This window comes from Spermophilus citellus (assembly GCF_964194105.1).
Source record: "Spermophilus citellus genome assembly, chromosome: 16".
Lineage (NCBI taxonomy): Eukaryota > Metazoa > Chordata > Mammalia > Rodentia > Sciuridae > Spermophilus > Spermophilus citellus.
The window spans coordinates 5615945-5760123 of NC_138196.1; the positions used below are offsets into that span (position 1 = coordinate 5615945).

The following is a 144179-nucleotide window of genomic DNA, read 5'->3' on the forward strand; positions in this document are numbered from 1 at the left end:
ACATTACTGTCTCTGGGTCACATCAGGGACTCAGACCCTGGCACACTTTGCCTCACCTCATAGGCCTGCCTTTGAAGTCTTGTGGGAAGCCTCTGTTTTGCCCCTCCTCCAGCATCATGCCTTTCTGAAGAACAGCACCATGTGGATGATACCAAGGTCTGCAGCCAGCTCAGACAGGTACCCTGGCTGCAGCAGCCTCTGAGTGCCTGGGTAAATGGACACAACTTCCTAGTCCCCCCGCTGTGATCAGAATGTCCCCAAGGTCTCTTCTCAAAGTGATTTTTACTTTACACCTTTGATCTTGCAATGGGTGTGGTCTTGTCGATTCTGTTGATAATTTCAAGCCATTCTTCTATAATCTCTGTTGAAAGTACTTAGCATCTCTTTAGTGGGTTTAATCTCTTTAACAACCACCATTTTTTTGGCTCCCATTTTACACACACTTTTCTGGGCCAATATTCAAGTTTTTAAAATTCTTCTGCTCTGCCTTCTGCTCTGATTCTCACAGTAAATCTGGCTAAAAGCTGATAGCAACGTCCATGCCACTGCCTGAATGCTGTGCTATCTTGAAATTCCCTTTGCCTGGTTGATTAGCCCATCACCTTTAAATTCAGCTTCATACAATGTTTTAGAACATGAAAAAAATGCAGATAAGTTTCTGTAGTTGAATTCCCAATAGAATCCTGTTCCCCTTTGAAGTCTTACGAGAGCACAGACTTTACTGTCCATATTGTTTTTGGCATTCGGGTCTTCTGAGGTCCCATTGGAAGCTCCCATTAAGCTCTGCTTACAGACTAATCCAGCTTCCATACCCAAACTTTGCCAATTTTTCCAGCAAATCAGTTTCAAAGTCTGCTAAACCTTATGGTCAGGTTAGCAATGACAACACTTCTTGGTGCTGATTTTCTGTACCTTTCTGTGCCTTTCATTGAGGTGACCAAAATATCTGAGAAGAATAACTGAGAGGAGGAAATGTTTCCATTGGTTTATGGTTTCAGATGTTCAGTCTGTGGATTCTATTGATCTGGGGTCAAGCTGAGGCCCAACATCAGAGTGGAGGGCAGAGCAGAGGAGCACTGCTCCACTCATGGCAGCCAGGAAGCAGAGTGAGACGGAAAGGACCTCAGGGAAGACGCACCCTTCCAGAGCACACTCCACTGACACACCTCCTCCAGGCATTCCCCTCCAGCCTACAGTTACGACCAAGTCAGGTTGCTCAAAGTAGGATGGACTAATTAGGCTAGCCCTCATAATCTCATCAGGTCAGCTCTCATAATCTAATCACTCACCTCTGAATATTCCTGCATTAACATAGAAGCTTTGGGGGATACTTTGAATCCAACCATAACACTCCTTAAATAAAAATGTCCCCCTCACATTGATCCCTATAGACCCTCTAGTGGAGCAGGATTGTGCACAGAAAATAAATGCCTTTTCATATTGCTCTTTAGAAATCACACATTTATTTCTCTTTTTTCAAACTAGTCTAAAATTTTCATATATGTGCAATTTGTTTCCTCTATATTTTATCAAAACAGATTAAATTTATATATGCATTTTCACTTACATATTTGTATCACATATATTATTAGTTCAATTTATTCTCACAACCATCAAAATAAATTGCATCTCACTAGCCATTACTGTTGTGTCTTGATATTGACTAGATATCTGGCAGAGTGATCACCAAAGCAATCAGAAAGAGAAGGAATCAGAATTTGAATGGCACGTTGAATCTGAAAATTAAGCCACAGTAAAACATTTGCTAATATCATCAAGTACAGCAAACTCTGAGGAAGCCTCCTGGCCTTTTAAGCATTTGGTTTTAGAAAGCAAATTAGAAAAATTCAAATATAGACATACATATTGATATATGGGCTGCTCTTCAATGATCTCAGCAAGGTAGGAAAAAAATAAAATTAGGCAAATATTAGAAAGTTGCAGACCTTAGCATGGGAAACTTTTTAACTGAGCTAAATCCTTTGTATCTCTACCTACAATGTAAAATGTTTAAGTGATCAACAATGTGGGCATTCCAGGATTAGAAATCCACCAACTTCTGTACATCAGACAGCAGGAGGTAATTTTTCAAGCAGAGTTATTTCCTATGGCATTATACTAGTGTCCTAAATGAGGTAACGGGGTTCACTCAGAGCATAGAAGGACGCTCCATTGTGCCTTCCATGGCTGCTCTGTACTTTCTTGGCTGTACTCTGTCCTGAGACTTTAACCCTTGCAGAAAGCTTTGTCCTGGTCTCTCAGACCTCTGCTTCCATTTGACCAGTGGAGAGGGGACTCTAGACCACTGGGCTGGAGAATAGAGGTCAATATTCAGGCTATCTCAGCTACTTCTCTTCCTGTGCAACATTCCTCCTACAGTACAGTGCCCACCTGTTCTGACCGCCCTCCTCTTTGACCCACTGCTGAGAGGGGCCCTAGGGTGCTTCATCTCATTCCTGCCCATAGCTCTTCAAAGCCAGAATCTTCAGTGAGCTTATTGAGCTTGCCATCAGTTCCCAGCCAGAATCCTGAAATCCAGCAATCTTAGAGACAACTTGAAGACACGTGCATCAGCAGGGGGAGCCGTGGGCCAGTGGCTGGTCCAGAGAGAGGTCACAGGCTGAGTGCTACAGGAAATAGTCTCTGTCCCTGCTCTCTTCATTTTCCCTCCTATTCCTGATCCTTGACTATCTTTTATGTTTGAATAATTTAAAAATTTTCAATTTTATTTTACATGTTATCTTTTTAATTGTAACTCATACTTTTCTGTAGGGATCTCCATTGGCTATCTCTATGGAGCAATACCCATTCTTAACTTTCCATATGCTAATTATCCTTAATATTTGACCATCACTTGAAAAGTAAGAGGATCTTCAACAGCCTAAGTTTTCCTGTCCTCTAGCCAGTCCTCTAAACTACAGTTATCATTTGTATAATGCATCTACCATAGTCCTCATGCCACCACGCAATGCTAGAATGTGTGCATTAAGGAATCACCTGCACATTAAAGGATTAAAGGACCTAGGGGGAACCTTCCTGATAATCTGCCTCCTCTGAACACTATCCCTGGCTCTTCACTTCTGTGTAGCTCACAGTTCATCTGATGTCCTTTCTCTCCAGCAGAAGACGACCTTCAGGCTTCCTCACGTGGAGGGGCTGCTGGCTAATGAGTTATCTTGGTTTGCTGACATGTTTCATCTCGCCTTCATTCTGCATGCTGTTTCCTGTGGAAAGGAGTCTGTGTTGGCGGGTTGCACCTTGTGTTCCCTTCAGGACTTTGCAGTCACTGCTCTCCAGTTGCTGATGAGAAGTCCCGGTCCCTTGTGCTGCCTCCTCTGTGTGATGTGCTGTCTCCCAGCCCTCACGGTTTCCTTTTCATGTTTGGTTCCTGCAGTTGGACTGTGATTCACCTGAAGTTTTTATTTTTCTTTTTTATCCTGTGGCTTATTATTTTCTTGAGCCTGTAAATTCATACCGCTGTCAGATTGGGAGTATTTAGACATCATCTTATCAGTACTTTAAACTTTCCTTTCATATCTGTCTCCTTCAGGGGTCCTGATGGTTGTGTTCGAACTTTAGATGTGGTCACAAAGGTCCCTGAGCTCAGGTCATACTTTAACATCATTTTTCTCTATCATCAAATGATCTTTTTATTAAGCATTACCAAGTACATATATTCTCTCATCTCCAACTGGCAATTAAGGGCATATCATATTGTTTTTTTATCTCAAATTACTTTTTATTCTACCTTTTCAATTGTATTGCTCCGTATACCTTCTATTCACTTCTGAAAACTCCTATTGTGTCATTGTGAGCACATTTTATTCCTTTACCTTCTTGGGTAATAACAGCGGTGCCATCTGATGTGGGAAACCTGGCTCATGCTGGTATGAGTGTATGAAGCACCAGGAACGTGGTGGTGGGTCTGATGCTTCACCTTTTCCATTCTTAGGTTTCTTTGGCATCCTCTACTAAGCCCTGCATCACAGATTCAGGGGGTGGGACTGGTTCATACAAATGGCCTGGCTTGGGCTTCTCTTGCCCTCTGAAGCTCATTTGACTCTTCACCCACTCAGGAGCAGACAGGGTGGTTGACCTGGTGGAAAGTGTTTGTGAGAATTCTTCTTTTCTCGCTTCCCCATGTGATTACCTTCCTTCTGAGCACTTCTCCCCAGAATGCCAACCGGATTTGGCCCCAGCACAACGCTCAGTGGACTTGACCCTTCCCATAGGGTTTGGCAGTGCCTTCCCATCAGCACTGCTGAGAGTCATGACAGTCCATCATGATCCTTCCCACTCGATCCACCTCTGAAAGTAATCACCTCATAAAACTCACTCTTAAACCTTAATGTGTATCTGCAGTGGCTATAGCTACAGACATGGATAGACAGACAATGTGTATGCACAGAAAGATATATACCACGCATATGTGTGTGTGAATAAAACAACAGAAGAGAACTGAGCACACAAATACCTTCTACTAGTTTTCTGAAAATGCATTTGGAACAGCCCAGAGCAATGAAGATGGCTACAGAGCAGGCTGTAGTGAGAAGCTCTTTTAATACCAGTTGGGGATGGCCATTAACTTATCAGTATTCAGTTTTCCATATTTTCTTAAATTTTCTAATATTAAAACTTTCCTCTAGATGGCAGAAAAATTGTCACAGATGCATATTTTTAAAGGTCTAGAAATACTCATTGTAGGTATTTCAAGGGAGACAACCTGCCCTGCTTGCTCAGATAAGAACAGCGCCCTCTTCCTGCAGCAGTGTGTATGCCATCCACTCTTCCCTGGGACTCCTGAGTTCTAGAACCACTGGGACGAACCTGGTGCCACCCAAACAGACTCTTTACCTCTCTGGCAGCAGGTGGGTGGAATGAGGACAAGCCCCCAGAGCTAGCTCAGGTAGGTCATTCAGAGCACCAAGACATGCCCTTCAGCTCACATGACACCTGGAGCCACCTTCTGTGTGTTTATAATTGGCTGCCTTCCTATAAATGAGCAATAAGCCAAGGAGAACAGAACAGGAGGATTTTTAGATAAAATGAATTTTTTCTTCTCCTAGTCATTAGGGATATCTCTGACACTCATTCTCCTATTTTTAATCCATTTCAATTGTGAGTCAGGTAGTATTGACTTGAGCCTCTCGCTTAATCTTCTGTTGCTACAGTTCTATTCTTGGTAACCTTAGAGTTGAGCAGTGTGGTAATTAAAAGGCAGTTCATAAGGGATTTATCTTCCTTACTTTATTCATTCTTTGGAGAAGTGATTCCCACCTTTAAGGGTTTCTGTATTAAGTGAGTTGACAAATAGGAGAAGACTAGAGAGGTAGTAGATACAAAAATATGCTGGTTTACATTCCCGACACTAATGAATGAATAAAGACAAAATACACTGAGCTGAGTCCAGGACTTGGAAAAAAAAAGAATTTAAATACACATATATATGTGAAGCAAAATAATTTGCCCAAATCACAATATTAGTAAAAAGTAGAGCCAGAATCTAAACCAAGATATAATTATCAACCATTATGCAGAATTGGACCTCACAAGAAGCAGTAATCAGTCTCTGAAAATCAAAATCCCTTACACAAAATGGAGCAAGTGGAAACAAAAATGCATTTTGCATGTACAGGCAGTCATTAATAATCGGAAATGTTGGTCACAGGGTTGGATGGCAACGTGCTGAAGAATTCAGGGTTCGTGTTTGTCTTGCAGAAAATGCTGATTAAGTTTCTGCGTGTTACATGGAATGCAATTCCCAGAAGCACCGAGGTTTATGTAATGGTAAATTAGTGGTACGAGGTAAGAAAGAGCCTCAGCCTAAGCCTGAGATTCCAAGAAACCAAGTACAGCTTAAATAACAGAACAAGGAACCTCCACAGATTTTGCCACAGTTCCTTTTCATTCTTAGGAAAATCCACTAGCAGAGTTCAACTCCCATTTGGGAAATCAAAATGTTAAGGCAAGCCCTTCTCTAACTTCATGTTTAAATTCAGGTACTCACTGAGCTAAGGAGTGAGGACCTTGCCTGTTGCTGACATTGAGCATGAAAATAGATGCAGCATTTTAAAATACATATTTTGTGCGAAACACAGTGATAGGCCATTTATAGATTATTTTGTGATTTAAATAGTTCCAAATCCTTCATTGTGAATATTATCTTCATTTTGCAGATGAGAGAACTGAAATTCAGGAAGTTATCCAATGTCACACTGCTGGACATGAATATTATGACATGTTGTAAAACTTTCTGTGACAAATTGGTCATTATTTCTGAAACCAAGAAAGAAAGCCTTTAATTACATTTTTGAAATGTGTTAGATAATTCTCAATTTTATGTACCTGGGAGAGAGAATGATCCAATTATGAACAGACTCAGACTTATGAATAGACATGTCTGTAGATGAATATGTATTACAAATTGAAAGCCAAATAGAAAACAGCCCAGAGTTCCTGCTCATCCCTTCAGTTTTGTTCAGCAAACACATTGAATGTCTAGTAATTGATGTCATTTATTCACTTATTATTCTATTAATAAAATGTAGTATGCACCTGCAGTATGCAATTATGTATCATGCAATATTGGAGGTTAACTGATGGATAACATTTTCATTACCTAAAACTGGAAAGGTATTCATACACATACAAAGTCATATATGTGAACTTATCTGCAAATGAATAGGATAATAGTGCAACAAAAAGAAAAGGCAGAAAAAGCTCATAGAAGTTAATGCACTTTGCATGAATGTGTGTGTGTGTGAGTATGTGTGTGTGCATATGTGCAATGCTAGGGATCAAACCTAGGGCGTTATGTATGCTAGAGAATTGCTCTATCTCTGCATTACATCTCCAGCTCATAGAAATTGAAATCCAAAAAACCAAAAGCATAATGAAACTCAAAAGCATTTGCTATCAGACGAAAGCACAACGTAATAACACAAGTGGTGTACTACACTCCACCACCTGGCAGAACCCAGAAAGGTACATGATGCAAGTGTGGTCAATGATGGGGGAAAGGCAAAACCTTGCTTATGACTTCTGGCAGCACACTGTGGAGAGTCTAGATGCACCTGTGCAGTGACTCAGTTCTTTCTCTAATCCCAAAGACCTTCCCACAGAGGTCCTAAGAAAACACTGCCAGAGTGCCCATGGAAAGTCACAGATGAGCAGGAGGGGGAAGTCACTCTCCCCAGCAGGGTGGGGAATAAAGTGCAAACACCCCCCCCAAGAACAGAGCAGTCTACAGTGAGAGAGAGAAAGAAGAATCGTAATAGAGAAGGAGGACAAAAGAAATAAAAGAACACCATTAGGGACATACCCATCATGGATAAAAGATAATGCACTATGAATTATGGAGAATGACTGAGTACTTAGCAGAAGAGGTCATAATGGAAAATCAAAGTCACCAACATTCTTTATCTCAGTGAAGCTAATTAAAACCAATTTTAAAATAATTTCACATGCAATATTGACCAAGACTCTCAAGTACATAGAAAAAAAACACAGGCACACATAATCATTCCATCATCAACAAGCTTCTATATGTGTGTTTTTATGTCTTTGTTGTAGATTTCAGCTCCAGCGCCAGAAACCAAGCAAGACCCTGAAGACCTGGGGTGTGCGCAGGGCCCTGAGTATTCAGGTTTCAGGGCTTCCTGAACACCAGGTCAGTCCCATGGCCCCAGGTCTCAGGTCAGTCCCCGCTGGCCCAGGACTTAGGCTTCTCTCCACATAGTCACATGATCACACTTGATTCAGTATCTAGGCCTGCCTCAGTGGGCCCACACACGTACCCATCCATGTAGATCCAACACTACACTTCCCACATGAACCCAGTCTCCAGGCCAGCAACTGACGACCTGGCATCTGACTCCATGAGCAGGCTTCTCCATGGACTCCCTCCATGATCTCATTCGGAATCTCTGAACAGGTTGACAAGAGCGTTCCCTACCAAATCCAGTCTGAAAACTGGAAGATACCCACTTTCAGTACAAGGTCAGTAGGATCATGAATAATCACCATGGAAGAAAATGAAACACTGGAAACAACCCAAGCAAATGGAGATATATGAACTCCTTCACAAAACCACAACTGTTTCATTTTAAAGAAGATAGAAGGTGACTACTAAATTAAATCAGGAAAACAAAATGTGGACAAAAACAGAAGCTCAACAAAGTGACAGAAACTACAAAAATCATGACCAAGAAATTCTGGACTTGAAGAGCACATTGAATACATTGAAAAATTCAGTGAAGCTCTTCAACAGAAGTATTGATCCAGCAGAAGAAAAAAATTATCCCTTGAGATTATCCAGGTGGCATCATCATGATCAATAATAATAATGGGATAATAATAATGTAGTGATGCAGAGGCAGAGAAAGAGAGGAGGAGTGGAGGAAGCAGAGAAGGAGGAGGGAGGTGTGTAGGAATGTATGGGACACCATCAGTTTAACTCATATATAAATTATGTTACTTCCAGAAGGAGCAGAGAAAAAGCAGGAGCAGAAATGTTACTTAAACAAAGATAGAAAACTTCCTAAGTCTGGAGAACGATCTGAAGATCCAAGTTCACAGAGTTGAAAGAATTCCACATATATTCAGCCTAAAAGGGTATTCATCAAAACACAGTGTGATCAAATTCTCAATAGTGGAAGCATCAAGAGAAAGGGACTCATAGCATCCAGAAAATCTTCATCTAGCTAAAAGTATGTTTTTCATCAGAAAAATCTGGAGATCAGGAAAGCATGCGATCATGTATTCAAAGTGCCCAAATAAAAAACAAACAAACAAAATTGTGTAACAATTACTATACCAGCCAGTCCGTCCTTGGGAACGAAGAAGCAGCAAAGAGTCCCCTAGACCGGTGCTGAGGCTGTTTAGCAGCACCAGAGCTGCCTTACACAAAAAGCTTCCAGTAGTACTGAAAGAATATTAATATAAATATTATAACATTTATTATAACTCACTGTAAGAGTAAAAATGTGGTCAAATTCAGATTACTCCAGTACTGAGATGGTAGTGAGTAAATCAATTAATTACAGGAAAAGTTTAATAAAAGCAATGTTGCTTTTGTTTCTGGGGCTTATACAGTCTTGTCAAAAATTCCTTGCCTATTCCAAAATCCCCTATTTTCTTCTAGCAGATTAATTGTTTTGGGGCTTATATTTAAAGTCTTTGATCTCTTTTTAGCTTATCACACCCACACATAATTATGAACTGGTAATATGCAAATGCAGCAAAAATAAATTTTTAGAAAACTTAATTTTTGATGCCATAGAAATAAAATTGCTCTGTCAAATTGCCATTGAAAAATTTAAAATCTATTTCTATGTTTCTGTGCTTTCTTCATGATGGACAAATAGCAAAGAGGCCACAGTCCAGCCTTCATCTCAGATAAAGAACCTCTGCTCAGAGAACTACTGGAGCAGAGGACAAAATGGCCAAGAGCCCTGGAAGCCCACACTGACCAGACAGACAGGATTCATGAACCACAGGGGACCCCTCACTCCCCCACACAGAAGAAGTGCATGTTGGCTCTTCACCGAACATTCTATCCTGCTGCAAAGAATATCTAAGATGCAGATACGGGAGGCTTATGGGTATCATCTCCAGACTTAATCTGAGGTGTCGTGAAATAAATCTAAACCACTTGGTGTATGGGAAGATGCTCTCAAAGAAATTTCTTCAAAAATTTAAAACCAAAACTGGTGCTTCAGAAAGGAAAACATATGAATTCATAATCTATGTGGTATGGCAAAAAAATGTACTCAGGTGAAAATTAAAGATTATAAGTGTCTATATTAGTGCAAAGGAAAATCAACAAATAATAAAAACCTTATAAATTTCTTTTAAAATTTAGAAATGTACTAAAGTAAATCAAGAACACTGTAGAAAGAATAGAGATGAAATCTGAAAATCATGTAATAGGAAATATTAAATAAATCAAATAAGAATTTTTTGAAGTTACATGTAAGTAAAACAAACTTCTCACGAGCCTATTATGCAAATAAAAGAAAACAGATATATCCAAGAATAATCAGCAGATACTGAAAAGATTCAACTTTAAAAATATTATCTGTATAAAATAGGTGATATCCTAGCAAAATAAAAATTTACATACTAACACAATAATAATTGCAAAAGGTAAATAGAATATATCATAAAAATTTGGAACAGTACAATCACCATTTTAAAAAATCCTGGGTGATCCCTCTGTTAGTGTTAAACTCTCTCAGATTCTGGAAAAAACTGCAGAGTTCCACAATTAATTTTATGAGAGCAGCACTAATAAGTCAAAAATAAGATCTCTCTTTTTTTTTTCCCTAAGAGATTCATAGTCGTTTGATCTATCAGTAAAGGTAAAATCTATAAATAAGGCATGACCAATGCAACATCAGCTTTAGCGTGGAAGTGATACCCAGGTCTTCCTGCGAGCTTGGTATGTGGGTAGGTCACACGTGAACACCTGCGCGTGGCTAAGAGCTGCAGGTTCGCAGGGGGCAACGCTCCATCTGGAGGAGGCTGCGCTCACAACTGCACACTCACAACCACAACGTGTGTACAGGGAGAGAACCTCACCCCTAATTACACAGCCGGGCATCGTGGGCAGCAGGGGATGCCGAGGTTAGGGCCACCTCCAGGGGCCCAGCGGATGACACGTCAGTCCTACTAAATTGTCACGATGCCTCTCTGCCAGCCGTATTTACTCCTACGACAGCAAGGCATGTCTTCTCAGAGATCCTCTTTCAGACAGAAACCTTCTCAATGTGCTCTGGATTCCTGGCTGCAGGGAACTTGGGAACTGAAACTTCTTTAAACAACAAAAAGAAGCTTAAACGGTGAAGAAGCAGCCTCCCAGCACCCACCGCCACCTCGCAGGAAGCCTGACTGCGGAGGAGGGGGCAGGCAGCACAGGGGCCTGGTCAACTGGGCACGTGGGTGTCCAGGGTCCTGAATGTCTTCTCCCTCGCAAGTCCCCACTGAGAAAGCCCAGCCTCACCCCCACCCTCCACTGCTTCTCAGGGCCGCGGTGGGAACCCTGGAAAGGGGGACTAGAATGGGCTGTCCTACTTCTCATTGGTTACTCAAATCCCAAGAGAATTCTATTAAAACTGGGGAGAGTGAAAGGAGCTAAATGGACCTAAGTTTTCTCCGCTTTATTTGAAGAGGTCAAATGGCTTCTGTACACTGTGGCAGAGTTGTCTGTTACATTGTAATACCTGCTACACCCTAAGAAAGTAATAAAAGAGCCACATACTTAAAAGCACTGTATATAAGCCAAGATGAAATCTTGAAAGCTTTCAAATAACCCAGAGAATGTTAAATGAAAAAAGAAAGTGGAATATTAAGCGAACAGAAAATAAATAATTAATATTGATAGCAACAGAATGGCAGACTTACCTTAAGTGTATGTGGCCTAAACATACTCTACAAATGACAGAAGTTGGTAGTAAAAATTTTTAAAAAGATACACTGTATTATTTATTTAAAAAATGGTTTCCAACATAGGTAGTTTGAACAAAAAAGGATCAGATATATATATATATATATATATATATATATATATATATATATATATATATAATGCAAATCTTAATCAAGAAATGTTAATGTTAGATAAAGGCGATTTCAGAGAAAAAGATTACTAGACACAAGGATGACAGGAAAGATTATTTTCCATAAGGAGAATATAAAGATCCAAGTGCCAAATAAAAGAGTTTCAAATAACAATAATAAGTGACGAATAAAAGAGTTTCAAATAACAAGACGCAGACGCTGATGGAGTTCATGAAATAAAAGAAAACTCCTCCAGGAGACAAAATAGAACACCCCCTCTCAGAGCTCCATGCCCACCAGCAGGGGTGCAGGTGTCTTGACTATCCCACAATATTCTGTGAGCTTGGCAAGATCACTTTGGAGTCAAATGGACAGAGGCTACACAGGATCTCTCTGCATTATTTCTTATAACTGCATGTGAATCTCAACCATTTTAAAACTGAAAGTTTCATATAAAAAATTAGAGAAAATGAAGCTCTGAGAAATTCTGAGATTTGCTGAAAGCAAACTTAAACAAATGTCAACATGTGATAGAAGAGGCATGCCCACAGTTAAGGATCACTTAGGAAACTATTTTACAGACACTGTGATATAAATGTTAAGTGGAGATGAACAGGCAGCAAGTGAGAACTTAGATTCCTATATCGCCTGTGGTCCAAGTTGATTCTTAAACCAATACTGATCTCTTAAGCAAAATAGATGAGTGAAAAAATCAGCGACAGACGATAGTGAAAGAGAGAGAAAGCCGCACTAGAACCCTAGCCCCACCCCTGAGACCTTCGACTCTTCTCTGGCATATTAAAATCACAATCATCTCATTTCAGAAATGAGTGTTGACCTCCTTCTTCAACCCTTGTGCTAATCCACTGACATTAAAAGCAATACAGAGGCAGAGAGTCCCCATTTGAGCTCTCTTCTCTATGAACAAATTATAATTATGAAATATTGATAACTGCTCCTTGTAGGAGTGGCCACTTGGCCCTCGGAAGGGTGCATTACAACTTGTGACGGATGCTCAGAACGAGGGAATGGGCTTGGTAAGAGGAAATCAATACGAAAGAGCTTGGCATGAACCCACTGGTACTAAATAATGTATAAACTCAAAAGCAAGAGCTGGCAGAACAGTGGAATGGAGTCCATCCCTCTGGATGATCTCAGGCGGTGGGCAGCGGGGAGTCAGGGTTTGGTGTGCAGCTTCACCTGGAAGGCATGTTCACGGTCCATTTCACTCTGCGGCAAACATGGAGCAGAGCACTTGCCCTCCTCACTCAGGTTATGGTGAAGACAGAGTCAAAAGCCTGTTGCTGATGTGCAGCAGCTCAAAATTGATGTGACTCTAATGGCCCTGTGTTTTCCTTAGGACTCTGAGTTTCCATGTGCCTCTTCTTCCACATTCCTGGACACCTTTACAACTATTTAAAAAAGCACGTGTCATTTGAGTTCAGGGATAAAATTACAGAAAGAAGGAGTCAAAATGGCTAACATTTGCTGGGTCTATTTTGTGAGGTTACATTGTTCCTTGGGTAGTTTTTGGATGGGTTGCTTCTGCTTTACCTGGGTATATTGCTTCCCCCAACCTTCATGATTCAGTAAATTATCCAGAGCTAATAAATAGACTCATAAAGTTAAAGGGGTCTCAAAGAGATTGAGAATCCCTCCCTGCTTAATGGTTTCTGGCCTGACAATAAGTTCCCATCATGTCACACAGCAATTTAAAGGGCCTTAGATCTTAAACAAGGTGCTTTGATAACTGTGTTGCTCTTTGGGAGCCTGCATACAACACTGTCTTAAATTACTCACTCTTGATGTTATTTTAAAATATTTATGAATGATACTTTTCATTTAATATGTTGTATTTGTAGTGTTAGTATTCCTGGTTGGTTACATTCATATGCAATTAATTCTTAATAAAATTCATTTCTGTTTCAAAGATGAAGAAACAGAATTTGGAAGATTAGTTGAATAACATCAGGCTATTTCTTTAAGAAATAATAAATGAGTGATTCAAATATTGGTGACATGGCATTGAAGTCAATGTGTTCTTCCCTCTCCGGCCTCCTGGACATGTTTAAATCATACACCTCGAGCCATTTCAGTATGGTCCACCCGAAAAGCTAATCCTAAGAAAGCAGTCTGAGTTCAGGCACACTGCTGATCCCAAGAGAAGACAAAGGACCTCGAGGGGGTGGTCAGTTTCCACATGTGGTAGAAGGGGTCCTTTTGAGGTGCATTACATAGTCTGTAAAGCAGACAGACATCACAACCGATCCTCTCTCTTCTTAGACCCACAGATTGACATTTAATTATTCCTCAATAGTGAACATTTGCTTGTACATTAATTTCAAGTAACAAGCATTTTATAGTACTTATTTTTATCTGAATCAGATTAAATTCTGAGGTACTTTTCATCTAATTTAATATAGGATGTTAAATGCTATATATATATATATATATATATATATATAACATTAAATTAACTTGTGTTTATCAGTTGAAATATCTAAGTTTCTTTGTTAAGAAAACAATCTGGACATTTAAAAAATAAAAAAAAAGAAGTGATCTTATTTAGAAATTCTTCAGAACAATGTTTTCAAGATAAATCATACTCACCATTTGAGAAAGGAGGCAAATAAGCTCAAAGCCTCTAATTTAGACCCTGTAGATGTTTTCTGAGCACAACAGCTGAGTAAGCATGGCAGGATGAATTCTGACCCTCTGCCTGGCACCGCAGTATCCACGCCACGTATTAGGCAGGGCCAGAAGGTTGGACAGTCAGCAAGGTGTGGAAGCAAACATTGGTGAATCAACAAAGCAAGAAACAATTGTTTCCTATATATTATTAAAAGCAGATCATCTAATGGAAATAAGGAGAAACAACTCCCAGGATTTGAGTTTGGAATGTTTAGTATGCAAGCATAGGAGGCAAGACATCTTAAATAATTTATCAGCTTACTATCAGCAAAATTCAGCTTGCTTAGATAGTTGACTCTTTGTACTAGGCAGGTAGGGGGATTTGTATTATGGACTCAAAGAAATGAGAATCAAAACGATTGTGAAAAACACTGCCTCTGGGTGAACATGGACAGACAATTTTATTGTCATTATTCATGAACAGTGTGGTATAATAACTATTGACAGAAACTTTACACAATACTAAGTAGGATAAGTACAGACGATGGAGCATACATGAAGGGTCTGAGAAGGTCATGTGTAGGCATCATGCCATTTTATATGAAGGCTCTGAGCCTCTTCAGCCTTCCCCTTGAGGCCAGGAAGCATGCCCCATGGACAGTAAGGGATGCCTATAATTTATTTTCCTTTCCGTTTTGGATTATTTTTCTCATTGTATTGTTATCACATACCTTACCTTTGTCATAGTTGTGTCATCCTTCCTGGGTGTAAAGTTTCCAAAAAAATCAGAGACTATAGAAACCAACAACAGAAGACACCATAAGATAGCTGTGAGAATCAAGGAAAACACTTCAGAAGAATGCGAGTTTCCATGAGTTCTCAGCAACCTCCCAAAGGTCTTAAGGCCCACTGCAAAAACAAAACAAAACACAACACCACTTTGAGTGCTTGGGGAAGACTGACCTGTTTTCTCTTCCAGACAAGTGTCTTAGTAAATTACCACTGTCCCAGAAACTAGACAGAAAACTTGTTAACAGACAGAAAATTCAGTTAAAGAAAGAATACAAAATCAAAATGATTTCAAGTGCAGCTCCCACAAAACCAAATGTAGAGAGAGAGGCATTTCCTATTCCAGGCCCCTGGAAGAGAAAAAAAAATTCAGAATCCACTGACACCACTATATTTAGTTTTCCTAAAATCGTTGTTTCACAAACATTAGACAGTTGAAACTAAGAATGTTTAATACCTTGAAATAACATGTAGGCTTTCAAAGGCCAATGAAACATGACATCAGACTGAATTCATCAACAAATTCAGCTACCATGTTAACAACTTTAACAAGCTCAAAAAAAAATCTGATTTACCTCAAATGTAATTTAATGTACTTGCCAAAATGATATTATACTTACTGTTAAAAAGTGTAGCAATTTGCTACTTGAGAAAATAGATCTTAAATTTTCTTGGGATAAATGTTTTACAAATAGAATGTTACAATAGGGATAGAAAATATACTCATCTGAAGGCTAAGGCAACATACAGAATTACACAAATTAATTGTGTCAGAGTTAAGCTAAGCTTAGAAAGAAAGTGGATGCCTATCCTATTTCCCTTCCCCAAATCTTTCTTAGAAACTCAGAGTTACAAAAAATATAACTTAACACAGATTGTTAAAAAGTAATGCATCATTTTTCCCCTAAATGTCACATCTATTTCAAAACCTAGAACTTAAAAAATCAAACCAGACAAAATATATTAATTTAATGAGCCCTGACAGGCAAAATATAATTCCCTAGTAAATTGCAAACAATATTTTCAAATCTTACAACTAAATATTAAAGGAATGATCTGCATATGAATTACTGTTCTACTAGTCAGCTTATATAACACCACCAGAGATAAGAATGTGTAGTCAGACTAATAAAAAATAAGCCAATAAATATTATCATACACATTATATATCCACTCAATTTTGCCAACAAATGTAAGAGTAGCTATGAAAATCTCAGATATAAACAAAGGGAAAGGAATTTATCAATTTCTTGCCAATATTTTGAAGACAAAAAGAATGATGTCAATAGAAAATTATTGGATTTAGAACATGCTACCCCAAAACCTGACACCTCGGTATTTGAGAAGACCTACAAAGATCACTCTCTGACCTCTCAAAGTTCTCTGAAGCAGACCATGGGACCCTTATTGTGGGGAGGGACAAAGGGAGGACCCTAGGTTTTCTCTAACCCCAGATACCAGGAGAATTCCCCTCTCTGAAGACAAAGGACACACCAAGTAAACCATACCCTCTTAGGGCGACCACTCCACTGACCAATCTGCTTCAAACCTCAGAATAAAGACACAGGGTTCCCTGTTTCTCTGAGTCTTCACTTCTGAAGGCTCCTGTGTCACATAAAACTTATGTTAAATAAATATGTTCACTTTTCTCTCATTGATCTCTTTTGATATAGAGACCTCTCATGAACCGTATGCTGGGTGAGGAAAAGACACTTTACTCCCCTGCAAATCCATGTTGACTAAAATGGAAAATATTTTTGGAATACTCCATTTTAAGAGAAAGCTATAGCAGGATTAAGATGAACTAATTTATCTGTACAATCATACAGGAAGCCCTTAAAGGTACATGTCACTCTCTAATATCCACTCAGGGGGGGTAGTATAAAAATGTGCCACAGAGCTTGGGACTTACTTTGTCTTGATGGCATATTAAAATGGATTAAAGAGTCAACGGGCAGTCAATACAGGAATGACTTCCTGGTCAACCCATGGTTTGAGAGATACAAAGACAAGGCTAAGATGGAGAAGGAGTACCATCTTGTTTATTGTGCAGAATGAGGCACCTGGGAAGTCGGTAGGTTTGCACAACTAAGTATGGCGATGGCAGTGGCAGATGGCACAAGGTCCCAAGCAGGCTGGTGGTTGAGTGAATCAAGAAAATGGCTAAAGAAATCGGTCTTTGAAAGAACAGGGGATCTTTTTCTGAAACCGAAGGGAAGGAATTAAGACAGACACTGGCTTGTTCCTATGAGAGACAAGGATATGTCATTTGGGTCAGAGAGGGATCAGTGATATCATGAATCTGGCTATGGGGAATGCAAAAGCTGGTGACTTGGGAAAAATAAAATAAAATTTCAAAATTTAAATGCCACTTTAAGGATTCAAACTTTTGTAGTAATATATAAAAAAAGAATAGCAAATATGAATACATCAGGATAACTATAGTACATATGAATAATATATTCAAAGAGGTTCATCAATACAATTAAATAACATCATAGATTTTTAAATCAGGAAAAAAGTTAATTCATGAAAAGAAATACTTTTATCCAGTAACTGTATATTTTGTTATAGTTTCACAAAATGTATGATACAGTTAAAGTATAAGTCCCTATAGCTGTATATTTAGATCTTTGAAAAATCCAGTGAGTGGACAGGGGATGCAGCTCAGTGGCAGAGTGCTTGCCTAGCATGCCTGAGGCCCTGGGTTAAAAAAAAATCCAATGAGTCTAACAGGTATACTCTTTATACATCACTATTTTAGAGCATGCATTTTCTTAAAGAGTCACCAATAGGAATTTCAGTAAAACCAAGTTTAACTCTGATACCAGAGTTTAAAGAGAACTCTGCAACCTGAAAAAAAGGACAACTCAAAGTAAAAAAAAAAAATTAGAGAAATCAATATTTATAAAAACACTGTTTGAAAACTCTTTCCATAAAGAAAGTCATACAACTTGACCTCACAGAAAGGCAAATGTTTTCATTCACTTACTAAAAACACTCAGGTCTATACACAGAACACATTTGCAAAAGAGAGGAAAGCACTTTACTGTACCCTTGCTCCCTTTGGCATTGCTGTTTCATCAACCAGCAGACAGAGAATATTGAGGCCACCAGTAGGACCGAGATAGCCTGCAACACAAAGATTGGGCTGGGTCAGCTCTTGGTTCCAACATACAGATGATAAGTCTACAGGACCAAATGCATGCTCCAGAACAGAGGGAAAGCAGCCAAGACCAAATTCCACAAACAAAGCAGATGACGTATAAATGCTCCAGGGTAAATTCTTTAAAATTCTGCAAATTATTATGATTTCAAAGCTTATGACAAAAGATAATGAGATATACCATTCACTAAGTAGTCTCACCAATTGGAAACCCACAACTCTACAGATCTCAGACTTGTAAAGTATCAACAGAATTAATTTCACAATGTAATTTTCATATCCTTTCAGCAAGTTTAAACTAGGGTTTCTACAACATCTTGTTTTCTCAAATGAGACAAAAGTCTGAATTTCCTCAGGAAACAGACAATTGAGGACTTTTTCTAATTGGCATTACCTTCCATCTTTGCTCTAACAAAGGTATAAACGCATTTTAATATTGTTCAATAGAAAATCTTGTTCACTAGAAACCATTTAGCTGAAAGCTACAATACTCAAAGGCTAAAGTAAATAAAATATAATATGCTTTACGAAGAATGAAAATAAATTCTTACTGTCTCAATAAGAAGTAAAATCATAACAGCGGGATACACCGGATTTCTTTCCCATGCTGAAGCCTTTTTTCGCCTCTCTATTAGAAGGAAAAAACAAGACAAAAATTTCAGAAATTTCTAAAAATTATCTCCAGATTTGTATTTTCATCCCATCATGATATTAGCAGTATACATTATTTTTTCCCATTTTGAAAAACATAAATTACTTTCAATTTTCCTTCATAAATTACAAAAATCAGAGTTTTAACATCAGTTTGTGCCAGGCGCAGTGGCGTACACATATAATCCCAAAGGCTAGGGAAGCTGAGGCAGGAGGATCCCAAGTTCAAAGCCAGCCTCAGCAAAAGTGAGGCGCTAAGCAACTCAGTGAGACCCTGTCTCTAAATAAAATAAAGACAGAGCTGGATATGTAGTCCAGTGGTTAAGTGCCCCTTAGGTCAATCCCTGGTACAAAAAAAAAAAAAAAAGAATCAGTTCACTGTGTTAAACAGCTCAATTCTGGGAGGCCTAAATTTTATCCCTGTAAAGACAATTCCATTTTTATGTAAACATACTGTAAATATACAGCTTACTTGAAATACAGAAAGCTTTGCATTTGGTATAGATATACATACTGACATAGACATACCCTTGAATGAGTACAATAACATACATAAACTTTCCTCTAGCCTCAGGGACACTCCCAGCTTTCTGAAGGCTAGAAGTAGACATCCATGGCTAGATACCAAGGACACCATGAACTATTCCAGTACCCCTGCCAAGAACACCTGGACAAAGGAAATTCCACTTTTAAAGCATCTGCATTAAGACACCAGAAAGCTACCCAGATAGGAGAACTAGGAGCCAATATTCTCTGAATTGTGTGCAGGTGAGCCCCCCATTGTATACCACTTTATCCCAATAAGCAGCTGGCATGGACCCATGAGACTCAGAGATCAAGCAGAAATCAGTAGTCAGGAGACAACGAAGTTAAAGCAAAACTCTCAGAAAACTCAACAGGGCCAGGGAGACAAACCCTGGAGTTTGTGGCTACCAGGGCAGCCAGAATTTGAGATGCCACCATTATAGAGAGAAAGAAAGGGCAAAGAAGAGAACCTGACATGCAGACCCACTCTCCCAGAAAGCCTCAGTAGCCAAGAGACTGTGGAGAGCAGAAGGATGCAGCCCTGGCTGGAAGCCCAGCAAAGCTCTGCTGGCTCAAGTTTCTTGAGAAGCAAGCTAGAGTTCATTAAAAAAGCCTGATCAAAATAGCCAGGTTTTCAGTGAGGACCAATGAAATGCCATAACCCAGGATCAAGGTCATGCTGGAAACAGACCAGCCCAGAAGGACTAAGTTGTTATGTCTCACTCTACTGCCCACCAGAGGCCAAAGTGAAACTGCTCAGAAAGAAGAAAACAGCATTCAATTTCTATGATTCTGTTAGAAAAGTCTAGCTTTGAGTCAAGCATGTCCAGAAGGCAGGATAAAGAGGAAGACAGACCCTCAGTTGGTCCACTTATGGGCTTATCAGAAAGAGGCCTGAAATGATTGATAGGTTCAATAAGGTAAGTGACAAAATGGAAAATTTCACAAGTAAGTTTGAACCAATAAAAATAACCAAACATGAATTCTAGAACTAGAAAAAAAAACTATAACAAAAATTAAGAGTTCAACAGATAGTTTGGAATAGTTATGGCATAGCTGAAAAGATGGTGAAATAGAAAACAAGACTTGCAAAAAGTATCACAGTTGAAACATGGAAATGAAAAAGGAGGGACATATGGACAAGAATAAGAGTGACAATGTCTGCCATGTATATAACTGAGAGAATGAGGCAGAAACAGTGTTTGGTGAGATGATGACCAATAATTCTCCCAAGTGGGTGAAGGACATCAAGCCACAGTCATGAAGGCACTTACATCTTAAGAACCATAATCAAGAAACCAAAAAAATGCATACACATGAAACAAACAAACAAAAATCTGAGCACATCAATGTAAAACAGCTAAACAAAGACAAAAAGGAAATATTTAAAGCCCTTCGAAAACCAACAATATGACTTTAAACCAGAAACCAAAAGACACTGGGATGACATCTCCATAATGCAGAAAAGTAACAAATAAGAATTCTCCATTCTGTTAAAAAATGCCCTACAAAGTGAATGTTTCCAGACAAACAGAAACTGAAAGAATCACTGCAGGACACATGTACTAAGTGAAATTCCAAAGAGTGTTTCCAAGCAGAAGCTAGAAGGGCCCTGGAATCACAGAATGGAACATGTGATGAGAACACCAATGGAACACCATGTCCATCCACTACATTGGTACACATTTAAAAGTTCTACATTGTCAAGTGTTAGCAAGGATGGGGACAATAGGGAATCCTACTATGCCTAGTAGGAATGCAATATAATGCAAATACTTAGGAAAGAACTTAGCATTTATCTACAAAAGTGAATATACTTAAGTACAATGTAATTCACTTCTAGAGTGTGTCCTGAAAAAAACATACACTAAAAGACACGCACAAAAATGCTTAAACAACATTATTCTTAAAAGCAAAATACTGGAAACATAACTGAAATCCATCCACAGTAAAATGACTAAGATAACTTGAGGCAATATAATATTACTTACAGAAATTAAAATGAACATATCTGATTTTGAAAACCTAATTCTGGACTTTTGAGGATGGAATGACAGGGCACAGATTTGCCATCCAGCCTGAAAGAATTAAGAACCAGAAAGAACCCATATTTGAAATAACAGTTTTCAAGACAGTAGACTTCTTATTGGGGCAGGACAGTGATCCCTGAAGAAGGGAAACAAAGAGTATAAGTCTGTTTGACCAACCTTCTTGTGAGTCCCCAGACCATGGCACAGGGAAGATGAACCCAAGGAGAGATCTGCTCATTCCTGAGCAGAAGACCTGAGGGGACCAAACCTGCTGACGCATACAGAGCACCGTCCCTGAGAGGAGACTGCAACACAGGCAAAGAACGCCCAGGGCCTGCAAAGGGCCAGTCATGTGCTCAGTAATGATCAGATCAGACACGTCAGGAAACACTCCACACAAAAGTCGGAGGGAACAGAACTTGGCAATCAGCAAGGGCCAAGAACAGTGGCTGCCTAAGAGGCAGGGGAAAATCAGCCCTGAATGTGGTAGAGCTCTCATCCGGCCTCATAAGGCTTCGCACCAAGACACAGTAACATCACATGGTTTACAAGTGAATTCGCTGCTCTCCAAAACAAAACGCCTCACTTCTGGAAGTAACAAAAATGGCACTCAAGCCAGGCGAGGTGGTGCACAGCTGTAATCCCAGTGGCTTGGGAGGCCGAGGCGGGAGGATGGCAAGTTCAAGCCTCAACAAAAGCGAGGCATTAAGCAATGCAGTGAGACCCTGTCTCTAATAAAATACAAAACAGGACTGGGAGTGTGGCTCAGTGGTCAAGTGCCCCTGAGCTCAATCCCCAATATCCCCCCAAAAAACAGCACCCCCAAAATTTTCAAATCAAAAACTACCAAGCATGCAAAGAAGCACAAAATACTACCAATAATGAGGAAGAAAATCAATCCAAACTTTTCAAGAATCAACACAAATGTTAGACTTATAAAACAAAAACATTCCAAGTGGTGTCATGATTATGTTCCTTATTTTCATAAAGGTGGAAGACAGAGATTGAAATGTTAATTAGAGGTGTGAAAGATACCAGACCCAAAGAGAACTTACAGAAATGAAAACTGCACTCTCTGATGCAAATTATAAATCCTAGTAACTGGGAATAGAAACACACATGGGTCAGACATGCAGAAGGCAGGTCAGACCTGTAGAATAAAGATTAGTGAAAGGACAGTCAAAGACCGTCAAAAATGAAACAAAAAGAAAAGAGATAAAAAAGCACAGAAGCATCCTCAAGCTATGGGCTAATCTACACATAACTTGAGCTCCTGATAAAAGGGTAGGGAGACAAGGAAAAATATATTTGCAGAAGTTAACAGCCAACAATTCTCCAAATTAGATGAAAAGTATAAATTCCCAGATCTGAGAGACTCAATAAATCCAAAGAATACAGCACACTGAAAGGCTCATCATAAGCAGATTGCCCAAAATTAACAGTTAAGGAGGTATCCTAATAGCAGATACATTAAAAAGATATATTAAAAGATAAATATGGCCTGCGGCTGGGGCTCAGTGGTAGAGCACTTGCCTACCATGCGTGAGGCACTGAGTTCAATCCTCAGCACCACATAAAAACAAGATATTGTGCCCACCTATAACTAAAAAATTAATATTAAAAAAGATAAGTATTACAGATTATTTATCATAAATAATGTAAATGAGAAGACAGAAGAGTAACACCTTTGAGAATTAGCATCTTTGAAAGTTATTAGTATATACACACAAAAAAGTGAGTGAATATATAACTGTCCTCTTCCCAAACGAAAAGACAGTCTTTACTAATGACTTCACACAGAAAGTTCTAACATAATCTAAAGATTTTGCAAATTTTCTAGTATTTCAGACTACACCAAAGAAAGGTCTTTAAAGACAATACATAAGAAAGGTCTTTAAAGATCAATACATAAGAAAAAGAAGTACAGTACCTAGTTTTGTCTTAAGGGCCTTTACATTTTCAAGTTCCTGTTCCAAGTCCATTATGTTGTATTCCACCAATGAAGACAGACCTACCCAAAGCAAAAATATTTAGAAGTATAACAACAGAACCCTTAGCACATTAGAACATTACTGCAAATCCTGATAATTGGGAATAAAAACAAATGTTGGTGTGATTTATAAAAAGCACATTAACATCTTTATTATTTAAGACATCCAGGTTCTTCTTGATTAAAAATGTTTCCTAACATACTAACCACCTGACAAATAATGGCTATTATTATGATTCATTAAAACAACCTGCATCAGGCTGTTTCATAGTGGGTAGGTAGGGGGAGCATGGGAGGAATAGATGAACTCTAGATAGGGAAAGGGTTGAGAGGGGAAGGGAGGAGGCATAGGGTTAGAAATGATAGTAGAATAAGATGGACATCATTATCCAAAGCACATGTACGAATGGTGTGAATATACTTTGTATACAACCAGAGATATGAAAAATTGTGTTCTATATATGTAATATGAATTGTAATGCATTCTGCTGTCCTATTATAACAAATCAGAATAAAAAGAAGAAGAAATACATTTCAAAAGAAAAAAAAAATGTTTCCTAGAAAATTTCTTAAGTTGATAAAATTCTTACTTGATCTATTATTAATCTTTTCTTAACTGTAAGAGCATCACATGCTTACTGTACCAAGTGGAAAAGAACCAAGGTCTCCTCCCCTCCCTTCACCTCCTTAGTGACCACCATCACCAGCACAGCTGACGCTTCCTTACCTTTCTTCATTTTTGCGCTTAGCTTTCATCATATATTGTTGTGCATTTTATATTAGTAGGACCAAATAAGAAGCTTTACTTGACCATTTGCTGTCCTTTTCAATGCTACATCCAAGTTGACACATAGGGCCAACTCCACAATAGCTGAATAACATTCCATAATAGGAATGTTATTCCATAATAGGAATGTACTACAATTCTACTCAAAATTATTCCATTTGTGAATATTCAGGTTTTCTTCATTTTTGCCACTACAAACAATGTTGTAATAAAAATTATCATTGCACATCCAGTATGTTTTGATTCTATTATTTTTGTATGACAAGTTCTCTAAATTCATATCAGAGTCAAAGGTGTGAGCATTTAGTTTTATTAGATATTTAAAGGTTACATTGCCAAAATAGTGTCATTTACTGTAATAATTTAATTTACTGTAACAGTTTATATTTCCATCAATAACTTTTGAAAGTATCTGTTTTCTAGTCTCTTCCCCAGCACTGTAAGTGATGGGTGACAAGTACCTTCCCACTGCTACTTAACACGTCCTTTCCTTGATGTGACTGACCACATTTCCACCTGGGCATCCCCCCTACTCAGGTCTTCTGCTGCTTTCTCTAATGGTTTGCACATAATATCTCCCTATTCTTGTTGATTTATCTTTTAAACTCTGCGACAGATAAGTTAAAATCCCCAGCACACCTGTGCTTTGGTCAGATTTCCTCAGTTCTGCAGAAGCTTCTCCTCATGAACCTGTATTAGCTGCTGAGGTTTCTCTTTGTTGTCATATCTATCACTGCTGCATCTTCATTATGAATCACACCTTTTACCACTTCATGTGACCCCCATCTGCAATGCTTTATAACTAAAATTCTATTTTATGGCCTTAAATTCTAATCTTTTTTATTTGTCTTGCTTGCATATTCACATACCTACACACACACACACACACACACACACACACACACGCACGCCTTTCATTTTAAACGTTTTCTCTTATCCAATCGAAACTTATTTGAGGTTTAAAACCCACATCATTGGTTATTGTAACTGAAGTTGATTCCCTAGTTAAAACGGAAAAGGAACTCATGAGATATAGCAAGAAACTTGCCAGTGAGGCAAACAGAGGACACCAGGCAGCTGGAAGCGTCAGCGCAGGACCATCAGGATCCCCCTCCACGGTCACTGCAAGAGGAATCTGCCCAACCACTTTCAGTCTTTAAGCTGTTGGGGTCAGGAATGAAAGCCCACAGGGCAAGTGCCCTAAGGACAGGGCTCAGAGTGACCCTTGAGCAAGTGTCCTAAGGACAGGGCTCAGATGACCCTTGAAGATTCAGTTCCTTGGCTAGAAGAGGTGGAGAACTTTGAAAAGCAATCCCACAGATCTTACCTAATGGGAAAACTCAAAGTCCATGTTAGGTGCTTTCCTGGAAGAAAGGGCAAATGGAGCCTGCAGCCAACATGAGGAACGCATGTTGAAGGACCCAGCCTGACCGGGCCTGCTCTGTAACAGTGGAATTCAGGTGGTTTACATCCTTAAGATCTGATTCTGCCTTTAGAATAACTCGGCGTGGCAGTCGGTACACTTCCATTTCCACCTTCCTCACTGTACACATCACTGTAACAACAGAAATGCTACCCACTGCTTGCCCCTGTAGAAAACTATGATCAGCTTTCCTTTCTTTTTTAACATTCTTCTACCCCCAGAATTAGAAATTATTTCTTTTCATTTACTTATTAGTTTTCTATGTATTTATCACCAATTCAAACTTTGCACCAATAGTCTCTATTTTCTCCTGGGTTTTATATTCTTTGGAATTTCATTATCTTGACAGAGCTTCTCCTAGAGTCTGGGACTTGCCCGTTCCGGAGACTGCTGCCCCTGCCAGGTGCACATGGTCATCTAGGGCTGCCCTTCTTGCAAGGCCCATCCTCTCCCCCTCACTTAGGTGGTGCGTGTCCTCCAGTGGCTTGCTGAGAACAGATGAATGGGAGGAAAATCACATGAGACTGCACAAATGGGAATACCTTTCTCTCGCCATTTGGTTAAATACAGAGTTGGGTGTGTACTGGGCTAAAACTTTTCTTTCAGAGTTCTGAAGCCACTGCTACGTTAAGAAGCCTGCTGCTGTTCTCATTCCTGCCCCTTTGTGTGTCTTATGAGTCGTGCTTGTGAGTCCCACTGTGAAGTACACAGCATCCGAGTTCCCGGTGTTCTCGCTGTGAGTCCATCTTCATATGTGCTGTTCAGTGCAAGACGAGCCCTCCCTCTGGATCTCCAAACTCATGTCCCTCAAACTGAAAATTTTCTTGATTTTGTATTTTTTCTGCACTATTCCTTCTCTTCTCCCTATCTGGAATTCCTGCTAGCCATATATCAGACCTCCTGAAGTAGCTCTCTTAATATTAACTCTCTCATTTTCCCTATTTTTGTAATTTTGACCAATTTCCTGGAACAGTTTTTCTTTATTGTTCAATATTCTAAGTATGCTATTGTTTCTAATTTTCAAGAATCCCTTCCTGCTTACAAGATTCCTTTCTCAAGAATACAATCCCTGTCCCTAGGGATATGAAGAGGGAGTTTATGATGAGCTGTTCTTCTCCCATGCATATTCTGTCCCCCAAGTGGTCTTGTTTGCTGTGCCACAGAGAGGCTTTCCTCAGACAGTCTGGTGAACCTCATTTGTCTGTTCCTGTTTAAGAATGAAGCAACAGGTCTGGGGCTGGGGCGCAGTGGCAGAGCACTTGCCTAACACAGGTGAGGCACTGGGTTTGATTCTCAGCACCACATAAAAAATAAAGGTTAAATTCTTTATTTAAATAAATAATGAAGCAACAAAAATGCCAATTTGAAGCTCAAGACTCTGTGGATTGGACTGACAATGGTGACACTTCCTGTAGAATCACCTAGCTAACAGCTTATTGCTGGATGTGTAGCACTTTCCTCCTAGACAAGACAGATCCTCAGCTAAGACCCTCCTTCTCTCCCTACAGGACTGAAGCCTGGCTGTCTAGGTGAGGACAGGGAGCCTGTGCATCTCGTCTGTGGCACTCCCACCCTCACTGTACTGTGTCGCGACCCCCTTGCCCGCAAGGAAGACGCAACACCGGGAATCTTCTTACAGCTGTTTATTCAGGCTCTGCAGAGTTCTTCCTCCCCCGGAAGCCCCTCCCAGCCTTAATAAAGTATCCGAACACCCAATGTGAAGCTGCCACGTGGAGCTTTCTCATAGGGTGTCAAAGAACCAAGTGCCAACTCTCCCAAAGAAGGAGTTGTTTGTCACAGACCACAACGAGGCCGGCGCCATCTTGTAATGGCGACCGGTCTGAAGAAACGGCTCACCACAGTTCCCCCTTTTGTTTTCTAAAAACAACACAGGCGAGAGTAGAGGTCCTATCCCACTGTGCAGAAGTGGCTGCATAGTATGGCTCAGCACATACTTATATATTTCTTGCAGATAGAATGGAAAGTTACCAGTAGGCGGGAGCAAGGGCGGGGGGAGACAGAAAGTTCTTGTTAACTCATACCAAGCCTTCAACCAGGAACCTTATCGGACCCAAGCAGGTCAAGACGTTCCCACATGACCGTTATAGGCTGAATAATATGAAAACAGACACCACAAGTCCTTCAAGGCCTGGTGAGCTGCCTCAAGGCCTTGTGAGCTGGCCTCTTTGACATGCACAACAAGAAACCAGGGCTGGATCCAAGCCCTGGGGGCCGGGGGGAGTCCGTGCCAGCAGTTCCCCCTCTTTTGTTTGTGGCACGTCAAAGGGAATCAAGTAGCCCCTGTCTTAGGTCGTTCACTGTCCTTACAGTGCTTACCCGTCTTTGGGGAGGCCCCATTCCCCTGTCTTAGGTTGCAGTGCAAGCGTGAAAGTTGCCCGTCTCTGGGTACTACAAGATCAGCTCGTTGTTGCCAAGGCGTTTAGTGGTATCTATTCAGCCAGTCATTATTAGGTCTTTAATTGGTTCCGGTTCAACAGGGCATAGAGTCAGAGGAGAGGAATAATAAAAATAAGGAAGAAAAGGGGGCAAAAGGAGAAAGGCATGAAGCAGGAATCATTGTAGAAAAATCATCTTCGAATTGGTCGGAGACAAACTTCAGTAAGATCATCTTTGGTTTGTAGGCGTTGATAATGGACCTGTATTGGCTTAGAAGTCAGAATGTTAATTTGGTCTTTAATAAATTGTGTCATTCTCTTGACAAGGCAGGGGCCTACAGCAGCTACAAGAAGGAGACCGAAAAGCGGTCCCATTACAGTGGACATCAAAGGAGTCAGCCATGGGGTATTTTTAAACCATTGTTCAAACCATCCTTGTTGTGCTTCAAACTCCTTTTGTCTTTTAGCCAATCTTTCCGTGACCTTTTCTATAGTTTTAGGATTACCCCAGTGTGATCTGCATAAGCATAACACTGTTCCTATAAAGCTATACATAGTTCTCCTTCCCTTACGAACAATAAATCTAGTCCCCTCCTATTTTGTAACACAACTTTTGAGAGGGAGGTGAGGGACTTTTCCAAGGCGGTAATTGATTTGGCCATGGCTGTTAAATCCTCATTCATAGCCATTTGTAGATTTAGTAATTGACCTCCCTGGACATAGGTGGCTGTCCCTGTTCCTATTCCGGTTGCTATTCTGCCTATGCCCAGTAGGAGGGCAATAGTCATAGTTATGGGTTCTCTGGGGAGCCGAGTATGTCCCTCAAGGTGTCCCAGGGTGTAGTCTGACCCATGATAAGATATCCTCGGCCATAGTTGTACCAACACACAGAAATCAGTAGTTGTATTTAAGACTGCCATGGAAACACAGGGAGTTAACCCAGTATTGCAAGCAAAATAGGACCCTTTGGGACCCCACAAATAATCAGATTGAGATTGATTTATTGGTCGGGTGATGTTGTAGAGATGTTGGTGTGAAAGCGGTACCTTTCCCAAGCAAACCCCTTGTCCCATGACCTCCGTGATAGTTAACTTACAGCTGGGCAGAGAATAACATTTAGGATCTGTAGTGGTATTAGAGGATAAATTAGACAGTATTGCTACCCCCTCATAATAGGGCGGCCTGGAGGTCAAGTATAGCCAGCAATCTTGGGTCCTGTTAGGATTAGTGGCCTTGAGAGCGAAAAAAGCTCCTCGGACCAAATTAAGAAGACGATCTCCAGTTCCAGGGTGTATGGGCTCAGGGGTATAATCAAAGGTTTGATAGCCCATAGTTATTGTTTGACCACTGGGGGAAGGTTTTAATGTTGGGGCTATGGGCTGTTTGGGTCTAGATGAGGCCTTTTGGTCTCCGAGCACCTGATTGGGTCCTATTAGACTCCCAGTAGGCTGTTTTGTGGTCAATTTGAGTCGAAAAAGCAGGCCAGGATTGTACTGTCCGGGGGTGTAAATACGCAGCCCCCAGAGATATCCTTAAGTCCAATCTGTTTGTTGTTTTCCATTGGAAGTATAAACTGAATAGTAATATTTGATTCTCCCTCTATTGTTTGCCAGAAGTGGGCATAGTTATTCCTGGGTGAATTCTTAAGCCAATACCCATTACTAGGGGTTTCACATCCCCACGAGGCACAATAATAGGCCTCAGGTCCTCCACACTTTCAAGTACGTTGTCGTCCCGGGCATAAATACCATGATCAGAACCGACAAGGGGGATAGGAATCCTTCTAAATTCAAAGTGAACAAGGTTATGGATAATAACGTTTGTGGTCCCTGGCAGCATCTATATATTTCCCCCTCCGTAATTTTTTGTAGATAAAGTTTTAAATGTTGATGGGCTCGTTCCACAATTGCTTGTCCCTGGGGGTTATAAGGAATGTCTGTTTTGTGTTCAATTTCCCATTGGGTGCAGAACCGTTGAACTGTTTGGCTTATATATGCAGGTCCATTGTCTGTTTTGAGACAACGTGGACTGCCCATGCAAGAGAAAGCTTTTAAGAGATGTCCAATAACATCTTTGGCCTTTTTCCCAGTGTGTAATGTAACAAAGATATAGCCAAAGTATGTATCAATAGAAACATGTACAAAAGACAGCTTACCAAAACTAGGGAAGTGGGTAACATCAGTTTGTCAGATATCATTTGGTTGTAAGCCTCTAGGATTAACACCCAAACTGGGAAAATGAAGAAATGGAGCACATACTGGGCACAGGGAGACAATTTGTAAAGCTTGATCACGCGAGCATCCTGTGCGGAAGCGTAAAGATTGTGAATTTAGATGGAATTTAGCATGGAGTTGTGAGGCCTCATCATACTTGGTTATAGTGTATACTAGGTCCATATTATGAGTGGCAGCATCTGCTTTAGCATTACCTTCCGCCAGAGGCCCAGGAAGCTCCGAGTGTCCTCGGATATGTCCAATGAATAAAGGATCTCGTCTAGCCCAAACAAGGAGCTGAACCGTTTGTAATTGTTCCATGATAGTGGATTGCCTGCCAATATAAGGGGCTGTTTTAATAACTGAGGCTAACTGAGCAACATAGAGACTATCAGTGTACACATTAAGTGGAATAGAATTGAATAGTTTAAGGGCCATAATTAAAGCCTCAACTTTTGATCTTTGGGCAGACAGTTTAGGAACAGAGTGTCGAATTACTTGAGATCCATCAAACACAACAGCAAACCCCCCTTTAGCTCCGTCTGTAGAAACAGTCTGAGCTCCTGAGATAGGTTCTCTTTTAATAATTTTAGGAAAAATAATAGGACATTTTTTAAGGCCTTCTAGAAGTTTATGTCGGGGAAAGTGATTATCAATTTTACCCTTGAAATTACAAAGGAAGAGACACCAAAGATCATTTTCTTGTTGCAATTTTAAAATCATATCCTGGGTATAGGGTTGGATGAGAATATCGAAAGTCTTTCCAAACAATGCATCACCCAAATATTTGGCTTTCCAAATCAGATTTATTACTAGTTCATAAAAGGGAGTTATTACCCGAGAGTTAGAAGCGGGTAAATGGACCCAATAGATAGGGCCTGCTTGCCAAAACACTCCAGTAGGATTTAATTTTGATGGCAGGATTATAAATGATAGGGGTATAGAATAATCTATCTGGGTAACCTGTATCTTTTGTGGGGCTGTTTTTATTAACCTGAGTGCCTTCAAGGCTTTTGGAGTAGGTTTTCGCAGGGAGGTGGGTGAGGGGCCTCCTCTCAAAAGGTCATACAGGGGTTTAAGTTAGTAGTTTAATATACTTAATGTTTAATCAACAATGTGAATTTATTTACCAAAATTAATCCCTATCTTAAACAGTAAGAATTGTTAGGCAACAAGGATCTTTCTGTAAAGAAATAAACTCACATTCCAATAGGTGTTTGTCATGTCAAAATATGGACAAAATTTTAGCTCACATTAGTATGGTTAAATTAGGAAAATAAACTGAAATATCTTTAAGTTAATTATAGTCAGTTTAGTATATGAAATTTTTTCTCTCTTTTTTGTTTAGATAACAATATAAAAATCTTTTTACTTAGGGAAATGAATAGAAAGACCTTATTTTACCCAAAGATGATTTCTTTCTTCTTCTTAGGATCCATGTGTGCTTTGTCTTTGTTGGAACATCTTGTTCTTTAAAAAAAAATACACTGTGGAACAATTTCTGAAAACCTTAGGATCCATAAACAAATTATTATACTTTGATAAGAAATATCAATGAAAATATAGTTAAAACCCTTAGATATTTTGTAGAAATAATTATAATAATTTATCATCTTATGAGTTTAAACAGTAACTTTGAGAAGGAGAAACTACGTGATTGCATTTTCACTTAAAAGCAAATTTACAGTAAACACATTTATCTCAAATATCTGTAACTGAAAAGGCAGAGTATCTGATAAATGTAAATATAAAACATAAATTATGGGTTTTCTGTTGAAGAAAAACAATTAGGCAAATATATATTAATTAATCAATTAGGCATGTGCTAATTAATTTATAGATTAACAAATATAGGTTATTTAAATATCTAAAAAATATATATTAAGAATAAGAACTTAACTTATAATTGTATTAACTTTATGTAACCACGTGGTCTTAAAATATTTGGATCCATGTTAATTTATTTTTAACTAGGAGTGCACTCTTCTATGTGACGTCACTTGATGTACTGAAATAAGATCCTTGAGTATACATTTTTATTTTTATAGTTAGCAATGAAAATAAGGATTTTTTGGTCATCACAGGAACTTTGCCGGCTTGTTCCTGTGGCAAGCAAATGTATCCTCATAACTTCCAAAATTAAAAGTAAAATATAAAGAAGCATATTTGATATCTCTCATCAATAGAACATTATTTAGTAACACAACTACAGAGAAAAGTCAGGTTATTTAACTTGGAACTAGCTTAAATTTAGGACTGTAACATAGAAAGCTGTGGAATTAAATTTTGTCTGAAAAAGATATCTTTTGTTAGCATTGATAGGCAGGCATGTTTCAAAAATATAGGCTCTGAGTAGCTCCGGTAGAAATCTGAAACACAGCAAAACAGGTCAGTGGCTGGAAGGCGGGACTAGAAGTCCTGTCTGAGTGACTGTGGAAGAACCAATCGGCAGCCCCCAAAAGTGTGGGAGGTGGGACCAGGAAGCCGCTCTTCTGGCTAGGCACCCCATGGTTACCATGGTGATGCAAGCAACATGGAGTCCGCTGCTCATTTTGGAGGCAAAAGTTCCCCAAGGTTTCCTAGCCGATTGCATTTTGTTTGATTTTGTCTGCATTTTTCCCCGCCTGGCCAAGATCTTACTGCGGTAGCAGCTTGTTCTGTCTCTGGACCGCCCCGTACACTCTGGCTTCCGGGGCCCGGGGTGGGCCCCTGTTCCCGTTTCCCGGCTGCAGTGGGCGTCCCTGAGCATCAAACTTGGAATTACGCTCGCTGCTGTAGCTATCTGAGCATAGACCCCAGGACCATAATTAATTTGCTGATTTATGATAGCATATTGTCCTGAGCCTGTTAAAATTTCAAGGTTACACTGTGGGAAGCCGGCGTCCTGATTGACTCAGGCTAGCTCACGACACCTCTCTTGATTTTCACTTTTCCACAACAACAACAACAACAACAACAAAAAAAAAAATCCCTCCGGACAATACAGCCCTGCAAAGTTGTTGCCAGTCACTAGGTGTCAGCTGATTGGCAGAGAAAAACTCGAAGAGAGTCAATGTAAAGGGGGCATGGGGTCTGTAATTAGTAATTGCCTCCTTTAGTTGTTTAATGTCCTTAAAGGCTAAAGAAACATACACTCTGGCCGGCTGTCCATCGGCATCCAGGTTTTCAATTACTGGAAAAGTTTGGGATATCTTAGGCTGCCACTGAACACCCCCCCTGCCTTCTGGGGTTGTCCTCGTTCCAATCGGGGTTATAAGGAGGGAGCGCAACAGGGATCGGGGCCGTAGATGCTTTAAATCTTGACTTCTTCATTCGACCCTCCAGTTCCTCTATCTCCCTTTCCAGTTCCTCCTCCTGCCAGCTGTTACCATGGAGCCCAGTTAGTAACTCCCTTATCTTAGAAATGTACTCAGCACTGTGAAGCCCAGCTCAAGGCCAGAGGCCTTGTTACATATTTGTGTGAAAAACTAGTAAGGGAGTGTCTAGCGCCTGGAGTGCTGATCTTTTCAGACAGTAGCCAAATAAAACAGGACACAGCAACAAAAGAAACACAGAAAACAAAAGTGAAAGTACACAGTGCAGCTGCAATAAAATATGAGGCTCTCTCTGTCTTTGTAGAGGAGCTGACTCCGCTTTGATTGCGGGTCCCACTAACCGGGACTATCAGGTCCCGCCCACCGGGACTATCGTGTCCCACTCACCGGGACTGTCGGGTCCCACCCACGGGGACTGTCGGGTCCCACCCACGGGGACTGTGGGGTCCCACTTACCGGGACTGTTCAGTGCACCACCTCTGACGACTTGCAAGTTTTGATTTTCCCGGGTTTCGGCACCACTTGTCGCGACCCCCTTGCCCGCAAGGAAGACGCAACACCGGGAATCTTCTTACAGCTGTTTATTCAGGCTCTGCAGAGTTCTTCCTCCCCCGGAAGCCCCTCCCAGCCTTAATAAAGTATCCGAACACCCAATGTGAAGCTGCCACGTGGAGCTTTCTCATAGGGTGTCAAAGAACCAAGTGCCAACTCTCCCAAAGAAGGAGTTGTTTGTCACAGACCACAACGAGGCCGGCGCCATCTTGTAATGGCGACCGGTCTGAAGAAACGGCTCACCACAGTACTGGGCTAAGACCTGCCCTGTGTTACCCTCAGAGTAACCCTCACTCCTCTCCTCAGGAGGGAGACAGGTGCCTGGAACCTTGCTCAGAGGGAGATGATGTGGGACTGAGACCCCTTCCCAATAGGCTTTTCAAGCAGCCCTCCTCACTGAGCTCTCACTACTCCGCTTGGTGGTGCCACCCTTTGAGACTCCGGGGGAGACTAGCATATAGACCAAACACACCTGGCTTAGGAGTCAGCTTTCTTGATTCTGCTAAATTGGCTTTTTCCAAAATTCTCTCAGGTCTGCTATATTCCAAAATTTTATTATAGTTTTCTTCTCTCAATTTTTCACCCCTGTAAGTGTATGCTTCTCTGAACCTAGCGTTCCTATCTGTGAGACTGGGTGTATCTATTAGGAAGCTCACCACTAAATAAGAAAATTCAGAGTAGCTTAAAAGTAAGGAAATAAGTTCACGTAATTAGCAGCTTGGAACATAGAGCAAGCTTCCAAGTGAGTTTTCCAGCAGCTCAACAGTGACATCAAGGGACTAAATTGTGCCACCCACATTTTGGCTGAGAGACTGGTGATCTTTCTCCTTTCATTTAACTCTATAATTTCTATTTTGCTGTTTTTTTCCTCTTTCCCCAGCTAGTGGGATTCCTGTTTATCCCCGTCCCCCCCCCCGCCCCGTGTTAGGCACTTCAAGGTCACTTTCCCATTCTCATTCCATTCCATATCCACACAATGCTCTCTAACTCCACAGGGACGCTTTCTAGGAAAAGCTCATGACTGTTTCATCTCATCATCACTCACTGCTCCCCACTCATCTCCCCAACTCCTTGATCTTGCTGAGGTTGTTTAACAAGATCAAGGAGTTGGAGAGATGAGTAGGGAGCAGTGACTGATGCTTTAAAAATATTTAGCTTAATAGCCAGGTGTAGTGACACAGGCCTGTGATCTCAGCAACTCAGGAAGCTGAGGCAGGAAGATCGCAAGTTGGAGGCCAGCCCCAACAACTTAGTGAGACCATGTTTCAAAATAAAAACACAAAAATGGCTGGGGATGTGACCTAGGACATGCCATCTCCCTGAACTGAAGTTTGTTCAGCCATAAAATACCACCACCTAACTCATGGGTTTCTCATTTATAATACCACCTAACTCATGGTTTAATCATCAGGAGACACTGAAATGTTGTGTCCGATACAGTGCTTATCACTACAGGTTGTATAACCAACCACTGTTATTATGTGCTAGGAGTAAGAAAGAGGCAAATATAAATATGGCTTTGAGGAGGTCATTAATAAGAGACGGGTTTGGGAGACAAATTAGCCTGAGGAGGGGAGACAAATAAGGAGTTTGGTTCTACATGCTGAGCTTGCAGCTCCATGAGGTACTGGATAGCATTTGAGGTGCTAAAGGCTATTTCCAATGTCTTCTCATTAGAATCAGACATTTAGAGGTGAGGTCAGAGTGGCAGGGGTGGTCCAGAGCACCCAGAAGAGCATTAGCAGAACTTCAGAACACCAGAGGACCTTCGGCCTATTTCTATAGGAAGCAGGGAGAAACTATAGGAATAGAATGTCACAAAGCCTCTCTAAGATTTGACAGCATGTGTGCTGTGGGTGTGCATACATTTATGGAGCAAATATAAAGTTAGACTTTATTTTTTAAAGAAGATATGATGAGATTATAATTTTCAAAATTAAATAAGCATTTACTAAATGATTATCTACTACAACATTTTCTCAGGGTTTTCCTTTAATGAATCACCGTGATAGGGGTGATAAACCCATAACTAAAATAATGTAGTATTAGTCAGTTAAAAAGGTGAATGTGAGAAGTGCAGAGGAAGGAGTTTGATTCTCGGCCTAGAGCAGAAACACGAGGTGCAGAGCCTGCGGCTGATGCTGGAGTAGGTAAGAGGGACAAAGGCATGACTGGAGGGGAGCGGCACAGAGCCGTGCGGGAGCTAGAGAAAGACTGCAGAGGGGTAGGAGAGGTCAATCAGAATGGGCTAGGAAAACCCAAGAGCATGAAGGGGTTAGAGTTGAATCTGTCAGCAATGACGATCCAGTGAAAATAACTTAAGTGGCAAATTCCTAATTACAACCAAGAAACTATTTTCTCATTATTAAATATCTGACAAAATAGTTAAAGATAGAAGAAACTTAAGAACAGGTCATCAGAATTACTATCAATTCAAAATCATTTTTAAGGGCCTTAAGACATTTATTTATTGTCTTTTGAGTCACATATTTTATTTTTTTCCAATTTTGTATTGGTTCTTTTTAATTATAAATAGCATTAGGGTTCATTTTGATATAATTATAAAAGCATGGAATATAATTTGTTCTAATTCAATCTCCAGTACTTCTCCTTTCCCTCCCCTCCTCCCTCCTCCTGCTCCCTTCTCTGTACTCTACTGATCTTTCTGCTATTGAAAATCATTTTTCAATGAATATAGAGAGCTGGGCAATCCCTGCAACATGGGAGGTTGAGGCAGGAGGAACACAGGTTAGATGCCAGCCTCAGCAACTTGGAGATACGCTCTCTCAAAATAAAAATCTCTGGGGAATGTAGTTCAGTGGTAGAGTGCCTCTGGACTGAATCCCCAGTACCACCAAAAAGAAATAAATAAAAGAATAAGCAAAGTATAATTCAATTATAATATATAATGTGCAAATTTTCAAAAGCATTCTGCTTTGTAAATCAAAACATGCAGTTAATTTTCAAACAATAGAATTGTTTGATATAAAGCAATGAATATCTGTAAATATCTGCAAAATTTTCTCTTAAAATTGCCTAGCCAAATTTTTACCAAAGTGCCTATAATTAGTACTTTTAAAGCAAAAACAAATATGGTTTCTAAACATAAAAAAAGATTTTAAAAAATGTAAAATTTAAGTAATAAACCTACAAAAATACTCTATTTCTAAAGGCTAATTCACAATCTAAAAGAAGTTCAAATGTAAATATATTTAATTAATAAGTCAAATAATTTATAATAGAATACTTACTGCTGGCTTCACTAGCAACTGGCCCATTACTGTGAACATGTGGGAAAGGCCAACTGGTGTACACACTGCAGAAATGGGAAGACCACCAACAGAGAGATATATACTTTAGAGCTCAGAAAGATAAAGCACAGAAAACTAAAACAACTCAAACAGCATTGTTTTAAGTAAATTCTTGACTCCAACAGATTCTCCCAGTTCTCTGTCAGAAGGTTCTTGCATTTCATCCATGAAGAGGCTAGAGGAGCAGTGTGAGGGGAGGGCAGCATGACATCTGATGAAAGGTAGTTAAGGCGAGAGAAGGTTCAGGACACTTAAGATTCTAACAGTGGGATGACAATAAGTACTTTTGTTTAAAATAAATTGTATAAAACCAAGCAAAGAACAGATTAAATTTCATGTACTGGTGGAAGTGAGAACCTGAAAAGAATATTTAATAGTGACAACTATAGTCTTAAGTCCTTTGAAATACATTTAACAACTAATCCCTAAGATAGGATGTGATGCCTCAAGTAAAACAAAACAAGTTTTGAAATAAAAAATCACAAATTCATCACATATTAACCTACCATTTCCATTTAAAAATAGACTCTGGTGCTCTGAATGGGTTGGGGTGGGGTACTGAACATGTGAACAGGAAGCGAGCAAGACAGAGTATAAGAATGTATGTCGGGGGGTGTCCCTCTCTCTTTCTTTTTCCAACCTAGCAGAAAGGCTTTCCTCAGAGAATAAAAAAAGCATATTATTATTTCAAGATTTCAGTTTATCGAATTTATCTTGAATAATTAAAAATTCTCCAAGTTGTTAAGGAATCTCATCAGGAAGCTTTCTCAAAATTTCCCAGAATACAAAACAACTACTCTCCTATCAATATCAGGTCAGAAAAATACTTACAGAGAAGTAACAAACATCCCATCAATGATATACAGGAATATAAATAGGGTAGGTAGAACTCCCAGAGGTCTATAAAAAATGTAAATAACTTTAATAAGTTCAAAATACTGCACATTAAGATGTTTTATCTTAATATAGGCTGACTATATTTAAAGTATAATAAACACTGTAATTGCTTATTTGAGTGTAATAAACCATATAATTTCTAAATTGTATGAATAAAAAAATATAAAATAGAAGGATAGAAAATAACCCTTTTGCAAAACCTGTTTGGAGGAAGGAAAAAAAAAGAGCCTCTCTAAAATTTTAAGAACAGAAACCAATTAATTAAAAATAAAAGGCTTCTTACTCATAAAACAAATGTACATTCATTTCTTAAATACATATAAAGTCTTCTTAATTCTGTAAATCAACATCAAGGGTGAACTATATAAAGAATTATTTAAAATGTTATTAAAGTCATATGTAATTATATCCCAAACTATGGTCTCCATTATAGAAACTGATTAATACAAGTAAATCCGCACCATATAAAGATTCCATGCTTGCAGCATCGTTGTCAATCAGTGCTGAAGCCACCCACACTATCCCAAGAATCAGTAATGCCAGCAGCAGCAGCATGACCAGAGTTTCCAAGATGCGGGCTCGTATTCCCTGAAAATGTGTAAGAGAGATGATTTTAATATTTCATTTCATTTCATGAACAATTAGGCTTCAGTCCATATAAAAGCCTATATAATCCTTTGGGAGGAAAGGAAATACTTTATTAGATTTATTTATATATTTATGAAATTTACCTTGTTAATTTACATAATGTTTATTACATCTAAATTTATTTAAATTTTTATTTATCAAAAATTTAATATAAAATGCTTAGTTTATAATGAATAGACTGAGTTTTCAAAATTATAGTAAATACTATCAAGCTTGGAGTAAACTACAAAAAAAATTATGAAAACACTTTATGGAACCATTTTGAATAATTACTTTCCTAACACTTTTCACAAAGAAAATAATTTATGAATTTCTGCCTATGATTCTAGTCAAGGGGCTCCAAGGCAGTTGTTGCAGCAGAGGGCCAGTCTGGGGAACACAGCTTGGTGGGAGCATGGTGCACCAACTCCCAAGGCAAGAACCCACACAGCAGCTGGTGACCTCCGGAGCCCTCTAGCGTGCAGCTGCAGAACTACTTGCTGCAATCCAACACCACAAACTCCAAGGGTACTATGGCAACTGCACATACTTCCCTTCTCATATTTGATAGAATTTGTGTTAATTCACAAGGCTGGAATATAATAATCATTACGTACATTTTCAAATGTAAAATAAATTCTGACCTAGGGACCAAACCAGAGGCCAGACTTTTAAACTTGAAAACAAGACAAACACAGAAACTTCTTTATACTCCTGCAAAGTCACCAAATAATTGTTTCTGTACCTAAACTTAAAGATGTATATTATTGTTTTATACCTATAACATCTAACACAACAAAATTATAAGTATATATGTGTTTCTCAATAAATCATGTTATCCTTCACTCCATATTATAAGTTAAATAAAGACCTAAAACATACATTCATTTCAATTTTGTCCTAAATATTCTTTTCTATTATCTCAATCGCAGAAATAGGATGCACTTAAATCACAGTAACCCTAGTTACACAAATTCAATATAGAGAGGAAATGTCTTAAAGCCATGGAGACTTAGTCCAAGGCCTGCGTGAGAACCTGAGACGAGTGGCTTTCTCTTGCCAAACCCTCAACAGTGTCATAGCCTTGCCACAGGGTTGCCCTTGGCAGACTTGAAACACTACATGGGATGTGAACGCCAGCTCACCTGAAGCGCACACATTAAGGAAGGCTGGAGAGCCAGGACCAACCAGGTCTGCATTTTAATACATGAACTCTAACACCAAGCAGCTATTGTTCACCTGAGAAGAAACTGAAAAAGTCATAAACTGCTACAGCCAAACATAACGGCCAGCCACAGTATTTCTTTACTGGAGAAGCTTTTAAATCTCCACTTCACAACTTCATACACCAAAACACACCATCACCTTTCACCCTCTTTTCCTCCCACCCTCTATTCTAATCAACAGTGGATACACATTAAACATTCTGGTGCCTATACACAAAACAGGTAAGGAGAGAGGAGGACTTTGGCAGTGTGTGTCATGCCCTCCCAGCTACCTTTTCTGCCTCCAGCCTGTCCCCAGAAATATGTGAGATAACCAGCAGGGTTCCCAAAACATGTAACTCGTGGGTTTTAAGAATCAGGATATCTGAGCTAAACAGTTTAATATTGTTGGATTATAATACAGTAGGGCTCCTAGGACCTGTCTGAAACTTAATATTCAAAAAAATTATAAAATTAGGTAGAGAGAAGTGATGGGAGGGGAGGGGAGGGGAGGGGGGATAGGAAAGATAGTAGAATGAAATAGACATTATTATTACTGTGTGTATATAGATGACTGCATGACCAATATGATTCTGCAACCTGTACACTCAGAAAAATGAGAAATTATATCCCATCTGATTCAAATGTATGATATATCAAAGTCATTGTACTGTCATGTATAACTAATAAAACAAATAAAAAAGTTTTAAAAATTACAATTATGTTAAATAATTATAATAACATAAGTATAAGCATCATGATAATAAATTTTGGGAAGCCAATCACAATAAGACTTACAAACTTCTCTGGCTGTCAGGTAAGAAATATTTGTTAGCAATTCCACTTATTTTCTTCAAACACACCCCTCAGTCCGGAGGCACCTCTCCTCAGTCTCGACACCTGACAGAGGCAGAGACAGTCTTATTCTGGACTGCCTTCTTAGGATGAGTATAATAGCACTCAGCCTTCCATCTGGACTGTGCCCTCTGAAGCAGAGGACAGACCTGTTTACTGTCCAGGACAATAGAGACGTGACCTCCAATCACAGGTCAGACAGGCTTGCTTGCAGCCCATAATGAATGCTGTGGGCTCCCCAAGCCTGGGTCTCCTCAGCTGTGACCCATGCCCACAGTGGGGCAGGCAGCCTCTACCTAGCTGTGGGGCTCAGGGTAAGAGGAACCTCCTCAGGAAATTTTTGCCCTTACTGTGCTGTGCATGACAAAGCCCTCTGTCTCTGACCCAGAAATCTCAAATCTCCAGCCAACATCCACAAACCTGGCAGGCTGTCAGCTCCCAAGCAGGATAAAGTCTCAGAGCCTTCACAGGACTTGTCAGTTTTGGCATTATCGAAAAAAAAGAACAAGCACACATCCAAGTTGGGTTAAGGAATATGAAAAGACTATCCAGATCTAGCAATGATCCCAAACAGTGGGCAAGCTGACAAAGATGTCCATGCACCTACTGCTGGTGCACATCAGAAGGCTGTGCCATAGAAAGGATGTGGACAAACCCATGAGTGCCATGACTAGCAGGATGGACGTCACCCTGACTGGAACAGTAAGGCCAGCAATACCAGCTTAGAGATCTCACAGGCATGATGCTGAATGAAGAAGTCCTACGCTCAGTAAATGGTGCCAAGAATGAGGCCACAGAGCTTTGTGTCACCTGAAGACATTAGGAATTTGGTTTGGCCACAAGCAGTCATAAGGTCACTAGGGATAAAGGTTCCTTGCTTAACGGGGCAGGCCATGGCCTTCTCCAAGCTCCATTGTCCCTCACACCCTACACCAACTCAAATGCCACACAAAAAAGGACATGTGGGCTAAAGTGGCAGTCTCTCCGTCCTGAGGGGAAGGGAAATCACACATACCCACGGGAGTATGAAAGGGACTGCAGGCAGGAGGGCCTCAAACTTCTATGGCTCTGCTGACTATAGTGGCCCAGGGCACCCTTCTAACTGGGCCTGGGAAATGGCTACACAGAACTGCTGGTAAATGATGAAAAAAAAAATTTAAATAGAGACAAATATAAATAATTACCTGTTTGGTTACACACTAAAATGCAATGACAAAAAAAAATTTTGAAAGAAGTGATTTAATGATGATAATTCTAGTCATCTTACCAACAACTTGATGTTTAGATAGAAGGAGAAAAAGAATTCAAGAAAACCTCCATTTTAAATAAAAGTCATTTAAATTATGTCCCTCTTTATTCTGGTAATAGAGAAATTGAAATAATGCTATTAAACATTCAAGATTAACACTAATCTTACTAATATCAAAGTCACAGTACTGGGCTGGGGTTGTGGCTCAGCGGAGAATGCTACTCTAGCACATGCAAGGCCCTGGGTTCAATCCTCAGCACCACATATAAAACATAAATAAATAAAATAAAGGTATTGTGTTCAACTACTTCTAAAAAATAATATTTTTTTAAAAAGTTACAGTACTAGGACCTGGTATCAAAAGCAATATTACTAAGATTTTATAGAAAAGAACAATCAACATAATAAAAAGCAGAAAACAAGTTTAGCAAAATATTAACAACAAAATATATTAAAAAATACTGACACAGAAAACATAAAAACCAAATATACCCACTATAACTATATAGGCAGATTAGGTAAAAAAAAATCAGCTGTATAAGCCATATCTATAATAAAACCATACTAAAAAAAAATCAGTGAAAGCCATGCATGGTGGCACATGCCTGTAATCCCAGTGGCTAAGGAGGCTGAGGCAGGCAGATAGCAAGTCCAAAGCAGCCTCTGCAAAAGCAAAGTTCTAAGTAACACAGTGAGACTCTGCCTCTAAATAAAATACGAAATAGGGTTGGGGATGTGGCTCAGGGGCCAAATGCCCCAGAGTTCAATCCCCAATACAAAAAAAAAAAAGAAAAAAAAAGAAAAGAAAAAACTCATAGGGCAAAGAAAATTTGTATTCAGACATTCAAATAAGTTTTATTACTAAGGAAATAAAGTGCTCAAAATTTACAAAACCTGGACTGGAGTTGTGGCTCAGTGGTAGAGCGCTTGCCTAGCAAGGCCCTGGGTTTGTTCCTCAGCACCACATAAAAATGAAAAATAAAGACATTGTGTCCACCTAAAACTTTTTATTTAATATTTATTTTTTAGTTTTTAGGTAAACTAAAAAATAAATATTAAGAAAGAAAATTTGCAAAAAAAAAACCTAAATAAGACACGATAAAGGAAGAAATTAAATGTAGCAATTAACAGGGGAAAAAAAGCAAAACAGTAAGAAAATTAAAAGATGGCTCTTTAAAAAGGATTTAGATAACTATCTGGCTAGAACAATTAAGAAAATAAAAGAACAAAACAGTAGGAATGAGAAAAAATACAAACAAGATACAGAATACATTTTCAAAAGAATACCAAATACAATTCTCTTGTCAATGAATTGAGAAATAGGATGAGATGGGTAGGGTCTAATTCTAGAAAATATATGTTATTAAAACTGACTCAAGCAGAAGAGAGAGAAAAAAACAAAAGAACATTATCCTTTGAAGAAACTAAAAATATTGGCAAAGAACTTTTTTTTGGAAAAGCTGTTAGCATGATTGTTTTACAGATGAGTATATTTGAAACTTCCAAATAACAGAATTTCCATGCTAATTTTATTCCAAAAATAGTATGAAAAGTTTCATAAACAATTTTTTCAGATATTAAAGACAAGCATATATACCTACACATCCAACTATAAAAGACTGAATGAATTATGACACTTCTGCAGAGTAAGAAGCTATGTCTTAAACTATAAGAAATGTTCATAACACAATTCCACCATGTGGAATTAAAGTCTGCAGACCTCAGTCTTTAAAAGTACATTCAGAGCAAGCAAGTGTAATCAGTATTATACTAACAGTCTTTATCTCTAGGGTTACAATTTTGGAGAGTTGTTTTTCTTATACACTTTTATGCTTTTCTATTTTTCCAAATTGTCTATAGTGAGTATATATGACTAAATAATTTTTAAAACAAACTAATATTTCAATTTTTTTTTCTTATAAAGGTTAAATTCCTCAAGATTGTCACCCAAAACACAACTTAAAATTTTCCTAGTTCAGTTTGTAAGCTAGACAGGTATTTGGACATTCGAACTTTTGTTTGAGGTTTTTCTTTTTGCCTATTACCCAGAGAATTCTGCTCTTCAAGAGTGAAAACACACACTGACTGGACCAGAAAATGACTGTGATACAATTCCTCAAGTTAATTGCTAAATTCCTCGGTACCTTTAGAGAATGGCTAAGGAAAAGGAATCCGGAACCCTATGAATCTTGTATTTCTCAACCTCCACATGGCGATATTTTGCCATGAGCATGAAAACCACTTCTTGAATAAGTCTCCGTATTTCAAAAGCTCCTTCAAATAAAAACTTAGGGGGGGAAAGTATGCCTGCCAACTCCTAGCCCTAGCACCGTCCTCACCAAAGCAGGAAATAAAGGAGATGGAGGGAGAGTGGGCGGCAGACGCAAGTGTTTGAATGGACGGAGGAAGCGCTCTCCCGCCACGCTGCGCCCCTAGGCTCCGGGACGCGGCCCCCGGCCCACCAGGCAGCCTTCCGGTGCCTTCCTCCCGCAGGCCTCCGCTCCCCCTGGCCCCGGACTCCGCGCTCAACTCCCGCCACCCCCGCCGCAGCCCACACGAGAACCCACGCGCTCCCCGCCCTCGCGGCCCGGCGCCGTCCCCTTCCCAGGCCCTCTCCCGGCCCTCAGCCCGAACCCGGTGCCCTTGGGCGCGAACGCTCGCCGCGCCCTCCCCCACCCTCGCCAGGCCTCAGTCGGGAACCGAAGCCACGAGGGCCGCGCTCCGCTCCGCTCCGTCCAAAGTGGCTCTGGCAGGCTGGGCCTGGCGGAGGCGGCGCCCTGGTGGCCGCCACAGGCCTCTCCACCTCCCGACCCGGCCCCGCCAACATCCGCGGCGCCCTTGCCGGGCCGAACCGGCGCCGCTCCGCCCGGACCGCCGCTGAACGGAGCCCCAAAGAAAACAAAGGCTCGGGCTCCGCGACCTGCTCCGCCACGCCGGTCGTGGCCCGCTCCCCGCCCGGACCCCAACAAAGCCCGAACCGCTGCCTCGCGCCCCAGGCCTGGCTTACCCATCGGTCCCGCACGCTTCTTGCCGGAGGGGTAATCCTCCCCCAGGTCCAACCGGTGCCGCGTGGACATCTTCGCACTCTTCGAGCGGAGCGGTCCACACCGCGCAGCCGGAACCAGGAGCTAAAATGGCGGCGGCGACGAGGGCTGGGCCTGCGTGCGCGCTTCCGCAGCGTGCGTGCTGAGCGTGCGTGCGTGATGCACGCGCACGCCACCCAGAGGCGGGAACTGCGGTCCCGCCAGCCACAGGATTGGTCAGAATACGCACGCACCATCAGGGTGCTGCCAGCAGGTGTGGCAGAAAAGGGGGGCCTGCGCCCCGCAGGAGGGAAGGTGGAACCCAGCATGGAGTGTCCTCACCGGAGCCAGGGTCCCCCGCCAGCCACGCACCTGAGGAGAAGGAACGGCATCTTGAGGAGACGCCCAACTCCCGTGTCCACGGCACAGCATCACGACAGCCAGGACGTAGACGACCCAGGAGTCCACTGACAGGATAACGGGGAGAGGAAAAGTGCCATTTACGCGGCATGCTGCCAAGTCCCAAAGAAGAAGGGACATGCTGCCCATGAGGACGTGAAGGGACCCGAGTCAGTGAAGCACCACACGCAGCAAGAGGAACCCGGCCCTCTCCCATGTGAACGTCAGTCTCACCAGGAGGGCTTCCAGGGCTGAGGGACCCAGGAGGGACTTCTTCACGACGACATCGAGGGCTCCTGATGGCTCATGCCACATCCCGGGGGCACAATGAGGGCTCTACCACGTCCCGGGGGGACAGCGAGGGCTCTACCACGTCCCGGGGGGACAGCGAGGGCTCCGCCGCATCCCAGGCGGACAGCGAGGGCTCCACCACGTCCTGGAGGGACAGGAGGGCTCCACCACGTCCCGGAGGGACAGGAGGGTTCCACCACGTCCCAGGGGGACAGGAGGGCTCCACCGCGTCCCAGGGGGACAGGAGGGCTCCACCATGTCCTGGGGGCACATTGAGGGCTCTACCACATCCTGGGGGGACAGCGAGGGCTCCGCCGCATCCCAGGGGGACAGGAGGGCTCCACCACGTCCTGGGGGACAGGAGGGCTCCACCACGTCCTGGGGGACAGGAGGGCTCCACCACGTCCCGGGGGGACAGGAGGGCTCCACCACATCCCGGGGGGACAGCGAGGGCTCCGCCGCATCCCGGGGGGACAGGAGGGCTCCACCGCGTCCCGGGGGGACAGGAGGGCTCCACCGCGTCCCAGGGGGACAGGAGGGCTCCACCGCGTCCCAGGGGGACAGGAGGGCTCCACCGCGTCCCAGGGGGACAGGAGGGCTCCACCGCGTCCCAGGGGGACAGGAGGGCTCCACCGCGTCCCAGGGGGACAGGAGGGCTCCACCGCGTCCCAGGGGGACAGGAGGGCTCCACCGCGTCCCAGGGGGACAGGAGGGCTCCACCATGTCCTGGGGGCACATTGAGGGCTCTACCGCATCCCGGGGGGACAGCGAGGGCTCCGCCGCATCCCAGGGGGACAGGAGGGCTCCACCATGTCCTGGGGGACAGGAGGGCTCCGCCACATCCTGGGGGGACAGCGAGGGCTCCGCCGCATCCCGGGGGGACAGGAGGGCTCCACCGCGTCCCAGGGGGACAGGAGGGCTCCACCGCGTCCCAGGGGGACAGGAGGGCTCCACCGCGTCCCAGGGGGACAGGAGGGCTCCACCGCGTCCCAGGGGGACAGGAGGGCTCCACCGCGTCCAGGGGGACAGGAGGGCTCCACCATGTCCTGGGGGCACATTGAGGGCTCTACCACATCCTGGGGGGACACCGAGGGCTCCGCCGCATCCCAGGGGGACAGGAGGGCTCCACCATGTCCTGGGGGACAGGAGGGCTCCACCACATCCTGGGGGGACAGCGAGGGCTACCCTACACTCAGTGCCTCTACTCACACTGTGCGTGGCGGAAGGAAGGAAGACTCACAGCGACTCCGGGAATCAAATGCAAGACGGACACTTCCCAGGCCCTTCCTCCCAAGGTTTAGGAAGACAGACTCAATAAGCTGCTCTGTGCCCTTAACCCTGGTGACCCTCCCCTGTTCCAAGGTCAGCACAAGTCATAACACAAAGGTGAGGAAGGAAACGGAAGGTGGGGCCGGACGCTGTCTCGAATCACAGTCAGCGTGGGCTATTCAAACACAATAAGGCAAGCTCAGGTACAAACACAGGTTTTTGTTTTTTATTTTTTGGTAACCAGGACTAAACCCAAGGGCACTTAACCACCAAGCCATAACCCCAGCCCTTTTCATTTTTATTTTGAGACAGGGTCTCACAAAGTTGCTTAGGGCCTCACTTAGTTGCTGAAGCTGGCCTTGAACCTGTGATCCTCCTGCCTCAGCCTCCCAAGTCACTGGGATAACAGGCATGTGCCACTGTGCCAGGCACAAACGCATTCTAAAATGTTCACAAAACAGACATGGATAACTTCGATATTTCTAAATAATTTTAAATGATTTTAAAGACTGTTTTACGATACTCAATTTGCCCTTGAATAAATGTTAAGGAGTCATGCCAATCTGAAAAAGGATCTCTCCCCCACTCTCTTCCTCCCTGGTCCTCCTTCCTCTGCTCACCACCCCTCTGTGTGCATGTCACCTGAGAGCCAGCACCTCAGGGGACCTGCAACTCTAGTAACACTCCCAGAGCAGCCTGCTAGGCAGATGACCAACAAACAACATGAGGGGACAGCCAACCAGACCTGGAGCTCATCACTCCCACTCCCATCCATGTGCGGCCTCTCAGTGGCTCTCGGGCTGTGGAACCTGTGCACAGGGACTGACCCTGAGAGGTTATGGCTCAGCTGACAGGTAAGGGGTCTTCTCCAAGTTCTCCTGCTCTGTGTTCTCCTGGTTCCTCAGTCCAGGGGCAGAGGCCAACAAGTGAATAAACCTAGCCTTGCTTTAATTTTTAAAAGGAGGAGGAGGAAAGAATGACTTTGGAACTTGGGTCAAAATCCACAGCATGAACGACATTTAGTAAGAACAATCCGACTAGGCATGATGCTGGACGTTTCCACAGCCTCTAGTCATCGCGCCATAGTTCACCTGGACAAGTTCACAGACCAGCACTAACGTCACAGGGAAACCCAGGCAGAAGCATTGAGATGCTGGCCACAGCTGGAGTGTGCACAGTGGCCACAGGAGCAGGTCTGACCTGAGACTTCCTGCTGCCTGCAATTTGTGCCCATCTGGAGAGGAAGCCCCCTGCTCACGTGCTTCATGGAAGGGCGACCTAGCTGGGGTGGCCAAGTGCACCTCCAGGTGGCCAGGGCTCACACTGCAGGAGGCTGGACTACAGGTGCGACAAGTTCAGGGGCACGGCAGAAGCGTTCTGGACAGCTGTCCTACCAGACCCACCACTGAACCCTCGGGTGAGGCACGGGCGGACCCCAACCTGCAAGAACAGCAATGGGGTCACTCACGTGGCTTTGCATGAGGGACCACGGCCAGGCTCTCGGGCGCGTGTGTGGTGGGGCACCTGCCTTGGTGCCCTGTGCCGGGGCCATACTGGATCACGTCCGTGTACCCTAGAGGCACACTCCACTTCAGCAGGTACCTCTGGCTGGCTGGGGGGTGGCTCTCGTGGGAGGTGCTGGAAGACAAGAAGGCTGGTCTCAGGAGTGCTGTGCCTGGGGTTATCCTCAGACCTTTCACACCCCGGCTCAGAGAAGCAGAAATCCCAGCACCCGCTTCCCAGGAAGCCTCAGGGGCAGAGCAGGAGACCTGGAGATGAGGCGCTCAAGAACTCGAGAGAGATCCCTGGGAGAACAATCCACCAGACCCTGCTCCTACAGGTTCACAGTAACCACGTCCCTGCACTCCCCGACGCCAGCTGTGAGGTGCACAGGGAAACTCAGGAAAAGGTGTGACCCCACAATCCAACTCCTATCACAGCACGGGACAGAGGCAGAGAAGCATGTAAGGTAGGGGGCCAGGCAAGACCCACATGTGGGCAGCAGGAGCAGCCAAAGAGCAAGGGATGCCACTGGCATAAACCAAACGAAAGGATCTTCACTGCAGCAGAGAGATCACCAGACTCAGAATTAGGAGAGGACCCTGAGGAGCAACAGCAAGATGGCGAGGACTGCCTGGAACAGGGGCAAGGACAGGGAGGACCTGGGGAAGAGGGAAAGGATGACGGTGAGGACCCCGGGGAGCAGGAGTAAGGGTGACGGTGAGGACCCGGGGAGCGGGAGTAAGGGTGACGGTGAGGACCCGGGGTGCAGGAGTAAGGATGACGGTGAGGACCCGGGAGCAGGAGTAAGGGTGACGGTGAGGACCCCGGGAGCAGGAGTAAGGATGACGGTGGGGACCCCGGGGAGCAGGAGTAAGGGTGACGGTGAGGACCCCGGGGAGCAGGAGTAAGGGTGACGGTGAGGACCCCGGGGAGGAGTAAGGGTGACGGTGAGGACCCCGGGGAGCGGGAGTAAGGGTGACGGTGACGACCCCGGGGAGCGGGAGTAAGGGTGACGGTGAGGACCCCGGGGAGCGGGAGTAAGGGTGACGGTGAGGACCCCGGGGAGGAGTAAGGGTGACGGTGAGGACCCCGGGGAGCGGGAGTAAGGGTGACGGTGAGGACCCGGGGAGCGGGAGTAAGGGTGACGGTGAGGACCCGGGGAGCGGGAGTAAGGGTGACGGTGAGGACCCGGGGGGCGGGAGTAAGGGTGACGGTGAGGACCCCGGGGGGCGGGAGTAAGGGTGATGGTGAGGACCCCGGGGAGCGGGAGTAAGGGTGACGGTGAGGACCCGGGGAGCGGGAGTAAGGGTGACGGTGAGGACCCGGGGAGCGGGAGTAAGGGTGACGGTGACGACCCCGGGGAGTAGCATCAAGGACGGCAGTTCCTGGACACATAGGCACCAGCCACTCTTGCAGCCAGCTCTTGGGCCTCCTGGCCTTTGTCACACAGACCCTGCCAGGCGTCCGTGCCTGCCCTCATCCCCCTATGCTGACAAGCAGTCTGCGGCTTCTTAGAGAGGGTGCTTTTCAAAGTCCTTAGAAGGTGCACTGGGTTGGTGCACTGAGGCCTCCCCGACCTGGAGGTCCTCGTACCCAGCAGGGGTCCCCGCTCTTCTGGTCATGCAGCAGAGGGGGGCATCTGTGGGAGTGCTGGGGAGTGTCTCACGAGGCTCTGGGAGGAGGGGGCCTGCACGTTGTGCTACCCGACGTCCATGGTGCCAGTGCCCCAGTGGGCCCTGTCGTGCTAGAGGTACAGCACTGGCCTCCCATATCCTGCAAGTCTCACGACCAGCTCTGGCAAGCCGAAGGAGCTGGCTCCACTCTGCCAGGTCTTGTTCTGGAAAGCCCCAGGGAGGTCTAGTTACTCTCAAACCAGGGCCGCCTGCTCTGCCTGTGTGCAGCTTCTTGGATTTCCTCAACTTCTACACAGGCCACACTGCTTAACGTGGAAGAGCCTGCCAGGCACAGTGATGCACACCTGTAACCCCAGCGACCCAGGAGGCTGAGGCAGGAGGATGGCGAGGTCAAAGTGAGCCTCAGCAATTTAGTGAGGCCTTAAGCAATTTAGTGAAATATAAAAAGGGCTGAGGATGTGGCACCGTAGGTAAGCGCCCTGGTTCAATCCCTGGTCCAAAATAAAGAAATAAATACAAATAAAGCAGAGAACTACCAAAGCACCCCTCCATTTCTTACACTAAGCCTGATGTGCCCAAATTGAAGGCCAAAATGCATTCACAGAGAAGCAGCAGAGAAAAGAAGCATCTGAGCAACAACAGAGAACTCCAAGTACAGTGGCGGCTCCGAGGGCCTGGGTCCAGGGCCTGCTCCCCAGCACCGTCTGAGGAGCGGTTCCCAGGGTGTCACCCTCAGCCAGCAGGGCTCCCGGATTCGCTCCTGGCCCCCTCCCTCACAGCTCAGCCTGGGCGGGCAGTGACCCCAGGGGGGCAGAGCGGGGCACCTGGTGTCAGGCAGGCGCGGCCCAGCGCGGTGGCCAGCAGCAGGCCTGCTCTTACCGGGGGCTGGCCGTGGCACACATCAGCACGTCGTTGAGCATGAACAGCCGGCGCTCCTTGGTCTTGATGACTTCACCCCTGTCGTTGTAAACCGTCTCGATCACGTCATCAGACCGGATGAGGTACCGACTTCCACTGCCGAGGAGCTGTATGTTGAAATGACACCAGTTACCACTGAGTCCACCCAGAAAATGAAAGAGGACGAGGAAAGGTCTTCCAAACAGGAGGCTGCAGCATCAGGTCCACCCAGGTGTGGGGTGCGGGGCTCGAGGTGCGCCTCTCACAGACATCAGCTTCGCAGCTGCCCTCTATGGTGAAAGGAGCCCGCCTCCCTAGAGGCGCTGACGGGCCAAGGACGCAGCCTCCCGTTACCTGTCACCTGACACGACCCCCCTGAACCTGCTGCGCCCCTCACCCTCCACTCCGGAGCCGACACCCCTTGTCTTGCAGCACCAACAACCCGCAGGCGGCTCTTCGGCCGACTACTCCCCAGTGAGTGCCAGGGAGCACGCTGGTGAGCCTCTGAGCTCTCACAGGATGCCATGTTCTAGTCCCTGGGCCAGACAGGAGTCAGGCCTCTGCCAGCTTGTGCCAGCCGACGAGTGACAGGCCCCAGAGACGTCCACTTCCCATAGTTAGTCCACAGGGGCCCAGGGTCCTGGGACCAGGGGATCTGCCGCCCTCTCGAGCCTGAACCGAGGCCACTGCCTGGCTGTGCACAGGTGGTGCAGATGCCCGCCTCCCAGCTGGCCTCTCCCGAGAGCCCAGGAAGAGCCAGGCAGGTCTCACTGACGGCCACTCCACGGTGCCTGTGCCTGGCCTGGCTCACTCTGCCCACATGGATTCACATGTGCGAGAGCTGCAGGCCAGTGTGACGTCAGCTGACCACGTCAAGAACACGGCTGGTGCCTTCTCTCCTTCCTTATGAATATCCCAACGTGAGGCGCTTGAGGAACTGAGGAAATGGCCACTCAGACTGCATCCTGCGAAGTTCTCAGGGTCAGACCACTGACGGTCCTCACCACGCAGGAAACCACTCCCACTGAGGAAAAGTGGGCATCCTAGCCACCCTATGACGTGTGCTGACACAGATCCCACCACACACCTCCCGGGGCCGGGGGCCGGGGGCCGGGGCGGCTAACAACACAGGGAGAGGCACACTGCTGCAGGAAACCTGCTCGGCAGACATGAACCTGCATCTGCACCAGTCCTCACCACAGCCAGCTCGGACCTGCGGGGGGACGAAGGCACTGCTGTCCAGAACAGAACTCCGTGAAGCCAGAGAGCTGCTCAGGCCTTCCCGGGCGCTGGCCCAGCTGAGGAGCTCCCAAATCTAGGAACCCTTTCCCAAGAAGACTTGGAGACGGACAGACCACCAAGGTCTGCGTGAGGCCTCACCTCCGTCCCACCCGGAGACCTGAGCCCAGGGAAGGACCCCCGCCCCGTGGGGGGAGGGCTGAGGTGAGGGCCCGTCAGTGTGGAGCAGGAGCAGGTGCAGCGCAGGAGGAGCGAACGTCTCTACCTTGTCCAGGTACCTTTCGTTCACTGCTTTGGCGATCTGTCTGATCTCACAGTGCTGGTCCGCGTCCCTCTTCCTTTCGTTCAACTTCTCCGCTAAGGTTTCGAGCTCTGTCAGCGCCATCTGCAGGGGCAGCCTGTCGGGGTGTCCTTTGGATGTGTTCTTCAGCATGTCCTGGGAACAAGAGGTAAAAGGCAGACGGTCAGCACACACATGCTTCCAGCTGCTGTGCTCAACGGCACCACTCAGCAGGATGGGGGACGACAGTGTGGCCTCGGCTGGGAGAGGGCTGCAAGCCGAGTGAGCCTTGGGCAGCTCCTTTCACAACAGCAAATGGAGTGACTAGTGCAAAACACAGCGCTCTGCTGTCATCCCAGGGGCATGGGAGACTGAGGCAGGAGGAACGCAAGTTTGAGGCCAGCATCAGCAACTTAGCAAGAACCTAAGCAACCCAGCAAGGCCCTGTCTCTAAGTAAAATATAAAAAGGTTGTCTTAGAAACGGTCTCTACGAATGTGACCAAGTGGTTGGTGCCTTTCTCATCTAGAGCCTGGCACACCTACCCATGCACAGATGCGTCCTCAATAACCCTTTCCCCTGGGTTTCCCAGCAGTGGTGAGTGTGCAGCAGTGCCATGCGGTGCCCAGCAGGGCCAAGTGCCCAGCGCCTCCCAAACCTGCTCCGGACAGCAGAGCTCTCGGGGCGCGCACAGGCAGACCTGGCAGGCCTGCTGAGCCTCTCCCCCAACAGCACCGCCGGCTCTCACCCATGCCCCACCCTGGTCACTCCCACGATATCTCAAGTTCGCACTGCAGTCACATCTGTCTGTGGTCAGTGATTTCAATGTCACTATTGTCATTGTTCTGGGGCGCCGCGTACTGTGTCCACAGAGAACAGTGATCTAACAGCATCCATTCTGAGGGCTCCCCAGCTCTCCCCGCTCTGTGGCCTCCCCACCTCCTGGCACACACTCAATGAGACCCACAATGACCCTGCGGGGGCCAAGTGCTCGAGGGAAAGGAAGCACCCGCAACTCCCCTGTGACCAAAGTCGCGACTGAGCCTGGAGAGGAAGGCAGTCGGAGCAGACGGCTGGGTCTAACCCTCCTGCACCACAGCCAGACTGAGGACACAGAGGCGCAGCTCCCGTGAACACAGGGCGGTGAGGGGGCTGTCACCTGGGGGCTACAGGTGACTGTGTCCTGCCATTCCCCATGAAAAGTGCCTGAGAGCACCATCAGGAGACACTCAGCCACCCTCCAGGTGAGGCCCATCCGCTGGCAGGTGCCAGGGCCCTGCGACTGCCTGCAGACTGCAAGTCTCTTGCAGGGATCCCACGTGCCCTGCCCATCCTGCCACCAAATGGCACAGAGGGTGCTTCGGTGCACAATGTGAGAGTGGGCTAGCCTTACCTGGAGCAGGAGGATGAACTGCGGGAACCTCTGGATGGGCTTCATCATCAGGCTGTGGAGTGTGACCCTGTCGGGACTGCTCTCCTGGCTCTGCTGTGGGGAGAGCACGGCTCACTCCAGAGGCCAGCCACCTGCTGGGCTGCATTCCCATCACACAGATGGGGTGCCCCGACAGGTATCCAGACCTGCAGGCGGCCCTTACTCCAGGAGGAAAGACGTCCATCCACCTGTGAGAAACACTCCGTGCCCTCTTCTGGGGAGAGCCTGGGGCCACTGCTTTCCCAGAAGGGCCATGTTTTCCACTTAGGTGCCTGGCTCAGTCCTGGCCAGTCTGGCCCCAGGAGAGGATGCCCGCCTCTCTGCCGCTTGGAGCAGAAGAAGGTCCTGGTGCCCAAGGGTCACCTGGGCCCACCTCTCTGTGCCTCGCAGGAGATATCAACTGGGTTGGACCACTGACCAGCTGAGGCTGTGGGCAGTCCCGACTTGGGGCTGCACCTGGTGTCGTCAGCTCTCCCAGCATGGGCAGCCACACAGTGCCCTAGAGCATGGCTAGCTGTGCCACCCCAAGATGCAGGACAGCCAGCACACCCATCCGTGGTGCTGCGTGGCCTCCACACCACGGCCGACACCTCAGAGGCTGCAGCCACGTCCTCAGAGGAAGTGAGATGGCTACTCGTCACGCTTCTTCCCCCAAGAGACAGACACAGACAGCCTCGGGACTCGGCACTGCAGCCCCCCGCCTGGGCAACTGCGAAGGGCCACTCTGGCGATAAGGGAGGCGGGGACACTCGGCTTAGAGGACAGTGCTGTGCACGCGCCCTGGCCGCAGCCTCCTGCGTGGCTACCTGACCTCACTCCAGTGCCTGCTGGGGAACCACTGTCCACCATGCAAATCCAGAGTCAGCAGGGCCCGGCGCTTGCTCCAGCAGGCGCCAGGAGGCACAGGACCCCCACCCGGCCACATGGGGACTCTCCTCGGGGTCTGCCTTCCCAGGGCTCTGCTTGCCACCCTGACTCAGAGGGGCATCTCCAACCCAAAATCTTGCCTAGGCTTCCTTCACCCCAGGAAGGTGGCCAAGGCAGCTGTGGGAGCTGACCTTCATTGTCTGTCCACTGTATGCTTTCAAGGATGGACAAGAGTTACTTTCAAAAGCTACCTTTGAGGCCCAAAACCATAGCTAAGGCTCTGTGGGTACAGCCACCTCTGTTACAACTCCATGCCTGCAGGGCGGGGTCTGCAAAGGGCACCCTGAGTGCTTCCCCTGAACTCGCCTTCCACGGGCACCCAACCCCGGGGCCACGTGCTCACCTTCAGGAATTCCAGGAAAGCAGGCTTCGCGGCACAGGTCTTCTTGAGCAAGGCCACGGCTGTGCTGAAGTTGTTCACGTACTCGCTGTAGGCGTCCAGCACCATGGACTTGGAGAACTGTGGCAAGGGGGAGGGCGACACGTGGCGTCCAAGCACTGCCCCCCAGCCCAGGGTGGCCCTCCAGGCCTGCCAGGGTCCTGCGGCCTTCCCTCTGCCCACTGTGGAGCTCCCTGTGGCTGGCTGGCCTCACCTCCCCCACCTCCCCCTCTCAGTCCTTATTCTAAACTGTGCTGATCTGGGTTTCCACTGTGATGACCTCCCGCCCCACAGACGGCCCTCTCTGCTTCCTGCCTAGCTGCCCTTGCTGGACTCAACCTGCACTAGAGAGCAAGGATCACTAGGTGGTGGTCCAGCTCTCTGAGACACGGGCGTCCACCTTCCCCAGGAACACAGGGCAGGACAACAATGCTTCTCAGGCTCGGGTCCCCTACCCTGTGCGTTCATTTTCCTAAAGACACACACGTTTCAAGAAGCAGGTACAGTTGCCCCTGGCATCAATTCCAGAGACTTGAAAATCGTTCCATGTTCTTCCCTGAGGATCTGTGTGTCCTCAGAAAGTCAGCACCACAACCCCAGTAGGGACCAGGGTGACTGCTACTGAGAGAGGCAGGCTGCCACCTCAATGGCAGCTTACAAAAGGCCCCCACCTTAAAACAGGTTTCCAGGGTAAATCTGAAATAAATACAGAGCCCAGGCAGAAAACGTAAAGTAAGTATCCAGTATTCTTCTGTCTGCCATAAGGTTCTGTGAAGGGTATCGTGCGGATCTTTTGGTAAGAACTTGGTTTCCACATTATCTTCAAAACATCCTACAAAGAAAATCTGCCTTTCGCCATGAGAATAGCATTCGTTAAATAAGCACTTGAAAACTCCAAGCTTACACCCACTGGTAGCATCACTTTCTTAAACGATTACAGAAACCCCTTTGTTCTCTCCACAGCTTCTAGGTGGAGGCAGAAATCCAGCCAGCACATGACAGGGAAGACCCCACTAGGGCCGGGATAAAATGGCCCAAAGCTGCCCAGGCAGGAACTCAGCGCAGGGGTTTCTGGCAGCTGCTTCTCCTGCCAGGAAACGTCAATGAAGCTGTTGCAACATGACTTTCCTTGCTGTGCTGTGGGGCCCAGACCTGGACCTACACACATTGAGGACAACATCACGTGTCTTCCTACCACATGTGTTCTACCTTCCCAGGCCTGGGCGACTCTGAGCCCAGAAAGTAAGACGGAGGCAGGAGGGCCCAGCGAGAGGGCACTTCCTGACCCTCTGCAATGCCACCAACAAGTGGGTCCTCCTTCCGCAACTCACCAGCAGAGCCAGCGACGCTGGTGCGTCCAAGACCAACATGGCACGACCTCAAGCAGATCCAGGCACACCCTTTGCCTGACCCTCTCTGGCTCCCCCGGCCTCCCTGGAAGGCCCCTGGTTGTTCCCTTGAATGCACTGGGTCAGGGCACTGCCACCTCCGAACCGGGTCCTGTGGCTCTCCAGTGCTCTGGGGGCGCAGCCCTGATCCTACATGACGATGCCATGCATCCGTGGCCAAACAGCACACAAGGGGAAGGGGACTCGCACAAGCCCCAGGGCTTTGGGTAGCGGCTGGATTACCGAAGCCACAAAGACGTCGCCAATGGTCTCCACGGCATCCCACTCGGACACGCAGCTGGCCAGCGCGATCTGGAACATGGGAGTGGCACTGCAGGATCTCCCTGACCCGGTAGAACACCACCTTCCGCTTCCTGTCACTCAGGAGCCGCGGTTCCGTCTCCGACAGCAGCTTCTCATATTGCTGAAGCCACAGCAAGTGCAGCACAGACGGGTCGAGGGAGGGAAAGAACACCTGAGAATAGCTCAGCCAGTGACCCTGACTTCAAGACAGACAGCAGGACACCCGACGCCAGAACACAGACAACACTTCCAGAGTTTTCAAACTTGAATACTATGTGTTCATGAATATATAAAACTTACAGGTGCATGTAAAACATGTGTGATCAAAAGTACCTAAGTAAACAAGGGTGATAAAAACAAGTGGTACCTCCAGAATCCTCTTAAGAGCATCAACATAGTTCTTTTCACTTTCAACAATGGAACCCAGAATATATCTTCTCACAACCTATTAGAAATTTGGAAACAGAATGGGAGAAAATTGCTTCAGATACATACAAATAAACTTTAATACTAAGTTGAGATTTGTTGCTGAAAGTAAGTTTTTTTTTTTTTTTTTTGGTACCAGGGACTGAACTCAGGGGCACTCGACCACTGAGCCACATCCCCAGCCCTATTTTGTATTTTATTTAGAGGCAGGGTCTCACTGAGTTGCTTGGGGGCTTCACTATTGCTGAGGCTGGCTTTGAACTCGAGATCCTCCTGCCTCAGCCTCCTGAGCCACTGGGATTATAGGTGTGTGCTATCGTGCCTGGTTCCTAAGTTTTGTTTTTTAAATAGTAGGTACAGAAAACCTCCAAAATCCTCTTAAATATTTTAAATGTTTTGTTCAGTAGCATTACAGGTATAAAATTCCTCTATTAATATAATTGTATGACCTTTTAAGTCTCAAATTATAAACCATAACTACAGCAGGAAAAATAAAACCGTAGTACTAAAAACAGATAAAGTCACTAACGTAACAATAGTAAGCTGAATTAACAATTGTACTTCATGTGCCCAACGCCGTTAGATGATAGTTCGTGTATAATTAATTATAAAAAGCCAGTTGCAGTTTTGGTCAAACATTATTCCAAAGTCATGGGAACACAGAGAGCTTGCTGAGTGTGGAGGAACTGGTTCTGTGGTTTCCTTTCTGCCCAAAGACCCTGTGACCATGCAAAGGTCCCCCTGTGACGCCAGGTGTGCAGGGGAAGAGTCACTCCGGTCACAGAGGGTGCTTGCCTTCCCAAAGCTCACACATCTCCCTGCTCTGCCTCTCAGCACTGAAGCCCCAGGAGTGCAAACCTGGGCCTTGAGGTGCCTGCAAGAGGCTGACACCAACACCTGGCATGTCACCTGAGCACTGCAGCAGGAGTCGGCCCATGTGTGGAAAACCAGGCAGGGTGTCACAGCAGAGCTGCACCAGGGCCTGCGTGTGCATGCCCACGTACACACATGCCACACCTCACACAATGCACATGTTGCACCCTACACACATACACACATCATACTTCACAGTGCGCATGCCATCCCACATATGTGCACATGCTACACCTCACACACGTACATGCCACACATGTACAGCCACACCTAACATGTGTATACACACCTCACACCTCACATGTGCACACAAACGCAGATATCACGCCACACATGTAGATACACACCACAGGTGGATACACGCTACACCTCACACACTAGCCAAGGTCCAACTGAGTGATAGTGGCTGAGGGTGCTGCAGTGCCACCTGGTGGACAAAGAGCATTTTCCAGAGAGGAAACGCCTGCTGTTAAGATTCCAGAATAACCAAGATTCATGGAATCATCATTCTCTTTACAAAACAGACTACACATTTAATTCATAAAAATAAGAAAAACAAATCCTTCCAGAACACCTACGGAAAAGTATATGTTTCTTACAATACAGGTGTGGCTGGGGTTGGAGACAAACAGGACTGAGTAACCCAGTAGCCACAGCATGACCTTGACCTTGACCTTGGCTGGCTCACAGGCAAGGGCTGAGCAGACTTTTCATTCTAAAATGATCCTCACATCTTCAAATCTCCCCCATTCTTCCTTCCAAAACTCAGCCCCCACACACCATCTCAAGGGTCAGGCCCCCCGCGTGTGTGTGCATGTGCGTCCTGAGATGCTAGGAACACATGAGGTCAAGGTGCTGAACTGGTATGCGATATTAAAATGCAAGACCCAAAGCAATCTCCCAGATTCCATGCCACTGCAGGTAACGTCCACCTTCGTGGGCAGCTAGAATTGACATATCAAGTAACATGCCCAGATTGGGTGGGGGGACAAGAGAGGGTCCAGTGTCTTCCCAACAATGACCAATCCAAGTGTTAGGGTGTAAACAAGTCAAGATGGCGCCTGGCATTTTGCCAGAGGGAGTGGTTTGTGAAGTAACGCCATCGAGCCATTAAGTGTGGAGATTCCTTATTGGTTGACTGCTGTATCTAGTTTATGTTAATTAGATAAGCTGTGTGGAATGTACATATACCCCTCCCGTCCTACAACAAATGGCTCCCACTCCTGCTGTATCAATGTACACAAGTTGTTCGTCACCCCCCCAGTTACTTTGCTGCAGCCGGACTGCGGCAATCAAGGTCGAGGAAGAGAATGTGCAAAACAGAAGGAATAAACAAGGGGAAGTGGACCACCAAGGAGGGCAACTGACTTGAAGGACACAGGTCTGGTGGAGGAGCCAGACCAGGGAGGTTCTGGTCCAGTCCACAGCCACTCTGCTAGGCACAACATGCATGGGACAAGGAGGGTGACAGGCAGGACGCAGTGTCCTCAGAAACCAGTGGTCTTTTTCTGGAAATGAACAAGGGCTTCCTCCATCCCCGGAAGCAGGGGCGTAAAGTATGCTCAGCACACAGCCTTCCCAGCTAGTCATGTTACCTTTTTCCCATTTTTCAAAGGCGAAAAGAAAGGGAATTCAAAAGCACCCCCTCCAGTTTAACCTTTAAAGACAAAACTCCCGCGAAGAATGCAGCTAACAATAGCAAAATCGAACCATGGGAACCTGACTCTAAGAAGCAAGCTGAATGGAAAACACCGCATCCTAGTGCTGGAGGGCAGCAGCAGCCCAGACCCAGCTCTGGCCTTTAGAGCTGCCGTGCTGTGAGGGAGTGCCCAAAGCCCTTCCTCTGCATTATCTCTGTTGGGTGTGTGGGAGACCCCCCTTCTGAGACATCATGGAATCCTTTACCCTTCCCCCTCCTCTCCAAAGGGCGCCAAGCCAAGAGCACCAAATTCAGGTCTCCTTGACCAATCCCCACAGGATCCAGTGTCTGCTCGCTGAGTCACCCTGCCAATCAGCACCAGCCACGTCCCCTATGCCACCCTTCTTAAGCCAAAGCTTGTGTAGGCAGAAGCTCTCTCCTCTGTCCTCTTCCTCTTCTTTCTCTCCTCTCTCTACCCTTTCTCTTTCTCTCTTCCTGTGCTCTCTTTCTCTCTGCCTCTCCATTTCTTCCCCTTTGGGTTGAATTTCCGTCTCGCCTTCCAATCTCCCTAGTTCTTCCTGCATGGCCAGGAAGACCTCATTAGCTACTAGCACTGCCATTTCACAAAGAGCAGAGAATGGGCTCCAAGGCAGCATGGGGTCCTTGCTTAGCATCTGGATGGCCATCTTTTTTCTTAATATTTATTTTTTAGTTGTAGTTGGACACAATATTTTTATTTCATTCATATATTTCTATGTGGTGCTGAGGATCGAACCCAGGGTCTCCCATGTGCAAGGCGGGTGCTCTACTGCTGAGCCACAACCCCAGCCCCTGGATGGCCATCTTAAAGAAAAAGTGTCACTTTCCTGCCCAAGGGCGTTTCTGAGAAAGGCTCACCACTCCCTCATACCAACCCCATACTTGACCTTCTCCCCCATCCCTCTCCACTCCCCCATGAAAGTCCCAGAACCCAAGCCTGTTTTGCATCTCTCCTGTAGAGATGGCCTTTATTGTCAACTGTGACAAATCAACTCTCCAGTGTATGTCTGCCTGGCCTCCATCTTTCATTTCTCATTTACCGTCTCGCTCCTCCTTTCCCTTCAGTAAGTGCCTCACTGGACCAAATGAGGAGCTCCATCCCAGTGGCAGACCTGGGGGTTGGACAAGCCTTGGCAGGACACTACTGTGACAGGGGTTCACTTGATGCTTTGACTATATCCCTTGGGGCTTTGAAACTTAAGTATTTTTTTCTTTTTCCCTAAATTTCTCCTCCCTGATCTTCTTTTCCCTGGTCTTCTCCCTGATCCTCTCCTCCTAATGTCATTTTCTCTGAATCTCCTCTATAAAGCCTCCTGTTCCTGCACATAGGCAGAATCACAGCCTTTGGAACAGGATTGGCATGGGGGCCAAGGACCTAGCTTTGCTCTGAACCTTTCAAAACCGAGGGCTCCAGGGAATCGCTGTTCAGCTAGGACAGCTGAATGGCCAGGAGCTGGGGTTGCTGGGCCAGTGCCCTCCGGCCTGCAGTGGCCTCCGCTGCTGAGTCCTACACACACCTAGAGTGGGACATCATCCTGGACCCCATGCATGGTACAGGAAGTAGACAGGCAGGGGTGTAGGAGCCTCCACTCACACAAGCCCTGCAGACCTAGTCTGCAAACCCGGAGTCACACACACTTGCTGTCCGTTCATAGCCTGCTCTTCTCTTGGCCACTCTTCTCTCCCTCCCCAGTTCCTCTCCGCTCCCCCAAACCCCCCCCGCCCTGTTCCTCTCCGATCCCCCAACCCCCCCCATCCCTCACTCCCCCCCCACCCCGTTCCTCTCCACTCCCCCAACCTCCCCCGTACCTCTCGGCTTCCCGGGTCTCCTCCAACCCTCTCTGCTGCCCCGGCCTCCCCCACCCTCCCCCACCCTCTCTGTTCCCCTGGCCTCACCCTTCCTCTCCGCTCCCTCAGCCTCCCCCTCGGTACTAGGGAAACGTCAACCTGCCTTTCGGGCAGAAAATTGACAGCTCCTAGGTATCCTTTTTAACTTTTAAAAAACTCTTGACCATCCCGCTTAGCATCTTTATGTTGCCTTCCTTGCCTGTCACCGACACATCACCTGTCGATGTTGTTTAGTCACTCTCTCCGTCTATACACTGGTCCATCTCTCACTCACCCCTGACCCTAACTGTCCGTCTGTCATCCATCCATCTGCCCTTCACCTATCCAGCCGTCATCCCTGGTTCTTGTATCCATCACCCACCCATCAGCCATCTATCTGTCCACTCATCTCTCCATCTGTCCATGGTCTGCACCATGCTACAACGTGGAACAGAAAAGAACTCAAAAGAACTTGGAAAAGAACTCAAACCCCGTCCAAAAGTTCATGCCCTGCCCGTAAATCCCCTCAAACTCTGTGGCATTATTCTTGCTTTTTAAGTTCTCTTTTCCCTTCACCCAAAGATGACCAGATAGAAACCACTAATTTTTTTTTTCTCCCTTTGCCATCTATGATCAATTTTAAGACATGAGGATTATTCCAGTAGCTCCTGAAAACTGTTTTCATCTTAATTGTGGCTCCTGTGAACATATACTGACTTTACCACATCACAGACTGGCTCTTTGTAAAAGGACCACAACAACACAAACTTGTAAGAGTTGTTGCTGCAAAGACTGCAATTACTACACATTCCTCAAAATTCCACAAGAGATGGCATTCAGAACACTTCAGGACAAAGTAACCTGACGGAGACTGCGGTAAGACCTGGGACCCCCTGGGAGGGCCCTGGTGTGTGCAGCTGGGGACCAAAGGCAGGCAGTGGCGACTGAGTGGACAGAGGGCAGGGTGCCAGGACAGCAGGCACCCACCCACCAGCGCGTGAACACTCGAGTGTCTTCCCGTGTGTGGATACAGCCATCCAGGAAACAGGTGCTCCAGACCCGTCAGGGCCGCGGAGCTCCACGGCCCTCCCACAGCCCAACCCTGGTGTCCGTGCAGGGAGGACTCCCTCGGACGTCAGTGACCCGGCCTGCAGCTCACTGCCAGCACGCCATACTGTGTCCAGGGTCCCAAGGCAAGACCTAGGAAAACGCGAAAATCTGACCCAGTGAAGAGGTACCAGAATCCCGCCGAGACAGCTGCATGCTTGGCTTGTGACTGTCCCCACAGGAAAACCACCAGGAGCCTGTCCACACAACCACTGTGCAGGCTCAGGAAACTCACCGGGGTCCCTGGCCACTGTCCTGTGTAGGAAAGGGCATGAGATGGGGGGACAGCACAGAGGGGGGGGAATGGCGGCCCCACTGGGGGAGAGCACGGAGTCGGCTGCCCAGAGCCCTCCTTTACTGTCTTCTGCTTACTGTGTGTGCCCCTGTGGTGACCTGGGGACTCTCAGCCTAGCAGTGAGGGACCCCTCCACTTGAGGGGGCAGGTTGGGGTAGCTGGGCTGACCCAAACCTCTCCAGCAAGAAGGGCCAGCTCCAGGACCGCGGAGGCCAAGGAACTTGGGTCACATGGCACAAGTTCGGGGTCCTGACCTTGAGATAGGAGGGACTTGGTCCTGATGAAGGAGCGGCCCCTCTTCACCGCGGCTCTCGTCTTCTCCAGCCCGTCCTTGGTGCCCTCCCTGGCCGCCTTCATGAGCTTCTGCATCTGCAGGGAGAGAGGGAGTGGGTGAGGAGGCACCCAGGACTTGGGCCGCTGGGCTGGGCGTTTTAAAAGAGTACTGTCAAGTAGGCTGGCTTGAGGCGGTGCCCGAGTGTGTATGGCTCTGTGGCTTTTTCTATCTCATTTATCTGTAAAAATGAAAGGTAAACAGGGACCTGGGACAGCGCCCGCCCTGCTGCGGCCTCTGAACGCCAGACCTCACTCTACCCCTCTCACTCAGACAGAGCTCGGCAGAGCCCCTGGCACTGAAGCCACAGAGGCCAAGCTGGCCAAGGCACGCCCGGCACCACGCGGCGGGACGGCCCACTGCACTCACGCGGCTCCAACCTCCTGCGTTCTCCGCAGGGCCCTTCCTGAGATGCCCATGAGCAGGCATGGTCAGCTTCTTAGCGGTGCCTCTATAATGGTCACCAGACCCCTCCAGAGCATGGAGCCAAAGGCAAGGTGGTCAGGCGGTGGTAGACACGTGGGGAAGAAGTGAGGGACAAGTAGTCACTCGACATCCCCTAAGGCAACTGCCAACAGCACTCAGGAGCCCTGGGCTCGTGCTGGGACTGACTTCCACCCTGAAGACCTGACGCTTGAGGGACTGGCCAGTGCCTGCTCAACGTCCTCTTTCCGAGTACACCCAAGTGGCCCTTCAGGGGACCAGACGGCCCCATGCAGCCCACGGCCCCACCTCTGCCCCCTTCATGTGACAGGGCACTGCGGTGAGCTGGCAGCCCTGAAGGGTTCTCCCCAAGGCCCCGGGCTCCTTCCTATGGGCACCTCTGGCTGCCATCCAACATGCTCACCCCAGTCTGTGAGACACACCCACAGGCACCCAGACTCCAGCTCCCAGCCTGAACTGGGCCATTCTCTCCAACTACCAAAACACGGAAGCCACTCTAGCCCGCTGCACGCCTGCACAACAGTGGACCATCCACGGCTGGCCAGCCTACGTGGCTGGGTGGCTTCTCACACATGCCTCTGCCCCTCACCCTGGGGGGCCTCACATCCACTCACTGCAGGTCCCTCTAGGTCCTGCTCCTTCCTCACCCCAGAGCTGGGCGGCTCCCTGCACCTGGTGCCCAGCCTGACCATGTGTGAAGCTGAGGATGGCTGCTGGACAGGACAGCCCCATGCTGGGTGGCAAAGCAGCGTGGCCTGGGGCTCATCCCTGGCCATATCCCTGCCCAGGCCTCCTGGCTCTGCAGGATTTTCTTCTTCCTGAATGAAAGTTGTCCACCGGGTCTGGTTTCACGTCTTCTGATCCAAGCTCGGCTAAGTGGGCTACTCTGCACTGCACCCCTTCCCCAGGGCCTGGGACCCCTAGGAGGCCCTGGAGGCAACCCACCATCCCAGACCTGCCACCCTGGCTCTGCTCGGTCCTGTGGAGTCAACCAGAAGGGCCTCCTGCCGCTAAGGGCTATTCAGGGAAGGACACGTCACGCACAGCGCAGGGTCAAGATGCGGTTGAGGGGAATTACTTGACAGTGCTCTTTTAAAACACATCCAAAGAACTGACCTTTGCAGTGTCCACACCCAGCAGTTCTGAAACGTCTTGGCCTGGGAGCTATTCTTTACTCCCTTAAAAACTGTCGTTATGAGTATTCTTTGTGGTGCTGGGGCCTCGTGGGTGCTAAGCATGTGCCCTACCACTGAGCTACGCCCCAGCCCTTCCAAGCCAAAGGAGACTCCTAGGAGCATGAGTTTATCTGGGTTTTATTAACAGAAAGTGACTGCAGCAGAAATTAAAACTGAGAATCTCCGACTACTTTTATTAATTTTTAAAAAATAAACCCACGACACATCATCTTCAATGTCGTATTTATGGGAAACTCCTATATTATCCAAACCGCACAGCAAGGGCCTGTCTTGCCCTTGGGGAGATCTGTGCCTCTGACCCGCTGCCTGGCACACAGGCTCAACACCACCCTTGCAGACCTCCTGCGGCTCCCGTTGCTCACGAGGCAAGGAGTGTAGAAGGCACACAGAGGCCAGCATCGAAACCAGAGGTGCCATGTGCACCCGAACACTGCTCCAGCCCAGTGGTACAGAGGCCGGGTGCCCGGTGGTCTGCGGGCAGCATCTCTGGCCATGGTTGGGAAGAGCCACACTACCTTGCGCTGGCGCCTGCGCTGCAGCTGCCGCCCCTCCATGGTGCCCACCATGCTCGCCACCAAGCCTCTCACCTTCTCCTCACAGTGCGCCTTTAAACGGGTGAGGTCATGGGAAAGCTGTGGCATAAAGAGACACAGCTTCAAAACAGGCCCTGCCTGCACAGGGCACCTCAGGGCGAAGGACACTGGCCCCTCTCCTGGGCCCAGCCCTGCTGATGGAGAGGTGAAGGTCTGTGTGCCGGAGACTCCACCAGAGGACACTGCCCTGGCCACCAAGGTGGCAAGTGCACCACACACCCATCAGCACCCGACGTCACTCAGCAGCACCTGGGAGGACAGCCGTGGCCTGGGCAGCACCAGGCCTCTGCATCAGCCCCCACACGGGAACGCTGCCTGTAGGACTGCCTCCACGCCGCTCCGGGCTCTCACTGACCGGCTGGGCTGGGCTCTTTTGCACTGACCAGCATCTCAAATGCACACCCCCAAGCCCTCTGCTCCTCTGGGGGCGTTTCTCATGTCCACCAGAGAAACTGTGACCGTGTTTAACAAAAGCCTGAGATGCCTCCTGACTCCCACCACTCATCGTTTTACTCTGGCAGTTTTAAAATATAAACTCATAGGCTAGAGACCTGATCTGCCTGTGCACACCCCACCTGGTACTCCTGGCAGGAAACCCAGTTTGGCTGCCTCGCAGGGCTCCACGTCCACAGGCCAGGCCCGTGCGGCCCTGCATGCTCCTCCAAGCAGGGAAGGGCTGCCCAGTCACTGCACCCTCTCTGACATCCTTGCTGGTGTGCTGGGGGCTCAAGTGGGAACACAGTCCCCTCGGAGGGCAGAGTGGTCGCGTGATGCCCAACAGGCCCAGCTGCCACATAAGCCACAGGACAGAACCAAGTGTTTCCCTCATGTGCTCCAGGCCACCTTGAATGCTACACCCGAGAACTGCTCTTGAAACCTCAGCTGCCGTCAGGAAGGTCTGACCCAGCCCCCTGCTGCCCCGGTGTCTAGAAGGAGCCTGGTAACAAACCTGAGCAGCTGAGCTGACCACGCTCACAACTCGAGTTCAGAGAACACATCAGCTCCAAGCAGCCCTGTAACCTGCCAGCCACAGAGACGGGAACCGCATCTGGAATGTGGCCTCTGGTTGTGGGGTCACTGGGGAGCGGGACAAACCTGGCCACGGCCACTAGTCACAGGACAAAGGTGTCCGGCCTCAGAGCAGGGCTGCCTGTGGCCTGCCTGTGACCACACCCTGGTCTGTGGGACTGGACACACTGGTACCCAGAGACCCTCCCACACCTGGCCAGAAGACCCCCACCAACAAAAACTGGGCCCCCACCCATGGTAAAGGCCTCAATGCAGAGGAGCCTCGGGGAGGAGGCTGCAGCCACGCACAGCCCCACCATCTCTGGAGTTCACTCCTGGAGGGTTCCAAGTTCCTCCCTGGACCCCACCTGTAGGATTTCCACAAAAACATTTAAAGTTCTCCTTAGGAAAATGTGGTCTCAGGCCGCCTGGGGCGCCGGGACTCATCCCTCCACACGTCCAGAGTCTTTCTGCCTGTGGGGAGACACGGGCTCTCAGGACTCCACTGAAGGACACAGAGCGGCACCCGTCAGGCCACCGGCTGCGTGGGCCTGGCACACCCAGCAAGCAGGAGCCACAGAGCACCACCAGGACCCACACAACGCCTGGACAGGGAGCCTGCCTGGGGTCCTTTCAGCGATGGAGCTTAAGAAGGTGTAATGTCCCAATTACCTATGATCATTCACCCCACGCAAAGATACCTCATGTTCTCCCCAAACTGAATGTCGAGGTCTTAAAAACAATCCCATAAGTGCCCTGTGAATAAAATCCACATCTCACAGCCCGTGCATGTGCTGATGGGGGGACAGCCACCCAAGCCAGACCCACACCTACCTGCTTCTTGTGGCTGCTGCGCAGGAAGGGCCTGGGGACTCCGTTCCTGCATTCTGAGTCACTCTGCTCTTCGTAGCTTTCAAATTCACTCGAACTCCACCCATACTCCAGAGAACTGTTTCCACCTTCATCTCCGTTCTCCACGTCGTCATAAATCATTTCATCTGAGTGCACAAACACCAAGACAACATTACAATGGAGAGGCAGCACACCAGCCTGGCCGTGATTTTACCTCGCCATCTAGCCCAGGGGCGGGACACATCCCAGTGCCCGACACGCTTCTTGGAAAGGCGCCACTTAGCGGCTCCTCCACTGGGCAGCTCCTCGGTGGTTCTCATAGGTCCCCAACCCCATCCGTTTCCCAGGGATGTTGCTCTGTGGGAGCCCCCACAATGACACCAAGTAACTTGTTAGCAACAGCAAACTTTCCGTGAAGGAAAGTCACAGGGAAGTACAGACAGCATAGAAAGATGACAGACAGCTCGATGATGGGCAGATGGCAGGTGGGCAGAGAGACGGCAGATGCTGGCTGGGTGGCTAGGAGGAGGGGTGACAAACAGCTGCTGATTTCCTCTACGCAGATGAAATACTGAAGCACCGACACAGGTGCTCCCCCGCAGTGGTGGCCGCTGGCTCCAGGACGTCCTCAGACCCCAAACACATGCCTTCCTGATCCCAACTGTGCGTCTCGGGGGCACACGTGGCTCTGCATGAGGCTGAAGTTTACCAAGGACAAAGGACGGAAGGCAGCCTTCTGCTTAGATGGTCACCTAAGGGCAGTCTACCTGGAAGATGGCATTTCCTGCATCAAGACAAATCCGCATCTCTACGACCTCTACCACGCAACCTCAGTCCTTCACTGTGGCAAAACCTGGAGTAAGAACCCTGAACAGGAGGAACACACTCCTCAGGGGGAAGGCGGCGTCTGCCTCTGCTGGAAATGGCCACTTTAAATCCCTGGAAGTTCCAGATCCTCCCCCAGGGCTCCTTCGCCTCCCACAGGTCAGGGCTTGCCCCGCTGGAGGGTGGATGACGACGTGAACATCTACCCTCTGCAATTCCTGGGTTCCGACTCACGGTTTCCAAAACTGAGGACTGAACCCAGCCCCCATAGCGCCTGCTCGCCCGTCCCTCCAGCCGCAGCCCAGGGCCTGCTGGGCCACAAGTCCAGGAGGGATCTAGGTATACACAGCAGCTGCACAGCTTGAGGAGCCGGCAGGGGGTGGCCTCTGTGGCTCCAAGATTCTGCTGAGCCCCTCAGTGCCCTCCCACATGCTGACCAGGCCAACGCCACCAGGCAGACTCTAGGAGGAACCTGGGCGCAAGGGCAGCTGTCCTAGAGGCATGAGGCGCCTGGCCCCTGGGACTCGGAGTCCAAGGAGGGAGTCTCCGAGCTCACTGCATCGGCTTCATTCAGAGACACGGGAGCGTGGAACTCTGAACGGGTGAAAAGGCACAGGGTGGCGGGCACGCCTGCTGCCTACCCAGACACCTGCCCGGAGGCCTCACTGGTCTCACTAGAGGCAGAAGTGACTGCTGACCATTTAGCTGACCAGCCTCGGTCCTCCAGGTCAGCACAGGTCACTCCTGCTGGTGCTGTCCCGAAGGACACGGGCACCACCAGCGCTGACCCGTGCCCGTGGCTGGACACTGCCCAGTCCACACTCAGCCTGTCTGGGCTCATCTGCGCTGTGCTTCCTGAGCCTCCCCACCTCTTGCCCTTTACCAGTCGGGCTGGGCCCTGGGCCATGAGTTTCTGGAGGTCCACCTGCGGGGGCCACAGGTTCTCAAGCATGGCCTGACTGTTCATGCCAAGCCTCACGTGTGGGCACCGCATCCCCACTGCCATGGCGTCAGCAGGTGGTCCTGAGGGCAGAGTTCTCAGCATGCGATCAGGGCCCTTCGTAGGGAGACCCAGGGGCAGCCTGCCTCCTCCGCAGAGGACGCAGGGAGAAGGCAGAGTGCAACCAGGGAGGGGGCCCTGACACCAACCTGCACACAAGCGATGCCTCGGGTCTCTAAGACACCTAGGCTACTGCACTCTGTCACAGTGGCCCAAAGGGCTGAAACAGACGTGAGCCACTACCCAGGAAATACCAAGTGTTCTTCAAAACCTCGAGGGCCCGCAGGACACTCGAGGCAAAGAGCATCAGCTCCAGTGGGCAGCATGATCCTGGCCAGGGAAGTGTCATGCTGACCTCAGAGGACCATCAGGAACAAGATACTTCCAGACCTTGAAAGAGACACGAAGACACTTGGCTCCCACAGCCACAAGGTTTGGGGAAGGTTTGTGAGCAGAATTTCCTTGCAAAGGAGAACCAGGGCAGTTGGTCCCTGAGCATCAACTCTCTGCAGTGCTATCCTCACAAAGGGGGCACGGGCAACCAGGACCACAGCCATCCCTGGCAGCCACCTCCTGGCAGACCCAGGGCACAGGCTACCTGGCAGGGCCAGTGACCCTACCAGGTAGATGAGCTGGCCTGTAGGCAGTGAGCTGGGGCCCCCCCTTATTTGCACTTACATAAATCACCTGCTCCAGGCAATTGCCCTTATCAAGAGGCCCAGGTGGGACTGTTGGCCTGCAGGGGAATCCCGAGAGGGGCACAGCTCCTCCTGGGGTGGACAGGCCCCAGGCACTCCAGAAATGGATGAACTAATGAGTATCCGACACTCCACCTCTGAGAAGTCTGACGGATTTCAGGAACACATTCCTGGTCAGGCTGGGAAAGGCCCCTTCTCCTGTAGTCTTCCCCACAGCCACTGAAGTGCGTTTTCCCTCACCCTGTAGAAAGGACCCGACTCCCAGGACACACCCACCAGGCTAAGTGGGATTCTGCTTATTTCTGGGACACCACTGGACTCATTTCCTGTCTTATCTGGGACACCCAGATTTCGAGGGAGGGGTTTGCAAGTTTACACTACATCTTGAGTTTAGAGCCTCACCCGTCTGCCATCACAGGAACAGGGTGCACTGGAGGGTCGCTCGTTCCTGCAGCTCATGGGCCAGCTCTGTGTCTGGGGACTGTTCTGCATGTGAGCCAAGCCATGGATTCAGCATCCTCGATTATTGCAGATTAATGCTTTCAATTTCAGATACAGCTGACTCTTACAGAAAAACGTAACTTAAGGGTTTTAATTTATCGAGGAAAAGCTATGGCTTCTTCAAATACATGCTGCACCTACACTCTGGGTCTTCTACAGTCTTCCCCCTGCTCCCCTTCTCCGCTTCTCCCCCTGAGGGCACCACCAGGGCGGGCCTGTCTCTACTTTTCCAAGGACTGCCTGGGCTCTGCTGAAACCCTGCTGCTGTGTCATTCTGTTTTATCACTTTCCGGTATCTTCTTTCCTCCCTCCCACCATCCTTAGTGTACTCTGCTGTCTGTTCTCGTGACTGGACTGTACCCAGACTCAGGACTTTGCAATCCATTTTTAACATATGCTATTATGTAGAGAGCTTTATTATCTTAAATCTACCCTACACATTTCTAGATTATTCAAGTCAAATTACTTCTGATTTTCATTGTTTTCAAACTGACAAGTAGCAGAGTAGTGATTGATAATTCCCAAATGTCTGTGGTTTTTACCCATCTTATTGGACTGGTACCCAGGGAGGAGACCTAAACAGCAATTCTCTGACACTGTTCTTCTTTGTGGCACACTGGGAACTCGCTCCAGGGCTCCGTGCATCCTTTCTGTCCCTCAGACTCACCTTCTACGCTCACTGGCCCTGCATCCTTCCACAGGGGAGGGCTGCCCCTCCTACAGTGATGGAACCAGGTCAGAGTGGGCTCTAGGTATCCTGGGGCTATGCTGTCAGGAAACCCGGGCTCAGCACTGCAGACCCACGACGGTGCTCCACAGCGGCCCCAGTAGCCGCCTCACAGAGCCCGGGCATTTCTTTTCCTACCAGTTACTTCAGATCTTCTGCATCCCTCTCTCTCTCTCACGAGAGACACAGCTCTCCATTTTATCCCTCTGAGGACGTCTCCCACTGGCAACTGGATCCGACTCCCGTTTTCCGTGAGAACCAGTGTCTGGACTTCTGCAGTCTTTCTCAGACCACTGCTACTCTGTCTTAACTTACACTTCTACCTTCAGCCAGAACGACGGTTTGTCATTGCACACTGCATTTCACTCTCTTAGCAGTCACCCATGAAACACACTGGACCCTCACAGGCCACCAAGCGAAAGGAGGCAACCAAGGAGCCCGGCCAGCTGTAAAGGTGGCCTCAGGGCTTGGTGCAGCAGCGCCCTCCCAGCCCAGGGCCACCCAGGGCTGAGCCCCGCGGAGCTGCCACCGTTATGGGTGGCCCTGGGCTTGCAAGGCTACACATGCGCCTCGACCTCTTCTTCCCCTCACTTTCCTCTAGGCTCAGCACTGCGTCCTCAGAAGCCTGACATTAAGTATGTCCTCAGCATCCACAAGGGGGCAAGCTCCCCAGGCTGTGGCCAGCAGATCTTCCTTCTTGAAGGAACCTGCAAGTCCAGGTTCAGAGAGCAGCCACTCCCTCACTCCCTGGTGCTGTCTCCCAGATGGAGAGGGCTGTCCCCCTAGGTCCTAACTGCAGATTCGCCGTGGGCTGCGGTCCCAGCCGCCCTGCATGTTCCCACTGGATCTGGGGCTCCGCTCTGCGGCATTAGCCTAGTATGGACTGGCGTTTAACTAATCCTGGGTTGAGTCGGTATTTCTGAGAATTTAGGTCTTCCTGTAACCCTAGAAAATTCTTAGTGATGCCACCCAGTCCTGATTCTCCCCATTTTCCCACTGATGTCATCTTCAGACACAGGCTGGGGCTTCTTGGCCACCAAGGGTCTGATGTCTTTGTTCCTACCGTCCACATCTTTCACTCCTGCTTCACGTGCTGTCCACACATATGTGCATGCACACCAGTGTTCTACCACACCACAGCAGCGAGCCACGGACCATATGTGGAATGTGAACACAGAACACACATGCACCTGGCCCCGGGGTTGTGTGCATGCTCAGGAGCCCCTCCGCACCCAGAGGGAAAGACTGCTAAGCTCAGGTCCAGAAAGAGCAAACCTGGTTCCGAGTCTGAATTCTCCCTGGGCACGTCATCGTAAATGGCTTCCTCTGGATCTGCAACAAAAGGGTAGAAGCTGTAAGGGCCACCCTGAAGGAACCACAGGCACCTAGAGCTCCCAGGCCCACTGTCCCCTGAGAAGCCACACTGGCTTGAAAAGCCACTTTAGTGGGCTTCTTTGGCCCACCACGGGACAAACACTGCAGTTGGGGAGGACTCTTTTGTTTGGAATGAGAGATGCCACTCTGTGGACAAGCTGTGGAAGGCCACAACAGGTGACCTGTCCTATGACCTGTGTTCAATTATTCACCTCTGCATGGCTATCCTACACAAGACTGTGGCCGTAAAGCCTTCTGATGTACCAAGTACAAAAGTGACGTCCAGAGTTTTGGAAATAAAGGGGGAACCACTTGTGCCATGTAAAACAGGAAAGCATTGACATGACCGACGGCCCCACGGTGCTTGCAAGGTACACATGGGGGACGAATGTCTCAGCTGGCACCTCCTGCACCACTCCTGCTCCGTGAAGGTGAGTTTCCTCAGGAGCGGGCAGCACAGGCCACATGGTACATGCTGTATAAGACAGCCTCGTCAGAGCAGCAGTGACCTTGGCATTGACTGAAAAGTGTCTGTTTCACAGAAGGACCTTGCTATTACTTTTTTTTTTTGAAGCGGGGGATGGCGGGCTGCAGAGTGGGTACCAGGGATTGAACTCAGGGGCACTCGACTACTGAGCCACATCCCCAGCCCTATTTTGTATTTTCTTTAGAGACAGGGTCTCACTGAGGTGCTTAGTACCTTGCTTTTGCTGAGGCTGGCTTTAAACTGTGATCTCCTATTTCAGCCTCCTGAGCTGCTGGGATTACAGGCATGGCCATGCACCCAGCCTGGGTTACTTTTCTAAAACACTCACTCACTTATCAGTGTTCCATTCTCTATAAAGGACCACTCCAACTGCCAAGTCTTCCCGTAGGAAAACCCAGGATGAGGGCTCCCTGTACAGGACACGAGCAGAAGCTCCCCCTGCACCCTGCCATCGCTGCCCAGAGCTGGGAACATTGCAGCTGCTGTCACTGGCGAGCTCAGGGTCACGAGGGCACTACAACTGCAGCCCCAGCAAACACTGCCCCTTTCTGAGACAGGGGTGAAGGACACTTGTTCACAGCACTACCTTTCAAGTATAGCTCTTCTAATTAACTGGACTGTGTAAGTGAGTAACAGGAGGAACTGGGGAAGATTTTGCATTGGAAATAAAACCACCAGCAAAGAGCCAGATGATGATTTAATTCTGCGATGATCGTGATTCAGCAGCTCCTGGCAGAACCAGCTAGTTAAGCCAGGATCTGTGTTCTGCAAAGTCATGAGCAGAGCAGTGTGAGGATTTGCAGGAGGTAATCCAGTGCTCAGCAGCAGGTGCCGAGGTTTCCCCCAAGTCGATGTGCAAGCGTCAGAGGACCAGTGGGTCAGAGAAGGCACAATCAAAAAGCAATCTTTACTTTTCGTTAAAAATTAAAGAAATGAATCTATCTAAAACGTATGCTAGATGTGGCATGCTGGCGGGCATGCTGAACGAAGGGAAGGGCCTCATCCTGGGACATCAAACCACATGTGGAATTGCAATCTGTCCATGGCTGGCTGAACCACTGCCACCTCTAGTCAAAACCGTCCAGGACAAAGTGGCTCCTAGGAATTGCCAGCAGGAATGCCTTGCCATCCCAGCAGAGTGACCAACAGGGCTGCAAGTCAACACGTTAGTTTCCCAACCAAAGACCATACCAAGAGGTGCAACGGAGAGGTAGCAAGTGCCAGATGTGATCACCTGTAGAAACGACGGCCTGTCAGGGAACCTAGGGACATTCCCAGCTTTAAATAAGTGAGAAATGTTAAAGCTTCTGATCTGACCAAAGAGAGGGCTCAGGATACTCACTCTCCATCCATGCTGTGTTGGCAGGGTCTGCTGCCCATTGGGCAAGGGCGCTGCCACCTCGGCTGTCTTGATTACCACTGAAAGAAAGCACCATGAAATCAGAACCTGCAGAAGCACCCCACCTCGGAGGAGTGAGCACCCGCCCTGTGCCCGCGTGTGCACAGCTGGGCCTACTAACTGTGGTTTCCCTGATATGACTCTACAAAAATCCCATGCCCAAATTCATCCCGACTTGTCAGCAAGTGCTCTCGACCACCTCTGCACGCAGCAACAGGACTAGCACCACAGGACACAAGACAAATGCAGTCCCTGCCAGAAGGCCCGACTCGCCTCCAGGTCTGCACCATGCTGCACACGACGCTGGGTGTACAAGGCCTGAACCTTCACCCCCACTACCGGTCAGGGTCAGAGAGACACAAGGCCACCCTAGCCCATGGGTGAGTCACAGGGCCCGACAGGCACTTGTATCCTGTCCTGGGCCACGGGAAGCCACTGCAACACTCCGATCAGACCCACTGGAGAACCTAAGGGGACAGCTTCAAGGCACCGCTGCTGACAAAAGGAACACCAGGGTGCCAGGCCCAGGACACTTGCATTCTGCTGGCACTTCTAAGGGGAAACTGCAGCAGCCTAACAGGCCCAGAGGAAATAGGGGACTGGGACAGGGCCAGCATCCACACACAGAGGAGCAGAGCGCCAGGAGCCAGGCCATGGAGAGGCAAGGTGCCTTGCCAAAGAGTGACACGGGTGGGGCCACAGCAGACACTGTTTTACTGAAAGCTCTAACGATAGCTGCAAGACTCTGAGGACAAGACTGAAGGCTTCCGTCACAACACCATACAGCTGTCAGCCACACGCCCCAGGACATCTCCAGGGCCCCAGTGGCCGCCTGACGCTGCAGGGGCCTGGGATCTTTGCACACAGCTTCTCCTGCGTGACTGGCCGGCATGCTGAAGGAAGGGACCTCAATCATGCTACTCGGAAGCGTGCCGTGTAACACATATGACTGGCTCATTTCTAAGTTGTTTGTTTAGTACTTTAGCACTGTGTGTGACTGAGGAGACCTGGAACTGCAGAAGGGAGACCGTGGGGGCTGCAGAGCCCCAGGGTGCACTGCACAGCCCGCCTCAGGGCTGCGCAGGGACGGGAGCCAGGTCCTGCTGCTCCAGCGCAGAGGCTAAGGCAGGAGGATCATGAGTTCAAAGCCAATCTTAGCAATTTAGCGAGGCACTAAGCAACTAAGTGAGACACTGTCTTCAAATAAAATACAAAAAGGGCTGGATATATGATTAAGTGTTTAAGTGCACCTGAGTTCAATCTGGGGTACCAAAAAAAAAAAAAAATATATATATATATATATATATATATGGTAATGAGTTGTGAGGAGGTGTTTCGGTGTAGGTAAACAGTGCTTCTTCACAGTAACATACCTGGCAGGTCTTACCAAGGCCCATCTCATCTCCCAGGATGCAGCCATTTTGACAGTGGAATCGCTGGGCTAGCCAGTTGACTCCCTCCAGTTGATAAGGGCGTAAATGAATTCCTAGAAATAAAAAATAGAGCAAAACCAGAGAGCAGACATTTCAGCACATATGTGGGCTAAGCTCTAAGGCTTTGAATGAAGAACATGGCTTACATTCCCTTAATGTCAAACTTTATTGGCTCTATCTTTTATTGGGACGTTCTATGTATACAAACATTAGCTGATTTCCAAATTTCTTTTTGGGTAGACTTGGGTTACCATTCAAAGCCCTGAAATAGCCAGTCACTGTTATATAATCTTCTTGATGGATGAGAAACTCAGCCTGGGATTTGTTCTATAATACCCAGTCTCAAGCCACTGTCCTTTCCTGGAAATAAGTATTCCTGGAAGTGATGTGACAAACAACACATGGACTGTTCATATGCTTGCTTAATGGCACTCATCTAAATCTGCCATTCCTGCTATATTGTCCCTTAAAGAAAAGGGGGACAGTAAAACACCATGATCCTGAATGCTCCCTTTCTGTTTACAAAAACCTAGCAAAATTAAGGGACCAATGAGATCAAGGCTAGGCTGGAAAGTGCAGATACATATCATCTTGAAGGACACTGGCTTTCTCTATGCACACTGGGCACTAGGGCAAGTTAGTGTTATCTGTAAAAAGCTACTTTCTTGCATGTATGCTGGTCATACACACAAACTAATGCTGATGTCACTGCTTCCTCAGTCTAACATGTAAGCCTCCTCCCTGAATGGGGCTGGGCAGAGAACTGAGGGCTCTGTGGAAAGGATACATGTCACTTGTTTGGCCAGAGCCACCAGGCAAAACACCAGGAGAAAGAGAGGTACTGCTTGGAGAAGCACCTTCAGGGGCCCAGATGCTATCTGTTCAGTCTGTTGCCACGGAACTCTTCCTGGAGCCGTCACTGATCTGTTAGAAGCTTTCCCCGATAAACCATGTCTCCCATGCTGTCTCCAGCACCTTCTTTGGCCTCCCCACAACCTAGTACAACTGGGCTGTAGACTGCCCCTGCTAAAGGGGCAACAGAGAAGCAGGGTTAAGAATGGAGACGCTGCTACATAAAGGGTGTTTAAAACTGAACAAGGATGGCAAGACACTATAAATATTTATGTTATATATATTTATAATTATATCTATAAAATAGTCAAAAGTAAAAGGTTGATGGGATGGGGATGTAGCTCAGTGGAAGAGCACTTGCGTCACACATATGAGGTCCTGGATTCAATCCTCATAAAATAATAGGTAAAAATAAAGATATATATTTAAAAAAGTAAAACGTTGAAGTGGTGGATAGAGTGACCCTCAAAGAGTTCATGCACAGACCTCAGAATCAGTGAATGTTACCTTATTTGGCAAAAAGGACTCCACAGCCCTGACTAAGGTTGAGGGCCTGGAGGTGGGGAGACTATACTGAGTTACCCTGGATTACCCAATCTAATCACTCACACCTTTAGAAAATGGACCCTTTACAAGATGTGATTAGGAGGAGGTGACTATAATGAGGCAGTACAGGTACCCCCGCCCAAAAGACCTTGCCATGATTAACCTTCCCCTCTTGTGAGATCAGGATGCCTGGCAGTTTGAAGCTTCCTCTTGTTCTAAATGATCTGTTGGCTCTCCAGAGTCAGGCCTCCGTTCTAAAACTCCAGTCAATGTCTGAGCTATGATATTCTACAGAAGTTTTGCAAGATATTATCACTGGGGAAACTGAGGAAGGTTCCATGGGATCTCTTTTTTTTAAACTGCATGTGAATCTATAATTAGTATATAATAACATGTTTAATTAAAATGATATGAAACTATACAAAGACAACAGTATTTAATACTTAGAAGATGACTGCAAAAGTAAAAAAAAAAATTATCCAAAAAGAAGTTAGAAAAGGATTTAATATAGGGAATTAGGTCACCATAAAATATTTTGTAGGAAGGGCTGGAAAAGCAGCCCCCGGTTTAGCTTCCTGGTACAAGTGCTGGATAACGATCACAGAACTGGCTCATGACGGTGGTATCTACCTCCAGGACCAGGACTCCAGGAACCCACCAAAGGCATACGCTATTTCCCCAAATGTTTTACAAAGAACACACACCACTGCTGGAACCAGGAAAAGAAAAATCTTAGCTCACAAACAGTTTCCCAAAATATCCATTTACTTTAACCAACAGGATGGCCAGTCGCTACCCTTGGGTCCGGTGTCCCCCTCTTCCCTGCACGGCCTGGTAGTTCACACCCCGACTGCTCTTCCCAAGGCTTCCCAGGCGACCCGACACCTCCGCAGTCCCCGGCAGTCTCTCCGGGTCCCTGCGGCGGACCAGCGGCCCACACAGGCCCCTCTCCACCCGCCCACCACCCTCTGAGGGAAGCAGCACGGCGCCTCCTTTCCCGAGAGCCACGGAACCGCGGGTCGGACCCCACAGTCGGGGGCGGGCCGAGCGCTCTCCACCGAGACGCGCCGCTCTCCGGGCGGGAACCTCGCCCGCGCCCACCCCCCCCCCCCCCGCTCCACCCCCGCCCCGCTCCACACACCCCCCTCCACACACCCCCCTCCACACACCATCCCTCCCCCCGCGCTCCACACCCCCCTCCCCCCGCGCTCCACACCCCCCTCCCCCCGCGCTCCACACACCCCTCCCCCCGCGCTCCACACCCCCGCCCCCCCCGCCCGTGCTCCACCGCGCCCCCCCCGCCCGTGCTCCACCGCGCCCCCCCCCGCCCGCGCTCCCCCCCGCCTCCCCCCCGCCCCCCCCCGCCCGCGCTCCCCCCGCCCGCGCTCCCCCCCGCCCGCTCTCCCCCCCGCCCGCTCTCCCCCCCGCCCGCTCTCCCCCCCGCCCGCGCTCCACCGCGCCCCCCCGCGCCCGCGCTCCACCGCGCCCCCCCGCGCCCGCGCTCCACCGCGCCCCCCCGCGCCCGCGCTCCACCGCGCCCCCCCGCGCCCGCGCTCCACCGCGCCCCCCCGCGCCCGCGCTCCACCGCGCCCCCCCGCGCCCGCGCTCCACCGCGCCCCACCCCCGCCCGCGCTCCACCGCGCCCCACCCCCGCCCGCGCTCCACCGCGCCCCACCCCCCCACGCCCCCACCCCCCCGCCCGCGCTCCACCGCGCCCCCCCCGCCCGCGCTCCACCAGCGCCCCACCCCCCCCACCCCCCCGCCGCGCTCCACCAGCGCTTCCGTGAGACGACTGAAGGCGACTCTGCCTCCCACGGGCGCCGCGAAGGTCCCGGGCTCCCGTGAGGAACGGGGCCGGAGAGGCCGGCGAGGGTCGCTGCAGTGGCTCCCCGAGGGAAGGACGGGACCCCGACTGACCGCGCAGGACGACGCCAGCGTGCGTGGCCCGAACGCCAGGAGGAGGAGAACCACTCAGCGGCCAGCCACCTGCGGCCCGCACAGGCTCCCTCAGGAGAGTCGTCGGGGAGGTGCGTCTTCCGAGTCCCACCGCAGCGCCACCCGCACAGCCGGAGCCCTGGACCCGGGCTTCGCGCCCCACCCGGCACGTTTCCTCGCCCACCGCCCGGCTCCCTGGAAGTGCCCCGCGCCGAGCTCCGCCCACCACGCGAGCGCCCACCCACTACCGGTGGAGGGGAAGCCCCGGCGCCCGCGGGAAAACCTCCTTCGAGACCGGCTGGCGAAAAGCTGGTGTGCACCAGGTGGCGCGTCCGGGCGGCCCTTCTCCTGCAGTCCACTTACCTGTCAGGCCGCACTGCCGTAAGTCCTGCTCCTGCACCCGCGTCCTCACCGCCTCCGGTCGGCCCTTCGCCTGGAAGGCTACTAAGAAGCCCCGCACACGGCCCTCCATCTGGCTGCGAGAGGCTCCGCCCCGGCGCCGTGCGTGCGCAGCCTTTCCTGTGAGCCGCGGAGGACCCTGGGAGCGCCGCTCAGGGCTGTGGGAGCGCCGCGCAGCCTTATCAGGAGCCCTTAAGATTTACTTTAATGTTTTGTTAGTTTCTGTTCTTGTCTAAGTGATAAATTTTTATATATCAGGGATATAAACTTTAGTCTCTGATGTAAACTGGAATCTTTTTCCAAGTTTGTCACATGACTTTATATTGGTTATTTTTCTTGCCATGAAATCTTGTAGTATAATTTAATTTCTCTTTTCTCTTATTGCTTCCTGACTTTGAACCATAGTAGCAAAGATTTGCCTACTCTTAAATTAGAGTAAAATGTATCCATATTTTTTACCTGTTGTTAGTGCTTATATTATATGTTATTTTATTATTTATTATACATGAATATTTTCTCCATTTTGGATTTATTCTAATAAATTCTATGAAGAATTGAGTACATCCTATCATTTTTTGTATGACTCTCCTACTAGGAGAGGTAATCCTTTATCATACAGTAAATTTCATCTATAGTTTTACTATTTCTGGACTTTCAAGTCAGTTTTAGTGATTTTTTTCTATTTTCTCATATAATGTCCAGGAAAATCTTTCTTTTCTTTTCTTTTCTTTTCTTTTCTTTTCTTTTCTTTTCTTTTCTTTTCTTTTCTTTTCTTCTCTCTCTCTCTCTCTCTCTCTCTCTCTCTCTCTCTCTCTCTCTCTCTTTCTTTCTTTCTTTCTTCTAAACCGAGGAGTAGTTAATACTCATACATTTGGATATGAATACAGAGATATAAGTGTAACTCTTTAATGTGGAGAATTTATTATACTCTCAATTTCCCCATATCCTTGTCTATAAAATAGAAATTACAGAGTTATTGATGATTACTTACATAAATTCTTATCAGTAAAATGGAAATGATTTATGGGGTGATTATGATTGGCTGTTTAAGTAATCATCAGTATAATTTGATTTGACTTCTACATTTGACATCCAAGATTTGACTTTAACATTTTCTTTACTTTAGAACAAAAAATGTTGTATTTACACAGTGTAAGATATACAGTTGAAGGGAATTTCTGAAAGACGGGTATTTCAACTCTACTAAAATGTCAATGTTTAAGAAATATTCACCCTAGTCATTAAAAGTATCATCAAAACCTACATTCTAAATTATGTGGTTCACATAATAAACTAAATAATTATTTGTAAAAAAAATTACTGAGATGAAACAGAGCATGTTCATATTAGTTTCCAGGCATTATGATATTTGGTTTAAATTACTAGTCATTATTTATTACCAGATATGTAGAGAGACCAGGCAGGCTATAATTAAGATTTATGCACCATTAAAATGTAATCTTATAATCCAAAATTTTATTTTCTTCTACTTAATATCTCTTTTCATGTGATGAGGTTCCAAATTAATTAAAGAGCTCTCTTAATAAAAAAAATTGGAAAATCATCCAAACAAATATTTTCCATTCTCTTACTCATAAACTAATTAATTATATACCACATTTGTGTCTGCTTTCCCTAGACTGCATAATTTTGAAACTTAATTTACTAACGAAATTGTAATTCTGTTGCTCAGTTAATGAAGGAAAATAGACAAAGCAGATACACATATTACTTTTTGTTCTCAGTTATGTGCTGAAATGTCAATGTTTTCCAGGGACTCCTGAGGATTACCCACGGTTTTTCCATATGCATCCTAGGACTGCAGAACTTAGTCTGCTGGAGCCTGTAAACAGAGACTTTCGTCAGAAATTTGATTTTGTTATTAAGGTAAATTAAACTAATGTCTAATTTCCTTGTACTTATGAAGTGCTAATCAAAGAAAAGCAGAGGCTAATGTAGGCACTTTTATGTTTTAAATATTAAAATGAATGTGAATAGCAATTAACCAACTTTTTGATTAAAAAAGAACGTTAGGTACATTTTTAATATACTATACTGTTTTTCTCTAAAGCAACTTTATAATTCTATATAATAAAATTTTTCATATTTCTACATAATATAATTTATTATGTCTTGCAACATTTTTTTTACTAAAAGGAATTAACTTTGGACTACAAAAGAATAATCAATGAGTATACCTAAAATGTACTTGATTTGTATTTTAATTTTAATAATATTATGTTGAAAGCTCATCCTAGATTGAAATATGTTTGAAAGCTAGGGTAATTTGCACTACAATTTTGATTTAATAATATGTAACATGAAATCAGAAAAGAGGTACTGTAGAAACCTGGATGATTTTCCAATTGATTTCCATGGACTTCATTGAGACGGTGAGATTTAAATTGGGCATTGAAGGAAGAGTAGGAATTTGCCAAACAGAGATGGGGACTGAGGGAAGGGAACCGTAGTGAATGAATGGCTAGCAGCAAAGACACAGAGTAAATCTAGTTTATATCGTGTGAATTTGTATATCTATGCATACAAAATAATTAGCTACCAAAAGGCTCCCCTTTACTTTTTGCTCCTAAGAAAGTAAATATTTTCCTTCTTTATTTAAATTTAAAATAATTAAAGAAAAAGGAAATAAAATATAGAAATTTATGGAGCATACATGTGATATATACTTATCTCTGTACACTTTTCATTGGATTGTTGCCATAGTTTTAATTGTATGTTCATTTATACAAACTGTGGAAACTGAAGCTCAGGTAGGGAAAATAATTGGCTCAGGATTACATGACTGATCAGGTAAAAATGAGATTCAAATTTAGTTTTACCTAAGTTACAAGAATTTTCTTTTCATAGTACAGAATTATTGTTTCTTAGAAATGGCTATATGGTTTAACTATCCATACATCTAACTGCAAAATATTTTGTATACAGACATTTAATTTTAATTCAAATTAGGTGATATATCCTTTGCACCCATTTTAGTATACGAGCTGGAAACTGTTTATTAAGTAATTCCTTGTCCTGGAAGAACTTACATTCCAGACACAGGTAAATCAAAAATAAAATGTCTAGTGCTAATAAGAAGTCACATAAATAAAAATAACAGAGCACAGAAAAAATACATTTAAGTTAATCTGTGGACCCAGAAAAAAATTTCTGAATATTACCCCATGCTAAATATTGCTAGATTGAAAAAGTTTGGTTAAAATTGACAAGGTCTATGATTTGAAGAGAAAACCTCAATATTTCAGGTAACATTGAAGAAAATATCAATTGCAAAAAATTCTTCATATGTATCTCACCTTTTTCAGTATGTAAATTTGTGTAGCTACATTAATATTTTCCCCACAAAAGGAAAACACTTCTTCAGTCTTCACCATACACTAAAAATTAATAATATAAACTAGAATTCACCAAATAATCCTGTCTTAAACTTTTTGTTGTATTTTTAATTTTGTCATAGGGTTAGGCTAGTAATTCTCAACTGAGGATTTTTTTTTTAAATTCAGAGAATGTTTTGTAACATATGGAGGCATTTCTGGTTGTCACAACGGAAGGGAGTGCTACTGGCCTCTAATGGGTAGATAAAAAAATATGGTTCTGAAAATCTTATGACACACCGAACACCCCTTACCAAAAACTATCCAGCCCAAATGTCAATAGCATAGAGAAATCATGGGTTGGGGTAGATTAATCAAGGTTTGGGAGTGAATATTATTAAAGTTGTGATTGCACATATTTATCATGAAGTAGAAACACACACACACAAACACACACACACACAGACTAGTATAATAAGGTTAAGACATAAATACAGATCTAAAACCTATGTCAGATCCTTCAAAAAAGTGTAAGAAAAGATGAACAGATAACAAATGCAAGTTATTGAACTTGGGATTTCTTTCTGGACAGGCCTACACATCAAAAGACTGGAACTTCTAGAAAATCTTATTTGACAATTAGTTATGTGTCTAAACCTTATTAGACACATAGTTGATTCCAGAAGCCATTCTCACAAGAATGGATGTCTGATACTTGTAGAATTGATTTTGATTGTCACACACTCTCAATTATTTTTTTAAGTGGAGAAAAATCAAGGAGAACCCCTTTATTACACATTTATAGAACACTAATATATATACTCTAGTTATTAAAAATGGATCAATTTTTAAAATTTTTGGTATATTATATTTTGAATTCCTTTTTCCATCATGCTTACAATCTTTCCAAACTTGTTTTCTGTTACCAAAATGTTCTGCAACCACTACCCCACCACAATACAAATGAAAGAAATAAATATACAATAGGTCCTTGAAAAAGACACTATCAGAGAAACTAAATTAATCCAATAACACATTAACAATTATTGAGTTTTCAAATTTTTAATAATGTAATTATCACTAGTAACAAATGTTAATGAGCCTTTTAAAATTATCATTTTGTGAATTTCTAGAATATAATGTAACATATCTAATGTACCAAATTTCTTGTCTGATAAAAACATGTTAACTAAGAAAGTAACTATTGTATCTAAGGGGAAAAAAAGACAATATGAAAATAGTAGAGACTATTAGATAAGAGGGAGGGGTGGAAGAGTAAGAGGGAGGGCAAGGAGGAAGAATGGGGGCAGGGATATAAGCCAACTATGTTATTTTCATGTACAGATATGCTGCAGAGAAACTCATTGTTCTGTATAATTAAAATGCTCCAGTAAAAAAGTAGGTATTATATTTTAATATTACATAATATTATATTTAAAACATCTAAACATGAAGAATATTTCCAATTATATTTTAAGGATTATTTTCTATTTAGCTCTAAGGAATCAGTAATGTTATTGGTTCACTTTAAGGCTCCAAGATATTATGCATATCCCCTTATTTAAAATGTGCTTTCAGTGGAATGTGTTAATAGTAGAACAGGATCCTTAATAATTTCTTTTTAGTACATTAAAACACTTGAATATATGCATATATATTTTTATTACTTCCTTTCATCAACAAAACATCTTAGCACCCTTTTAAAATTGTAAATCACTTATTAAAAACTCATTAAGTTGTAAGAGTGGATTCTGTACTATTTATACTTGCATGAGTTCTCCATTAAGTGTATTTTTCTTCCTCTAAAGATAACAGCATTTGATGGAGTACAAGAAAGCGAGCCAGTTATTGTCAATATTCGAGTGATGGATGCAAATGACAATACTCCAACCTTCCCAGAAATATCCTATGATGTCTATGTATACACAGACATGAGCGCAGGAGACAGTGTCATACAGGTAAGTACCCATATGATGTAAGGATATGCACAAAGCAGTTATTTCCATGGGCATTGCACAATGTATTAAGAAATCACTTAAGAAATAAAAATGAGGGCTGGGGCTGTAGCTCAGTGGCAGAGCACTTGGCTAGCATGCGTTGTGGTGCTGGGTTTGATCCTCAGCACCACATTAAAAAAATAATAATAATAAAATAAAATAAGGGCATTCTGTCCATCTAAAACTATTAAAAAATTTTAGAAAGAAAAATGAATTTCAGACTTATATGGCTTAATTTAGCTAAAATAACTTTAAATTGATGCTCACTTTTCAAGTAAATATACATATATATTGTATAAAATATATAAATATATATTTATATATATATATATTTATAATATATTTATTATATATATATATATATATAGTCTACATGGACTCTAAAGTAGAATGAAGTCACTATTATAAACAGCTATTTGACTTGTTTGTATTTGATTTGAAATAATTTAATTGTTTTACACATTTATTTTAAGGGCAGGATTGTAATTAATTCATTTTTATGTCAATAGAAACTATATCCATACATCCTCTCACATATCAATGATTTATATAATAAATGATTAATAAATCTTTATTTGAAAATGAAAGAAAGGAAGGCCAACATACAATCAAGAAATAAGTGAAAGAAAATATGAATGAGTGAGAATTTATAAATGCACTGGGCTTTATTTGTAGTTAATTGATGGACTAAGAGAATTACATTTTTCTTTATGGGATAATCTACCTTAGGTAGCCAAATTATAGTCTATACAAATAAAGGAATGACAATTATTTTCATGTTCTTATTTAATTAAACCTGATAGTCTTCTCTATAATGATATAATTGGAAATAAAACTAAGTTTATATAGAAAAACAGCCAGCAGGGAACTAGAAAATGTAACTATGAAAACGATCATAATTATGTGGTGGAACTGTATCTCAAAAACGTTTGCCTTAAGGGATCAAAAGCTTTTTTCTGACATTTGAAGCTACAAAAGTTAATTTCCCTTATGGATCACTTTATAAAACAGATCTTGCTTTGCATTTAAAGATTTACATTTTATACATTTTCCTGAATTATGCAGATATAATTTGTTGTTTGTGTCTGTCTGCCTGCATTTAAAAAATATTTAAAAGTCAAGAAATTAACCTTTATAATTAGTATTTTTAATGTTATTCCTGGTATGAGGTAAATGAATGTTTGGCTATAAATCATCCTGCAGGAGCCCAGAAATAAAATGAAATGGATTTCCCATTGAGAGAAAAAATTAAAACAAAGTACAATGGTTTAGAACTGTGATTGGCAAAAGCCCTTTTAGGGTCATGACATTGGTTGCTATGCTACACTTCCTTCTGCTCATTAACCTCACTGACCCCAAAGAAGATCAATTAGTTTTCTTTTTGGTTAGTAATCTTAAAATAAAAAAAGAGTGAAAATATTAGAAACGAGGGTGATAATGAGCTCTCTACAGAAAAAAAGAGGGTTGGATAACATGTTTTAATTATTGTAATGTCATTCTCAACATATGCATGAGATTATTTTGGCCTGATGTGAGTGCACACTAAATTCCTGTAGTCCACTATTTTCTTACTACAAAAAAACTGTCATTGCTCATAGGAAGTGGATAGATTTGTCACAAACATGTTACCAGGTCCATGTTGAAAACTATAAGCTATAAATTATACCACTGAGTTTTTGTATATCTCTTATGCTCGATTATTGTGAAAAGGACCAAAGTGATTCTGATTTTTATATGTGATGAATTGAAACTAAGATAAACATTATCTTAAAGCAGTACCTTTACTCCCATATCTGAAACTGTAACTGGATTATTAGCCTTTGTATAAACATTTCTCACAGATGAAGCTCTGGAATGCAACTATCACTGATTCTTCACCTCAATGACAAAATTATCTAAATTTGTCAATCAATCCCAGTGCCAACATATATGTAGTTGTCTCTTTGTTGTCTGTCTCTTCTGTGTCTATCTATCCAATCTGGATTTCACTCATATCACACCACTAACGTCATATAAAATCATATATAATGTTTGTCTATTCTATATGTATCAAACTCAAAAGCATTTCTCATTCATTAATCTATTTGAAACTTATGTGGATTCTCAAATTTATCGAAAACTCCCTTAGTTCTCAAGCTACATCTCTGCAGGCTGAGCCATGTTATTGCTGTTGTTCAATTCTCATGCTTTGAATGTTAATATTCCTTTAAAATCTGCTTCTAGCTCTCTCTTTCCTCTACTCCAAAATTTTCATGTAGTACCTCCATATATACCCATGTCACTCAAAGTGAAATTCCCTCTGGTAACCCTGTCCTGAGCATTGAGCTGACATCACAGAAGTCTGTTGAACTTGACCATGCGTAGTTTTGACAAGCACTTCACACTGTATATACCCAAGAGAAGTTAACTAATCCATTATCTTTCTGGCCCTCTTTGGAGGTGATTATATTATGAAGCACCCTTCTAGTCCTTAGGAGATGTAGTTGTATTTGCATCCTTCACCTACTGCATACCTTCTTATTATTTTTCAGATTATGAAATTTCTATCTTTTTTTAACCCTAAGGCAATATTACACTAGTTATAGTACTCATGTTGTGCATTAAATCTTAGACTCCCATTCTACCTGTCTGCTACTATATATATAGAGAGAAATACCTTTTCTTACCACCTGATCCATCCTGCGATTCTACTTCAAAATATATCTGTCATCATTTTCTTTTATTTTATTTATAAAGGACTTTATTTTTAGAGAAACTTTGAGTTCACAACAAAAGTGATGGAAGGTACAGAGTTTTCTGATACATTCCCTGCCTCCCCTGTTATCCACACCCTCTACCAGAGTGGTTCATTTGACACAATTGATGAGCTTACACTGATATTTTTTAATCTTTCGAATTCTGCAGTTTAGATTAGTATTTACTCTTGGTATTTTGCAGTTTCTATGTTTTTACTAATGCATCCTAATGTGCATATAACATTATAGTATCATACAAAGTAGTTGCACTGCCCTAAAAATCCTGTTCTTTCCCTTTTCAGTCCTCCCCCACCACTTCTTGACAACAACTGAATTTTTTTACTGTCTGTATGGTTTTGCCTTTTTCAGAACAAGATACAGCAGGTACCCTTTCCAGATTGACTTCTTTCACTTTATAATATGCATTAAAGCTTTCTCCATGTCTCTTCATGGCTTGATAACGTATTTCTTTTAATGGTGAATAAAATGCATTATCTCAATATATCACACAATGTCTATTCCTTCTCTTACTGAAAAATATCTTTGTAACTTTCACTTTTTTATCAATTATCAATAAACCTACTATAAATGCCTTATGCAGTTTTTAAGCAGTAATATTATCAATTCCCTTCTGTAAATAACATGGAGTAGGATTTCTGAAACGTATGCTAAGACCATGTTTAGTGTTTGTTTCTATTTTTTTATTGATTCTTTTTGGTTTTACATGATAATAAAATTTATTTTGATATAATTATAAAAGCATGGATTATAATTTGTTCTAATTCAGTCTCCAGGGTCTCTCTTTCCCTCCTTTCCTCTCACTTTCTATTCCCTTCCATCTACTCTACTCATCTTTCTATTTAATTATACTTTTTAAAAAATTAATGTTAGGCTGGGGTTGTGGCTCAAGTGGTAGCAGGCTCGCCTATAATGCTTGAGGCACTGGGTTGGGTTCTCAGCACCACATAAAAATAAAATAAAGATATTGTGTCCACCTAAAATTAAAAAATAAATATTAAAAAATTAATGTCTTGTGGTTGTACACAATGGTGAGATTCACTGTGCTATATGCATATACATATATACAGGAATGTTAGGTCCAATTCATTCTACTATTGTTCCCTATCCCATTCCTTCTCCCTTCCCTTCATTCCCCTTTGTCTTATCCACAAAACTTCTCTTATCTCCCCCTACTTTATTGTGTGTTAGCCTCCACATATCAGAGAAAACATTTGGCCATTGTTTTGGTGGGGGGAATTGGCTTATTTCATTTAGCATGATAGTCTCCAATCCATCCATTTACTGGCAAATGTCTCAAAGTCATTCTTCCTGATAGCTGAGTAATAACCCATTGTGTATATGTACCACAATTTCTTTGTCCATTCATCTGTTGAAGGACACCTAAATTGACTCCATAGAATAGCTATTGTGAATTGAGCTATTATAAACATTGATGTATCAATGTAGTATGCTGATTTCAAATTCTTTGGATATATACCAGGTCATATGGTGGGTTTAGTCCTAGTTTTTTTGAGGACACTTCATACTGTTTTCCAGAGTAGTTGCACCAATTTGCAGTCCCACAAACAATGTATCAGTGTACCCTTCCCCCTACATTCTCACCAATATCTATTTTTACTGATATTCTTGATAATTTTCATTCTGACTGGAGTGAGATGAAATCTCAATGTAGTTATAATTTGCATTTTTTAATTGCTAGTGATGTTGAACACTTTTCATATATTTGTTGATCCTTTGCATTTCTTCTTTTGAGAATTGTTTATTTCCTTTGCTCATTTATTAGTTGAATCTTTTTTTTTTTGATGTTAAGTTGTTTGAGTCCTTTATATATCCTAGATATTAACGTCCAATCTGAGAGACAGGTGCAAAGATTTTTCTTCCATTATTTAGGCTCCTTCTTCATGCTCCTAATTGTTCTCCTTTGCTGTGAAGAAGTTTTTTATTTTGGTGCCATTCATTTATTTATTTCTAATTTTATGTCTTGTACTTTAGAGTCTTGTAATAAAGGCAGTTCCTGAGCTAATATGTTGGAGTGTTGGGCCTACAATTTCTTCTAGGAGTTGTAGGGTTTCTGATCTAATTCCTAGGTCTTTGGTCTACTGTGAGTTGAGTTTTCTGCAGGGTGAGTCATGGAGTTAAATTTCAATCTATTACATATGGATTTTGAGTTTTCCCAGCACCATTTGTTAAAAGGCAATTTTTTCTCCAACATTTTTGGCAACTTTGTCTAGTTTCAGATAACTTGTATCTATGTGGGTTTGTATCTGCTTCTTCTATTCTATTCTAACGGTCTTCATGCTTATTTTGATGCCAGTACCATTCTGTTTTGTTATCACAGCCCTATAGTATAATTTGAGGTATAGTAGTGTGATGTTTTCTACTTTGCTTTCTCATTAAAGATTGCTTTAACTATTTTGGGTCTCTTACTTTTCCAAATGAATTTCATAACTGATTTTTCTATTTCTGTGAAAAACGTCATTGGAAATTTAATAGAAATTTTCATTGAACAGTATAGCACTTTTGGTAGTTTGGCCATTTAATTTGGTAACAAGCTGCCAAACTATATTCAAAAGTGTTTGTATCAGGGCTACGGATTTAGCTCAGTTGGTAGAGTGCTTACCTCATATGCATAAGGCCCTGGGTTCAATCCCCAGCACCAGGAAAATAAAAGTATTTGTGCCATTTTGCATATATATCATAATTTTTTTTCTAAGCCCATGACTGTCATAAATTTTAATGGTACTCTGATAGGCAGTAAGTTTATTTCACAGTATTCTCCATTGCATTACTCCAAATGATTATTCTGAAACTAAGTCAGAGCAGATCCCCATCCTTCTGGAAACTCTGATAAATGTATGGTTCAAATTCCACACATAACAGCCAAGAACATCAGCCAAGGATAGTCAATTTTTTTTCCAACTCCTTCTGTACTTCTCCATGTTATTGACTTTAAGAGCATATAGAGTTTTGTTTTGTTTTATAATGGAATATCTTTCATTTTATATAACTATTGACATCTTGCTCATGTTTTAATGTATTATTAAAGTTTTACTGTTTTTTTTGTTCTTTAAGACATAGTTAAATTGTTAATTCTGTAATAAGCCTTTTTCATATTCTAGGAAATGGAAATCATTGTTTCCATCTTGCTTCCACATATCTAGCTTCCAACTATATCTCTCATATGTTTTATTAAATTATTAACTTTCACATACCCATTTACCTTATAGTACAATAAATCCTTTTTTTAATTTGTGCATTACAGTTTTACATAATTTTGGAAAATTCATTTTGACATAACTTTGCAGGCACAGAATATAATTCGTTCCAATCAGTCCCCATTACTTCCCTTTTCTGTCCTCCCTTCCCTACCTCCTTTCTCCTTTCTCTACTGTTTTTTCTTCTCTTTATATGTAGTTTTTTAAAATTAGTTTACTATAGATATCCATAAAAGCTTCTTATTTCCTGGTGCTGGGCCTTATGCATATGAGGTAAGCACTCTACCAACTGAGCTAAATCCCTAGCCCTGATACAAATACTTTTGAATATAGTTTGGCAGCTTGTTACCAAATTAAATGGCCAAACTACTTGAATGTATATGATGATAATTGATTCAGATTTCCAGAATTTATACATGTTGTGGTATATTCATATATGGACATGGGGTAATTTGATCAGTTTCATTGTGCAATTCTTCCATTTTTTGTCTCTTCTCCCTCTTCCTCAATTCCTTTCTTCTACTCCAATAATCTCTTTTCTATTTTCATGGGATTCCACCCCACCCTCTTCTCTTTCCTCCTCATTTTAATCTAGCTTCTGTAAATAAAAGAAAACATTTGACCTTTGATTTTCTGAATTTGGCTTATATCATTTACCATGATGTTCTCTACCGACCTATAAATTCTTTAGGACAGGAATTCTTAAAGGCTTCTAATTGCCAGTAGTTTGCAAAATAGTATATAATATATAAAACGGTATATAGTATATAAAATTGCAAAATTGTATATAGTAGGGATCTGCCTAATATCAATTTAATTTAATTCCCTCAAAGCAGCTTCAGTTTAGAAAGAACCTCATTCTAGAAATGTGTTCTCTTTTATTTCAGACAGAATTTGCTCTGTCATAAAGTATTGTCTCACATGGCTCTTTATTACAATGATCTCTAATTTCACATCTTCAGGCAAGGTACATCTTCCTGCTTTTGTTATGGATAGATATTTTAAATTATAGATATTTGATATATGTCCTTAATTATGATTTATCATGGATCATGGATTATTAGAGCTAGAAATACTTTGAAAATATTTTTTTCACAATCTAGTTTTTTAGAAAAACTTGAATGTATATGATGATAATTGATTCAGATTTCCAGAGTTTATAAATGTTGAAACTTATGTTGAATTTAATCTAAGAAAATAGATTTAGGAACTAGACTTGCTCATTGTGTCCCCCCCTGTCCTTTGCACACTTACATTGTTATAGGGCTGGGGCCTTCTAGAAAACTGAGGCAAGGGAGGGGCTTCCCTTTCAATCCTACTTCTTATGATCATTTTAGAAAGATATCAGACATGTCACTCAGAGTAACAGACCTGAATTTATTAGAAGTGATGGTGTCCCATTCCCTGTGACAAAAACACTCAGGGTCACTTCAGGGGAACTGGGCTGAGCAAAATAACCACATAAGAGACAAAGATACCTTTTTCTTTGGGGGGTCCTGTGATGGCTCTTCTGACCTTCAGGGTCTGCAGAAAGAGAGAGCAAGCAGGATGATATTAGGCTTTCAAGTTCCTATTGCCATGATCACTTTAGGTGACTCTGGCCCATGGTAACCAATTCTAATTAGAATCTGTACAAACTTTGTATTCAAGAGGGAATTATCCTTATTTCCCTGAGCTGGTAAGTGGTCTGTGAAAGGGTCTCAAAATTCTCATTTCATGAGAACTTGTATTCTTATTGGAATTATTTCAGGCCTGCATTTCTCCTGCAGATAACAGGTGATTTACTAAGGAATATAAAAAATCATGTCAACTCAAGCCAGGCCACAGATAAATTACTGTTTTTTAAAAAGAAAGCATGTTGGAATCATCACAGTGGGCCCATTTCATAGAATTAGTCCCTTCAGTTCATTTTCTCACCACTCATGCCTGTCTGTTCTCTGTTAACATGACTTTGGACAGTTTAATCTTCTCTTCATTTAAAATTTAAATGTATTATTTACCTTAGGCATAAAACCCAAAATTGTATATATTTATGGGTTACCATGTCTTTTCTGAATCTCACAAGAGTGTTGTAAATATTAAATTACTATGTTATAAAAACTACTATACATGTTCACATTCATATGACATCTTTTATATGTCACCTCATTATTATTATACCATTCTCATTAACTATGTGAAATATTCATGATTGTCAATATTCCTTGCTACCATATCTGTGAAATCTCCTTGTGTCACATATTTTATTTAGTTCTTTGTGGAGAAGACATGATCATAGCATTTTAAAGCATATATTAAGGTTATTTTTTTTTGATTTCCATAATTCTAAAGAAGATTAGACAAGCCTATATAATCATTTCATAAACTTTGTCAGTTTATTTAAGAAAATGATTTTTTCCCCCTCTGGTGTGTGTGTGTGTGTGTGTGTGTGTGTGTGTGTGTGTGTGTTATATTTAAAATTTGATAGAAATATTTATTTGATATCTTAGTAGAGTTTATTATTTTAGCAAACACTAGGTGGACTAAAAGAGCAAATTTGGTATTTTTATCAACAAAAATGTAGATATATTTTTACATAACTTTATATATTGTACATAACTTTATTTTTGATAGGTTAAACCATTTGATTTTACTAATATACATATAATTTCATATCTTGGCATTTTGCACTAAAATAAAAAATAAACAAAAGCATAATTTTTACTTCTACAGGTTATTCATTCATGCTACAGACTTCAATTGTATTTGAAATATTTTTACATCCATATTTTGTTCAAATGAATGGTGTTCCCCCTCTACTAAAAGGAACATCTTCCATTTAGTCACTCAAACTGTGAAACTGTTATTCTTGACACATTCCCATTTATTCCTGTCTCCCAATCTATTATGGAATCCTCCCAATTTTTCCTCTTTTACCTGTTTTCTGTTCCTATTGTTACCACCAACTTTTACATATACCTCTGCAATACCTTTCTTTACATCTTATTTTTGTCTCCCTTCTTCATTTAGTACTAAGAAGGCTATTTTAAATTTAAGATTACATAAAATAATTCTCATGCACTCTCCTGTGACTGCTATTGGAATTAAGCCTGTTGTCTGTGTCCTGAATGGCCAGTTCTCTGGATAGTATCCACATTTAAATTCTATCATTTGTTTCTTCTTGCTCATTCTCATGCTCCCACTATGACTATTGATCTGCTTTTCCTCTGTAGCTTCAATTTAAATGTCACTTCCTCAAGGAAGTCTTCCATAACTGCTCTTTCTAACTTATACCCTCTTATCATCTCAGAATATTCCTATTTTTCCTTCATAGCATATTATAAACTTTTAAATTATACTTTTAAAATCCTTACTCCATCAAATTATAAGCTCTGTTGAAGTAAACACTAGGTCAATTTCTTTCTTTATTTTCTGTCTTTTTTCATCACTATTGTACACACAACATCTTGCACAATGCTGGGAACAAAGATGTTTTTAATAAATATCCTTTCAATGAACCAAAGGATAAAGGAATTCAAGGATATAGGTAAAATAAATTTTCTCCAGTTAGGGATGTTCTCCAGTTTGGGATTTCTATTTGAGTAATGGGAAATTGCATACATTTCAGATTAATGCATTTTAAGACTTAATCAAACTTCCGTTATATAGATCTCTAGAACATTGTACTTCCTAAATTGATTATCCAGTAGACCTTTCCCATTTGGAAACTTTAGAAACTAAACAATGTGACAACATTTCATGAGAAGTCAATCAGCTATGCTTTTATAGAGGTAAAGTTTAATAATTAACATGTTTATTCTACAGTACTTTATTGTATGTGGGATCTAATATAATGGGAGCTGTGTCAAATCATAGAGCGTAAGGAAACTACTAAAATTTAATTTCTGTTCTACAGTATTAGGTCCAGAGTATTAGCAAAGAAAGGTAACATGATGATAAAAGCAATAATAATAATAAGATATATAATATATAATATTTTAGTTTTTCCATAAATAATAAATATTACTCATAACATAAAATATTTAAAATCTATGGATCTCCTAAGACCTTAACAGACTGAACTTTCCCATTTGTTAAAATTGGTGAAAATATTTATGAGATCAATATAGTGATTACAAACACCTGCATTATGAATCTATACTACTGAAAGAGAGGGAAAAGAGACTATTTGTCTTTTATATTATTTTCATATATCATCCCCCTTATATGATATATTTAGAAATACCTATTTTCAAAGAAAATGTATTTATAAATGCAATTAAAAATATCTACCTTTATATCATCTAGCATACTTTTAGGTTTTCATAGTAGTTTTCCATGGCCAAATTTCAAACATTAATGCCTAATTGCTTGAATTTTCATGAAGTTTTTGTTTGTTTGTACACATTTTTTTTCAATCATATTAACTTGGACATTTTTAAATTTCAACAGTATTCTCATTATTACAGTTCTAGATATTATTGCTTTACTAGATAATTGAATTGAAATTTGGTACTATTCTAGAAGAAATTAAAAAAAAAAACACTATGTTGACTTTTTTCCTTTACATCCTATAATAACAAAAATAAAACATCTCACCAAACTTATCATTTTTTGGCTGTTATTTAAAAAATAAGAAAGAAGCTATCTTTTCTTTTATTTCCTTTTGTAGTAATTTCTGCTCCAATGTCAAATTACAGTCACTTGTGCAAAAGAAAAGTAGTTGGATATGGATATATTTCAAATAGAGAGGATTTTAGAGAAAAAAAAAATGGTAGCATTCCAATAAAGCAGTGGGCAATTTTAGATGCAAAATATACTTGCTCATTCAGTTTCACAAAGGAAAAAAAAACTACCACCATGTTCAAATATAAATGCATATTACCAAGAGATATTATGGATGAATTTTCAGCCAAATTATAATTTAATGTAAATGGATTTTAATGTAATTTGTACTAAACTAAGTGTTCTGAAAAATACATGGGTTGAATAAAATATAGTCCTATCACATAAGGAATTTGATATATTCTGTAAAACATAATCCTTATTTTTGATGAATAATCAGATATTTTTTGAAATATTTTTATTAGTGCATTATAAACATAATATTGGGATTCATTTTGACATAATCATACATATATGGAATATAATTTGCTCCAATTCAGTCCTTATTGTTTCCTCTTTCACTTCCCTGCTCTCTTCCCTGTTACCTTTCCTCCACTATCCTGGGCTTTCTTCTCTTTATTTATATCTTTTAAAATTAATGTGTTATAGACATGTATAAAAGTGAGATTACTATATGATATTTATATAGATACACAGAACAGTTTGGTCAGTTTCATTTCACCATTCTTGCCTTTTCCTGTCCCTTCTTCCTTCCCCTCAATCAAATTCTTCTACTCCAATGATCTCTCATCTCTTTTCATGAGATCCACCTCATCCCCATTTTTTCTTATTTTTGTATAGTTTCCACATCTGAGAGAAAACATTTGACTTTTTACTTTCTGTGTCAAGCTTTTTTTCATTCAGTATGATGTTCTCCAGTTCCATCTGCGTACCAGCAAATGCCATAATTTCAATATTCTTCATGACTTAGTAAAACTTCATTGTGTATATATCACTTTTTTCTTCATTCATTCAAATGTTGACAGGCATCTGGGATGATTCCACAACATCTCTCTTATGAATTGATCTCTTATAAACATCGATGTAGCTATGTCACTATAGTACGCTGATATTAGATCTTATGGATATATACAGAAGAGTGAGATAGCTGGATCATATGTTGGTTCCATTCCTGGCTTTTTGAGACATATCCGTACTACTTTCTAGAATGGTTACACTAATTTGCAGTCCAACCAACAATATATAACATTTCCTCACATCCTCACCAGCATTTATTATTATTTCTATTCTTGATAATTGTTATTCTGAATGGGGTGAAATTAAATCTCAATGTAGTTATAATATGCATTTTGCTGATTGCTGGAGAGATTTAATATTTTTTTCATTTATTTTTTGGACACTTGTATTTCTTTTTTTTTTTTAGAAATGCCCATTTAGTGGCTTTTGCCCATTTATTAAGTAGGTTGGTTATTTATTTATTTATTTATTTATTTATTGTTAAGTTTATTGAGTTCTTTATATATTCTGGATATTGATCCCCTCTCTGAGAAGCAGGTGACAAAAATCTTTCATTCTGTAGGCTCTCTCTTCATGCTCTTGTTTCTTTTGCTGTGCAGAAGCTTTTTAATTTGATGCTGTCCACATTTTGATTCTTGATTTTATTTCTTGTGTTTTGGAAATCTTGTTAAGGAAATAGGTGCCTGTACAAACATGCTAAGGTGTTGGGCCTACATTTTCTTCTATTTGTTGCAGATTTTCTAGTCTAATACCTAAATCATTTGTCTACTTTAAATCACCTTTTGTGCAGAGTGAGAGAAAGGGATCAAGTTTAATTCTTCTACATGTGAATATCTAGTTTGACCAACATTATTTGTTTAAGGCTGTCTTCACTCCAATGTATATTTGTGGCCTCTTTGTTAACTATCAGATGACTGTATCTAGGTGGATTTTTTCTATTCTATTCCATTGGTCTTCATGTTGGTTTTGGTGCCAATACCATGCTTTGTTTGTTTGCTTGTTTTTTGCTTTGTTACTATAGCTCTGTAGTATAATTTCAAATCCAGTATTGTTTTGCCTACAACATTGTACTTCTTGCTCAGTGTTCTTTGGCTTATTTTTCCAAATTAATTGTAGGACAGTTTTTTTTCCAGTTCTCTGAGGAATGTCATTGGTATTTAGATGAAGACTGCATTAAACCTTTCTAATGCTTTCTAATGCTTTGGTAGTATGGTCATTTTGAAATATTCATTGTACCTATCCAAGTACATGGCAGGTAGTTCTTCTAAGGGGTTCACAATTTCTTTCTTCAGTGTTTCATAGTTTGTTTTTGTTGTTGTTGTTTATTTGGTTTTGTATACATCTTTTACCTCCTTTGTTAGATTTATTTCCAAGTGTCTTTTGAGGTTATTGTAAATGGGTTAGTTTTCCTAATTTATTTTTCAGCAGATTCATCCTTGGAGTATAAGAATGCAATTGATTTATTATTATTGACCTGTATCCTGTATTTTACTGAATTAATCTATGAGCTCTAGAAACCTTTTGTGGAGTTTTTTGTTCTTCTAAATATAGGATCAGGTTGTTAGCAAGCAAAGATAATATGAGCTCTACTTTCCCATTTTGTATTCCTTTTTCTCCTCTTGCCTTATTGCTCTGGCTAGAGTTTCAAGGACTATACGGAATAGGAATAGTGAAAATAAGCATCTCTTTTGTTTCCTGTTTTTAGAGAAAATGATTTTCCCCCAAATTCAGAATGATGTTGGTATTGGGTTTGTTTAATATAACTTTACAATGTTGAGGTAACTTCCTTCTATCCCTTGTTTCTCTAGTGTTGTAAACATGAGTGGATAGTGAAGTTTTTCAAATAGTTTTCCGCATTATTTTCAGATAATCATTTGAGTCTTGTTGTTAACTATGTTTTATGTGGTAAATTGCATTTGTTGATTCATGATACATTACTTTTTTAAAAAATCTTTACTTTTTAGTTATAAGTGGACATAATATCTTTATTATTTTATTTTTATGTGGTGCTGAGGATCAAACTCAGTGCCTCACGCATGGCAGGGGAGCGCTCTACCTCTGAGCCACAATCCCAGCCCCATGGTACATTGCTTTCTTAATGTGTTTTTGAATGTGATTTATCAATATTTTATGTCCTTGAAATCATATGAAATAAGAATGTGTTACCCCTTTCCTATGTATTTTTTTTCTCCAGTACATTATCTTTAGGGGTATTGGCCTGAGGTTTTCTTTCCTAGGTTTGTCTTTGGGCAAACCATTATTAATTGTAAAACTTGATAGAAAAAACTAAGACTATTATTTGAGTTCATTTAAAAGTGTTTGGGAAAAGATTGTCTGTTAGGACTTGAGTTCTTGGGCATTTAGTACTCAGGAGGGTGAAGCATATATGCTTTCATTAGGTTGGAATAATAAGGACAAAAGAGTGGTAATTTCATGATACATTAAGGATATGCATTTAATTGACATTGGAGGGAGCCAGCCTCAGCAACAGCGAGGCATTAAGCAACTCAGTGAGACCCTGTCTCTAAATAAAATACAAAATAGGGCTGGGGATGTGGCTCAGTGTTCTAGTGTCCCTGAATTCAATCCCCAGTAACCCCCCCCCCCAAATTGCCACACATGTTCTTTTTTTTATTGGCTGAATATATTGCCTGTAATTTCTAGAATTAAGTAGTAGTATGCTAATGAACATTCTTGTCTTACTTTTCACTTTAATAAATTGCTTTTGTTGATGCTTCTGTCATCACCAAACATGACTTATTTTAAGAAAATCATATTAAGAATCCATAGTTTTTCTATTTTTCTAAATTTAAAAATCAATAATGTTAAATTTTACAAGAATATTTTATAAGTTACCTATATTCTTGATAATAAAATTTAAGATAATAATTTTCAATCAGGAATATGAGTAGTGTTTCCACTATTGTCATGGTGATATGTATGGAGAAAGATTTTGGTTTTCTTATTTTAAGTATGACATACACTTTTCTTATTGGATGTGATAATTCTTTTAGGTGATTTTGGAATTCACTAAACAACAGAAAGAAGAAGACTCAATTCTAGTATTTAAGGTTACACAGTTAGGAACAGAGACGACAGTAAGAACATTTGACTTAACTGCAGTGTCTTATTTAAAGAAAATCAGCTTGGATTACCATGAAATTCAAGGTAATAGTTTAAAAAAATAGAAATAATGGCCAGTAATAAAATAGCACTTTTGTGTGTCTGAAGCACTTTTATTTACATAATAAATAATAGCAAATACTGTTCTACAGTATTCACTACAAATAATAACTTTCAATTTTTATAACAATGCTGTGAAATAGGTAGCATTATTATCTCCAGTTGATATCTAGCAAAGTCATAGATTGGTCAGATTGGTCATATAATTTATCCATGAATGAACTGATAAGTAGGCTTTAGGCTGATTGCCAAGTTCAATATCATATAACTCATGAATGGCAAAAGCATAGAATTTGTCTCTGGTATTATGATATTGAATGTCTTGTTTTATTTAATTGTGTTCATGTATCAACAGGAAGCACCAGTTACCCAAATTAAAATGGTAGAATGCAAAGTCAACTCTTAGAAGTTTTTGTAGTTTGTTAACCATTTACGTTGTGTGCTCATATTTTTGAAGCATGAAAGAAGGGATAAATCCACATAATTAAAATGACCTAATATTTGCCTAGTGCTTTTGTCAAATATAAAGACCTATGTTTTATAATTTTAAGCCTTCGTTTGGAAGAAAATTGTTTTATGTTATTAATATTCTGTAGGTATTGTCTTAATACAGAGTTTACATTACTGCCTTAAGGGAAAATATATAATTAATGTATTTCTAAGCCTTTTTTTAAGGGAAGGTTGAGACCTCAGTGGACAAGGGAAAATTAGATGTCTTAGAAGCAGGAGTTATAGATTGTGAATAGTAAAATGTGGATGAAATGGTGGCTCTATCAGTCCTCTCTGCACAGCTTTTGGCGGCAGTACGTTGGCACTTCTACATAAGGATTAGAGGACATTTAATAGAACTTCTTATTCTTAAGATAAAAAGAAAGTTTTAATAATTCTCCTTCCTTAAAAAAACCTTTTCTATGTAAATTGACTCTCAGCCTAAATGAAGGAAAATTATTTAATTTTCTCGAATAAATTACTTTTTGTAAAATTTTATAGTGCAATAGGATATTAGATTGTTTTAGTCCAGCCTTTTTGTTATATGATTGAGAAAAAATTAGTAGCCTTTGGTAAGGATAGAGATGAACTAGAAGTCATATTTCCTGATTCTTAAACCTATAGTCTATTCTGCTGCCCTAGACATGCACAAGACAGCCTTAAAAATATGTAGGAGATGTTTTTATTATTTTGAAAACAAATAAAAAATCAAGCAAAAGTAAATATGAATGTTTTTAAAGTAAGTTGTATTTCTTATATAAAGATTTGTAATTTTCAGTAACCATGAAAATGTGAACAGATATTTTTTTAAAGCTTAACTAGTATTTTTAGAAAATAAAAAGATACCTAGAAAGTTTCAAAACTTTAGAAGAGCTGTTTATTTGAAAGCCCTTTTTCCTTTTTCTTCAATTTAGGATCTAGAAAGAAACACCTTCACTTGATTAGTTCTTCTGACAAACCTGGATTAGATCTTTTAAAAGTGGAATATATTAAGGTAAGGACCATAGAATGATTGTGTATTTGTTGTATACTCAAAAACTATACTCTGAGAAAAAAAGATGACAGTGTATTACTAATGGTTCTGGATGTGTTTTCATTTTTAATTATACGGATAACTACTATTTCCTCTTCCATTTGTGTACCTTCTTTCTCTTTCACTGTAATAGCCCTTCAGTACAGGGCTTTATGAAATCATTAAGCTACTAATCCCCAAAGGTGGAAGCCTGGGATGAAGTTGGTGCTGTTTCTGTCTTCTGGGGCATATTCATGTGTCTCCACTCACTGTATCCAAAGGTGACATTTGGCCTAGTATTCTTCATCAAAAGGAAAAGTCAACTTAGATTGGGTTAGAGGAAACTGCTAGGATTGACAAGAGACTCAAATATATCACATGAAAAAGTAAAACAACAAAACTAGAAGAATAGATCACATGAAAAATGCTGAAGAAGAAACTGATGGTATTTGGTTGCATTTAGGATTAGTTGATTTGTTTAATTAGTATTCACCAGCTATTTATTGAATGTCTGTTATCAAATGCCTTTATTGTTAGGCACTTGAATACAGATATGAGAAATACTCTTTGTTCTCAAGGAAATTATATACTAGAATGGCATGATCGGCAAGGAAACAACCAAATATAACATTGATTGGTGGACAACATAACTGATTCTCTAAGAAAGAATAGCACAAAGTAGTGTAGGAGCAGAAAGTTAGGGAAACTAGTCTGGCCAAAAAGTTTCTCACAGGTGGTAAATTTTTTGAGTTTAAATTTACTATGTTTATTCCCAGTAGATAGAACTAGAACCAGGGGTGGGTTATGTGGGTTAGGATGGGAGATGAATGTTTTGTTTATTGTTTGTTTGCTTTTTACTCAGTATGAAGAACTCATTGAAACAAAACATTCTTCAAAGATTACAATTCCTTGTAGGGAGACAAGATTTCTTTCACTGGAGAGATATATTTATATTTGCCAAAGACTTTTTTTTTTAAGTAATTGGAGTTGAGCCTAGGATTTTGTATACTAGGCAAGTGCTTGTTCTTCCACTGAATTACATCCCTTTCCCTTTTTATTTTATTTTGAGAGAGTGTCTCACTAAGTTTCCTAGGCTGGGCTTGAACTTAACAATCATCTGCCTTCGCCTCCAAAGTAGCTGGGACTGTAGGTATGTGCCATCACACCCACCTCTGCCAAAGACTTTATAGAGGGATTTAAGCATTAAGTAATGGATGGACTCTATGGAATTTATATTCTCCAGCCTTCAGAATTCTTCCCAGAATTCAATGAATATCATCCCAGGCTTGAAGAGAAAACATTTACATTATTACAATAAGTTTTTTGGATATAACATTAAAATAATGACAGTAAAATTAAATATATAAAATAGATACAAATATATTTATAGGTAAATTTAAATAAATTAATCAGAGATTATAAATAAAGGATTTATTTGCTTTGGTCTTAGTTCGTTCCTTAGAAATTTTCTTTCTTTTTTCAGGCTGATAGGAATGGACCAAGCTTTCAAACTGCTTTTGAAAAAATGGAACAAACACTTAAGGTAAGGGATTTTATTAAACAAATATATTCCTTTTGAAAATAACCTATTCTGGAAGTGTTCACTGTCCTCTAAGGAATATTGATGGGTTATTTGATGAGACCATTGAAAGTTATAAATTAACTTTGTAGATACTTAGCTTGCTCTGTGTCTGTGATTCAGTTTATTAAAGCAGTTGTTTTGACTTACTGTATCATATCCTACTATAATCTTTTCTAAGATTTCAGTATTATTTCTAGGGAAGGGAGTACTATAGAAAAGGTAACTTTGATATGTAGAGAACTAACAGGATTCAAAATGATGGTGGAATGATGGTGGAATGTGATGGACATTTTATTAAAAGTACATATATAAAGACACGAATTGGTGTGAATATACTTTGTATACAACCAGAGATATGAAAAATTGTGCTTTATATGTATATTAAGAATTGTAATGCATTCCACTGTCATATATAAATAAAAAATTAATAAAAAAAACTAACAGGATTCTAAACAAACCAAACTAAATAACATCTTGTAATATAGGAGTGAAGAAGTGCATAAGGTATAAAGAAAGGTGGTAAGTAATTTTGAAGCTATTACTTCTTAGGCAGTACTGTAGAGGAAAGAAGAAGAAAAGTACTTGTGTGTTACACTAAAACGAAAATGAGAGATATGACTTTAAGTGAATGCTTTTGAGAGAGGGGAAAATCTGCCATAATCTTCAAAACCTTCCTTTTTGTGGTTTTTGTATCAATTTAGTGTTTTGAGGAAATGAAAAATTGTTTTCTGTGAACAGATTTTGATTTTATTTAAATGTGCTGTTAGAAAGCCACACATTCTTGGAATTAATATGTGTTCCTACCTTCGCTTTAAAGAGTCTTTGTTTTTAAAACATATAGTACTTGTTTCTTACAAGTCATATATTCTGTGTTTGTTTCTAAATAATGGAACCATTATTGTGGTTTTTGGAGATCACTTAGTAACTGGGAACTTACAATTGTATCTTATGTATTTAAATTTTATTGGTGCTACTTTTGGAATCATTTCTAAACATATTAGTAGCCCACAGTGGTCCTGGAGTTTTGTAGTAGTTCTGGAGTTTTATTTTCTGATTTATATCTTTTAAATAATCATAATAAATGTGCCATTAAGATCCAGTAAGGGGGCTGGGATTGTGGCTCAGCAGTAGAGCGCTCGCCTAGCACAGGCGGGACATGGGCGGGACATGGGTTCGATCCTTAGCACCACATAAAAATAAAATGCATTGTGTTGTGTCCATCTACATCCAAAAGATAAATATATTTAAAAATCCAGTAAGGCATTATGGATGGCTTATGTTGAATATCAGGATGGTCATGAGAGGCAGATTATAAACTCCGTTGTCATTATGCTTGGAGGATGGAGTAATTAAGTTGTTGTGGTATTCTAATGTACCCCTCAACTGTGTGGGTGTAACTTGCTTTCCATGTACTCCCTACTTTATAGAGTCCTGAACCTTCCTTTCCTCTTTTCTTTCCAGGTGGTAGAAAGTCTACTGGGAGCCTCTGGGCGGGGTGGGGGGTGGGTCACTGTGTGGAGTACAAGTTATAAATGGTCAAATAAAACTAATTTTCTTCCTAAAACATCTTTTTGGTGGCCTTTTCATCTTTAAATCTCTTCTTGCAAACACAAGCACTTCTCTCTTCTATTAACTACCTGACAACCATTATTCCATCAGATAGTCAAAATGTGAGTGTTGTCAAGGAGGTACAGATTTCAACTGAAAAACAAAAAAAATCACCTTTGCAGAAAGGTATGAAAAATGTGTTTTGTTTATTGTTAGCAGGGGTTTTAGTACTCTAGGGTAATATGAGGAATCTTAGAGATCATCTAATTTAATCATTCAAATGCATGCCCTCCCCCTCATTGTGCCTTTTTCTTCAAATTGAATCATATGTGAGCACCTGATCTATAGGGTAAATATAACCCATGCTATTGTTTTTGAAAATGTTTGTTTTTGCTCTTATTTTGGTGGTGGTTGCCTTTGAGAGGGTAATAGAGGAACAAGATCTGTATTTATTCTGAGCTCTTCCCTCCCTTCTCAGTGGCTCCTGAAGAGGTTCCATTTCAGTCTTCCCTGCCATTTTAGACATGTGGAAATCAAGACCCAGAGACCAAAGGAAGGGGTTCAGGGACAGCATCTAATTAAACAGGTTCAGATTTTAGATCAGAAAGAATTCCACTCAAATTCTGACTCTTTTACTTAAGGTGTGTGACCTTAAGTAATGTCTAGTGTCTTTATTTATTTATTTTGCGTTTTTTTTTCTTTACTTTCTTTGTTTTTGCTTTTAACTTATAAAAGTAACATACCTCTGTAGGATATACAAAACAAAAGTATTTGAGATCTTAAAGAGTTTGAGAATTTAAAAAATGTGTATTTACGTATATTTAGCAGAATTGTGGTTCAGTTAATATGGAGAAAAAAGCTTAACAAAATTTAGATTACTGGAATCTCACAGTGATAGAATTCTTTGTTTTATTTTTAGTGATTGTATCCTCTAAAGATAGTGATGTTTTTGGGTTTAGGCTGTTTGCCAAGTTGAATGCTTTCTGTGTCATTGTTTGTGATGAGAAGAACAATATTGCTGAAATCAAGATTCAAGGTAAAGATCTCATAGTACTAAAAATTCATTAAGAGATAAGCCTGCACACTCATTCTCTTGTGATCTTCTTTCCTTTCCTTTCTCTCTCTCTCTCTCTCTCTCTCTCTCTCTCTCTCTCTCTCTCTCTCTCCCTCTCTCTCTCCTCTTTCTTTCTTTCTTTCTCTCTCAATACCAGGGAGTATACAAATGGAGTGCTCTGAGCTGTAAAATACCTGCCAGTGTGTGATTAGACTGGATGCTTTCTTTTTGGACTGTAGAAGTTAGTCACAACTTGACCTTAAAATTGAACCACACACATGTGCTATGGCCTTCTGAGAATTGTCTAGGAGGTGGAAAGGAATACTAATGTTAATGTTAGAACACCATTGATGGGCTGGGAGAAGCATCAGTTCAATTTAGTTGAAGGTCTATGTAATGCTTCATCATTACTAGACCTTTTTAAGCTTCATATTATCTTCATATATAATCATATAATTGTATGTCATATTTATTCATTTGTACTTTAGGCAAAGCAAACCTATAATGTAGAAGAAAATCTGTGAGCCCATTATGTTCATTTAGGCAAATCTGCTAAACTCATCTAGGTTTTCTCCTGGCCTTAACTTTGTCAGTTTATTATAATCTGGTAAAGGTAAAGAATATGTGTAATATGTTTAATGAAATTCTTTAAGAATTTAAAAAAAAAACAGAAAGCTCTGGGTTTTTTCTTTTTTGTTTTGTTTTTTTTGTCTTGGCTTGGCAGTACATCTACTAGTCTGAATTTGGTTCATGACACTTTAACAGGCTCCATAAAATGACCTAAAGTATAAAGGAGTTGTGTAATTCTGAGATATACTAAATGTGTTTTTTTTTCAGATAATTAGTTTTTGATAAATTTATAGGTTTGATGTTTATAAAGCTAAAAAATATCTAATATTAGAACTTTATTCATTGGGATTTAGACATTGCTAAAAAATTAAAACTTCAAAATAATTTTATACAATGGAAATAAGTATCTTATTTATGACAGATCTGTAGAAATTATAATAATAACATGTTTTTTTCAGGCCTTGATTCCTCCCTTTCTCTTCAGTCAAAGAAGCAATCACTTTTTGCCAGACTGGAAAATATTATTGTCACAGATGTTGATCCTAAGACAGTTCATAAACAAGTATGTAATAGTAAACAGTTAATATTTTTTGATGATTGTATATGAAATTTTTATAATTTATTTTTTAAAAACAAATATATTTCAATTAAATATTTATTTTTATAAAGGTTATAAATATAAAACATTTTCTGAATGGGATTTTATTTTGTCATTACTTTCCTGGCTACAGAACATTCACAACTCTGTTTTTCAGGCCGTGTCAATAATGGGAAATGAAGTTTTTCGTTTTAATTTGGATTTGTATCCAGATGCTACTGAGGGAGATTCGTATACTGATATGTCCAAAGTGGATGCTGTGCTATCACTGAATGTTGGCTGTATTCAGATTATCTATCTTCATAAATTCCTAATGTCACTTCTGGTAAAATCATAATTTAAGTATTGAGTTTTCAATTTAGAAATAAGTAAATCTGATAATTATGATAACAAATGTTATAAAGTCATTGAAAATAATATATATATATATATATATATATAAAGTGTTATTGATGTGTCTATTTTTTTTTCTTTTATACTTTGTGTCCACAGAACTTCATGAACAATTTCCAGACAGCTAAGGAGGCACTGAGTGCTGCCACTGCCCAGGCTGCAGAAAAGGCTGCCATGAGTGTGAAGGACCTTGCTCAGAGGAGCCTTCGTGTTTCCTTCTACATTGATTTGAAAGCACCAGTTATTATCACCCCACAGTCTTCCATTTCCACCAATGCTGTAGTGGTAGATCTTGGATTAATCAGAGTTCAAAATCAATTTAGTCTGGTGTCTGGTGAAGACTCCTTAAATCCTCCAGTAATTGATAGAATGGATGTGCAGCTCACAAAACTCAAGCTTTCTAGGTATGCTCTTTCTGCAGTTATGGATTTAAGTATTATGTTAATTTTTGCTATGAAATTTTGTGATTGTTGAAACTCATACCTAACAAACTTCTATTACATATTACATACAGCTGTTTTTAAAACAGCTTTTTATTTTGAAAAATTTTAAGCCTACAGAAAAATTATAGAAATAGTACCATGAGTGTACTTTATACATTTCAGTAGTTTTACCAATTTTATATTTGCTTTAATATATGTATACATAGTATTATTATTTAAATCATATTTTGCTAACTGGTTTGAGAATAGATATCTTGACCCATTGCCCTTAAATATTTTAGAATGTGCCTCCTGAAAGCAAGGTCAGTTATATTGACTATAATATAATTATCAAATTATGGAAATTTGGTATTGGTATAATATTATCTAATGTGCATTCAATATTGAGGTTATACCTTTGATCCAGTGATGTCCATTACAGTAAATTCCCCCCACCAGAATCACACATGGCATTTAATTGCATTCTGTACTATTAAGAGGGATTTCTGTACTAATACACACTTATTCTGGAATGTCCTTTAACCTTTCTGTATTTTTCACGATTTTGGTGGTTTTGAAGAGTGTAGTCTGGTTACTTCCTGGAACAGTTCCCAATTTAGTTTTATCTGAGTGATTCATCATGGTTTGATGGAGCTTAGACATTATTGGCAGGAATACTTTGTAAGTAATTTTGTATCATCAGTGCTCACACATGACACATAAAAACACAAGAAGATTAGAAAATTATTTTATACCCTATCAAATGAGATTTTTATCCAGAATAAAAAGGTAATGATTGTAAAGCAAGTTCAGAAAACAGTCCTGGAGAAAAACTTTATGAAACTCCCTAGAAAATGTTGTTAGCATGCATTTTGCTAATGTTTTCCTTAGTCTTTGTACCTAAAAATATATAGTCATGCTTCACTTAATGATGGGGATACATTATGAGAAATGCACATTTGGTTATCTCATCATTGTATGAACATCACAGAGTGCCCTTACACAAACATTGGTGGTATCAGCCAATCATTCCATGCGATCTCTTGGTCAGAATCTATATGGTCAGGATACACAGTAAACATGATACATATGATGTATGAGGCTTCAGCCAATTTAACATGACATACTGTTTTATAGTAAACATTTTTAAGTAGAAGGAGTACATTTTTAAGTAGTGAAAGACTAGAAAATATATCAACCAGTAACAGTCATTTATTATCACCAAGTATTATGTGCTGTTCGTAATTGATCATGTTGTACTTTTATGACTGGCTGTGTAGTAGGTTTACCTATACTGGTGTTACCCCAAATATAGAAATAATGTATTGCACTGTCTTTATGACAGCTACAGAGTCCCTAGGCAAGAGGAATCCCAAGGGACCACAGTGATATATGTGGTCCATCACTGACACATCATTATTGGCACATAACTATTTTTAATCGTTGAATAACAATTTGATGATTTCTCCAATGTTTTTAAGAGTGTGACTTTGTTTTTAAAATGTTTGCAGTTATCACTTGTCTGCTATTTAAAGATAAAGGTATTCATAAAAATTTCATTGTTTATCAGATATTTTAATCTGTCCTTGCCAATAGATTATAAATTAATTTAATTATAAGTTCATCTTAAAGTCATTACTTAGAGTGGAAGATAGCTGCTTCACTTTGTTTTTTAAAATCATATGTTGTGTTTCCTCCTATATTTTTGCATATGTATCATTTCTGTTGGTTATTAGGACAATAATCCAGCCAGGCATCTCCCATCCTGATATTCAGCTGTTGCACCCAATTAATTTGGAGTTTTCTGTAAATCGAAATCTAGCTGCAAATTGGTACCACAAAGTGCCTGTTGTGGAAATTAAAGGACATCTTGATTCAATGAATGTGAGTACATGAGAGAAAAATCCTTCATCATTGAAATTGTAAACTCTGGAGACTTTCTTAGTATATATTCAAATAAATGGTAGAATATTTTACTGAATGATATAAGAACAATTCCAGCCAGATGATATACAACAGGGTTATTTTATTCTTTTCAGTACAATTTAATCTTCAGATAGTGTTACTTAACTTTCATATTTGTTATTATAAGCATTTGCAGAGATCTGTGTGTAAACTTTTAACATATTCCTTTTGATACTATTTATTATAAACATATACTTTTATTTTTAGAATACCTAAGGTTCTCCAAAGATAATTATAGCATTGAGGGAAATGCCTATTTTTAATATTAAGAACAGTCTTTATTTCACTGGAATCGTTATTGTTTAAAAAGTGAAGTGTGTGCATTTTCAAAATTTGTCACTTTTAAAAGATCAGATTTCTTGAATCATAATTAACTTTTTATAAAGATAAGTCATTGTGGTTCATATTGACTTATAAATTGTTCTATAAATATTTTCTTTGAAAATAAAAATGTTTACATGAAATGAGTAGTGAAATACTTGAGTGGATAGTAATTATATAATTTTTTGATTGTTAGGTTATATTGTCCTTTGTGTTTTATTACTGAGAATTTGTTTTCTGCATTAAATTGTTTCATTGTACAATGAAATGCCTTTTTTTCTTTTTTAACATAATATCTCACAGGTTAGTCTAAATCAGGAAGATCTTAATCTTTTATTTAGAATATTAGGAGAAAATCTTGGTGAGGCTACTGAAGACTTAGATAAAGTGAAACCAAGAATACAAGAGACAGGTAAGAGTCTGACAATAGGTGACATACTAAATGTGTCTATTTTATTTTATAATTTAGTAGATAATAATCTCTTTCTTTCCTTTTTTTGTGGTGCTGGGTAGCAAACCCAGAGTCTTGTGCATGTTAAAAGCACAAAGTCTATATCACTCATCTACATGTATCCTTAGCCTGAAAAAGACAATATAAGAGAAGTAAACAAATATAATTTACAAATTGTAATTTGTATTACCAAGAAAGCAAACAAGAAGTTATATTTGGAGATGATTGATTCTTTTTAGTTAAGCAGTGAATCCATTGTCATTTTAACATTTTTTTTAAATTATATAAGTTGGTTGAAGAACATTAAGAAGGGGGTCAATATTCAGTTGTGGATTCCTGGGATAATTATTGTATTTACATGTACAGAAAAAAATATTTAATTTGTCCTTGTTTATGGTAGCATACTTCTTGTGATTTTTAAGTAAGGCTTAGTAGTAAAATATTTTTAAGAATTGCACTTGCTGATAAAGTACCATTCCCTGATGATACTGAAAAATTATACTGCAATAAAATGAAGAGAATTTAAATTATTAGTCGTGTCCCTTTTGATTTAGCAATTAAGTAATTATAGTACAAATTGTAAGCTGTTTTACACATATGTATATACATGAATGTATCATGCACACACACTTATAATTTTTTTTCAAAAGATGGTAGCACTTGTGTGTATATGCAATTTGCTCATTTTTTTCTAAATTATGTCTTGTGTTCATTTTATATTGGTATATGTTCTATATATGGATCTCCTTTATTCTTTTTAATGACTACCTGGTATTAGAGTCTGTGGAAATTTCATGATTTAGCAAGTCTCCATTTTATAAACATTTTAGTTTGCTTTCAATTTTTTCACTGTAACCATGTTACATTCAATATCCTGTACATGCACTTTTACAAGTACTTGTAGGGTAATACCAGCTAAAGGGTGTGTAATCTTTATTAATTTAAATTTAATTAGTAATTTAATCAATACAATTTAAAAAACATAATTTAAAATTTTGATAGATCTGTCAGTTACCTTCCATAGGACTTGTACTGTTTTGTACTTGTACCAGGTTGTTCCTTTTTTTCCCCGGTTGGTACCAGGGATTGATCCCAGGGGTGTATTAACTAATGAGCCCTTTTTCATTTTTTTTTTAGTTTGAGATAGGGTCTCACTAAGTTGCTCAGGGCCTACTAGGTTATTGTGCCTGGCCTTGAATTTACAATCCTCCTGCCTCAGCCTCCTGAACCACTGGGATTACTGGTGTGCACCACCATGCCCGGCACCAGGTTGTTTTCCTATAACTTGTTAATATAGTGAATTGTCAGATTTTAAAATTTTTGCTCATTTGCTGAGTTAAAGATGATATTTCACTACATTTTTTCATCATTTAATTTTTACTATAACATAACATATATGTACAGAAATTTTAAGTGTACAACTTAATGAACTTTTACATGTAGATACAACTATTCTGTCACCATGATACAGATGCTGCATGTCTTCAGCATCTCAGAAAGCCTCCCTGATGTCCCTTCCCAGTCAGTACCATGTGCCCCCAAATCCAACCAGATGTAACTATCATTCCAACTTATAATACTATAGATTATTTTAACTCTTCTTGAGTTTTACGTAAATGGAATTATGAATAAATTACTCTTGTATGTGGCTGCTTTTTTTCAACACCTCCTGAAATTCTTTCGATACTGTACTTAATAGTAGTTGGCTCTTTTTATTCCTATGTAATGTTCAAATATAAAAATGTATCCAGAATTGTTTTTTATCTATTCTATTTTTGATGAACATTTGGTTTGTTTCTATTTTTTGACTACTGTGAATAAAGTTGCTGTGTTGTTGTATATATCTTTTAGCATACAGTAATTCTCTTTATTTGTGGATTTGCTTTCCAGGGTTTTAGTTAGCTGTGACCAATAGTGGTTTGAAAGTGTCAAGTGGAAAGTTGCATAAATAAATAACTTAAAAAGTTATAAATTGCATTCTGCTCTGCCAGGGACATTAATCATCCCTTTGCTTGTCATATCCACATGATATATGCTATTTTTCTGTCATTCATTTAATAGCTGTCTTAGTTATCAGGTAGATTGTTATGCTATCCCAGTGCTTATATTCAAATGACCCTTAGTATTTAACATGACCACAAAGTTCAAGTGTAGTGGAAACTCCTTGGTGGCAATTTTATTACAGATTATTTTTTATAATTATCTATATCAGGCTCGGGCTGTGGCTCAGCAGTAGCGACTTGCCTGGCATGTGTGAGGCACTGGGTTAGGTTCTCAGCACTGCAAAAAATTAAATAAAAAATAAAAAATTCTATCAACAACTAAAAAAAATAATTAAATCATTGTTGTTAATCTCTTACTGTGCCTAATTTACAAATCAGACTTTATCATAGGTGTGTTACGTATAGAACTATCTGTGATTTCAGGCTCCTTCTAGGTGTTTTATAACATATCCCCCTCAGAGGAGGAGAGGCTACTCTACTTATATGTTTTTTTTTTCTTTTGGATATGTAGATAGGAGTAGAAGTACTGGGTTCTATGTTAGGTTTTCATTTTAACTTTAGTAACTTATACCATATTATATCAAATGGTTTTCTAAGTGTTTGTACCAGTTTACTTTTAGTAATATATGAGTCCCATTTGTGTTGTATTCTCACCATTACTTGGGAATTGTCAGTGTTTTAAAATTTAGTCGTTCTGGTGGATATACAGTAATATTTTACTATGTTTTTTATTTGTTCCCTAATAACTAATGAAGTTGAACACCTTTAAATAAAAGTGTATGGGGGGGGTGATATTGGATATTTGGATACCCTCTTGTGACCTGACTTTTCAAGTCTATTCTGTCATTTTTACCAAGGTGTTCATTGTTTTTATTGATAAGTAGGAGTTTTTTGTTATTGTTGTTCATCCTTTGCTAGTTTTTTGTATTAAATATATGTGTAGAAATGTTTTTTCCTTTCTGGTTTTCCTTTTAACTCTCATGGGTCCTTTGATTAATAGAATTTAGTAGACTTTGTTAACTTTAATAAAATGCAATTTACTGTGTTAAAAATGATCAGTGCTTTGTATTTAATAGTTAAGAAATTTTTGAGTATTTCTGGAATTGTTTTGTAAGAGCAAAATATTTGTTATATTTTGCTATTCACATTATGTTAGGAGCAGTGCTGGAAAACAATGAAAATTAAGAAACCTTGACATAGGCATTGCTTTCTTAAAGGTAAAAATAGCAGTCGTTTTCTATATGGGTTTCTGGTGTAGGTGATATTTCAGGGTTCTGGTTTGCTCTTTCAGTGATCAAGATAATGTTAGGAATGATGTAATGATATTGAGGGTTGGTTGAAAGTGAAAGCTATCAAATCAGACTGATGAATTTGGACACCACCCCTTGTAATCTGTATGACACTGGGTAAGGTACTGAATCAGTCTGAACTCTCAATTTTTTTTTTATTAGTTGTTCAAAACATTACATAGCTCTTGACATATCATATTTCATACAATTTTTTATCTGCATTTTGAGGACAATAAAGTTTTACCTTCAAGGAATATTATAAAAACTAAATGAGACCATCCCTGTATAAGACTTTTTACAATATCTGGTGCCCAAGTATACTCATAGCAGAGACAACTGCTATTTTGTGTATTACAATTTAAAAAGCAATTTTATTGTATTTCAGGATGTGCTGATTTCAGAAAGACAGCATCATATTCATATGACTTTTCTTTTTTGTTGTAGTTGTTGTTTATAAAACCTCTCCCATGTCATTACTCTGTGATTTTCCCCAATTTCTTACCTTTTTCTTGGAATATCTTCTCCGTGTGCAGGTCGTTGAGCTCTACTTGGATGGTACCTCTTGTGTTAAACCTTTCTTTACTTACTTGTAATGGTGTTAAACCTTGTTCTGTGCTTTCTGTGCATTTTATATATTTTTATTAACATTTGCCCTCTTAATGTCAATAAGTGCGGTCTGCTTGTTTTGCTTGTGTTTTAAATATATGTGTCTTGTACTATACCATGAGTTTTCTAAGGGCTAGAGAGATGACTGATTTCTGTATTTTTAGGCCTTTGCCAGATCCAAAGTACTGATATTTGTACTGTGAAAGAAATGTCTGAAATGAGTTTCTTTTGAACATCTTTAGGTAAAATTAAAGAGCCCTGTGAAACCTCTATATCACAAGATGTGCATGCTTCACAAGATACTTTAACAGCTGGAATGGAAGAAATTAGATCTGTAGATATCATTAATATTTTGCTGAATTTTGAAATTAAAGAGGTATGTAATTTTCATATGTTCTTGTAAAATGAGGTAGATAAATAATGGATACTTAGAATTACCTCTTAAACTTGTAAATAATAGGCAGAGAAAAATCTTACACAGTTTGTTTTCATGTAGCAATGGTGCTTTCAAATTTGAGGGTTTATTAAGAATGAGTATATATAGGGTGTATATTATTTCATAGTTAAAAATGATAGTATTTCATGTAACTTGCTTTTTCACTATTATAATTCTAGGACAGTTGGAATGTGGCTTGCTTTGCAGTTCCATAAAAGAAAGGCAGGAAAAGGAAATAATGATTGAGAAATCCTTTGCAAATGCTAGAAACTCTTATGGAATAAAATACAGTATGTCTACACTTTAAAACATGTTTAATACTATATGGTATAAATGTTTATTACTATATAGCATATGCTTTCCATTTACAGATTCTTGAGGAAAGAATAAGTGGATTTTCCTCTTCTTTATTCACACATTGAACAAATTGTATGTGCTAGATGCCAAAGATGCAGAGGCAGAATGCAAATTCAAACAATTGAAGTATTTATGTTTTCATTTAAAATGTACTCAGAGTAGTGAATGACATTGGAGCTTGTGGTATGGATGGTAGCGAGGGGATGTTCTAATAGGGTTAGGAAGATTTCCTAGAAGAAGTGACATTTGAGTTGAGTTTTTAAGGAAAAATAAATAGTCTAAAAAAGGGGGATCAGAAAAATGGCTAGGGTAGGGATAGAAAGGAATAGGCATAAAGTTTTGAATAAGTGAGAAAGCAGTAGATCTAGGGACCTGCAAGCACCTTCCTCTAAAATCCCTTCATCATTAAATATTTGTGTTCTCTGAGCTAAAAATTATAAGCTTTTTATGCAAATGGATTCTGTGTTTTTGAACTGAAATACATGCTTGTAGTGTTGCTAAAAGGGTGTTGAAACTAACTTTGTTATATTAAACCTCCAGTATTTTCTCTGGTTAATATCAGAGTTGCTAAAGATTTTTAAGTTTTGACAATTCAAACATTATTAGATAAATAATTCTGTTTCCAAAGTTCTTAATTAATGTGTGTATGTAAAAAACCTGTAAGTCATTTTAATATCATTTGTAATATATATGATAGTTCCTGTCCTTTGGGACAGTGATTGGGGTAGAGGGCGAGAAATTTGCATCCTCCAGGTGAATACTTGATGTTGTCTGAAAACATTTTTGGTTCTTACTTACATAGTGGGAGGCTGCTACTGGGAACTGGTGGATAGAGGCAGGGATGCTGCCAAATATCTTACAGTGCACAGGACTGTAACAGCCCCCTGTTATGCATATTTGTTAGCTTAAAAATGTCAGCAGTGCCACCATTGAGATTTCCTTGCCTTAGGAGTTCTATACAAATTAGCTGTTAATCTCAGACTTTCAAATGAAAGCCATCCATCAGACCAGATTATCTGGGAATTAGGCCAAATTGCTATTTATTGTCATTTTTGTACTTTACCTTTGAAAACCACTAGAAAATAGTGGTGATGCTTCAAAAGTTTTAACAGTTATATATGCCTCCTGAGGTAAATAACAATAAACAATTTTCAGGCACAAATGGAAATAAATGTTTTTACATTGTTTGAATCTATTGGTCATATTACTCTGTATGGTTATTAAATTCTTGATTTATCTACATTGCATATTAATGAGATTGTTTGTGGTAATACTGATGCATCCTTTTAGGTTGTGATTACTCTGATGAAAAAAGCAGAAAAGAAAGGAAGGCCTTTCCATGAACTCAATGTTCTGCAGCTTGGAGTAGAAGCTAGAGTTAAAACATATGAAATGACTGCTAAAGCTTATCTAAAAAAAATTAGTATGCGGTGCTTTGATTTTACTGGTGAGTGTGAAGTTTCATTTGTGTCAATTATTTATTAGGCAGATGGTCCTTTTATCAATATTAAACATTTATTTATGTCACCATAGTTATTTAAATTAAATTTATTACAGTGATAACAAGGAATTTGATATTTAAAAAATGTACCTCATGTAATTATCATAAATAAAGAATATATCTAAGTATATATTTAACATAAAATGGAATATACCTAAAAAATTAACCATGTCTGTATATAACACTTCAGTACTTATAAAAGGCACAATTTCAACATAACTATGCCATTAGAACTGACATTTTAGGAAATCAGAAACCAGGTACAGACCCCATGGACTTTTTTGAAAAGTTAATTTACAAGGAAACATGATTTCTTATTTTTAAAATCTGTTTAAATTAAATGAGGTTTTAAATTTGTTGTTAGTTACATTAATGCTTGCTTGTAAAAATGAAAATTAAATAATACAGAAGAATAAAGAAGGAACAATTTAACATTATCTTGTAGTCTCATTCCTTTCCTCCCAAATAAACATAAGTTATTGTTTAGTGGGTATCCTGGACCTTTGTAATTCACTTTCTGAATTATAGCAAGCCAACTTTCAGAGTTTTATGAGTATTTAAAGTTTATAGAAACTCTTGAAATATCTTACAAGCAAACTTACATTGAGAGTAATTCTTACTTTTCATAAACTTTTTAGGTTCATTCCTTAATATATTGTGACTTGTTCAAATGAGAGTAATAACAGTAGTACCAAGTGTTGTAACAGTTGTAATTGACTACTGCTAGGTTTGTTCATTTATCTCTTATTTTTATGGAGCTTCTTTTTTCAAAGCCAGGCTTACTGAGACATCATTTCTATATAGTAAAGCTAATTCATCCTATTCTGTGAGTTTTGATAAGCATACATATTTGTAACTGGCTGGTCCTGTCTTAAAAGATGGTTTGAAGTGTTTAAAAGATGTTACCTTGTCTTTTTCCCTTCTAGACTCTAAAGGAGAACCTCTTCACATTGTTAACTCTTCTAATGTAACTGATGAACCTCTCCTGAAAATGTTGCTAATCAAGGTACCTGGTTTCATTTCTAGAATTCTTGAATATTTAAGTATATGAAGTAATATATATTGCTCTCATATTTAATGTTTCAATTTTCTCCCCCCTTTTTTTCATTATAAATTGGTTGATTGTGGTGAATTTTCCAATCATCTTAAGATCCCGGATACTCTATTAGCCTTCTGAGTTATCCTTTGGTGCTGAATAAATATGAGTAATACATAGTTCTGCTGTATTCTGAAGTGTGTTATAATCTAGAAGACTAGCATTTCTCCTACATTTAGGTTTGGTCCACCTAATCTACATATACTAGCGTTTCTTCCAGAGTAGGATGAGGAATTTGAGTTTTTGTATCTGTAGAATGTGAGACATGCTTTATGTGGTCAGTTTTGGGGACATGTTCTTTTTTTCCTGTAAGTAGTATGTTTTTACTGTTTTAATAGCATACTTTGAACAGTTTTAAAAAATAAAGTGTTTTCAATGCATTACATTTTAGTGTTTGTAACCCAATGCTTTAATTATTCACTATTTGTAGGCGGACAGTGATGGGCCAGAATTTAACACTGTTCATGACAATACCAAACAGAGACTGAAGGTAAATTTTTACAATTCACTATAAGGCTGGGTTCATAATGAGTAAATGTAGCTTTACAGACATTTTCAATTAGAAGATTGTAAGTTCTAAAATTAGAATAAGGGTGACAATAATAATAGATTTAATTTTATAGATAATATAAGTGGATGGGCTTGGAGAAGTAGCCCTGTGGTAGAGTGCTTTCCTAGCATGTGCAGGACCCTGGGTTTACGCAGCAACACACACACACACACACACACACACACACAATATGTAAAATAAAGTAGTATAAAATAAATAGGTGGATGAAGAATTGATTTCTGAGAAAAATATTTGTTTCTCATATGTGAATTATTACTTGTTGATTGTATATTTTTAAAGGGAATTTTCTTCCACCATGGTTATTTGACTTGGTGTTGATGGACATATTAAACATTTGAATTATGTATTGCTTTAGGATTAGAACAAGTCTAGGCACAAGAATAAAGCATGGCCTCATTCAGACATTGCTCACAGTCTATTGAATATATAATCAGTCTTGGAATGCTTACTATATCTTAAAACTCATCAAATCCTTTTGAGTTTAGAATTGCAGTGGCACATGGGAGTGGGCTGTCAGGTTGTTGTCTGGTAAGGATTAACATTGCAATAGTAATCCTAAGGAATAACATGGTAATAGTGATTCTTTAAAAAATTTTGTAAAGCCCTTTAACTAAGCTAATTAGTTGTATATACGTATATGTTGAGGTTTAAGGTAAAAACATTGCATATCTGGAATCTGCCTCTCTAATTGTTCATTATCTTAGGTTTCATTTTCATCCTTGGACTTAGTACTTCATTTGGAAGCTTTACTTTCCTTTATGGATTTTCTATCATCTGCTGTTCCATCCTCTGAGTCTTCCTTTTCTGAGAAGGAATCTGAGCAAAAACCACTTGTGGGGGAATCTGGAAGTATTGCCATCAAAACTGGTATTAGTTTTTGCCTTAATGTCTAATACTGTCATATATAAACTTACATTTTTAAGCTAAGATAAATATTCAACATTTTGATATTATAACTGGTCTGTCAGGTTAGTTTCAGAGAAAGCAAATTTTATCTTCTGGAATTATAGGGCAATTTATTGCAGATTTTGAATAAATGTTTAGTATTAATCATTTATATTCAATTTTACTGTTTAGCTTTTTCATTAAATAGAAGTTGTATATAATTTTCATTGACATATTTTTGCAGTTTTTAGTTCAATGAAAGTGAGAAAAGTTAAAATATGAATACAATCATGCATGGAACAAATGTCCATTAGTCCTGCCTTGTGCTCAACAATTATAAGGGCTTTGTGGGTACCAAAGAAGGAATGTCACAGAAGAAAGACACTCACTTTGGTTTCTAACCAAATCCATATTTTGATCACACATAAATTTGAGCACATATTCCTCAGACATATGACTTGTGCTGTGAAATGTTAGAGATGGAAGTATCCTGAGTGAATAAAGATACATTGGCCTGTTTTTAGGCCAATGTCATTGAATTAATTTTTCATATTGTATATTTTAAATGTCTAACATCGAATAATTTAATTTTCAGACATTACCAGTTTGACATCTGAATTACTGGCATCTTAAGTATAAAAATGTTAGTACTACTAGATCTGATACAGGGATCTGATTTTTTTTAAATCATGGAACAGAGCAATTATTTTGTTAAAACTGCAGTAAAAGATTTTTACCTTCTTTGTCTTTAATGTATTTTCTTGCCACAGTAATATCTTTAAGAGATAATATCCTTAGAAATACCTCTTCTTTATTTAACATTTATATGACATATACAAAGTACAGTTCAGTGAAAAATTAGTATTTAGATTCAGAATGAATTACAAATACTATTAACCCAAAGAAATTGTCTGTTTTTTTCATGTTTGGTCTCTATGGTTTGATTGTGCTAAAATAAATATTAAGGAAAAAAATTGTCATCATATTGGTGATTCAGGACTGATACCCCCCTGCTCTGGCAGTTCTGTGGGAAGGTTCTGTTTTCTTCAGGTAAGACAGATTTGTAGGAAAGTGTATTCTAAATTTATTAATCAGGACCTGCACTAAAGTATATTAAGGTAATCAGTTCAATTGTGATTCTTACATCTTATTTTATGTGTTTTCCCCCTAATCGTCAGCCTTTTTGTGTTCATGTTTCATTGAGTTTGTTGTACAATTTTTTTATGAAGCAGTAACAGTAGCTTATAATATAGAGAAATGAATTGGTTCTATAATTAAATAACATGTATTAAAATGACAGTACTATGAATTTTAATAACTTCATCAGTATTATAATTTTTCATTAATTGTTCTTTGCTGTAATATGTGATATGAAAAGGAGCTCAAAATCAAAGTTTTCAACTAAAATAATTCTAGAATTTGAATTTAGAGGGTTATCTTTTTCTTAGAAGATGAAAACAAATTATCTAGTAAATAGTACATGAAGGTCTTATTATTGCCTTTATTCTTCATTTGAAGGGGAACATGCTAGTTTTTGTCTAATTAGTATTTGAAAATTGATTCAAATTCATATTAACTATGTTATCTTAACGGAGATCTTTCTGGGTTCCTTATAATATTTTATGTAGTTTTATTTTGGTGGATTTGATATTATTTTGCATCTTTTATCATCTTTCTACTTTGCTGATCACAAAATTTCTCTTGATTTTCAGTATCTAGCACCATTTCTAAAGAAGATGTGTTTGATTTAAAGGTCACAGCTGAATTAAATACATTTAATATCTTTGTTTGTGATCAGAAGTGTAACATAGCAGATATTAAAATACATGGTAAGTAATTATTTTTTGATGTGGGTCTTTATATTTCTTTGCATAAGTATCCAGGGAAAATGAGATTGTGCACAATGGATTTCTTCTGAGCCATATTATGGTTTACTTATGTTGAAGACTTATGCAAGCTTTGTAAAGGTGTACTTTCAAATGTTTGAAGTATATTTTTTATCATTCCTTACTGACTTGAGGCATTCCTTATGTACTTAAAAATTTCAGAATATCTGAGGCTTAGTCTCTTCTTGGTGTGCATTTTAAAAATAATATCACTTTAGACAGAGAAACGAATATCATAACATTTCACAGACTGAAAAGAATGCCATTAGCATTATTTTCCCTTGTCTTTTGTACACATATAGCATTGGAAAAGTTTCTGAAAGATGTTTTCTGAGTGATTGAGTGATTTCCATTATATTATTTTGATATAAGAATGGGGTAGCATGTTATTATGGTCCATAGGTTCTGGAGAATTTGCCAAGGTTCTAACTAACTAACTAATACTGGCAGCTTTGAGCAAATTATTTACCATTTTTATGTCTCAGTTTCTTCTTCTATAGAATGAAGACAGTAATAATTATGCATGGGTTTCTGGTGAGCATTAAAAAAGTTTATGCATTTACAAATGTTTAGAAAAGTGGCTGGTACACAGTAAGCAGTTTTTTAAACGGTTAAAAAAATTAGCACGGTTCAACAGATATCACCATATATCTGTTTTATAGGGAATACAGATGCAGGACAGTTTAAGACACTATGAGACATTTAGACATTATGATGACAAATTTTTTTGAAGAGAAATCTTAGAAGACTGTACTTTAAAAAGTACAGTTTTTGTTTTCATTTCCACAACTTTTATATATGAGATGCATGTAGCATTTAAAGGTTTTGTAAACTTTCTTGGGTGACTCATACATGGAAGTTGATGCTGTTAATATGTTTAGTAATGAGTATTTTTTTATTCATTCTATATCTTGGTAGTATATTATTGAATTAAAATGCCACTGAATTGGTTCATTTAGATGGAGTAAAATTTTATAAATAATATGTCTCCCTTAGGAATGGATGCCTCTGTATCTGTGAAGCCAAAGCAGACTGATGTGTTTGCCAGACTTCAGAATATCATAGTTACAAATGTTGATTTGCTGTCCATTCACAAAAAGGTAATTAAAAATAGATTTTTGTATTGAAGTTTAGTTTCTTCTTTGACTTTGGGATGCTAATATTCATAAGTGTATTTAGTATACATTTATTAGTTGTCTGTCACATGTTGGGCATTTTGTTACAGTTGATAACTGTTGGCTTTCATGTTGTATGTATACCAAGCCTTCTGATATACAGTGATTTGAAAAGGTACTTCTGAACAGTTCAGTAACAGATAGATATTTTCATAATAAGGGCTAGGGGTGTAGTGTAGCTCAGTGACAGAATATTTGTTTAGTATGTCTGAGGCTGTGGGTCAATCTCTAGCTCTACCAAAAAAACAAAAACAAAGAAGATATTTCTATTAATAAAAAAGTGTTTTTTATAGAAATAGGAAAAGCTTTTGCTAAATAAAATGTTTTTCATAAAATTGGTTAGGGTTACATTGATATATTGCTTCTTCATATATCAAGGATTGCATAATAAGGGATAGAGCAATAAGGAATTCGCAGTAATGCCTAGGTATTGCATACTTTTAGGCTGTCTCTATTTTGGGAGATGAAGTCTTCAGATTTCAAATGACTCTGTATGCAGATGCCACAGAAGGAAAGGCTTATGCAGATATGTCTAAAGTGGATGGCAAACTTAGTCTCAAAGTGGGCTGTATTTAAATTGTTTATGTTCATAAATTCTTCATGTCTCTTTTGGTAAGTTTATATGAATTTATTTCTTATTGAGACCTAAATATTTTGTCTATACACCTGAACCTTAGATAGTCAAAATCTTCACTTCTCAGGCTATCTACTAAAAACCCTGATGCCGAACACAATTCTGTAGTTAAGGAGATCTTTTATATAATGTTAACCAAATTGATTTTTAAATCATTGTTTTAAACATAGAAACTGCCATTCTCTAACATTTTAACTACATATTTTAAACATATAGCTACATATTTTAAAAGTATTTTTGTAATTTTTAATTTAGGGCTTTTCAGTGTTACTTGTTTGATGAAATACCTTAGGGTATTTAGCTAGAAGAACTTTCTAATAAAACTCATCAGCTATTTGAAAAACTAATATTGAAACTTACAGATTTTGGTTGTATTTCTGATCAACAAGACCATGAACTTGTTTCATTTTTACTATATCCATGTAAGTGTCATGGACTAAAGAGTTTAAATCTGCCTGTGCCTCTTAACAGAGCTGCCGACTACAACTTACCAGTCATGAATTTTCCAAAACATCACGTTCACTTTTCTAGAAAGTCATTTATTTTGAGCTAGGAAGAAGATATTAAGTTTCTGTTGTATTATCAATGGATGAACATTAAGAATATTGCTTTTCCAGGCTTGTGGCACATCTTTGTAATCCTAGAAACTCAGGAGACAGAGGCAGTAAGATTGCAAATTGAAGGCCAGCCTCAGAAACCTTAGTATGACCCTGTCTCAAAATGAAAAAATAAAGCAGGCCAGAGATGTAGCTCAGTGTCCCTGGGTTAAATCCCTAGTATTCGGAGAAAGAAGAAAGTTAAAAGAGTATTGCTTCTAAGAATGATCATTTCTCCATTGGGAAAAATCTGTTTTTAGTTGAAATTGAGATGAAATGCTTCTTAATATAAACAAAGAAGTTTTGATTCTTATTAATGATTCAGGGTAATACATAATTAACAATGTGTGCTCATGCCTAGTACATTTAAAATAAATTTTAAAGCTGCCAGATCCTTATTTTCTAAGAATAATCTTTATTCCTGTGATCTAGAGTAATAGAATGGAACCCACTTTTGGAGAAATAAGGTGCTTTCTCTCATTCCTTTCATTTAAATTTTGAATTTAACATGACTAACATTTACTAATAAAAAAGATTTTTTGAGAAGTTGGAAAATTTATCATAAAATCAAATAATTTTGAAAAATATAAATGAAAGTTAAAGAACTCTTCTTTCCTGGAGATAACTGTTAATGACTTTATTCTTCTCTGTATACATAGTCACAAGTAACATCTCTTTTATGTTATCTCTTTTGTTTAGTTTTTTTTTAAGAGTAAATACTTTCTGAAATTTTTTCTTTAAAAATGAATGTTCATGGCAGGACATAGTGTCACATACCTGTAATCCTAGCGGCTCAGGAAGCAAAGGCAGGAGGATCTTGAGTTTAAAGCCAGCCTTAGCAAAAGCGAGGTGCTAAGCAACTGAGACCCTGTCTCTAATAAAATTCAAAATAGGGCTAGAGGTGTGGCTCAGTGGTGGAGTGCCCCTGAATTCAATCTGTGGTACAAAAAAAAATTCTTTTTTGGGGAACTGTCTGATCATCATTCTTTTCCAACAGAACTTTCTCAACAATTTCCAAACTGCCAAAGAAGCTTTGAGCACAGCCACAGTCCAGGCTGCAGAAAGAGCTGCTTCCAGCATGAAAGACTTGGCTCAAAAGAGTTTCCGCCTTTTGATGGATATCAATTTGAAAGCACCAGTTATCATTATTCCTCAGTCTTCAGTATCACCTAATGCTATTATAGCAGATCTGAGTTTAATCAGAATTGAAAACAAATTTAGCTTGGTTCCTATGGAACATTATTCTCTTCCCCCCATTGTTGACACGATGATTGTCCAGCTCACTCAGTTGAAGCTGTCCAGGTATAAATATATAATCCAATTGTGAATCTTACCTAAGCATAGGATTTTCATAGAATTTTGGCTTCAGGTAAAATGGTCTAATAATTTGTGATCCCAGTCCTTATTTATTTTAACTAAGGAAGCCTGACCATTGATTTTTTTTTGGCCAGTGGCTTATAGTAGTGTGCCTCACAGTCTGTATTTTGTTTTACAGAATTCAGAATATGAATTTTTTTATTCTATAGAAGTTACTTATGAAATTACAGTTTACTGGCTGGGCATGGTGGTGCCCATGTGTTCTTAGCTACTTGGGAGACTGAGGCAGGAGAATCTCACAAGTTCAAGACCAGCTTGGGCAACATAGCAAGACCTCATCTACAAAAAATAGAGAAAATATGGCTAATTAGTAATACTTAATTTATTGTTATGGTTTTTCTTCCTTCTTTCTGTTATGGTTTGTCTTCTTTCTTTCTTTCTTTCTTTCTTTCACACATAGCTATTTCCTTTTCTGTAGGTGGGATAAAACTTCCTAAATTATGATAAGATTTAAGATTTCTTATTCCCAAATCTTGTCACATTTGGTAATTTTGAATGAGGTATCCAAAGGGTTGTTGCTTCTTGATGGGAGAGTATTGGTTGTGTTGAATGGCAACAGTACTCATTTGATGGTGGAAATAGTTGTTAGCAGATAGGCTAAAAGTGACTATTACCATATGTTCACTTAGTTTAAGCTTTGGTGTGTTTTTCCTTTGAGTTTGGAGAATAGCAATAATATATATGGGCTACATATTCCGATACTTCCTTTATACTTCAATTTTAGAAGGGTTAAATTTTATTGGTATAACATTGTGCTAGTTGCTATATCAAACAGTCTTTATAAAAGATAGTAATGTAATAAACTATGGAAATCATGTCTTTGAAATCAGTGTTATATAGGCTTTATTTTAGATAACTGCATATAACCTGATTTATTCTGATTTGTTTAAAGAAATACATTTTAAAAGAATTATGGTTCCAGTCTTTAAGTGTTTAGGAAAGGTCTATGTAGAAGCTGTTACACAGTATGAAAGTCCTCATTTAAAAATGTATATTTAAAATATATAATAAATTTTTGTTTTTCTTTCAGAACTATTTTGCAGTCTGGCTTGCCACCATATGACATTGAAATTCTAAAACCAGTCAACATGCTTTTGTCTGTACAATGAAATTTATCAGCAACGTGGTATGTACAGATTCCAGGGATGGAGATAAAAGGAAAACTAAAACCTATGCAGGTTTGTATGTAGTATTAAATATAAAATTGCTAGATAGGCTTTTATCATTGATCATACTGCAGTTCTAGTGTGTATTAAAAAGGAATATTTTGTTAACTGCAAGTGAGGTCATCCTTGTTTCCCACACATTTCTTTCTTTCTTTTTTTTCTTGTTTGAGTCCGTGTTTATTCCTGTGCCTCTCACGGCCTGTCCCTAGCTTAAATCCCCTCCCTCTCTCTCTCTTTTTTAATTGATTTTTTTAAAAAATAAATGACAGCGGAATGCATTACAATTCTTATTACATGTTTATAGCACAGTTTTTTATATCTCTGGTTGTATATAAAGTATGTTGACACCAATTCGTGTCTTCATACATGTACTCTGAATGATGATGTCTATCACATTCCACCATCCTTGCTAATCCTCTGTTCCCTCCCTTTCCCTTCCACCCCTCTGCCCTATCTAGAATTCATCTATTACTCCCATGCTGTCTCTCCCTACCCCACTATGAGTCTGCCTCCTTATATCAGAGAAAACATTCAGCATTTGTTTTTTGGGGGATTGGCTAACTTCACTTAATATTATCTTCTCCAAGGCCATCTATTTACCTGCAAATACCATAATTTTATTCTCTTTTATTGCTGAGTAAAATTCCATTGTGTATATATGCCACATTTTTTTTAATCCATTCATCCACTGAAGGGCATCTAGGTTGGCTCCATAGTTTAGCTATTGTGAATTGTGCTGCTATAAACATTGTTTTGGCTGTATCCCTGTAGTATGCTGTTTTTAAGTCTTTGGGGTATAAACCAAAGAGAGGGATAGCTGGGTCAAATGGTGTTTCCATTCCCAGATTTCCAAGGAATTTACATACTGCTTTCCATATTGGCTGCACCAATTTGCAGTCCCACGAGCAATGTATGAGTGTACCTTTTTCCCCACATCCTCATCAACACTTATTGTTGCTTGTCTTCATAATAGCTGTCATTCTGACTTTCTTTACTTCATTTTAGTTAGATATTTGGTAAAGTCAGCCAAAAGTATAAATCAGACCTATTGGAGTCTACTGAAAATATTAGTCTAAATTTTGGAAAATTTTACTAAAGTCATAACATAGCTAAATTGTAAGAGAGTGCAGAGTGGTGTTCATAAAACACATTCAAAAGCACTTTAGATGCATTGCTTCAGGCTCATGATGATAGTTCCCCTGTGTGGCTTCATAATATCTTCCCATTATGTCTGTCTCTGTGCCCAAATTGCACCTTTTATAAGGACCTCAGACATAATGGATTAGGGCTCACCCTAATGACCTCATTTGAACTTGCTAAACTCTTTGAAGACCACATTTCCAAAGAAGGATATATTTTAAGGTACTGGAGTCCAGGAGTTTGACATTTGAATTTGAGGGGGCACAAAGTAAGAAAAGACACAATGAAAAGATGTTTGAAAAAAATAACTACCAGGAATTTTACAAACAAAAAACAAAACCAAGAAAAGACATCAAGCCACAGATTCAAGAACCTCAGAGAACCCCAAGCAGGATAAATACTAAATACTCCACTTACTTATCCTCTCAAGAGCCCTGTGGAACAGACAATGCTTTTAGAGAGGAGGAGAGATTGCTTTGTCCACAGTCACAGAACTGTCCTGGAGGCACAACTCCGAATGTTACCACGGCTCCTTTTCTGCATCGTCTTGCTGGAATTTGTCACATCTTCTATATGCATGCTGTGCAATCTTAGACCTATTACTTTAATTTCATTTCTTCCTTTTCAAAAGAAGCCTAATAACACGGAGTTATTTTCAGAAAATATAGTTAAATATCCGGCACAGAACTTGGCATAATTCTGCACTCCACAGTTCCCATGACTCTGGGGTGTAGTAACCATCTGGAACCTACTGTCTCTCAGAGTTTTGAGCCAGAGGTTAGTACAGCTTGTTTCTACTGTTTGACCTCATATTCACCTGAGGGCTGTGTGATTTCTGAACCCTATGTCTGAAGGTCGGGGAAGAGAGGACAGGCCTTATTTGGTGATGAAATTTCATACTTGATATTGTTCAACTATTCTTTCATTTCTCAATTTGGAAATCATATTTACCTAGTACATTTGTTTGCTAGTGTTTGAGATAGGGAAGAAGGTTTGGAGAAAATTCTTCATGGTCTCATCTTCTCCCAAATATTCTATTACACAAAAACTCCTGTTTTCTAAAACATAAACATGATAAATGACTTGGTTTTGTTAGTTATTATTATTATTAATTTTCTCAAATGACAGCCTTTACAACAATACCTGGCTTCTTATTTCTGGCTCGAGTGGGAGAATGTCACAGGGTGAAATGGATGTTAACAGGAAAAGGAAGAAATAAAAGCATATCTGTTCAGTAGATCACATGATGTATGAGCCTGCTTTGCATTGCTACAATGAAGTACCTGACACGTCTACTTATATAAAGAAAAGGTTTATTTAGCTCACAGTTTTAGTGACTCACAGGAATGGTGCTGGCATTGGCTCAGTTCTTTTGAAGCCCTCTCAGGTGCAGCACATCATGGTAAAGGTGAGTATGTGTGGAAGGCTATTTTGCCAAGCAGGAAGTCAGAGAGAGAGGCTGGGCACCATGATCCCTTCTGAGGGCATGCTCCAAGTGACCTAAGGATCTCCCATGTGGCCCCAGAACCTCCCAGAAGAGCTGTCCTGGGGATCAAGCCCTTAATCTCAATGGATCCTTGGGGGACACGATTGTCTACAACATTGAATCATGATTAGTTTAATAAACAAGCTTTACTCTTTCTAAAAGCAATCTATCTTAGAGCATAGAAAAAGGCGAAATAAAGCATGCTCTGGACTTTATGGCAATCATCTAGCAATCTCCCAAATTATTTGTGACATATCTCCTATATCCACCTGTAGCCTAGCTCCTACCCCTTAGCTGGGGGCTTTGGTTTCTCTTGGTTTTGGTTTCCATGCCTGAGTCCTGTGAGTAACTACTTCTGAGCCGTAATCCTTTCACCTCCTGTTTCAACTCTACCTTTGTTTTGGCCCCAGGGTCCCAAACCTCAGCATGGATCCTCCTCAGCTGACACACAGGCCATGCTCAAGATTGGGTGATAAAATCATTGCAAAGGAATGAAGCTTCAACTGCTCCAGTTCAACTTTCTGCCTTTCTCTTTTTTACTTTCTTTTTCTCTAAATAAATAAATGAATGAATCTGCTCCAAAGTATGCAAACATTTATTGTGAAACATATTTCCCCTTTCTGTATAAAAGGATATAAACACATCAGCTGACATATGGGTCCATGTGTTCCTTCACCAAGGTGTGATGAGACTTGGTGCAGCATATGTGCCAGGTGAGGGAGAGCTCGCTGCAGTGTGGGAGGGAGTGTTGCTGTCTCGGTAAACAGGTGCACAAAAGCCCCTGAGAATAGAAAGCCCTGTGAAGTGAAACTGTGGTTACTCAGGCCCACAGCTCTAATGCAGGACTATTAGGTTCATATTTGACTCTGTTTATTTAGCACCTTCCATGTGAACTTAGTAGACTTTAGGACCTATGAAGTCACCCAAATCACCTTGCAGAATGGAAACTATCCCTACAGAGCTGAGGGCTGAAAATGTGAACAGATTAGGTGAACTTTCTATAGTGGTGGTTCTCCAATTTTAGCATTGTAGGAATTACCTAGAGGGCTGGAAAAACACAGATTGCTGGCTATGACACCTTCCCTACCCCTGAAGTTTTCGGATTCAGTAGTTCTGGGATGGTGCTGCATAATTTGAATTCTAACATATTCCCACGGGTGCTGCTGGTGCTTCTGGTCTAGGAATCACACTTTGAAAACCACTTTCCAGCATGGAGTTCCTATGGATGAGGTTGAAAGCCTTGAGAGACTGAACAAGAAACACCAGAGAGCAGGGCTCTAAACAGTGCTATGAATCAAAACCAGGAAAGCAATCGGGCATCATGCTCAAGAGGAGAAAGAAGGCAGAAAATTGGCCACTGTGCCAATGAAGAAGGAGCGGTGGTGAGACTGGAGAACCACATGTAGGGGGAAAGGCCATTGCCATAGGCACATTCCCACCATGCGTTTTAAATGGCTGCCAGAGACAGGGTGAGGTGAATTTAAATGTGCCTGGATTGCATGGTCAGGACAAGATAGAATTTTATTTTTATTTTTTAAATAAAAATATTGTCCTACTTCTTTGTCATATGGTAGAGGAAGATTACACCCAAAGACAAGATTTTCAAACATTTGTGTGTGTGTGTTTGTGTGTGTGTGAGTATGTGTGTGTTTTAATAGGATTATATAGCTGGGCATAGTGACACATTCTTGTAATCCCAAGACTTGAGAGGCTGAGACAGGAGAATCACAAGTTCAAAGCCAGCCTCAGCAACTTATCAAAGCCCTGCCTCAAAATAAAAAAAATGCAAAGGGCTGGGGATGTGGCTCGGTGGTTAAGCCCCCTGGGTTCAATCTCTGGTACCTATAATAATAATAATAGGATTATGTGAGACTCCTCCTGCCTTTTTTTATGTGTTAATGTTCTGTTAAGTATGGGCACCCTGTTAGCTAATGGAGGAATGGGAGAAGATAAATCCAGAACTAAAGGTATCGCTCTGGACTCAGAAGATCTCATAATCTAACAACATATGTCTACTCCAAATCAGACAGTGACCCAGACACACAGGGCACAGAAGGAAGAGGGATTAATTCATTCTAATTCAAGAGAAGTGGTGTCAGATGTGGCTTCATGGAGGAGGTAAGATTTAAATGCACCTTGAAAGATGAGCAACAGTTTGACTGTCAGGGACATTTAAAGAGCAACATTTGTCTATCCATGGAAGGGAAAAATAATTTCCTCTTCCTGTGAAGGAATAGTGTACTACCTCAGAGTCATTTCTATCCATAGTGAAGCAAAATGAATTTTTAATTTTAATAGACTTCCAAAAATAAAGGTAAAATATAGAGAAAAGGATCATTGGAGAAAACATATTTTACTAAAGCAAAATGTCTCTGAGTAGAACTTTTTTTTTAATCCTCATCTCTTTCCTGCTTACATCCCTCAAGGGGACATTTCATTTAAAGCTGTTGAATTTCCTGAATTCCACTGTGTGCTTGAGCAAACTTCTTAGAGTCAGAGTGTAAAACAAGGAAAGTTTGTTTCAGGGAAGCACCCTTTACATTCCAGAGACAGTATATGGGTTAGAAGAATTTGCTGTTAGTATTAATAATATTAAGATACAATAAAATGTATTGCTCTATTATTTTCAGCAGTGAGTTTGCATTATTCTGCTAGGGCTGGCATAATAATGTAACACAGACTGGGTGATTTCAAAAGTAGAGACTTATTTCTTACATTCCTGGAAATTGAAAGTCCAAGATCCAGATGCCAGCAGGGTTTGGGTCTGATAAGACCTCTCTTCTAGGTTTTCGACAGTTGGCTTTTCTATGTCCTCCTATGGCCTTTCCTCTACATGCACATGGACAGGGAGTTCCTTCTTCTTCTTATAAGGACACCAGTCCTGTTAGATTGAAGGCCCATTCTTATGACTTCATTTAACCTTAATCAGTCCTTACAGATTGTATCTCCAAATGAGTCACACTGTGGGTTGGGATTCAGCTTATGAATTTGCTGGGGGCCCCGGATACAATTCATTTCAAAAGTTTCTTAAGATCAGAGATTTTATTTAGTTTGAAAGTTTCTTAAGGTCAGAGATTTTATTTTATTTCAGTTTCCCCCTGCATTTCCTAACCCCAATTAATCATCCCAACACCACCATGAGATGGAAGGGGAACTGTTATAATTATGCCAAATTTACACATGAATAATCATAGTTCACAATAAGTATATAGCATATGCCAGGTGCTTTTTCTAAGCTCCACAAAAATTAGCTATCATTATTCTCATTTTAGTAATGAGGAAATTGAAGCCCAGAAGGTTAAATAATTGCCCAAGATGAGATGTATTAAATGGCAGAAACAGTAGCCAAACCCAAGTAGCATGGCTCCAAAGCCCAATCCTTTAACTATCAGGTTATGCATCTTCTTCCAAAGGCTTCACATCATGTGACTTTTCCAACACTACTTATTTGGCAACTATATTCATTTCCTAGGACTGCCGTAATGAGTTACTACAACTTAGAGGCTTAAAGCAACAGAGATTTATTCTTTCACAGTTTTAGAAGCTGAGAGTCCAAACTTGAGGTGTTGGCAAGGCCCCACTCCTTCTCAAGGCTACAGGGAAGATTCCATTCATTGTTTCTTCAGCTTGGTGATTCCAGGAATTGCTTGACTTGTAGCTACAAAACTCCAATCTCACCTCCATGCTCACATAGTCTTGTTTTCTCTCTGTTACTCTTCCATGTGACATTTTTGAGGACACTTACCATTGAACTTCCGATTCACCTAAATAACCCAGGATAATATCATCTCAAGATACATAAGTTAATTATATTTGCAAAGACCATTTTTCTAAATAAGGTAATATTCACAAGTTCTGGGGAAAGGATGTGGACATACCTTTTGGAGGACCACCATTCAGCCCACTAAAGCACTGGGAGAAACTATAATCCTAGAAACAGGGCAAGATCAATGCATTCTCTGTTAGACACTTTTCCCCAGGACCTTTCCCTCTTGCTTCTCCCAATCCATCCACACAGACACCCTGTTTCCTACCATGTAAAATATGGGGAACATTTGGTCAGGGAAAGTTGACCCATGGTATGCAGTAACCACAATGTACCATCCCTAATAAATTTTGGCTTCGAGACAAGAGATAAAAGGGACAGAAACTATTTTTTTTTTCAAGTTTGGTTGCTCTTACAGCCATATTTTCCAGCAGGACTGGGATAAAAGTAAGGTAGGGCAAGCAAGGCATCTAGGTTTCAAAATTTAGGGTTTGGTACTTACAGAGCAGGAGAGTGAAGACCTTATTAAATAGGGGATCCAAGGTTCCTCACTTGCCTCACCTCAATCCTCAGAACTTGTTTCCCAGCATTAGTGCCAGAGGATTAGAGGAGACCCGGGTGTGGAGAGTGAGAAACATACGCAGTCAAAGAGAGAGATTCCCTGGGACTTTCAAGCACTGGCTCTAGATATCTCGAGGCTGAGTAAGATTTTGCCATTTGGTTCTATGGCATGCTCCGTGCCCCATGTTAAAAATATCCTTTCTTCTTTTATTGTTCTTATTGTCCAAACTAGGATTTGGTTCCTATCCCTTGCAACCAAAAGAATTCCAACAAAGCTTTTGATCTTTTAACACCTGATCTATTATTTCCCAAGAAACTTAAGGAAAGCAGAGTGAGGACCCATGTGGAGCCATAGCATCTAGCGAAGCCAGGAGGCTAGTGTCTCACCAGCATTGTGTGGCGCTCCAAGGTTTCTCTCACAGAGGTGAAACTTGTCCTCTCTTGCTAGTCTTTTCATAAAATATGGATCTTTTGGCATACAGACAGCTACACACATTAATTGGTGATTTAAGAAAATCTATATGAACATCAATGATTATACTGTGCCCACGGGTGCTAATTGAATATATTTGGCTATTTTACCAGGTACATGTGGACCAGAATGTTGGGACTTTATTATTCTGCTGCTGGTTTTTCTTTTCTTTTCTTTTTTTCTCATCTATAATTTTGAGTATACCTTTTGCTCCTAGGATGCCATTTCCAATATTTTAGAAAATGAAAGGGTAAATAAATTAACATAGAGTAATTATTAAATTATTATTATTATTATTATTATTATTATTATTATTATTATTATTATTATTTGGTTTGTCACTCAAAAGACATCAGACATCAACTCTTGATCTCACCCTGACCTTGTGGGGGTCTTCCTTGCATCAGACGCAGAAAACAAAATGTCCTAAACACAGCCACCTTAAAATCATCTTCCAGCACATGCCTCCTACCTCTCCTTCTCCAGAATAGAATATTAATTGAACAGAGAAGAGGAATTATAGAAAAGTAGTTAATGTAGTCAACCTTCTTTTGTCTGATTACTGGTTTGCTTATATGGTAAATATGATAAGGGCTTCATTTTCAATCAAAGGCACTGTTGCTTTGAAGTAACAACAATAATTACCATTTGCTGAGTGCCTATTCTATCACAGGGAATTCTACATAGCCTGTCCCACTTAATCCCTTCTTTCTTTCTTTCTTTCTTTCTTTCTTTCTTTCTTTCTTTCTTTCTTTCTTTCTTTCTTTCTTTCTTTCTTTCCTTTCCTTTCCTTTTCTGTTGATACTGGGGATTGAACCCAGGATTGCTCTACCACTGAGTTACATCCCTCGTTTATTTTATTTTTAATTTTTAGACAACGTCCAAGTTGCTGAGACTGATTTCAAGCCTGCAATCCTCCTGCCTCAGCTTCCTGAACCACTGGGATTACAGGCCTGCACCACTGCACCCAGCACACACTTCTTATTTAAAGAGTAAAAGAGGACAAGTATGTTGCTCGATGCCCTAGACCTAAAGAATAGTAAAGTCAGTGTGTGGAGCCCAGCAACTGTGTGCTTTCCATGGCACCATGCAGGCCAAGTGGGTCTCCCCTTAGCAAGCATATAACTGTACTCCAAGGGAAAGCATAAATCATAGCATTGTTATAAAAAGTAAATAGTATTTATTCATTTAAAACATAAAGTACACACCATATCCCAGGATCTGTGCTAGATTCCAAAATCTCTTTTGTGAAAATTACACATACACACATGTAACATATATAATTCATTATATACATACACACACACATATATACACATATATATGTAATGTATATAACTTGTATATATGTAAATAACATTCCTGAGCACCTCACAATGATTTGTCATCTGCCTGTATTTAAGTTAATAAAATTTTCCCTGGCCTTTTTCTTGATGTTGTTGTTAGTGCATTTTTTTTATTTGTTGTTTTTGCTTCTTTGTTTTTCTTTTTTCTTTTCTTTTATAAATAACATATAACTTGTATATGTAAATTTATATTATACTAAATGAATATTTTATTTGTATATAATTATATTGAAATTGTATAATTTTAAGGTATTTTATGTTATATATATTATATTATATCTCAAAATGTCCCAGTCATTTTCTAAGCACTTTCTGTGTATTAATTCACTTAATGCTCACTGTAACCCTGTGAGGTAGGAGTTATAATTATTCCCATTTTAGAGCTAAAGAGGCAGGCAGAGGAGAGTTAGTGAGTAGCCCAAGGTTCCAGAGCTAGGCTAATCCAATGCAGACTGTCTCCAGAACCTGTGTTCTCATCGCCTGTAGCCCCCTTATTTGACAACACTCTGCCACCTCTACTTATTTAGAATTGCTTTAATTTCTGTCAGTAATACTTTGTAGTATCTATGTGAAGTTCTCACAGAACTTTTAAAATTTATCTTTATGTCTTTTTAAAAAGTTGTTGAGAATTTTTAGAAACACAATAGACTTTCATTGGTGGACTTTGAATCTGCCATTATTGTTAAATTCATTCACCATTTCCAATGATTTGTAGATTCTTTAGGTTTTCTTTGTGAAACAAGTCATTTTTTTCTGAATAAAAAAGGCTTTAATTCTTCCTTTCCAATATTTAAGCTTTTTATTGACTTTTGTCTCACTGCATTTCATTGGGTAGGAACTTCACAAAAGTTGAGGAGATTGAAATAGCAATCCATGTTCCCAATATCAAGGGGAAAACTTTAAACATTTTTCACTAAATATTTTTCTTAGAAATACCTGTGAGTTTAAATAATATCCCTTTTATTCATAATTAAACATCTTTTGTTCCTCCTTTGCTGTTTCTTTTTATATTAGCATTAAAGACTATTTCTGTAGCGAGTGAGATTCTTATGTATTTTTTTGTTGTTTTCATTCTGTTAATGCAATAATCGATTGATTTTTAAGTGTTAAACAAACCATATAAGCCCAACTTGATTATATATATCGATTTTACATATGATTAGAATCTGTTTTTAAGAATTTTCTCTACAATTGTTTTTCATAAGAGGTTGGCTTATAACTTTACATTCTTATAAGTTATTTTATTATATACTGGTTTAAAGAGCATGCTGGCCACTAAAACTGAGTTAAAACTTTTTTCTATTTCTCTGTTCTTTAAAAAGACTTTATATTAAAGGCATTAATTCTTTAACTATCTAAGAGTTCAAATATAAAACTCTCTAGACAGAGTCTTCTTTCACGAGAAGATTTGTAAATATGGATTTAATTTATTTAACAACTATAAAAAATCTTTGATGTTTGATTTTTATTTTTAGGTTTGCTAAGTTGTATATTTCAAGGAAGTAAGCAGTTTATTTTAATTTTCCAATTTTTTTAAGATAAAGTTGTTTATGATACCTACTTATGCTTGCTATATTGAGTTTGTCTGCAGTAAAATTCTGCTTTTTCGTTGTTATTAGTGATATGTACTTTTCATCCATTCTCTTTCTCAATTCTTGAACAATCATGCTAAAGGTGTATCAATTAATTAATTTTATCAAACAAAATATTTTGGCTTGTTGATGTTCTGTATTATATATTTTATTTCCTATTTCAATATTTTTTGTTCATTATCTGTACCAGTTACTTCCTTCTAGTTTCCTAAGGGTCTATATACTATTATTTTTCTCTCTTCTTGAGACAGATACATGGATTATTCATATCAATCTTTTTATTTTCCTCTAAGTTCAGTTTTTTCTGCACTTTACAAGTTCTAATAGTTTGTTTTCATTATTGATCATTTAAAATATTTTCTAATTTTGATCATTACTTCCTTGACTTATGTATAATTCAAAAGCAAAAAGAAAAATTTCCAAACATTTAATAACTTTGTTTGCTTTTAGTTTTACTCATTTCTTACTATTGGTTTATACCTTCATTCTACTATGGTCAGAGAACAGACTTTACATGGTTTCAATCATTTGGAATTTGTTGTGATTTGTTTCTCACAATAGTATTTGGATTCGTCTGGCAAATGCTCCTGTGAATCTGAAAGTTACATATAATATAAGATAATGTTATATAAGTCATTTAGGCAATTTGATAAGTATATTTTTCACTAGTCTGTGTGCCTCCTCTTTGGGTACCTGGGATGTGCCTATTCAAGAGCCCTTCTGTAATTGTGTATTGGGCTTTTTCTCCTATTCTATCTGTTAGATTCTAGTACATATGCTTTTGAGGCTATGTTATTAAGTATATGCATATTTAAAATGAGATCTTTTGCTGGATGATTTGTCTCATCTCCTTATGTAGTTATAAAAAAGTTATTCTTTCACAGTCACTAATATGGCAGTATGTAAAAATGTGATGTGTAACCGATGTGATTCTGCAATCTGTATTTGGGGTAAAAATGGGAGTTCATAACCCACTTGATTCTAATGTATGAAATATGATATGTCAAGAGCTTTGTAATGTTGTGAACAACCAATAAAAAAGTTATTCTTTATCTCTATCTAAGCTCTTAGCCTTGAAATCTACTTTGTCTGATATTGCACTACATTTTTATAACATCTTTTTTAAATTAATTTTTTAAACTTTATATGACAGCAGAATCATTACAATTCTTATTACACATAAAGCACAATTTTTCATCTCTCTGGTTGTATACAAAGTATATTCACACCAATAGTGTCTTAATACATGTACTTTGGATAATAATGTTCATCACATTCCACCATCATTTCTGACCCCCCTCCCTTCCCCTCCCACCCCTCTGCCCTATCTAAAGTTCATCTATTCTTCCCATGCTCCATTCCCTACCCTACTATGAATCAGCCTCCTTATATCAGAGAAAACATTTGGCATTTGTTTTTTTTTTGGGGGGGGGGATTGGCTAACCTCACTTAGCATTATCTTCCCTAACTACATCCATTTACTTGCAAATGCCATGATTTTGTTCTCTTTTATTGCATTTGTGGTATGACTTAAGAGGAGCCTCGGGGCCATCTGTCCTCCCCTCAAGTTTCCTTTCCCTATCTTGATAAAAGTACATGAAGTTTGAACACTTCATGGAGGGATGGTTTAACGCAGCACTTCCTGGAGAAACGTATGTGTGAATATGACTGCCTTAGTAGGTTACTCAATAATTATTTATTACCTATGAATAATTCAGGAGGATATGGAATTGACCTGTAGAGAACAAAATACTGCAATCGTCCACTTTGCCTAGTTTAGACTTACTAATATTAGTGGGAACTTAGGATAGATTCTCAGAACAACACAGAAGCATGAATACAACATAGAGCAGTGCCCTACAAAATGGAATGCCCCTGGGGGTGGAAAAGGCATCCACCTATCCTTTCTGATAACAAAGACATTAGCTATGCAAAGGGAATTTAAGAAATTACATACACACACATATGTGCATGTCTATATACATATATGTACATTCCTATATATAAGCATGTATATGTCTATGTGTGTGTAGTTATATGCATATATGCACAGTTATGGTTTGGATCTGGAATGTCACCTAAAGGCTCCTGTGTTGAAGGCCTGGTCCTCAATACAGCAGTGTTCAGAGGTAGGGCTCTTGAAGAGTGTTTGGATCATGAGTGTTCTGACCTCACCAGTGTGTTAATCCATTGATAGGTTAATAATTTGGTGACATTATTGGGAGGCAGTGGAAACTGTGGAGATGGGTCCTAGTTGGAAGAAGTGGTGACTGAGGACATGCCCTGTATTTTAATCAATTTTTGGGTGCTATGACCAAAAGACCTAACAAGAACAACTGAGAGGATAAATTTTTGGATCTAGTTTATTGTGGCTCCCAGTTTCAGAGGTTCAGTCTGTGGTTCATTGACTCCATAGCTCTGGGCCTAAGCTGAGGCAGAACATCATGGCAGAAAGTCATGGAAGAGGAAAGTTTCTCAGTCATGATGGCTGAGAAGCAGAGAGAGAGCTTTGTTTTCTAGAGACAACATATAAACCACAAAGACACACCCCCCAGTGACCTACTTCCTCCAGCCTCACCCTTCCTATCCACAGTCACCATCCATTAATCCATTCAAATTATTGATCTATCAAAAGGATTAATCTACCCTTTAGTTTATGGCTCTCATAAACTAATCATTTATCTATGAATGATTCTGCATTGTCTGAACTTTCCTGCATTGTTGTATGCATGAACTTTTGGGGGACACTTCATATCCAAACCATAGCTCTCTGGAAAGGTATATTTTATCCCTAGCCCCTTTCTCCTCTTTCTCTCCCTTCTCTCTCTCTTATTCCTCATCACCAGGAGATGATCAGCTCTGTTATGCCACACCCTCTTCCGTGATGCTCTGCCTTACTACAGGTCCATAACAATGGAATCAGCCAACCACGTACTGAAAGCTTTGAAACTATGAGCCAAAAATAAATATTTTCTTCATTAAGTTGGTTTCCTCAGGTATTTTGTCACAGTGAAGAAAAGCTAACACAGTTGCCTTTAGGAAAAGAAAAATTAAGAAGAAATAAAGATTCCTCAGATTCCAAAGATTGTGGTTGGTTCTCTTACCCAGTCCACAAACCAGACTACCTCATTTCATGTACAATAGAAAAGAGAGCCTCAGCTAAGAAGCCCAACTTCACAACACAAAAAAGAGTGACCAAGTCATTCTCACTTTTAACATCTTCTGATATTTTTAATTCACTTATTTTAGCAAACTAGAATAACAAAATTATTTAGTTTTATCTAAACAAATCTTCACAAAAGTATTATGTACCTTTGACTATTGACTATTTGGAAGAATGGTATTCTGAATTGGATCCTGAAACAGAAAAAGGACATTATGGAAGAACCTAAGAAATACAAATAAAATCTGTAGTTTGGGTAACAGGACTTCACAGATGTTAGTTTCTCACACACACACACACACACACACACACACGCACATGCACACTGTAGTTATGTAAGATAACATTAGGAGAAACTGGGTGAAGGGCACATGGGGATTCTCTGTTCTATCTTTTGTAAACCTAAAATTCTTTCAAATGAAAAAGTGCTTAGAAATCTATTTGAAATACAGCTTTTCCATTGTTACCAATGAAGATTAACTTAGTATTCCTTTGCAATGATAGAACATGATTTGAAAGAATACAGAATATTAAAAAAAGCCTCTAGTTTTGTTTGAAGTGTAAAGCTGTATGGATTGTCAATCCAGAATTTTAAATATCTTTTGACATATTTACACATGTTTAGAAGTCACAATTCCTTATCTAATAGCAATTATACTATTGGAGAAAGTGCTTCAGTAAAAAAAATCAGTGAAATAATTAACATAAAACAATGTTCTTTTCAAAAGACACAAAGCACAAAGTGTTAGTAAAAACCATAAACTGGAGAATAATTGCTGAATGAGTGACAGGAAAGTTGCTTCCAACATGATTCCATAGCCAAGCTGCTAGATTCTGTGTCAATAATGAAATACATGGAGACATGGTTACGTGGTCTCTTAAAGAAAAGATGCTCCCAAGATAAATACAGTCTTAGTGGTAAATGACTTATTGAATTAGAAAAGAAATGGAGAGTGGAGGGATAATTGTATAACCATCATAGAGTGGCTGTTCGAAACAATTAAAAATGAAAAGATGCCAAGGAAAAGGCTTAGACATATCCCTCCTGTGACATTCATTTACCATATCAGTCATATGGACATTATAACAAAAATGTTAAACCTGAAATGCACAGCATGATATATGATAGCATTAATGTGTTTATTTAAGAGAAATAGGAGTACCTTAATGAGATGGAGACCGAATAAAAATTTTGGGGCCATTAGAGGGATCTGTTATTTCATGGCAAAGCACTTAAAAGTATTAGTAAACATGGGATACTAATATTTTAATGAACATAAATATTCCAAATATGCTGACTTTTTCTGTGTCTGATATATTATCCACTAGGTATTTTTAAAAGTATACCCAGTCTATCCACTTGAGATGTAGGTGAAAACAAAATAATGTGAAAATGAGTGAGAAAGTAATCATATTTTTTTAAAAAAAATCATGTGATGGAAAGAGCATTTTGGAAATGGATGCTTAGAAATATTTCAGATATATGTGGTTTTAATTTTCAAAAATAAGGTGAAAGTTTATATCTGTACTTGCAAGAAAATTGGAAACAATTTTCTAATATGCTCCATTTTTTTCTTTCAAATGAAGAATTTTGTCATGTTTTGAATATGTTTGTAAGAAATAGAAAAAATGCCATATCTTCTAATTAGTTTGCAATAACAACTGTTTGACATCCGGAGAAATGGAAATTTACTAGCCCATAAGTATACACTTTGGCATAATTAGCAGATGGAATTTAAAAAATCAGTATCATGATTTAGAAAATGCAAGTTTAAAAAGTCACTTCTTGTGCTTAAATCTACATATGTTTGAGAAGCATATTCTCATCTATTATAAAGAAGTATTAAAACAGTGAATTCAAAATCAATCCAAAAACTTTTTATTTTGCTATACAATGGAATATTAAACTAAGATTTTTCCCTAATTTATTTCTTAAAATCATATTTCACTTTTTTCTTTTAAAAACATATATTGTTCATATTTTATAATGTTCATAATATGTGAGTATTCAACATACTATGTTAAAGCATAGTAGAGCATATAAATATATACAGATGTTTAATATTTTTAAAGTAAATATATTGGAGACACATGTTCAAAAGATTTTTCTGATGGAAGACATAATATAGAGTCTTTTATAGAGGACATCCACTCAAGAAACAGCAAAGGAAATTGTCCGTTTGGCCCTTTATAAAATCTGCTGGGGCGGCAGGGAGGTTCCCCACAATAAACAGAGCATACCGATCCTGAAGCGCACATTGATCCTCTATTGCCAAGCAAGCCACATGAGTCATTTGATGACATAAACCTTTTTATAGCTGTTCAGCAAAGTTGTCCATTTGCCTTTGGTTAAAAGTCATACTCCTGGAACACAGCTCCAAAGACTTTGATTGAGCCAAATGAGTATAAACCCAACAATCTGGATTTTGAACTTGCACCATGAATTAGTAAAGTGATTTGATCAATGTTATAGAGATAGCTCACTAATCAGATCCTGAACTAGAATCTTCTCAGTCCCATCTTTTCAGTATCTAAAGTCTCCCTTTGGGGGTGTCTTGAAACTGAAATGAAAATCTGTTGTATCCCTAGTCAGGTATGTACAGATTGAAGGAAAGAAACCAAGGGGCTTTAATTCATTGCTTCTGCTAGAAATCACTCTCCATTTGCAAAATATCCTTTGACTGTTCTGGTGAGACTAATGGCCACATTGCTTTATAGAAGTAAAGACAATAGGTTATTGTGGGTTTGTTATTGTCTCTGTGTTGCTAGGAGAACTTCCTCAATGGAATTTGCCATTTGACCCAAGCTTCCCTTCTTGGGTACAATTCTATGATGTGCAAGGGACACTGTCCATGCAGGAGGGGAGTGAGATTATACATCACAAGGCCAAGACCAGAACACCAAGTAGAAAGGAAGATTTCCTCCTGGGTTTTGTGGAGTTGAAGGCTAGCACAAGAGTTCTGAAATTACAATAGGTTCTTACAGTTTTAAGTAAGAGAATGTTAAGATTTCAAATATTAATCTAGTTCTGATTTTGTGGTACCCAAACCTGCTCCTTTCTCCATGACAAAAGCTATATTGAATAATAAGACAGGTCTGAAGTATGTAAGAGCACATTTTGTTAGAAATACGCAATGGCTTGACCCCAAGTTTCATTGGTTGGCTTTGGGAATGCTCTGAGCATGGTGGTGGTGGGACGGTGGGATATTTGCCCAAATATCTAGTTCATCAGATCAGCAAAAACAGGAAGAAGGTTGAAGGTAGAGGTCACAGATGAACAGCCCCATGTGTATGTGTGTGGGATAGGTAACAATGAGCTCAATTATATGCTGAAGCAAAACACACACATCCACCTTCTCTAAGCACCAGAATTCTGAACACCAGCACTTTCCTTTGTTATTTACACCCTAGAAAATATGCCTGTAAGGGTAATGTGTGCATATATATACATATATTTTCAGAGTGAGAGAAAACAGTAAGAATAAAGGGAGATTTGACTTACCATTTAACATTTCTGAAATGTTGGAAGCTGCCATTGGGGAAAGTATAGTTCTTGCTTAGAAAATCGGACACATTTTAATTTAAAAATATGCCCACATTTAGGTATGTGTATGCATGTGGAGGAGACTGTTGCTTTATAAAACCTCCCAAAGTTGAGTGTCATTGTCATTTCTGAAGTCTTTCTACTGAACACTAATGTGAAGCCATTGCTCCTGTGACCACAAGCCAAAGGGCACAGCCACAAACCTCCCAACCTGCTTCTCAATGAGGGGAGATGGGGGGACAGACATGATGTTTGCAGAAGCAGACCTCAAATGGGGGGAAAAATAGAGGGAGGGATGCAGCCAGGATTTGGAGCAGTTAAAATAATGGGGAACCAACTTCACAAACTGGCTTTCCCTCAGGACTAAGCCCTGTTCAGCTCTCCTACCATGGAGCATGCTCACCAGCCTGGAGCTGGCTACCTCTTCTGCTGGACTGGCAGTGTGTGCTGACTAGAAAGATGGGTGATGGGTGGAGGTTATGCATGGCAGGATTTGAGCCTTCCTTCCATTGGCATCTACTCACCAGGAGGATCTGCTGTCAATTGTACCAACCATTGCCAACCATTTTCATGGTATGTCTGTCACAGGAAATGGTAGTGTTTGTACAGCTGTGTATGTTCACTGGGACCACAGCTCAAGGGTGGAAGAGACTGGCCTAGGACAGGATGATAGAGGGGCTTCTGAGCCCCACTCAGTTACCTAAGCTCTGAGGGCATCCATTTGTCAATGCACCTGTTAATCCAGTTTGTGCAAAGGTAAAGGAGCTCTGGTTCACACTGTAGCACCATCTCTAATGGAGGAATGAAAGCTTTTGTCCCTCATTGAAGGCCTGAGGACCTTCTCAGTGGGCCTGACCTCTTGTTGTTGGGTTGTATCATTGGTATAGGATCCTGCTGTATTTTCTTATTGTAGGGAAAACAGAGTAAGGACAGAATAAAAGGGGGAGGAGAATGGAAAGAAAGAGCAGGAAAAGGTAGAGGAAGAGGGAAAGGAGGAGGAATATAATTGTCCAGAGAGCTTGGAAATCTCTAGCTGGTGCCACACATGCAGGAATGTACCCAGAGTATCTGCCCTGTGC

At 40.9% G+C, this 144179-nt stretch overlaps 1 protein-coding gene, 1 long non-coding RNA gene and 1 pseudogene across 3 annotated transcripts; 1 reads left to right on the forward strand and 2 right to left on the reverse strand.

The window, feature by feature from the left end:
* Positions 1-8539: 8539 nt before the first annotated feature.
* Positions 8540-40112, reverse strand: LOC308635061 (limb region 1 protein homolog; annotated as a pseudogene). The gene is made up of 10 exons: positions 40007-40112; positions 38696-38822; positions 38169-38237; positions 37274-37342; positions 23282-23362; positions 18697-18773; positions 18035-18111; positions 15256-15329; positions 14927-15018; positions 8540-8605 (listed from the first exon to the last, which is right to left on the reverse strand). The product of its transcript is annotated as a limb region 1 protein homolog (transcript).
* Positions 40113-47355: 7243 nt separating this feature from the next.
* LOC308635063 (rho guanine nucleotide exchange factor 10-like) lies at positions 47356-75666 on the reverse strand (the record flags this gene model as incomplete). The annotated part of the gene is given in 17 exon segments (XM_081269324.1): positions 47356-48790; positions 51169-51314; positions 52691-52861; positions 54098-54190; positions 55407-55523; positions 57074-57151; positions 57153-57254; positions 57501-57578; positions 62969-63137; positions 63280-63299; positions 63514-63708; positions 64762-64960; positions 65761-65942; positions 67746-67909; positions 72790-72846; positions 74718-74794; positions 75554-75666. Coding segments are annotated over 17 exon segments (2139 nt in total). The 3' UTR covers positions 47356-48612.
* Positions 75667-105670: 30004 nt separating this feature from the next.
* Positions 105671-107466, forward strand: LOC308635113. Its single transcript, XR_014019139.1, has 4 exons — positions 105671-105714; positions 106761-106864; positions 107058-107225; positions 107393-107466. It is a non-coding gene; the product is annotated as an uncharacterized lncRNA (long non-coding RNA).
* The last annotated feature ends 36713 nt before the right edge of the window (positions 107467-144179 follow it).